We start from the raw sequence: 144,179 nt of genomic DNA, 5'->3' as shown, positions 1-144,179 counted from the left end.
TACTGTATATGTATGGAGTGTGTGTGTATATACTGTATATGTATGGAGTGTGTGTGTATATCCTGTATATGTATGGAGAGTGTGTGTGTGTATCCTGTATATGTATGGAGTGTGTATGTATATCCTGTATATGTATGGAGTGTGTGTGTATACTGTATATGTATGGAGTGTGTGTGTATACTGTATATGTATGGAGTGTGTGTGTATATCCTGTATATGTATGGAGTGTGTGTGTATATCCTGTATATGTATGGAGTGTGTGTGTATATCCTGTATATGTATGGAGTGTGTGTGTGTATATCCTGTATATGTATGGAGTGTGTATGTATATCCTGTATATGTATGGAGTGTGTGTGTGTATCCTGTATATGTATGGAGTGTGTGTGTATCCTGTATATGTATGGAGTGTGTGTGTGTATCCTGTATATGTATGGAGTGTGTGTGTATCCTGTATATGTATGGAGTGTGTGTGTGTATCCTGTATATGTATGGAGTGTGTGTGTATCCTGTATATGTATGGAGTGTGTGTGTGTGTGTATCCTGTATATGTATGGAGTGTGTGTGTATCCTGTATATGTATGGAGTGTGTGTGTGTATCCTGTATATGTATGGAGAGTGTGTGTGTGTGTGTGTGTGTGTGTATATCCTGTATATGTATGGAGTGTGTATGTATATCCTGTATATGTATGGAGTGTGTGTGTGTGTGTGTGTGTATATCCTGTATATGTATGGAGTGTGTATGTATATCCTGTATATGTATGGAGTGTGTGTGTGTGTGTGTGTGTGTATATCCTGTATATGTATGGAGTGTGTATGTATATCCTGTATATGTATGGAGTGTGTGTGTGTGTGTATATCCTGTATATGTATGGAGTGTGTGTGTGTGTATATCCTGTATATGTATGGAGTGTGTGTGTGTGTATATCCTGTATATGTATGGAGTGTGTGTGTATATCCTGTATATGTATGGAGTGTGTGTGTATATCCTGTATATGTATGGAGTGTGTATGTATATCCTGTATATGTATGGAGTGTGTATGTATATCCTGTATATGTATGGAGTGTGTGTGTGTGTATATCCTGTATATGTATGGAGTGTGTGTGTGTGTGTGTGTGTATGTGTATCCTGTATATGTATGGAGTGTGTATGTATATCCTGTATATGTATGGAGTGTGTATGTATATCCTGTATATGTATGGAGTGTGTGTTTGTATATCCTGTATATGTATGGAGTGTGTGTGTGTGTATATCCTGTATATGTATGGAGTGTGTGTGTGTGTATATCCTGTATATGTATGGAGTGTGTGTGTGTGTATATCCTGTATATGTATGGAGTGTGTGTGTGTATATCCTGTATATGTATGGAGTGTGTGTGTGTATATCCTGTATATGTATGGAGTGTGTGTGTGTGTATATCCTGTATATGTATGGAGTGTGTGTGTGTGTATGTGTATCCTGTATATGTATGGAGTGTGTATGTATATCCTGTATATGTATGGAGTGTGTATGTATATCCTGTATATGTATGGAGTGTGTGTTTGTATATCCTGTATATGTATGGAGTGTGTGTGTGTGTATATCCTGTATATGTATGGAGTGTGTGTATATCCTGTATATGTATGGAGTGTGTGTGTGTGTATATCCTGTATATGTATGGAGTGTGTGTGTGTGTGTGTGTGTGTGTGTGTATGTGTATCCTGTATATGTATGGAGTGTGTATGTATATCCTGTATATGTATGGAGTGTGTGTGTATATCCTGTATATGTATGGAGTGTGTGTGTATATCCTGTATATGTATGGAGTGTGTGTGTGTATATCCTGTATATGTATGGAGTGTGGTGGTGTGTGTATATCCTGTATATGTATGGAGTGTGTGTGTGTGTGTATATCCTGTATATGTATGGAGTGTGTGTGTGTGTGTATATCCTGTATATGTATGGAGTGTGTGTGGTGTATATCCTGTATATGTATGGAGTGTGTGTGTGTGTATATCCTGTATATGTATGGAGTGTCATGGAGTGTGTGTGTGTGTATATCCTGTATATGTATGGAGTGTGTGTGTGTGTATATCCTGTATATGTATGGAGTGTGTGTGTGTGTATATCCTGTATATGTATGGAGTGTGTGTGTGTATATCCTGTATATGTATGGAGTGTGTGTGTGTGTATCCTGTATATGTATGGAGTGTGTATGTGTATCCTGTATATGTATGGAGTGTGTGTGGTGTATCCTGTATATGTATGGAGTGTGTATGTGTATCATGTATATGTATGGAGTGTGTATGGTATATCCTGTATATGTATGGAGTGTGTGTGTGTATATCCTGTATATGTATGGAGTGTGTGTGTGTGTATATCCTGTATATGTATGGAGTGTGTGTGTGTGTATATCCTGTATATGTATGGAGTGTGTGTGTGTGTATATCCTGTATATGTATGGAGTGTGTGTGTGTGTATATCCTGTATATGTATGGAGTGTGGTGTGTGTATATCCTGTATATGTATGGAGTGTGTGTGTGTGTATATCCTGTATATGTATGGAGTGTGTGTGTGTGTATATCCTGTATATGTATGGAGTGTGTGTGTGTATATCCTGTATATGTATGGAGTGTGTGTGTGTGTATATCCTGTATATGTATGGAGTGTGTGTGTGTGTGTATATCCTGTATATGTATGGAGTGTGTGTGTGTGTATATCCTGTATATGTATGGAGTGTGTGTGTGTGTATATCCTGTATATGTATGGAGTGTGTGTGTGTGTATATCCTGTATATGTATGGAGTGTGTGTGTGTGTATATCCTGTATATGTATGGAGTGTGTGTGTGTATATCCTGTATATGTATGGAGTGTGTGTGTGTGTGTATATCCTGTATATGTATGGAGTGTGTGTGTGTGTGTATATCCTGTATATGTATAGAGTGTGTGTGTGTGTGTATATCCTGTATATGTATGGAGTGTGTGTATCCTGTATATGTATGGAGTGTGTGTGTGTGTATATCCTGTATATGTATGGAGTGTGTGTGTGTGTATATCCTGTATATGTATGGAGTGTGTGTGTGTGTATATCCTGTATATGTATGGAGTGTGTGTGTGTGTATATCCTGTATATGTATGGAGTGTGTGTGTGTATATCCTGTATATGTATGGAGTGTGTGTGTGTGTGTATATCCTGTATATGTATGGAGTGTGTGTGTGTGTGTATATCCTGTATATGTATGGAGTGTGTGTGTGTGTGTATATCCTGTATATGTATAGAGTGTGTGTGTGTGTGTGTATATCCTGTATATGTATGGAGTGTGTGTATCCTGTATATGTATGGAGTGTGTGTATATCCTGTATATGTATGGAGTGTGTACTTGCGGATGTAACATTTTTGTGGTTTGCAACGTTCTTTTCTAGACAGCTGGTGAAATGGGGGCTGTATCGGACGTGGCCGTCATAGTTGCAGCCACTTTTGCCTCCTGATTTGTCCAGGAAGCTTTGAGTGCGGATTCTGAAAATCAATGCAACCAGACAAATCGGGGCTCAGCAACCTCGGGCACTGCGGCTGTTCTGAGACTACAACTCCCAGAATCCTCTTTTCACTTCTATGGCGGCTACAAGAACAGCTGAGTAAATAAATCTATCATTAGACCCGATATCATATATATTTCATTACAAAGAACAAGACGGGAAAAATCAAACATCACAAATCCCAGAAATAATCCATTCTGTACCATTAGTCGCTCCTGGATACAGCAGACAACGCCCACAGCTACAGAAGGGATATCCCAGATGAAATACATGATGTGTATGGAGAGAATAGACACATTAAACAAAGAAAAAAAAAACATAATTCTTTTAAAAAAATGTAAAACTTTTATTGAAATGCACTTGCAATTTTTATTTTTTATTTTTTATGACATTACTTGTTATACCCTTAATTTATGTTTCCTGTAATTGAAAATTACAATAAAAAGATTGTTAAAAAAAAATAAGAACAGCTGAGTAAGTGTGCATGCTGGGAGTTGTAGTTTCACAGTAGGTGGAGTGCGGAAGGTTTCTGATCCCTGAGATACATAGTATACTATTTGGCTAATGGGAGGGATGAAAGAATACAGCTACATCCTAATTATAAGCCCACGAGGGGTGGGCATCCCATCCTCCTATGTGGTGATTGACTGTGTATGCACGTATACACTGACAGCAAGCAGAGATGGGGAAAATAGTGAGGAATTGAACCAATAAATATACCGTATACAAGAGCGCTGGTCAGAGGGTTTTCATACAGCGATGAAGCTTCATCTTTACATAGAATATTTCTGTACAGTTCAGGAGCCTCCGGTGCCCTGTAGACTGCAGTCCTCCATTAGTGTTACCATAGACTGAGAGCAGAAATGATTAATTAGATCTTCACTGATATTATCGTCTGTTTACAGGTATTTGTCAAAGAAGTATGTAAAAGGTGCTGGAACAATGACCACTGTGCGGCAGAGGAAGAGAATTAATGCATCTGAACAGAGTCACAACAGCAACCATACTATCAAAACCTCCAAGCCAAATGTAAAAGGTACAACTGGTTAGTAGATGTCTATATGGCCCATCTCTACACACCTGCTTACCTATAGAAAATAATCCGAATAACTATTCTGCTGGAGGAGTGACTGTGCACATACATTACATTACTTATCCTGTACTGATCCTGAGTTACATCCTGTATTATACTCCAGAGCTGCACTCACTATTCTGCTGGTGGAGTCACTGTGTACATACATTACTTATCCAGTCCTGATCCTTAGTTACATTCCATATTTTACTCCAGAGCTGCACTCACATATAAAAGAAGCCTCCAAGCACATTCAGACTCTTCCTCGCTGCTGTCGTGTGGCTGGGGGAATAGGGAGTGGATAGGTGATAAATGCTTTTGGCTTGAGTAGATTTGGTGGAGGTTTGGGATAGGGGATTATGTTCCGAGCACTATGTGGTCCTGCCCGCTCCCTCCACAGCACATGTCACAGCTGGCGGGGGAGTTCTGTGTGCTAATCTGGGAACATAAAGTAGGACACAAGGGGGAGCTACTGAGAGGAGTGAGGCAGAAGTGGGTGCTGGATATGATGTAATAATCCTGTTGTATCTCTCTTTACAGGCCGCTCATCATGGAACACCCTGTGTTACACCGTAGGAGGCTCGCTGGCTTTGTGCCTGGGTCTGCTCACTTCGTATTATGTCGCCACCCTCCATGAGAATGACTTGTGGTTCTCCAGTATTAAGGTAAAGGGCAGTATAATCGGGCATGTACCATACGTAATGTGGGGCTTCCAGAGCCCCTGCTACAGATCACAGGATTTCCCTGTACAGTAAAATAACTGGTACAACAACTCGCACTTCCCTGACGGAGGGGGGCTCTCTTCTGGCTTATGTCCGGCGTGGGGACATGTTTGGTGCATTCGCTGAGCGCAGCATAAAAACAAGATCTGACCCTAATCCTTATACAGCGCTTAAAGGGCTTCTGTCACCCCACTAAACTATTTTTTTTTTTTTTTTGGGTACTTATAATCCCTATCCTGCGATATATCTATACATTATGTTAATAATCATTTTCGTGCAGTAGATAATGCAAAAAATGTACTTTTATAATATGCAAATTACCTGTCTACCAGCAAGTAGGGCGGCTACTTGCTGGTAGCAGCCGCAAAAAAACTCCACCTCCTCCTGTTGATTGACAGGGCCAGCAGCGATTTCCTCCTCCGGCTGGCCCTGTCTGCATTTCAAAAATCGTGCACCTGTCTTGATTCGGCGCAGGTGCTCTGAGAGAAGGAGGCTCGCCTCCTCAGCACTCCCTCAGTGCGCCTGCGCCGATGACGTCTTCTCTTTCGGGTGACGTCATCCTGAACTGAAAAATTTAGGAGCCAAATCAAATTTTTAGTTGCCAAATCGAAACCGAATCAAAATTTTGGTATCGTGACAACGCTGTTGTTGTTTTGAAACCAAAATTTTGATTCGCTTTCGTCACCATAAAAAAGTATTGCGATACTCAATACCGCGCAAAAAAAAAACACCAAAAAAAGCTGCGTGCATTTCGCATTTTATGAAACATTCGGCCCATAATAGAACCGTCCTATCCTATTTTTTGGGGGTGACAAGGTGACAAAAAAATGGCGAATGCTCACCGCATAGGAGATATTTTTTTATAATTTAATAGTTTGGACAGCGCTATGTAATATGTTTATTTATTTATTGTTTATATATTTTATATGTAAAATTGGGAAAGGGGGGATTTAAACTAAATATTTTAGGGTACTTTCACACTAGCGTGTTTCTTTTCCGGCATAGAGTTCCGTCCTAGGGGCTCAATACCGGAAAATAACTGATCAGGCATATCCCCATGCATTCTGAATGGAGAGTAATCAGGATGCATCAGGACGTCTTCAGTTCAGTCGTTTTGACTTATCAGGCAAAAGAGATAACCGCAGCATGCTACGGTTTTATCTCCGGCGAAAAAAAATGAAGATTTGCCTGAATGCCGGATCCAGCATTTTCCCCATAGGAATGTATTAGTGCCGGATCCGGCATTCAAAATACTGTAATGCACCCGCACTAAATCCTGACCCATTCACTTCTATGGTGCTCTGCACATGAGCGGTGATTTTCACACATCACTAGTGCGTTGCGTGAAAATCGCAGCATGCTCTATGTTGTGTGTTTTTCACGCAACGCAGACCCCATAGAAGTTAATAGGGCTGCGTGAAAATCGCAAGCAAGTGTGGATTTTCACGCATGGTTGCTAGGATGAAAGTCTATTCACTGTATTATTTTCCCTTATAACATGGTTCTGACTACAGAATGCATAGTAGAAGGTCAATATAATAAACATTGGTGGCGCAGTGCACCCCCCCTCAATATAATAAACATTGGTGGCGCAGTGCGCCCCCCCTCAATATAATAAGCATTGGTGGCGCAGTGCGCCCCCCCCCTCAATATAATAAACATTAGTGGCGCAGTGCGCCCCCCCTCGATATAATAAACATTGTTGGCGCAGTGCGCCCCCCTCAATATAATAAACATTGGTGGCACAGTGAGCAGTGCCAATGAGGGTTAAAAAATAAATAAAAAAATTAACTCACCTCCTCCAATTGATCGTCTCCTGTTCTTTCTTCGGGACCTGTCAAAGGACCTGTGGTGACATCACTGTGCTCATCACATGATACATCACATGATCCATCACCATGGTAATGGACCATGTGATGAGCTCAGCGACGTCACCACAGGTCCTGAAGAGAGAACAGGAGACCGGCAGCTACGCGATCAACTGGAGGAGGTGAGTTAATTTTTTTAAATTTTTTTTAACCCTCATTGGCACTTCCCACTGAGCCACCAATGTTTATTATACTGGGGGGGGGGGGGGGATGCACTGTGCCACCAACGTTTCTTATACAAATACAGGAGGAGGGTGCCGGAATCAAATAGCCGACACCCGACCTCTGTGACAGGGAGCTGCGATCAGCGACAGTTAACCCCTCAGGTTATATATTGGACAATGGGGGCAGAAAGGAGTGGAGCATTTTAGGGGAGGCACTTTTTTTCACTTTGACGTCACCGGACTGGAGGGGCGGAGCTTAGCGCAATCTTGGCCAGGAGAGTTACTGCCCCTCCTAGACTTTTGAATAATTAATTAGGCTGTCAGTGACGTCACCGGGCTCCCGGAGCAGCGGAAGAGGAAGCTTTCCTCCTCTGCAAGGGACTCGGTACGTCACTGACTGAAAGAAATCAGTTACTTCCTGCCATAAAGGTTTTGGGTAAAAAGGGTACTTAGAAACATGCTGAAAAGGTAGGACATGGGTGTATGTAAAGTGGGTGTATGTGCAATGCTATTAAACAATGGTCCCTAATCCCGGACAACCCCTTTAAGTCTATAGCAGATTACTGAAGAGTCTACAATGCACAGATACTTGGTTGATAGCAGTTTGGCTCAAAGTGTAGCTTGCTCTTTGTTGCTGCCATTCTTCCCCATAGGCTTCTGTATAGGAGGTGAAAATTGCCAGAAAAAAACTAAAAGAAATGACATGTTAAAATAATAGTTTGTGAAAAAGGCCTATGTGCTGTTAACGTCGCTGGCCGCGTATGGATTGGTCCCATTGAATGGCACTTCCTCATTACGGCGTGTACAAATGCAAGCCCACTGCAGAACCTGAATCCACGGCAGACGTGTATTTCCACTGTATGATGAGACTATCACTATATGTATTGTCATCATGGAGCCTCCTCTCACAGTATGGGAAACCAGAAGAGAAAGGCAGCAGCAAGTCAGCAGAGCCCTCTAGTGGTGGAGTCTGGCATTTTTGTTTAAAAAAAAATATACAGCTTTAGGGAGCATTCACACCACCGTGTTGGTTTTGCAGTTCGCAAATCACGGATCCGTGTGTTCCATATGTCTTCAGTTATCTTTCTGTTCCGTAAGTCCGTATAATACGCACGTGGCGCTTCCGTGTGTCATCTGTTTTTTCACGGTCCGCAAAAAACTGAAATGAGGTTTCCTAGAATGTTTTCAGTCCAGGGGTCCGCAAAAAATGGATGACATACGGATGCATTTCCGTGCGCTATCCGTTTTTTTACGGACCCATTGACTTTCTATGGGGCCACGGACCGCAATTTGCGGCCAAGTATAGGACATGTTCTAAAATAAAAGGAACGGACACACGGAATGGACAGCACATGGATGACAATGAAAGGCATTCCGCAATTTTTGTGGACCCATAGAAATGAATGTGTCCGTGCATTGTCCACAAAAATTGCGGAACGGACACGGAAGAAAAACACGGTCGTGTGAATGCTCCCTTAGGCAGGCATCCCGTTTCTGGTGTTAGGAATTTAAAACTGTAGTTTAAAGGGGTTGTCCATTCTTTCTTTATGTGATGGCCCATCCTCAGAACAGACCATCACTAGCTGATCACACCCCCGATGATGTCAATGAGAGCAGCGCTGTAGTATTGTGCTCCCTCCACTACTGTGTTGATGGAGCTGTGTACACCGAACAGCTGATCAGCGAGGTGCAGGACCCCCGGCAATGAGCTGATGATGGGCTATCCTGAGGATAAAGTATAAACCGAGGGGGGTGCTAAGTAATATCCGAGGGGGGTGCTAAGTAATATCCGAGGGTGCGTTAAGTAATAACTGCTGAAGATGTTGTCAGCAGCAGGTTATTACTGCACCTTAAAGGGCATCTGTCAGCAGATTTGTACCTATGAAACAGGCTGACATGGTGCATGTTTGTTTGGCAGCTGAAGGCGTCTGTGTTGGTCCCATATTTATATGTGTCCGCGTTGCTGAGAAAAAGGATGTTTTAATATATGCAAATGAGGCTCTAGGAGCAATGGGGGCGTTGTCATTACACCTAGAGGCTCAGCTCTCTCTGCAACTGTCGCATCCTCGGCACTTGTTTGACAGGGCAGGGGACACAACAGCTGCAGAGAGAACTGAGCCTCTAGGTGTAATGACATCAAATGTATAAGTCAGGGGGCACACCATATAATCTACGGAGTGCAAGGGGCGGTGAAAGAGAACATTAAACTAAATTGACCCAAGAAAGAGTCATCAGAACCACCCCATGGGTGCAACATCCGACAATAAATCAGTATCAAAAATATAAAGTTTTATTGAACACAACAACAAACACATTAAAAAATTGTATACAATTCGAACAAAGTGCGGTATATGATAAAAGATATGAAACCGACACAATCAGGTCCACTGAGTTGTCCCACCATGGGCAAAAATGTAAAACCAGCATATAAAGATTCGATACAAGATATACAGCAAATGTAACATAAGGTAAACCCTCTAAAAGTGCACGCAGACCAGAATAGGGTCGCAATGAAGGAGGACAAAACCTACATAAGCAGCTGGTTCAGTGGACCTGAGAAGATGAGAATGCGCCCAACGCGTATCGCCGGAGCAATCCGGCTTCCTCAGGTCTGCGTGCACTTTTAGAGGGTTTACCTTATGTTACATTTTCTGTATAACTTGTATCGAATCTTTATATGCTGGTTTTACATTTGTGCCCATGGTGGGACAACTCAGTGGACCTGATTGTGTCGGTTTCATATCTTTTATCATATACCGCACTTTGTTCGAATTGTATACAATTGTTTTAAATTGTTGTTGTTGTGTTCAATAAAACTTTATATTTTTGATACTGATTTATTGTCGGATGTGCATCCATGGGGTGGTTCTGGTGACTCTTTCTTGGGTCAATTTAGTCTAGGTGTAATGACAACGCCCCCATTACTCCTAGAGCCTCATTTGCATATATTAAAACATCCTTTTTCTCAGCAACGCGGGCACATATGAACATGGGACCAACACAGATGTCTTCCGATGCCAAGCGCACATGTAACAGGTCAGCCAGTGTCATGGGTACAAATCTGCTGACAGATGCCCTTTAAAGGGATTGTCTCATGAAGACCGATCTTGTCTATAATCATATTGGACTCCATTGGGGGGGGAGTGTCTTGTACTGGACCATCACTCAAACCATCCTTTTATTACACGGACAGCCATTCATATAATACATCTCTCCTGGCAGGAAAATGGCTGAGGGGGTTTCTCCAGCAAAATTAGCTGTTTGTAGGGAGCGGGACCTGGGGCAGCTGCCGTTTGCAGGGGGTTGCCTCTGATTAAACAACCCCTTTAAGAACATCGGCACACTTGTCTAGCAGGATACCTGAGAACTGTCAGCATTGCTTAACCCTCTGTCCTTTTGTTTTCTGTCTCTATAGGACGTGGAGAGAGAAATCTCCTTCAGGACGGAGTGCGGTCTGTATTATTCATATTACAAGCAAATGCTTCACTCCCCGTCCATCACACAAGGTACTGTCATTGACGGCCAAACCTATGGGTCAGGCACTTTCCTAACAACCCTGTACTAATAGAACGGTTTTCCCATTGTGAAGTCATGAAGGAGGCATAACCTAGTTATTTCACATGGCATTACTTCCATACGGAGGCCCCGTTGCAACTGGAAAGAATGAATTAGTCATTTGGTGCGCACTTAGTCAGTGGGATAGGAGGACGGAGTCAGACGATTGTTCAGCCGGCAGATAGTCCTGGTTAGACACATGTTAGGGGCATTGCTGGAGCTTCCGGTCCATCTCCCGGATGGTTAACCCTCTGCATCCTGCATTGCTCTGGGATGTTTAATTAGAACTATTCATTTTTCATGATTTAGAGCAATGAGGCACCTGCCGATAACCAAGGCAAATTGGTTTATTCCACAAGTAACATTCCATAGAAAGCTGGACATTTCACAGGCCGCTGTCTTTACTAAGGGTGCTTTCACACGCGCTTTTCTTTTCCGGTATCGAGTTCCGTCCTAGGACTGATCAGTTTTATCCTAATACATTCTGAATAGAGAGCAATCCGCTCAGGATGCATCAGTTCAGTCCCATTTTTCAAAAATCCTGAACACTTGCCGGAATGCCGGATCCGGCATTAATTTCCATTGAAATGTATTCGTGCCGCATCCGGCATTAAAATTGCTGCATTGACAGATCCGTTCTTCCAGTCTGCGCATGCGCAGACCTTTTAAATCTGTGAAAAAAATAATTACCGGATCTGTATTTCAATGCATTTGTCAGACAGATCCGGATCCATCTGACAAATGCATCCGTTTGCGTACAGATTGCCGGACGCAAGTGTGAAAGTAGCCTAACTCCTCTTGAATGGAGGGAGGTAGATAGTCTCTGTCGCTGTCTCTGATAACTCCCATCTCTGGGGAAAGAATCTGCAGGAAACCTTGGAGAACGATCAGGTTCGATCAGTCGGTGAATGCTGCCAAATTCTGGTGTCTGCCCAGCTTAAAGGGCTTGCCTCATCTGAGACATTGGTGGCACTTCGTTAGTATATGCCACCAATGTTAGATAGATGCAGGTCTCACGACCCCTGAAGTGAGCAGACAGCAGCCGCCCTTCATTCATTTCTGCGGGACTGACGGAAATAGCTGAGCACTGGTTCGGCTATCTTCTACATTCCCATAGAAGCGAATGGAGTGGTGGCTGCGCAGTGCGCTCTCCATTTATTGTTTGCTTGGATATTTTCCGAACTCCCATAGAAATTAATGGAGAGAATGCCACGAATAAGCGGTGCCCGTTTCTGGGGCCCGTTCTGGAGATAGGTGCAGGTCTCTGACGTTGGTGGCACCTATCTGACATTGGTGGCATATCCTAGCGATGTCACCAATGTCTCAGAGGAGATAACCCCTTTAACAGGCAGCTGCTGGATTCTCGTATGGATTTGGCAGCGCTCTAATATTAGCCTTTGCACCCCGCTTCAAAGCAGAAACAGTCTGGTTTCAGTGTCAAATGGGCCTCAGCCTGTTAGGAGTTGTAGTGTAACAACTCCTGGAGAGCCACGGATTGCAGACCACTGCTCTACAGTTTTTCTCTTCATTTGTACTTCCCTAGTTAGATCACAATCTATGAGATGTAAGATAAAAAACCTCACTGTGGATCGTCCTAAAAGGGGTGTCCCACTAGTAAATATCATTGTGCAGGGCTTAAAAATGAAAATTATTTGCCGTTTACATGGTCCTGTCACTCCCACGGCCAGTTCTCCGCACAGTGATCCTCCGTTCACTGCAGAGAAGCCAATAGAAATAGCTTTTTGCTGTATGGCAGTATAGCTGAGAAGACTCCGACTGCAGGGGAAGTAAGACGCCATAAGTGGTCTGCTGTTCGAGGATGAAGGAGACTGATTCAGATCTTACCCCCCAGCAGCACCAGGGCAGACCTGAATGGGAAGAAGCAGCAGTATTACCCTGCACCACTTCCGCTATATGTTTGGCAGGCAGGTAGCAATGAAGAGGTGTCCCCCAGCTGATCGGCGAGGGGGTGTCAGAGTTGGATCTCTGCCGATCTGATATTGATGACCTATCCAAAGGATATGCTGATCCCAGAAAATCCCTGTAGGCTTTCTAGTACTTTGGTATAAAAGTCATTGACAGGACGACCCCTGACAGCACCTTCTTTGTGTACTTTGTCTGCAGGTGTCACCGACCTGATCTATGACAATAAAACGGAGTCAATGAGAACCATTAATATTCTGCAAAGAATGAATGTCTACCAGGAGGTTCTCCTCGCAGTGATCTACCAGGCCCTTAACTTGTGGGTAAGTGATTATCTCCTGCCCAGGATTAGGTCAGAGCGACTAAATTACAAAATGCCCCCATCCCTCTCCCTCCAGGTGCCGCTGAGCCAGTTTTATAACAGTTTTTATGGTTGTGCCCTATAAAAGAATAAAGCCTAGCGGGGTATTCCCATCTTATAAAGTAATGGCATATGCCATCACTTCATGACTGGTGGGGATCCATCCACGCCCATCGCCCATGATCCTGAGTATGATTGGACACTAGTGCTGGTTTACAGTTGCATCCCTTCTAGGGGACTGTGTCTGGCGCCATCTACTTGGACTCCCGCACAGTAAGTGGCCGGGGTTTATCTGTGCATGGAGGAGGCAGTACTAAATTATCACCAGGGTCTCCTTCTCCTTGTGGGGGTGACAGAGGTCAGACCCTCACCTCATCCTAGTGATATGCCAACACTTGACAAGATGGGAATAACAAGGGGTTGGCCGGGAATAATTTTACTTGCAAGTGCCCGCAGCCTGCCTCCGTAAACAGGAGATTCGCCGCAGCATAGGCACAGTCACATTCTCCACTGAAGTCAATCACTAGCTTCAGCGGTGACTTGCTGCTTGTGGCCATGTCACCGCTGAAGCCAGTCATTGGCTGCAGTGGGGCATGTGACCATGCCTATGCTGTGGCGGATGTAAACACCATGTGGGAACGGAACATGAACATGCAAGAGGCAGCGCAGTGGACGGTATGAATCTTCTGGGCTGGGGCACTTGCCAAAATAAATTATTATTCCCGGAGAACCCCTTTTTGCTCTATAAAAAAAACAAATTATCTGCAACTTTCTAATTATATACACCATTTTTAAGATTACTGATTGCTGTCATTGAATAGTCACTTTATTTACGTCTACAAACTTATGGACCTTACACTTCTCGTAGGTGAGAGGTTGTATACAGGATCCCTCAGCAGCATGAATTTCATGTATTTCAGTGCAGCAACCCCTCAGCTGTCAGCAGTATTAGGTCTGAATGGGATCTCAGGCTTAGCATATAAACAAAAGTGTTTCCATGCACTGACAGAAATAGGAGATCTTGAAAATGATGAAGAATGCATATGAGCAAGTTGCAGATCTTTCTATTAGACGTTCATCTCTGCTGATTTTCTCCTCGGACATGGTGCAGGGCCATGAGTCAGGACTAAGTCTGCACCACATCTGAGCTCTCATATGTCCATCACACACAGATCTGGAAATGAAGCTTTCTGAAGTGAATAGCTGCAGTGTTTTCATGCTGAGCCATCCATGGAGCAGTTCTCTGTACACCCCACAGCCAGCGACGGAGAAGCCAGAGAAGTCCATAAATCAGGGCTGTGTTCACATTGCTAATACTGGGATGCAGTAGAGGGGATTATACGACCAGAGACTCCTTCACACCTGTATTTCTTTATCCGTCTTGTATTCGGCAGAGTCACCTGGAGCCGGTGTACTTCTACATTTACACACTCTTCGGCCTTCAGGCGGTGTACGTGGCGGCTCTGTACATTAACAGCTGGCTGCTCAGCGGGACGTGGCTTTCTGGATCATTAGCAGCTTTATGGTACATTGTTAACAGGTAAGGTTCAGCTCGGGCGGCGAATGATTGTCGGAAGCCATTGAACAGCTGCCCCGCATCGTGTCATGGCTTCACAGGGAGAGGGAGGCTTTTATGTGGAACTTTCTGGGTCTATGCACTGCAGAACCTTTCCTCACAGACATAGGACATCTACAAGCTCTTCTAGGGAAGAGTCTGATTATAGATGGGTAGTATTAAAGGGGTATTCCCACTTTAGACATTTATAGCATTTCCATAGGGTTTACCCTTTAGGTCCCTTGGAAAACTGGATGACAGCAACTTTGGGAGCTGTCATGGTAGCCAAAATGGTTGTCATCCAGGTTCCAAAGAAAGAAATATACAAGAGACATAAGGAAGAAATACATTCTCTTTAAAGGAGTATTCCCACCTATGATGTTGTGACATTATTTCCACAGGATTTGCCATTCAGGACCCTAAGAAAGCTGGGTAACAACCACTCAGGGAGCTGTAACGGTAGCCAAAGTGGTTGTCACCCTGGTTCTGAATAAGGCTACTTTCACACTCGCGTTTGGTGCGGATCCGTTCAGATAATACAACTGTCTGCATCCGTTCAGAACGGATCCATTTGTATTATCTTTAACATTGGCCAAAATTGATCCGTCTTTAACACCATTGAAAGTCAATGGGGGGACGCATCCGTTTTCTATTGTGTCATAGAAAATGGATCCGTCCCTATTGACTTAACATTGTGTGTCAGAACGGATTCGTTTGGCTCAGGTTTGTAAGACAGACACCAAAACGCTGCAAGCAGCCTCCAAAGCGGAATGGAGACGGAACGGAGGCAAACTGATGCATTCTGAGCGGATCCTTTTCCATTTAGAATGCATTAGGGCAAAACTGATCCGTTCTGGACCGCTCGTGAGAGGAGCCCTGAATGGATCTCACAAACGGAAACCAAACGCCAGTGTGAAAGTAGCCTAAAGAATTATACAGGAGATGTAAATAAGAAATACCTACTCCTAAAGGGGTATTCCCAGCTTAGACATTTATGGCATAGCCACAGGATATACCGTAACTGTCTGATGGGGGTCCCACCTCTAGGACCTGCACCTATCTCCAGAACGAGGGACCCTTGGAGTGGAAAGAGCCATTGACATGCGTGTCCGCCTCTATATTCATTCCCCATGTGGATGTAGCAGCCGCCTCTCTCTGGTGGAAGGGGGACCCACCCACATTTTGGGGTTGTAGATGTCAGTCACATTCCTGACGTATCCGCTTCGTATCTCTTGATCTTTTGTATATGTGTTTCTTTGAAACCTGGGTAACAATTAATTTGCTGTCATTATAGCTCCAATAATGACATGGGTACAGAGCGACACATACCATTAATAAGTGGTCAGCATTTAAAGAGCTGTTGCTGAAAGTTTAAAAAAGGGAATTTGTCACCATGGAAACCCCCCCAAACTTCTGTAATGGCTGGGTAGCTCCAAAGTGCTTTTTATTCTTGTAGTCGCCTGCATCCCCCTCATTACACCTGGAAAGGGTCGATGTGCCTTTATGGGCTGACTGCGGGCATGCAGGTGAGTAGAGAGATAAATGATATATATTCTGTGTCCATCCAGCCATTACAGTAGTTCTGTGATGTGTATGTAAGTGTTCTCACCTCTGGATGGATTTGCTCTGACTGTTTGCTTTTCCTTGGACAGAAGTGACACCACCCGGGTTGAGTTTACCATTCCTCTTAGAGAAAACTGGGCTCTCCCGTTCTTTGCCGTCCAGATAGCAGGAATATCCTATTTCCTACGCCCGGGGCTCACATCATTAAAAACTGTAAGTATAATGTAGAGTATTGCATGCGAAAGGCTGGTTGTTGCATTGACCGTTGTCATAAGTATTTCACTCGCTGTAGATTAATATCTGAGGAGGAAGGTAGAGGAGGAAGGTACATGGACGATGTGTCAGTATACTACACTGTGGACCCAGAACAGCAGGGCCCGATATGAAAGGGCCGCAGCAGTGCACGAGGGGGGGCTGTACTAGGGCTTCAAAGTTTCTCAATGTGGACATCATGCAGAGAAAACTTCTTAAAGGGGTTCTCCACTTTGGACAGTTAGAAGGGCCCTCCGACAATAAATGGATTCCAGTGACCTGTGCTGGGGTCCCCAGTGATAATCTGTAATCTACGGGAAACCTGGCAGTAAGTGTTTATTTTCCCTGTAGTGCTTCCATTGGAGAAATCAAGCATTACACAGTGTCCATTCTCATGGACAGGACGGGTCCACCAGAGAGACGCTCTTAGTAACTGCTTCTAAGTCTGGCCAAGAGATGAGGGTCCTGAGCAGAGGACCCCCCCATAAATTCAGAATTCACTAATAGAATGTAGAGTTTTCTAAACTGGGCAACCTCTTTAAAGTATTTTCTTCTGATGGCAATTAACCAGACTTCTTCAGCAGACCAGTACCTGAGTCCGGATGACGAGCTGTCTCAGCCACTGGGCCGTCTGCATATTGTAGAGCGATAGAACGGAAGCTCCGGTAATATCCGTAAAGCCGATGTTGCCCCAGAGTCTTCAAGAATAGCAGTTTATGACTTGTTTCCCGCTTTCTCTTTATCTTTCTTTTATATGTTGGTTTAATTTCATATTCCTATCCAGAGACTGTCCCTTCTTGTAGTGTTCATCTCGACGTTCTTCTTCAGTCTCACCTGGCAGTTCAACCAGTTTGTTCTCCTCATACAAGGTCTCGCTCTCTTTGCTTTGGACTGTCTGGACTTGATACCCACCAACAAGGTAAGGCCAACAGGACTCGCTGTATTGCATGAAGTGCACTCATGGGTACGGAATGGATAAAGAATCGATACCAAGCGTCAACACAGAAATGGGTATAGGTAGATCTAGTTTACAATAATACCAGTGAGGTGGCAGGGTGCAAGGAATGAGTTGCACCCACATCCTCAGTGGGAACTGCAGACAATACAGGGTGGTACCCGTACACCAAAAATGAAACCCATTGAATGAAAGATACAAATATACCGTCACGCTGCCAAAATGTAGCACCCACCTCTCAAAACACACCACCGTATGCGCAAATAAGATGGACGCGCTGCCAGCTGGAGTTCCTGGGCGGGCTGTAACCTGGATGAAGGAATATTAGATGGTGCCTGATTCACCACTAACCTGCGCTGAGCTTACCGGTATGTGGCCCTACAAGTCCACTACGGCGTGCATGCAGTCCAGAGAAAGGTGCTCACGAGGACCAAGGATGACGGACTGTGGGAATCCAGAATGGATGAGTGGAAATCAAAGTCACTAATAAGTGTATATTCTCCAATGCTGGAAGGTAATCCTGCGAATGCATCCGGTAATGCAACATGCTGGAGATATAAGAAAAAAGAGAGATAAAACATGGATAGTCTGGCTGAGCGGAGAGTTGCCACTCGTGTAGTCCTGATGACTGGGACGCTCCAACCTAACGCGTTTCAGAGGGAAAAAAAAGTTGTTCTCCTTCCTTAGGGATGGTGGACTTAGTGGGGCCGGATACCAGTAAGAATGCAGGTTAGGCTGCTTTCACACTCGCGTTTGGTGCGGATCCGTCATGGATCTGCACAGACGGATCTGTTCAGATAATGCAACCGCATGCGTCCGTTCAGAACGGATCCGTTTGTATTATCTTTAACATAGCCAAGACGGATCCGTCAAGAACTTCATTGAAAGTCAATAGAGGACGGATCCGTTTTCTATTGTGCCAGATTGTGTCATAAAAAAAGGATCCGTCCCCATTGACTTACATTGTGTGTCAGAACGGATCCATTTGTCTCAGTTTCATCAGACGGACACCAAAACACTGCAAGCAGCCTCCAAAGCGAAATGGAGACGGAACGGAGGCAAACTAAGCCAAACTGATGCATTCTGAGCAGATCCTTCTCCATTCAGAATGCATTAGGGGAAAACTGATCCGTTTTGGACGCTTGTGAGAGGAGCCCTGAACGGCTCTCACAAACGGAAACCAAAACGCCAGTGTGAAAGTAGCCTTAGTTGTGAATCGAGCATTACCTAATATTCCTTCATCATTGACTGGATAACGTTGCCGCTGTGGTTTACACAGTCCTTATCCATTGCTGCAGCCGGCGACTCCCTGTGAAGGTAATGGAGATAGTATGACTGTAACTGCATATGTCTGAGTCCTACAACTTTCTAATAGACTCTCTGGTATTTGTCAGTGAATGGAAATTGACACAGCCAGGGAACGTTGTTAGCCTCTGGATGTGAACAAGGTTTGCATTCACTGAGAGCAAAGCAGAGATCTTGAAAGTGGAGATGGATAGAAATATATCAGAAAGCTGAGGAAGTCATATGGTCATTCAGCTTTAGTCGCATAATAACCAAAGAAATATCTGCAAGACCTTATGTTACCCCGTAACTGTGTAAAGAGGTTTTCAAGGGGTTTTAGTATCTGATCATGGGGGTCCGACACCCGGGACCCCCGCCAATCAGCTATTTAAGAGGACATCAGTGTTTACAGCAGCCAAGCACAGTGCTGTACATTGTATAGGGGCTGTGCTTCGTATTGCAGCTCGGCCCCATAACGTCGCTGGCTTACTAAGGAAAGCTGAGAGACGGCCATGGCGCTACTGTGAGCACCGCTTCCTCTCTCAAGGAGATGATTGGTGGGGGGTCCCGGGTGTTGGACCGCCACCGATCAGATACTGATCCACAGTGTAAAACTCCCAAGATAACCCTTTAATATGTCTGATTGTGGTGCATGAAGACTGAGATATTCTCCATTTTTATTCTGGGCCCCCCTGGCGTTATGTCGTTCCAGGTAAGGAGTCTGTACGTGATCCAAGCTGCAAGCCTGGTCCTGGTGTGTGTTCTGCAGTTCTTCAACACCATGATTCTAGGATCTCTGCTCCTCAGCTTCATCTTGGCAGTGGTTATAGCCCAGAAGATACAGGTGAGCAGCATGTCACCGGGGGGTTCGTTATGGTAATAGAACTATATTAGACTGGATTCACACTTCAGGTGGCCTATGTGCTAGGTCTATACTTCAAACTGCCCTCTGTCAGTCCAGTATATGTTGTATACCTGTTTTTGTGGTTTAGCAGTTAGCTGTGCTATTCTATACATCCAGTAAAAAATGTATACCTGTTTGTTTGTTTTTTAAACATGGAGCCTATGGGTGACATGCCACAGTATGCCTATAGTCACATACATCAGAAACATCCATGGAAGACATACCCAAAATTCTGCCAGTGCGCCCAGAGGCCAGCAGGACGTCACATGGAAAATCATTTCATCCGGCATCACACTTCTCATGAACTATTGAAGTTTTGCTACATACAATCCTGTGGTAATCAGTAGTCCACAAAGTCTGATAATCTGTAAAATAATCACCAAATTTATATATTTTTTCTTTTAGAAAAATCTTAAAAGTGGTCGTCTTCACAGAAGGATCTGGAGCCTGTGTGTTCACGTAGCGATCGTCCTCTGTCTCACTGCGGTGATCAATGTGTTTGTGAAGGTAAATAGATAGTTATGTAAGGAATGTCCATCTTCTGAAAAAAGTAATGATAAAAACAGCAGCAAAAGCCATCGGACAAACTACACACCTCTTCATTCCATCACAGATCCAGCGCAGGAGCTCCAGCAGTCCCTGTGGCCTCAGTGGTCATGTGCCATAATGCCAGTAGTATGCCATGTGACCTCTGAGGCCACCAATTGGTTGCAGCAGTCATGGGCAGGCCTCTTGTGGTCTGTGCTGCATTGGTGGTGGGATAATACCTTTAAGCTGGCTACAGACTTATCTCGGCAGAATCCTCTGTCTTTGGGAACAGCTTGACTATTTCATGACTTGTTTATCGGGGGAATCTATGGATGAGACAGGTTGGATTTCAATCTGTTGGCTCCACAAGACATAAGCAGCACTACAGGTATCTTACAGCCTCTTCAGAGAAGAGGGAGCTCTGAGGATAGCTGTGAGCCAAGAGGTAGCTTTTCTGACCACTGCCTTCAGTCGTGGCCTGCTGCTATAATCTCCGCATTTAGGCCTCAATCACACTTCAGTGTTTGGTCAGTGATTTGTGTGCCAAAACCAGAAGTGCAGCCTACACAGAGATACGTTGTTGTGTGGTTTTGACCCACACCTGGTTTTGGCTCACAAATGGAAATCACTGACCAAACACTGAAGAGTGAACGAGGCCTTACCCTTCTGTAAATGCAAAATGGCAGAAATCTGCAAAGAATAGCTAAAAAAAAAAACCTGTAAAATACTACCATTAAAATTCACCTCCTGTCCCGCGTTCCTGGTCGGTATATACATAGGCCACAGGGTGTTTCCCTCCATAGTGATGTCCCTGGCCACGTGTCATATACATGCTCACATGAACTGAAGGTGCCACGGGGCAGGGTTACTTTTAATGGTAAGAGAATTTATATATTTCTTTTATATGGGGCAGATTTGGGGAGTAAATGTCCATTTCTTGGACGTTCCATTTAAACTTCTCTCACTAAATGACATTAATTTAAAGATTTGATGTCCGTTTTCCAAATTGCAGATAACTAAAGATTTATTTCCCCAACAGAAAGCTCTCAACCTGCAGTCGGATGAACATATCTTCAAGTTCATACAGGCAAAGATGGGCTTTAAACTGAGGTACATTTGTGGATGAGCACTTGACGATGCATGTCGCAAGTACAGGGAGCACCAAAGTTCAGTGTTTACCTCTTTATATTGGTTGCTGCCCTTTTCTAGGACCAACCTATAGACTAGTCAGATAATTGTCCTGTAAGGACATATGTTTCAGAGTCACCGTGATGTCTTATACGGCCTATTGCTTCTTGTAGAGACTTCGATGCCAAACTTTACCTTTGTGAGGAACCATTCCAGCTACTGCCACTGGACACATTTGGGAGACTGTCGGACTCTTTTCTACTCTACCCCTATGTTATCATTCTCTTCTTCTTAATCATCGTGACCGCCATCACTGTGTTCTACAACCTCAGGTAATTCAGACACTGTCTAAGGGCTCATTCACATGACCGTATTGTCGCCATGCCTGTGTAGTGGACTGAAAAACACGAGTGTGAACTCCGTGCTGCGGTGCGGACCCATTGACTTGAATGACATGTCCTATCTTTCACTATTATGTGTGTTACTGGATCTAAGCTTCAGTCACTTCAGTGGAGCTGCAGTAAAATGCAAAACCAGACCCATCCCACGTACAGGCGGCACCTGGACGGAAGCAGCCATGTCTGTCTAATTCTGCCCAATCCACTAATAACACCTATCTCCTATCCACAGCATAGGGAATAAGTGTTTGATGGCTGTGGGTCCTACTGCTGGTATCCTAGCGATCAGAAGAATGGGGGTCCGCAAGCGCCGCTGAATGCTGCAAGAGAATGGAAAAGCGGACTGCACGCGTGACCACCCGTTGATTCACTTCTTTGGGACTGCTGCAGGGGCTGTACTCAGTAGTCCCATAAAAGTAAATGGAGTCACACATGCAGTGGTCTCCCACATGAAGTCTTTACAGCTCTGTAGTACGGAGCCACCGGAGCTCCATGTTCCTCTGTATAGACTTGAAATGGCACCTTACCAAGGATGGACACATCACATTCGCGATTTGAGCCACCGGCCTGGGGTCCCAATAGGTAGGTGGGCCTACTGCCACTTTAAAAGCAGCTTACTGAGGTTTATCAGATTGCCCGGAGCTAATGAATTTCACAGCTTATAATGACTCTGTGAGGAGCAATTAGAGAGCAAGCGGCCCCCGTCACCCTTGAAATGTCTGCTGAAGCGGGATTCTTTTCCTTTCTACATCATACTTTGAAACCGACTTAGTCACTTTATAAAGATTTTTGTTTGATTTGCAGTAATCCATCAACTTCTAAAAAGATGAATCAACAAGAACAGAAGACGTGTTTAGTAAGAGCAGACGTTGCATACAACCTGATGCACAGCATTCTGTTCGGGGGCCTGGCCATCAGCACTATGAGGTGAGCCCGTCCTGCATGTACACTTCTCACAAAAAGTTAGGGATATTTGGCTTTCGGGTGAAATTTATGGAAAACGTAAAAAAGTTCATGCTACAGTGATATTATATCATGATAGTAGGACATTTAAGTAGAAGCGGCAATGGTGACTTCCTCATCTCAAACAATTTATTGAAACAAAAGCCAACACCAGTGGTGGGAACCCCCCAAAAAAAAAATGTCAGTGTCTCAATAACTTGTCATGTGGCCTTGAGCATCAGTTACAGCTTGACAACGACGTCTCTCCTCTTATTGTCTGCTGAGGCATGGCATCCCACTCTTCTTGAAGGGCTGCCCTCAGGTCATTGAGGTTCTGGGATACAGAGTTACGAGCCTCTATATGGCGACTCGGCTGATCCCATAGGTTTTCAATGGGATTCAGGTCTGGAGAAAGTACAGACCACTCCATTTGAGGTCCCCCAGTCTCCAGCAGCCATTCCCTAATGATGCAACCTCAATGAGCTGGCGCATTGTCGTCCAGGAACATGAAATTAGGCCTGCGTGGTTCATGAAGAGGCACAATGACTGGATTAATGATGTTATTCAAGTAGTATGGGCTTGTCACTGGACCATTCACAAAGTGTAGGGCAGTACAGTATTGACTAGGCACACCTGCCCACACTGTAACAATACCACCAAAGGCTCGTCTGGTAACAACAGTGGCTGATCTAGAGCGCTCTTCTTGACGTCTCCAACATTGTTGACAGCCATCATTTCTGCTCAGCGTGAATCGACTTTCACCAGTGAACAGCACTGAGGCCCACTGATGCTCCTTGGCCCATGCAAGACAATGATGCCTGTGCCTGGTGATGCGGTCAGGTACCCTTGCAGGTTGTCTGGCATGCAGACTTCGCTGATATAAACGGTTTCAAATGGTCTGACGTGACATTTGGGTGCCTCTCACCTCCCTTAAATGTGCCTGGAGTTGTGTGGCATTCATTGTCCAGTTCCGTAGGGCATGAAGCGGTGATCAGTGTGGGATGTGGCCAAAGGACGTCCACTTCTATGCCTTTCTGTGACTCTTCCAGTCTCTCTGTATATCTGTTACAACCTGCTGATGGCACTCTGTGACACTCTAAGCTCAGTGGCCACTTTCATCTGAGAACATCCTGCTTGAAGCCTTGCAATGGAGAGGTAATGTTGATCAATTGTTAGGAGTCGTCTTAGTCTCATGATTTCAAAATGTGAGCCTCATGATGAGGAGGACTGTTTAAATACCAATTCTAATTGAACCAGGAAATTTATTGGGCGATTCATGGATCAAACTCCTGTTGTGAATTTTGCTGTTAAGCTCCTTGTTGGAGAACAACAAGTTGTGCAAAAAGTCCTGAAACAGTGAACAGTTGGACGTGTGCATTCAGAAGTTTAGAGAAGGTCACCTTAAGTTCACCTGTAAAGGTTAGAGGGCATTTTAGGTCCTCCTGAAATTTCACCCACAAGCCAAATATCCCTAACTTTTTGTAAGTAGTGCATACTTTATACACCTGGATACTGTGAACATTGGGGCAGATTTATCAAACCTGCTACAAAAAAAAAGGTAAAGATATTCATAGCAACCAATCTAAAGGACCAGCATGTTATCATTAAGAATACAGATGCTGCCGAGCTAAACTTGATGGTTAACGCATTAAATAAAGAATGGCAAGAAAAAGACAAATAACTTTTCAATGGATTTGAATGTTTTTTGTCACGAGATAACCAAGATAACTCTGTGCCACGTGTCACCAGAGTCAATTTTAGCTCAGCTACATCTGTACCTGTACATTTACCTGTTGTGTTGCAGAATGAAATACCTCTGGACTTCCCACATGTGCGTGCTTGCTTCTTTTGGACTTGCCAGTATGGAGATTTGGGGAGCTGCACTGAGACTGCTGCGCCTGCACACACCACAGAGGGTTAGTACTAGCGTTCACTTTGCTGTTCTAGTTAATACGGTTCTTAGGGTTGAAGCATTGCTTTAAGCGCATGATTTTTCCAACACAGAAAGGAAAGAGTAGTTACCTGCAGATTTACAGGTAGAAATCTTGAGATTGTAATTCTGTTGCAGTGCACTAGATGGCAGCATCGAGTCACATTTTACCGATTACATAGACGCAAGTAAATGTTTTCCATTTCTTCACATCAGGTCTCATTAGCTATCTTTTAGATCATGCTGGGAGTTGTAGTTATCAGCAGCTGGAGAGCCATGGGTTGGAGACAATTGATTTATGAGAATTAATTATTTTTCAGACTAGTGCTCTCCGATATTCTGCATCTATACTGGTGGTTGTTGCTGTGGTATACAAGGTGGGTGTACTTCTTACTCCATGGATATGCTAATAGGATTCTTTATTCCTGCCTCTTCTATTGAGAAACTGTATGCATCTAAGGGAAACAGTCCAAATAGTCTCTGCAAACATGCAGACATACCCGGGGTGATGGTCATGCAGACATACCCGGGGTGATGGTCATGCAGACATACCCGGGGTGATGGTCATGCAGACATACCCGGGGTGATGGTCATGCAGACATACCCGGGGTGATGGTCATGCAGACATACCCGGGGTGATGGTCATGCAGACATACCCGGGGTGATGGTCATGCAGACATACCCGGGGTGATGGTCATGCAGACATACCCGGGGTGATGGTCATGCAGACTGTTTGACACAGAAATTTAAGTTTTAATATCCCCCCCCCGGCACTTTGTGGGACATGATTAACACCTGATATGATTACCTTGTTCTTCCCGTCACCTGTATAGGGCTGCAGCAGTTTTAAAGGGTTAGAACTGCTGAAAGACTCCCTTTAATTTGCTTTATTCCTATCCAAACACAGGTTTGTCTCTAAACATAATGCAGCGCCTTGGGTATAAAACTGGTGCTCACCGAGGACGGTAGCCTGTTTCTTTTCCCCATATAGCCAGGGTCTGTCTATGCAGTGATGCATCACTCTGCCCCAGTATAACTTGGGTACCTTGTGTATTTTTAGTTCTGGCCCCGGATCGCTGAGGAGATCTCCGAGCTGCGGGAATTCTATGACCCGGACACCGTGCAGCTAATGAACTGGATCAAGTAAGAGGAAGCTTATACGTGTCAGCGGGCAATAGAGACTGCAGAGCGTATAGAAGGAGCAGGGCTGATGGTGGCGGTCCAGAAGAATCTGCAAGTCTCTCTCATGGTGTGACTGCTACCATTCTTGGCACAGTGACCCGCCATAGTCAGGCCTAGTTGCTAGGGACACTCTGCCTGCCGACCTGAATGTTTTCAGTGATTGTCAGACAGAACATCCATCTCGGCTCTGAGTCGGCTCTTAACGGGGAGATTTATCATGAGGGGAATTTTTTAAGGTCAGTCTTGCAGTCTGCGTTGCTGTAATTTATCGCCCGATGTTTCTCACGCATGGCGCATCTATAAGTCTGATACTTCTGCTTTCTATGCCATCCTCTTACTGGAGTGAGATTCCGACAATTTCTGGGAGTCTTTAAACATTCACAGTTGATAAATCTGTCATCTGGTTTAAAGGGTTTCTCCAGGACAGTTATTGAAAACAGGCCTCAATTCTACCTGTGGAAAGAAGAGATTTCCAAACTACTTACCTTTCCGAAGTGTCGCCAGTTCTTTCATGCTGTGGTCACATGGCGGTCACATTCCTATTTTCAGCACGTCTTACGTCTTGTCTTCCAAATCCAGGCAATGTACGGGCGTCATCAGTAATGTCGTGTACATTGCAGGCTGGCTTTGGAGGAGAAGCCGTACTTCCCTGGCACATGCGCAGTTTCCCCTTATTAATGCGCATGAAAACATTCATCCTTTTGGTGATGAAATTAGCATCTCATGGAGGAAGGCACAGATCAATTAAAAAAAGGATAAAGTAGTAGAGGGATATGTACATGGGATTTTAGGTGGGGATTAAATGGAAGTAAAAATGCATAGTGGTAGCAGAAAACCCCTTTAAAAGAGCATCTCGTCTGGTAGGGCTGATTAAAATAATACCTTATTTGTGATTCTGCGTGGCACTGTTCTAGAGAAATTTACATTTTTATTAATATGCAAATTAGGTCATTGGAGCACTGAGGGGCCATCCTGAGCCCTCGGAGCACCATATCATCACCAGCCCATAGCTCAGCCTCTCCCCCCTTCCCTTGATTAACAGGGCCTTATATTCTTGTGCCTGCACTATCCTTCTGGGTATCAGTGCAAGCACCTATAATCTACTGCTTTCTGGCCTATTACACATGCACCAATCGGCTTGACGCCTCCAACTAAAATCGCCACCTCCACTTCTGGGTGCATGCGGATGTCATTGCCGCATGCGCAGTAGGTATATGCACTGCTTAGGAAGCAGCAGATCCTAGATGCTTGCGCCGATACCCGGAGCAACAGTTCAGGTGCAACAATACAGGGCCAATCAAGGGGGGGGGGGGAGTGCCTGGAGCTGCGGGTTGGTGACAATATGGTGCTCTGAAGGCACAGGCCAACCCCTCGGTGCTCCCTTGAACTCATTTGCATATAAACATTTACGTTTCTTTTGGGAACCACGCCCTATGGAACCATTTAAATCAGCAGGATCCGCCCTACAAGGTGGCATGCCTTAATGCTTTAATAGGGTTGATCCTACTGACATGTGGTCTTTAAATCTTGTGGGAAGAGCCAACTGTAAAGAAAATAAAAAGCTATGCGGTACGTAGCTTCTCTAGCACCACTACCACACGTCTTCCTATTAGCAGCTCATTATGTCTCCCGCCTGTTGGGCCGGAGTCATGATGGTGCTCACCCGTGTGCAGTCCCCACTTTGTCATCTCTCTCCCTGATTAAGTAATGATATCACATCTGCTTTATGCTAATCTTTCGGCTCTCCGCCAGAGGATGCAAAGTCCTTGAAAGTGAAAAAAGCCGTTCTCTGCGATTTTCTGAAATAACTATTGATATTTTTTTTTTTGATAAACTGTTCCGGTGACAAGATGTTTAAGACCATCATCTTATTTAACGCCGCCTAATACTTTATGCATTTTTTTTGTCTCCGGAGAGCCGTTTTATGTTGGAGCAGATATAACTCAATACGTAGACTCTATCGTCGGCATCCTGGAGGAAGAGGATAAAAAAAGCTGAGACGACAGAATCTCCGCTGGGCTTTTTTTGAATAGAGGAAAGTTAGGGATGAACTCGTCTTTCAGGATGTCGCTGCCGCGCTAAAATGGAGTACATTTGGATTAAAGCCACTACGGCTATGAGTCTCGGGAGAAATTTGTGACTTGGCTTTAAAACCATCAGTAAATGATATGTTCCCCCTATCTTATAAAGTGATGGTACTGTGTCCCCGTCATTATCCTTGCCTGAGCAGAGGTTCACTGATGAAATTATGTTCTCTGGGGATTCAACCGCTACAACCCCAGTCACACAGGGACACCGCCCCTATATCCAGACAAGGGAACCTCATTCTCATAATCCTGCAGATCGGTGATAAATGTTACCCCTTTAAGAACAGTGGATATAGTGATGTGTAACTAATGTACATTTCTGTCCTGTAGGTCAAATACCCCAAATAATGCAGTGTTTGCTGGAAGCATGCAGCTACTGGCAGGGGTGAAACTGTGTACGGGGAGAATACCGACCAATCACCCCCATTATGAAGACAAGGTCCTCAGGGATAGGACAAAACAGGTAAGACACTAGATATGTTCATAGGAGGCAGCCATATAGTAATTATATTCTTGTACATAGGAGCAGTATTATAGTAGTTATATTCTTGTACATAGGAGGCAGTATTATAGTAGTTATATTCTTGTACATAGGAGCAGTATTATAGTAGTCATATTCTTGTTCATAGGAGGCAGCCATATAGTAATTATATTCTTGTACATAGGAGCAGTATTATAGTAGTTATATTCTTGTACATAGGAGGCAGTATTATTGTAGTTATATTCTTGTACATAGGAGCAGTATTATAGTAGTTATAGTATTGTACATAGGAGGCAGTATTATAGTAGTTATATTCTTGTACATAGGAGGCAGTATTATAGCAGTTATATTATTGTACATAGGAGCAGTATTATAGTAGTTATATTCTTGTACATAGGAGCAGTATTATAGTAGTTATATTCTTGTACATAGGAGCAGTATTATAGTAGTTATATTCTTGTACATGGGAGCAGTATTATAGTAGTTATATTCTTGTACATGGGAGCAGTATTATAGTAGTTATATTCTTGTACATGGGAGCAGTATTATAGTAGTTATATTCTTGTACATAGGAGCAGTATTATAGTAGTTATATTCTTGTACATGGGAGAAGTATTATAGCAGTTATATTCTTGTACATAGGAGCAGTATTATAGCAGTTATATTCTTGTACATAGGAGGCAGTATTATAGTAGTTATATTCTTGTACATAGGAGGCAGTATTATAGTAGTTATATTCTTGTACATAGGAGGCAGTATTATAGTAGTTATATTCTTGTACATAGGAGGCAGTATTATAGTAGTTATATTCTTGTACATAGGAGCAGTATTATAGCAGTTATATTCTTGTACATGGGAGCAGTATTATAGTAGTTATATTCTTGTACATAGGAGGCAGTATTATAGTAGTTATATTCTTGTACATAGGAGGCAGTATTATAGTAGTTATATTCTTGTACATAGGAGGCAGTATTATAGTAGTTTATATTCTTGTACATGGGAGCAGTATAGCGCTATAGTATTATGGTTAATAAGTTTAGATTAGTTCTCTTTTTAATGTGATGGCTTCATTTACTAGGTGTACCAGGTATATGCAAAGAGGTCCCCAGAAGACGTCCATAGCATTCTGAGGTCGTTTGGGACAGACTATGTGATACTAGAAGACAGCATATGTTATGAAAGAAGACACGGTCGAGGTTGTCGTCTGCGAGATCTGCTGGATATTAATAATGGACACGTAAGACCGTTTTTACATGTCTGTTCAGTGTAGTGCACGGTTTTCTGCTTTTCTTTCCATAATGTATTGTTTTTAGGTAGTATAATTCTGTATGCCCCGTGTGTGTATGATACGGAATATTACTCGTCTGGCATGCCATGCAGTGGAATTGTGCATATTTTGATAGAAAGGCCTTTGCTATTAAATGAAGTAATTCTGTGACGCCTTTTTATGAATAGACAAGTAATATTCAGTATCATACACGCAGGTCTATACATAATTATTCTACCTAAGACAATTTTTGCTGGTAACTGAACTGGTTCTGTGGCGTCTTTTTATGAATAGACTGCTGATGAGCTTTTTGGGGAAAGCCGTGAAAACGCACGGACTTACTTGGTGCTAGTATTTTATAAGCATCACCATATTTATTACTGAGTATTACTTGGCATTAGCTGCAGCTTATGTATATTTTACTGTGAGCTGATATACCTCCCTATCATATATATCCTGATGACATAATTCCTCCAATTACCTGCAGGCGGAATCACATTCTGCACATAGCGCTAATTCCTGCAGCTCTCTTTAGTTTATCGTCTACACGTTACTCATGTGCCTCACTTAACATTGTACTATTATGTTAGACATTACAATTCCTTGATGTCGTCATCTGTGGATTTGATGCAGTGGTTTAAAAATATTCCCTGCTGACTTCTTGCTGTATATTAAGTTATTCTTGAGCAGCTTTCTTCTGACCTTGAGTATTCAGCTGACACGTGTCAATCACTTTGAAGACTTCACTGCAAGGACTTGGCCGACAGCCACAAGCGCGGACAGTGTTACAGGACGTTGGGTTTTTTCTTTTTTTGCAGCAGTGCATATATTCTCTGCAGAACGTAACCCTTCATATGCTGCAGAGACACTCATGTAGCTTTACTCGTAGAGATCAGGTCCAGATTCCACATGTGCTGGTTTACAAGCCCATTTTTGGCTTTGTAAGTCTAGGGGTTTGGTCATGTAACACCAAAGTCACATTGCATATGGTAAATGTGAATGTGATTACAGTATTGCACGGGACATGATGCTGCTGTGGTGCTGCGCGGGACGTGATGCGGCTGTGGTGCTGCGCGGGACGTGATGCGGCTGTGGTGCTGCGCGGGACGTGATGCGGCTGTGGTGCTGCGCGGGACGTGATGCGGCTGTGGTGCTGCGCGGGACGTGATGCGGCTGTGGTGCTGCGCGGCACGTGATGCGGCTGTGGTGCTGCGCGGCACGTGATGCGGCTGTGGTGCTGCGCGGCACGTGATGCGGCTGTGGTGCTGCGCGGCACGTGATGCGGCTGTGGTGCTGCGCGGCACGTGATGCGGCTGCGATGCTGCGCGGGAAGTGATGCGGCTGTGGTGCTGTGCGGGAAGCAATGCGCCGCACAGACCTTTCACTTACCAGTAGGAGGAGCGTCCAGCCGGCCACAGACAGCGCAGGTAAGTATAATGCTTCTAAAATTGCTAAGTAACAATGGCAGCCAGGACTGCAGTAGCGTCGTGTTTGCCATGGTTACCGATCAGAGCCCCAGCGATTAAACTGGGACTCCGATCGGAACTCTCTGATGCTACCAACTGGGGCCATAATATATGTATGGGGGCACAACAGGGACCGTAATATATGTATGGGGGCACAACAGGGACCGTAATATATGTATGGGGGCACAACAGGGACCGTAATATATGTATGGGGGCACAACTGGGACCGTAATATATGTATGGGGGCACAACTGGAGCCGTAATATATGTATGGGGGCACAACTGGGGCCATAATATATGAATATATGTATAGGGACACATCTGGGGTCATAGTATATGTATGAGGGCACAACTGGGGCCATAATATAAAGATGGGGGCACAACTGGGGCCATAGTATATGGGGCGGGGGATTTTAATTAGGATGGGGGGGGGGGAGGCCGCACTGGCCACCAATGAATGTAATACAGGGGAGAGCGGGGGGTCTGCCCCCTCCTGCCTGGCAGTACCTGATCTCTTACAGGGGGCTATGATACGCACAATTAACCCCTCAGGTGCGGCACCTGAGGGGTTAATTGTGCGGATCACAGCCCCCTGTAAGAGATCGGATGCTGCAGGCAGCAGGGGGCAGTCATGTACACAGTTCTTAGTATATTCTAACTTGAAGCGTCCCCATCACTATGGGAACGCCTCTGTGTTAGAATATACTGTCGGATCAGAGTTTTCACGATATAACTCAAATCCGATGGTATATTCTAACATAGAGGCGTTCCCATGGTGATCCGTTTGCAATTGCACCATATTGTGTCAACGTCAAACGGATCCGTCCCCATTGACTTACATTGTAAGTCGGGACGGATCCGTTTGGCTCCGCACGGCCAGGCGGACACCCGAACGACTTTTTTTTTTTTTACTTTCCTTCATGTCTGATGATCCTCCAAAAATCACGGAAGACACACGGGAAAAAAAACGGACACAGATCACGGAACAACGGAACCCCGTTTTGCGGACCGTGAAAAATACTGTTGTGTGCATCAGGCCTTAAAGAGAGTCATTAAACACAGATATCAACTGTGCTAGTAATAGTGCTATATATTTTTTCCCCAAACCCATATAAACATTGTAAACATGTTGTCCTATTTCAAAAATGCGTTCCATAAAAAATGTAACCTAAAAAATACACACGGGGCAAAAAACCTTCCTGTAGCCGGGCGCCGGCATATTAAAAAAACTAAGAAAGACATACTTTGAGTAAACATTAAGCAAGATTGCTTCTCCAAGCTGCCTCCTGTACGGTGCAGCCTGCAGTAAGATAATGATGCTCTATATAACCGAATGGCCTAAAGCAAACATATACACTCTGGTAGAGTATCCTACACCTTGTGAACCAATACTGAGTATTAATACAATTCTATCATATGTCTAGTATTGCAGAGATAAACCACAGTAATAAGGCAAGAGAGAGAAAAAGAGAGAATTAGAAAACGAAAGCAATATTTCTCGTGCTTTTTTCCATTGGGGGACACAGACCATGGGTATAGCTTAGAGGTATTAGTAGGAGGGACACTATGCAAATGAAAGAGCTCCTCCTCCTCAGGCTATACCCCCAGACTCCACCAGGAGGAACTCAGTCTTTGCTTAGTGTCTGGTGAAGGAGGTTGACACTCTCTGATTCTACTCCTTTTTGTTATTTTTATTCTAGATGGGGACACAGGTCGGCATGGCGCCTTCCTGGTCCCCCATGGAGTGCCCGCCGCCGTCTTTGGGACGTTGCCTGGCTGCCTCCATTTCCCCCCAAGAAGATAAGTGGATCCGGGCTCGACCTGTTAGCTCCGGCATCCCACCAGCTGCTGGGACGCCTGCTGCCTACCCTCCTCCAGAGCACTGTTCTCCTGGATTGGAGTCAGAAGTCTGAAGAGGCGCATCCCTGCTGGTCTGGACATCGAGGGAGCATGCTGAGCAGATAAGTGTTGCAATCCCTCCCCCTCCCTCTGTGTCTATTTGTCTGTGGCTGCCTGGGTGAGCTTGAAGAAGGATCCTGATGGGGCACTTTCTTCATTTTGGCACTGGAGTACTGGCATCTCTTCCCCTTAAACTGTGGGCTTCAGCGCTTCTCTCGTCGGGCCTTGGCTGCTGCGCTCCCTCAGCGCCCGCCGGCAGGCCGCTCCTCCACGTGGTGCGCTTATTTTCGCGCATATTTTCGCGCGCGCGCATATTTTCGCGCGCGCATATTTTTCGCGCGCGCGCTTATTTTCGCTCGCTTTTTTCGCGCCATAATGACGCGTTAGGGGAGGCGGAGCCTCGGCATGCCGCTCTGACTCTCCTTACACTGGAGACTCTGTTTGCTCATGGCCGTGCAGCTCCTCATCACTCTACTCCGTTTTGTGCCAGGCAAGCTGGTAGCTCAGTGGTACTGCTGCTGTTGCCCCATGTCCAGGCTTTCTGAGTTCAAAGCCCCTTTCAGCCTTCAAAAATTGTTTATATTATTCTAGATGGGGACACAGGTCGGCATGGCGCCTTCCTGGTCCCCCGTGGAATGCCCGCTGCCGTCCTTGGACGCTGCCTGGCTGCCTCCATTGCCCCCCAAAGAAGACAAGTGGATCCGGGCTCGACCTGCAGCTCCGGTATCCCACCAGCTACTGGGTCTCCTGCTGCCACCCTCCACCAGAACACTGCACTCCTGGACAAGGAGTCAGAAGCCTGATGAGGTGCATCCCTGCTGGTCCTGGAGTCGAGGGAGAAGTTCTGCAGGAGCAGATAAGTATTACCTGCATCCCTGCCTTACCCCCCTCCTCCACCCCTCCTCCACGTCCCTGGGGGCCTGCGGTCCCCGCTTGGGCATCTGCCATGTCCAGCGCGGCCGCTAAATTGGTCTTAGTCACCAAGGCAACCATGTCCTTTAATCCTGTGGCGCTAACGACTCCATCTCTCTCAGTGGTCCCCACAGTGGGTGACTGACTACGAAGAGGCAGCGTGAGCGGCAGCATCCCACCTCGGATGTCTCTGTCTCTCCACCCCCCTCACCTCGCCGGTGGCGCTTGCGGACTGCTCTTCCCCCTCCCTAGGGAGAGTACTCCGAAGGAGAATTATCCGGCTCGGACGAGCCACGTCCTTTTTGGACTATAGGGCATTTTCAAATCCTGTGACGCCAACCACCTCTCTAAGTGGTTTTCCACAGAAGACGCCCGAATACTAACAGGGAGCGTGAGCAGCAGCATCCCTCCTCGGATGGCTCTGGCTCTCCCCCCCCCCCCCCCCCCTCTCGTCTAGAGGCGCGTTCGGGCGACTCTCCCCTCCCTTAGGGAGCGCAAGTCTGAAGGAGAATTTCCGGCTCTGATTAGGTCATGGAGCGGGACCCCTCGCCTAAGCTCTCCACCAGGGTGGCTGACTTAGTGGTGACTGTCCGAGACACCTTTATTCTCCAAGGGGATTCTCCTCCTTCCACTGGTCAGGAGTTCCCCCTTTTTCCGTCCAGGCAGTCGGAGACTACCATGTTCCCGGTCCATGAGGGATTTTTCCGCGGTCATGTCCAGGGCCTGGGGTGGTCTTAATAAGGTTCTCGACCACCCAGCGCATGAATATACTTTCCTTTCCCTGCTGACGGCGAGGAGAGGTGTCTCCTCCCCCTAAGGTGGATCCTCCGGTGGCCGGATTAGCCAATTATGTGGCCCTTCCTGTCTTAGTCAGTTCCTCTTTCCAGGATGCTGTAGACAGACGCATAGACTCTCTTCCAGGTCCTTTTTTCGCTGGCAGCGCGTCCCTGTGACCTACCTTTCACTCAGCAGGGGTAGCCAGTGCTCTCTCGGTGTGGTTACAACACCACCACCAGGAACTGGTGGTACGAGATGCGGCTACTAACACACTGGAGTTGGTTCTCCAGATGTCTCAGGCTTCTAACATTCTTTGCGAAGCTTCTAGGGACATTGTTTCCCTCTTTGCCCGCAGGTTGGCCATCTCTGTCACTCAGCGCGAAGAGATCTGATTGAAGGTGTGGGACGCTGACGCCTCCACCAAGCGTTCCCTTGCTAATCTCCCCTTTGGGGTTTCCAGGCCTTGTGGGGATCAGCTGGACGAGTTCGTCTCTGCATGCCTTTTGCCATTTCTCATCTGGTAGGCCGTCGCCTGCTTCCTCCGCCGGGGGTCTCAGGTCGCCCGCAAAGAGGCCTTCCTTTGCACCAGCCTTCCCGGCACTAGAGGGCCCAGTCAGCCCGCCCTGCTGCTCCTAGGCCTATCACATGTCCCGATTGCGGAATCCCACCATCGATTCCTGCGCTTCGCCATTATGGGTCGACACTGTCAGTTTGTCGCCCTTCCTTCGGGTTGGCGACCACCCCGCGGGTCCTTGCCACGGTCCTGGACCGCTCATGGCGCTTCTTCGTACCAGGGGCATTCCTTTGCTGCCCTGTCGGGACGATATCCGGATAGAGGCCCCCCTCTCTACCGCAGACCACGGACAGCGTCCGGATCACTGTTCAGACCCTGGAACGGTTCGGCTGCCTGGTAACTTTCCCAAACTCCTGCCTCTTCCCGTCCCAGAGGCTCTCCTTCCGGAGGGTGATTTTGGACACCTCGGCTGCCAAAGTATTCTACCAGCCTTCAAGTCCTCCCAGGTCCAGGGGGCAGTGTCGCATCTGCTGCGCTCCCCGTGCCTCTCCATTCGGGAATACTTGCAGGTCCTGGGTCTTATGGTAGCCTCTTTCGAGGCCTTTCCATATGCCCAGTTTCACACTCGCCTGGCGCAACAGGAGATCCTTTACCTTTCAGCGGGTTCGGGCAGTTCTCCCTTGGTGGCTGTTCCCAAAGAACCTGAGGTCGGGGAGTTCCTTTCTCGCATTCTCCTGGACGATCGCCGCCACCGATGCCAGCATCCTGGGTTGGGGGGGCGTTTTCCAGTCTCGCACGGTTCAAGGAATTTGGCCGGCGGCAGAGTCTCGCCTTCCAATCAACTTTCTGGAATTGAGGGCGATTTTTTCCGCTCTCTCTCTCCTATTGGACCTCTCTCCTTGCGGGCCTCCCAGTGCGGGTTCAAACGGGCAATGCCGCGGCCGTGGCCTATATCGACCATCAGGACGGGACCCGCAGCCGGATGGTGATGCAGGAGGTGAAGTGAATTCTGACGTGGGCGGAGACTCACGTTCCGGTGTTGTCAGCAGTTTGCATTCCAGGAATGGACAACTGGACAGCGGACTTTCTAAGCCACAACACGGTGGATCCAAGCGAGTGGTCTCTGCATCCAGAAGGGTTCGAAGAAATCTGCCACAGATGGGACCGTCCGGATGTGGACTTAATGGCGTCCGGGTTCAACAACAAGATCCCAGTGGTCCTGGCTCGCGCCCGAGATCCGGAGGCGTACGGATGGATGCGCAGGTGTCTCCGTGGCAGGACTTCAGCCTCCTCTGTTTTCCTCTCCTACCAAAGGGTCTACGCCAGTTCGAGGCGGAAGGGACTCCGACCGTTCTCATCACCCCAGAGTGGCCTCGCCGCGCGTGGTTTTTCGGACGTGGCTCGGTTGCTGGCGGACGCCCCATGGCCTCTTCCCGACGGACAGGACTTACTGTCTCAGGGCCCGTTCTTCCACCGGAATTTGCGGTCTCTTCGTTTACCGGCGTGACTGTTGAAACCGCCATCCTGATAAAGATGGGGTTCTCGGATTCAGTGGTTAGGACCATGATCAGTCCGGGGAAGTCTTCTTCCTCCCGGATTTACTATCGTACCTGGATGGCCTTCCTATCCTTTTTTGAGGGTTCGGGGTTCCCTCCCCTTCGGTTTTCCATCTTGATGGTACTGTCTTTTCTTCAGTCTGGGCTTGTGCAGGGACTGTCGCTTAGTTCCCTGTAAGGTCAGGTTTCGGCGCGGGCCGTCAGAGGTCCCTTGCTCTTAAGGGTCCGGTGGTGACCTTTCTTCGGGGGTGGCGCATTCGGTTCCCCGTATGTTCCCCCTTTGTCTCCTTGGGATCTCAATTTGGTTCTGCGCGCTCTGCAGTCGGCTCCCTTCGAGCCTTTGAGGAGGGTCTCTCTGACTGTTCTCATCTGGACTTCCTTGTGACCATAGCTTCTGATACAGCTACATAGCGTAGTGATTAAAGTTCTGGGCTATTATGCAGTGGCTGTGAGTTCACGTCCCATCACGAGCTTTTAGGTCAGACTGGTGTCGAAGCTGGCCGCTCTTTCCTATCAGGAGCCTTAATGGTTTTCCTCCAGGATTAAGTTGTGCTCCGTCCAGTCCCCTTCTTTTTGCCCAGGGTGGTCTCTCCCTTCCGCCTTGATGAGGATCTTGTCCTGCCTTCCTTTTGTCCTTCTCCGGCTAACCCCAAGGAACGCACTCTGCATTCCCTGGATGTTGTACGGGTCCTGAAGGTGTGTCTCGCGGCTACTGCTTCCGTCCGCCGTTCTTGGCGCTCTGGATCTGCTTGGCTATTTCCGCGGCTTGTCACGCTTGTGGTGGAGTTCCCCCGGCTAGAATTGCCGCTCACTCCATTGGGGCGGAGGGGGCTTCCTGGGCAAGACGCAGTCGTGCCTCTGCGTCTCAGCTGTGTACGGCGGCCACCTGGTCGTCCTTGCATACCTTTGCAAATTTTTGTCAGTAGCATTCACTGGCTTCGGCTGATGCGGCTTTGGCCGCAGGGTTTTGCAGGCTGTGGTTCCTGTTTGACCGTTGGGGCGTTCCTCCTGGCGGTGCTGATATTTTTTCCCACCCCATGGACTGCTTTTGGACGTCCCATGGTCTGTGTCCCCCAATGGAAAAAAGCACGAGAAAAGGAGATTTTTGTGAAACTCACCTGTAAAATCTTTTTCTCGTCTTTTCCATTGGGGGACACAGCTCCCACCCATTATTCCTGTTGCAGGAGGGGTCTTTAGTTCGGTTTTTCTGTTTCTGGTTGGACCTTATGGCTTGGTCCGATGGTTTCCATGATTTTTTCTTGCTCCTTCTCCTACTGCTTGTGCAACGCCTGAGTTCCTCCTGGTGGAGTCTGGGGGTATAGCCCGAGGAGGAGGAGCTCTTTCATTTGCATAGTGTCCCTCCTACTAATACCTCTAAGCTATACCCATGGTCTGTGTCCCCCAATGGAAAAGACGAGAAAAAGATTTTACAGGTGAGTTTCACAAAAATCTCCTTATTTCACTTATCGGGCACGTCCCTCGACCCGGGCAGGATCCACAAGAGTCCCATGGGATTGTAGGAGACATATTCAACCAGTGGTCGCTGAAGCTTTAAGAGAGCGTTCGTTGGTTTCCAACCACTGCGCCGCATCCATCCGTGTTACAAAAATGCAAACCTCTCCATGCGCCACTATTCGCAGCTTGACCGGATACAGCATAGAATAGGGAAGTCCCGGAGACGGCGTTTCACATCCTGGAACTTCACTCGTCTGCGCAGAACCTCAGCGGAAAAGTCCGGAAAGATAGATATTTTATTTCCATTGATCCGGGTGATCCCTGGCTTTCTTGAGGATAGTATCTCTGTCCCTGAAGTGTAGCAGCTTCATCAGGACTGGACGAGGGGGGGCCCTGGTGTCGGAGTGCAGAATGGCACCCTATGTGCTCTTTCAATGGCAAACACACGAGACCTTGCCGAATTTAAGTGTCAGCTAATCTTCAAAGAACACCACTGGGTCTGATCCCTCAGCCTTTTCAGGGACCCCAATCACCCTGAGATTATTTCTTGCGCGACCTATTTTCTAGGTCATCAGTTTTGGACATCAATAAAGACACATTATGTATGATTCTGCCGAGATCCCTCTTCACTGGGGGTAGTTGATCCTAAATAGTGCTCACTCTCTCATTCACCTGCCTGAGATCTTGCCTGATGAGGGAGACATTTTCCTGCAGGCTGCCCATATGTGTATTAAAGGGGTATTCTCATCATGGACAATGGGGGCATATCGCTAGGATATAGGTGTCTTATAGGTGCGGGTCCTACTCTGGTCTGGCCACCACCAAGCCAGATCCCCATAGAAGTGAATGGGAGCTTACCGCTCATGCTTGACCCCAGCTCCCATTCATTTCTATGGGGCCGACGGAAAAAAACAAGCCAGCACTCGGCTATTTTCGCAGGCCCCATAGAAAATGAATGGAGGGCGGCTGCGCATGCACAGTGCGCCCTCCTTCACTTGCGGGGCTCCGTTCTCGATATAGGTGCGAAGGACCCACACCTATAAGTCAATGGCGGCATATCCTAGCGATATGCCCCCGTTGTCCATGATGAGAAAACCCCTTTAAGAATGTGCAGCGAGTAAAAATATCTTTAATAGTGGGCTCATCTCCAGGAGCAACATCTGCCTACATCTCCTTTCCCCCTGCTAATTGTAAGGTCGCCATTTTGGGGGCCATATTGGCCGTATCAGAACCTCCAGAAGAGTCTGGGATGTACAGGGGTGTTGACCGTTGGTGTCAGAGGGGGCACAAAAGAGGAGTGTGTATATCTAACCAGGCGGGCCGCAACCTCTGCCGCTGCGCCATCTTGTTTCAGGGTTGCCGGAGGCCCTACATCGCTCTACTCCCTCCTCTTCTTCCCGCTGCGGGTCATTCCGGCAAAGGGGGGGCTGCACGAAACAGGGAAGCTGCCCAGGGTCCGTATGAGCGGTGAGTAGTGCTGCAGACTCAGGATGGTGCAGGATTATGGGAGCCTCTCAGTGCTGCGTCCTCTCACATCCCCCCCCCCCCCCCCTACCCGCAGCTGATGTATTTAACCTTATAGAGGGTTGTGTAGACAGGTAGAGAACTGTAGCAAAACCTCAGCTGTGAACAGTATTAGATCAGGAGGCAGACTGAGTCTCTGGCTTTAAAGAAGAATATTCCTAGTCCAGAGATGAATTCAAACGCAGAAAGTTGTCAAGGATTGAAGTTGTTTTATCTGCATTAAAGGGGTTGTTCAGCAGAATTACATATGGAGTAGAATGGCTTAGAAAATAATCATTACTCACCGATCCCCTGCTTTCCAGGTCCTCACTCGACAAACAGCAAGATGGCTGCTCAGCCAGGTCACCGCTATGGCCAGTGATTGGCTGAGCAGGCATCTTTGTATGAAGAGCAGGAACGGGAAGGGGATCACTGAGGCGAGTATTGCTTTTTTTTTTTTTTTTTTTACATGGGAAATCCCTTTAAATACATGTGTTGGTATTGCTGCACGTCATCACTCTTCTGTATCTGTCACCACCAGATCTTTGAGAAGTTCTGTTAGACGTTCTCCAGTACCTTCTGCATGATCTTCTTTTGTTTTGACATCTCTCCTCCCTCTCCCAGCTGTCATCTATTGGCAGTGATTGCCTCCCTATATATCTCCTCCCCATATTGCCTTACCTTGCGGTTTATACAACTTCCTGGAGTGTGTACATGCTGGATGCTACAACTGATGCTTCTACAGATAAGTCTGTTCATTGATTTGTGTTTTCCTGTTTGCTTGATCCTAGGTGACCCTGACTCCCTCCGTATTAAGTGTAGGGAGCCGGTGGTCGTGTCCCCTCACTATTATAGGGTGTTCAGGTGTCATACAGTCGAGGCACGAGGGCATGCAATTTTCTATAATAGAGATCTTTGCATGGGCTGAGAAGACAGGGAGAGTTTCAGGGCTTAAATAGGGGTCACCCTTTTGTTCCTTAGTTTTGGATCAAGCCAGTCGGATCCTTATTTGTAACTTCTTGTTTCTGTTACACCATCCGTGACAGTATCACAACAGAAATTTTTAATATTTTTTTTTCTATCTTCTGCAACAGATCATGGATGGTCCTGGATACAACGACCCGGATTTGAAGCCTTCACCGTCACTGCGTTTCTGTGACGAAGTAAAGCGAGATTCGCCTTCCTACACAAAATACTTCACCAGGGTCTTCAAGAACAAAACTTTCCATGTTTACAGATTATCTCGGAAAGTGGTGAAGTAGTGGGACTGCGCTGCAGAAGGTGGATGGCGCCTCGGTGGGCAGTCCGCCCGGCCAGGTCTAGCCTGTTTTATTGTGTTTTTACTAGCATAGTGTTTGAACTGGAAGTGAGGGGAATTATGAACCACAGCGGACTGTCTTGGGCAACACTGTCCACTCTTTCCACTGGATTCTGCAGTTTTTTTCCCCCTTTTTGTTTTTTTTAACAGACTGGGGGTCAGCTGTTACAAAACTACAATCCAACTGTGACCATTCATAGTATTATGTGCCAAATACTTCAATATCATGAGTTGTCGTGCCAAACGAGGGACCAGCATTTCTCAAATGATGGGACTTTGGCCATTGATCATGTTTTTTCTATTTTTATTTTATTTTTTGTCATTTTTAGTGATTTTGTGTTCATTTTATATAGTGTATCGTGCAGATCTTGCTTATGAATTCAAGGACTCTTGGTTTTATTACAGTCTAGCTAGAAAATAATTGTAGACGGTTGTGAACAGCCAGCACCAGTTTCCTGTTGATTCTTCTTGGGACTAAGGCAAGGGCGACAAGGCGACACTGGTCACGTGACATCTGTCGCAGCCACGGATTGCTGAGTAGCGGTGATCCGATAGAAATGCATGGGATCGCCCCAGCAGTCGCATGAAATCCAACCCGGCTGGATTTTTTTGCGACTGCCGCGGCGATCCCATTCATTTCTATGGGATCAACGCTACTCTCAGCGATCCCAGCTGCGACAGGTGTAGCCTTTGCCTTAGACTCCCCTTCGGAGATGTTGTCGTAGCTGGTGATGTTTTGTATATTGATATGGACTTATTAAACCGTCAAGTGATTGGACAGAAGTGGTGGCACATTCAGCGGAAACATAGTCTACCTGGTCAGATCTAAGATCTTCTCCATAAGGGTCAGTATTATATATAATTGGTGCTAAGGGTACCTGCACATGGGTGCCTGTTGACAAACAGAAATTCTGCACGGATTTCTCGGCGTTTCTGCGCCAAAATCTGCATGTGTTACTTGCAGATTTGCAGCTGTTCTAAAGGGTGAAATCCGCACAAGCAGTTGACATGCTGCCGACTTCTAAATCTGCGCAACAGGTCAATTTCCAAACGGAAAGAAAAGGCAAAGTGCACACATGAGATTTGTTAGATCGCAATCATTTTGTTGGAACTGTATTAGGCTGCAATCATATATTTTGCGGTCTGCAAAATGCAGATCCGCAAAAAATACAGATGATGTCGTTGCATTGTTAAAATTATATCGCAATATAGATTTTAGGCCATATCGCCCACCCCTAACTTTAATTTTATGCTGCAGATTTCCGCAGTGAATTTTTACCCTTTGTAATGTAAAACCTGCAATCCATTTGCATGTAACACGTGGATTTTGCTGCAAAATCGCTGTGAATTTTATCGGCCGCTATCTTTACAGTCACAGTTGTGGATGTTGTGCTTGTCTTTTCCATAAAAATAACACATTGTAGTTTTAACCCTTTAGTATTAAATGTCCCATAAACTGCAACTGAGTTTTGATGAAAGAAGAAAATAAAACATCTATTAGGCGTGAAGGCGCAAATAAATATTCATCTAAAATGTATAATTCTCTGCTAGCAGACGAACGTTGGATGTTCTGGATTACAGGATGGTTGTAGAAAAGTATAAAAACTTCTAAAAAATGTTTACATGGGGCAGAAACACCGCAGATATTCCAATACAGAACTGAAGGTGGAAAATCTGCAGCATATTAAAGTAACAGCAAATTGGATGAAATTTTACCAAAATGTTAAATCCACAGCATGTCAGTTTATGTTGGAGATTGCACCCTTTGCAAAATGCATTGGATGAAATTTGCAACAAGTCTGCATGTAAGTCCTGCTTGATTTTCAGCAGATTTTACTGATGCAATTTAGGGCTCTTTCACACTTGCGTAGTTCTGTTCCGGCATAGAGTTCCGTCGTCGGGGCTCTATGCCGGAAGAATCCTGATCAGGATTATCCCCATGCATTCTGAATGGAGAGAAATCCGTTCAGGATGCATCAGGATGTCTTCAGTTCCGGACTGGAACGTTTTTTGGCCGAAGAAAATACCAACACTTGCCGCAAGGCCGGATCCGGAATTAATGCCCATTGAAAGGCATTAATCCGGATCCGGCCTTAAGCTAAACGTCGTTTCGGCGCATTACCGGATCCGACGTTTAGCTTTTTCTGAATGGTTACCATGGCTGCCAGGACGCTAAAGTCCCGTTTGCCATGGTAAAGTGTAGTGGGGAGCAGTATACTTACCGTCCGTGCGGCTCCCGGGGCGCTTCAGAGTGACGTCAGAGCGCCCCACGCACATGGATGAAGTGATCGCATGGACACGTCATCCATGCGCATGGGGCGCTCTGACGGTAAGTATACTGCTCCCCCGCTCCCCACTACTACTATGGCAACCAGGACTTTAATAGCGTCCTGGCTGCCATAGTAACACTGAGCGCATTTTGAAGACTGATCCGTCTTCAAATGCTTTCAGTCCACTTGCGTTTTTCCGGATCCGGCGTGTAATTCCGGCAAATAGAGTACACGACGGATCCGGACAACGCAAGTGTGAAAGAGCCCTTAGGCCTCATGCACACGACCGTTGTTTTATTCCATGTCCGTTGTGCCGTTTTTCGTGATTTTCTACGGACCCATTGATTTTCAATAGGTCCGTTGTAAACTCGGCTAATGCACCGTTTGCCATCCGCGTCCGTGATCCATGGTTCCAGTCCGTCAAGAAAATATAACCTGTCCTATTATTTTCGCGGAAAACGGTTTGTGGACCCATTCAAGTCAATGGGACCGCTAAAAAACGCGGAGGCACACAAGATTGTCATCCGCGTCCGTGTCAGTTTTTTTCCTATCATTTGCATGGCAAACCTGTCTTAGACTTTTGTTTTACTTTCCTTTATGTCTGGTGGTCCTCTAAAAATAAAGGAAGCCATGCGGAAACAAAAACGGAACAACGGAACCCCATTTTGCGGAACGGAACACAACAACGGTCGTGTGCATGAGGCCTTACAGTGTATGTAATTCTACCCTGAGGAGAAAGAGTCTGCAGTAATACTACCAAGCATAAAAATGGGATATTTGGAATCGCCTGTAAAATCCTTTTCTTGCTACATTCATTGAGGGCACCGAAGACCGACTGTGGTTACAGCTGCTGCCACTAGGAGGCGACACTAAGTGAAATAAGTGTTAGCTCCTTCTACCAGCAATATCACCCTATGAGACCCCCATATGAAAAGGAGGAAGAGTCAGACTGGAGAAGATGATCAAGAGACCATGAGGTCTGGGTGGAGAGCAAATAGATATCAGAGCATGCCCGGGGATGGCTGAGAGTGAACGGACTGCTCTCAGGCCTCGTAGAATGCAGAGCTCAAAGAAGCTATACACCAGAGAAAAGACTATAATAGAGATTCCCAAGAAGAGAGGAATGACCTCAAGGAGAGCCAGATGGTCTCAGTGCACTAAGAGATGAACCTGAGCTTGAACAGAAATAAGGAATATCCATTGAGGATCCTGAGGAGAATAGATCTTTTGGGTGTGACTAGAGTCCTCCCATTAGGAAAAAGCTGCAAAGCTGACCAATATATCGGAGGGCTGTAGAAAGCCTCGCCTCCGTGGCGTCAGAGAACTTTGTCAAGCTGAAGACCAAAGCAGACCGGTGTCTGTAGACACACAGAGTACGCTCAGACCGATGCAGAGAAAAAACGGGAACAGGCAGGAGGTTAAATGGCATCCTGGAACCAGGAGGAAACAAGTACAGTGCCTTGAAAAGTATTCATACGCCTTGAACTTTTCCACATTTTTTCACGTTACACCCACAGATTTAAATGTATTTTATTGGGATTTTATGTGATCGACCAACACAAAGTAAAAAGTATGTGTGAAGTGAAAAGAAAATGATACCAGGTTTTCAAGATTTTTAATAAATGAAGATCTGGAAAGTGTGGTGTGCGTCTATATTCAGCTCCCCTGAGTCAGAACTTTGTAGGACCACCTTTCACTGCAATTGCAGCTGCAAGTTTTTTTGTGCTATGTCCTAACCAGCTAGAGGCCAAATTTTTTGCCCGTTCTTCTTTGCAAAATAGCATCTATGAACAACAGTTTTTAAGTCATGGCACAGATTCTCAGTGGGATTAGGACTGGACTGTGACTGGGCCATTCTAACACATGACTATGCTTTGATCTAAACCATTCCATTGTAGCTCTGGCTGGATGTTTAGGGTCATTGTCCTGCTGGAAGGTGAACCAACGCCCCAGTCTCCTCATTTGCAGTCTCTACCAGGTTTTCCTCCCAGATTGACCTGTATTTAGCTCCATCCATGTTCCCATCAACTCTAACCCGCTTCCCTGTCCCTGATGAAGAAAAGCCTCCCCACAGCATGATGCTGCCACCTCCATATTTCATGGTGGGAATTGTTTGTTCAGGGTGAAGTGCAGTGTTGCGTTCTTTCACACATAGCGTTTTGCATTTAGGCCAAAAAGATACATTTGGTCTCATTGGACCAGAGCATGTCCCCTACATGGCTTATGGCAAACTGCAAACCGGACTTCTTCTGACTTGCTTTCAAAAATGGCTTTCTTCTTGCCACTCTTCCATAAAGGTCAGATTTGTGGAGTACAAGACTAATAGTTGTCCTGTGGACAGATTCTCCCACCTGAGCTATGGATCTCTGCAGCTCCTCCAGAGTGACCATGGGCCTTTTGGCTGTTTCTCTAATTAGTGCTCTCCTTGCCTGGGCTGGTAGTTTAGGTGGACAGCAATGTCTTGGTAGGTTTGCAATTGTGTCATACTGCTTCAATTTCCTGGAGATGTTCAGAGCTTGGGATATTTTTTATAACCCAACCCTGCTTTCCACTTCTCCACAACTTTATCCCTGACCTGTCTGGTGTGTTCCTTGGTTTTCATGATGCTGTTTGAACACTAATGTTCTCTAACAAACCTCTGAGACCTTCACAGAACAGCTGTAGTTATACTGAGAATAAATTATACACAGAAGGACTCTATTTCCTAATTAGGTGACTTCTGAAAGCATTTCGTAACACTGGATTTTATTTAGGGACGTCAGAGTACAGGGGGCTGAATACAAATGCACAATACACTTTTCATATTTTTATTTATTAAAAATGTTGAAAACCATGTATAATTTTCTTTTCACTTCACACATACTTGCTACTTTGTGTTGGTCTATCACATAAAATCCCAGTAAAATACATTTAAGGCTACTTTCACATTAGCGTTTTTTGCGGATCCGTCATGGATCTGCAAAAACACTTCTATTAAAATAATACAACCGCATTCATCCGTCATGAATGGATCCGGTTGTATTATGTCTTCTATAGCCATGACGGATCCGCCTTGCACACCATTGAAAGTCAATGGGGGACAGATCCGTTTTCAATTATGCCAAATTGTGTCAGAGAAAATCTTTCCTGCAGCGTTTTTCTGTCCGCGATGGGGACGCAACCAAACGGAATGGAATGCATTTTGGTACATTCCATTTAGTTCAGTTTTGTCCCCATTGACAACAAATGGGGACAAAACTGAACCATTTTCTTCTGCTATTGAGATCCTATGCCTGATCTCAATCGCGAAATTGAAAACGCTAATGTGAAAGTAGCCTTAGTTTGTGGGTGTAATGTGGAGAAGTACAAGGGGTATGACTACTTTTTCAAGACACTGTATATTGTCTTGCAAAATAAATATGCTCTCCAACCCCATGAGTACCGCATAAGAGAAAAAAGCCTAAGAGCAGCAGTGTCTTGCATGCAGGTGACTTGTATCCAGGACAGGACTCAAGTCCGCTTAGCTTTCTGAACCAGACCAGTAGAACACTATCCCTTGCTAGCCATAGACATGGTGGGTACAGTGGCTACAATAGTGCAGGTAACCGCACCGTGTAGTGACTAAAATGCTGGTCTGGGATCCCCCAAAGACTGCATCAGTTGTCAGAAGTTGTGTAATGCAAATGGACCAGCTACAGTACCATGATCTCACCTCTGGGAGGGGGGGGGGGGGGGGTTGCCAGGTGCATGCAATGAAGGAGTAGCAAGCCAAATATGATATCTGATGTGTGCCCAGACTCCACCCGTATAATGGTGGTGTGTGGCTGCCTGCAATATGTAAGTGCAGAGACCACGGCTAGTGCTACACGTATTGCCTCACATACATACAGTCCTGATCAAAAGTTTAAGACCACTTGAAAAATGGCAAAAAATCCTATTTAGCATGGCTGGATCTTAACAAGGTTCCAAGTAGAGCTTCAACATGCAACAAGAAGAAATGGGAGTGAGACTAAACATTTTTTGAGCATTCAATTTAGGCTACTTTCACACTAGCGTTCGGGTGTCCGCTTGTGAGCTCCGTCCAGCACTGATGCATTCTGAGTGGACGCGGATCCGCTCAGAATGCATCAGTCTGGCAGCGTTCAGCCTCCGCTCCGCTCAGCAGGCGGAAACCTGAACGCTGCTTGCAGCGTTCGGGTGTCCGCCTGACCGTGCGGATCCGTCCAGACTTACAATGTAAGTCAATGGGGACGGATCCGTTTGAAGATGACACACTATGGCTCAATTCTTCAAACGGATCCGTCCCCCAGAGTGACTTTACATTGAAAGTCTGGACGGATCCGTCTGAGGCTACTTTCACACTTAGAAATTTTTTTAACAATATAATGCAGACGGATCCGCTCTGAACGCAAGTGTGAAAGTAGCCATAATGAAAACAACGAATAAACTGAAACAGGCTGTTTTTTTAGCTGATCAAAAGTTTAGAATCACACCTCCAAAAAAGAACTAAACCCCCCCCCCCCCCCCCCAAAACAGAAATCCAACTTCCAAACATGAACTCAGTAATGAGTAGCTCCGCCACTATTGTTTATCACTTCCAAAATTTGTTTCGGCATGCTTGATGCAAGCGTTTCCATGAGGTGTGTGGGACCATTTCTCCAAGTGGTGAAGACGGCCGCACGAAGGCCATCTACTGTCTGGAACTGTTTCCATTTTTGTAAACTCCCCTTGCCATCCATCCCCAAAGGTTCTCAATTGGATTTAGATCAGGGGAACACACAGGATGGGCCAAAAGAGTGATGTTATTCTCCTGGAAGAGGTCCCTTGTCCTGCGGGCATTGTGTACTGTAGCGTTGTCCTGTTGAAAAACCCAGTCGTTACCACACAGACGAGGGCCCTCAGTCATGAGGAATGCTCTCTGCAACATCTGGACATAGCCAGCGGCCGTTTGACGCCCCTGCACTTCCTGAAGCTCCACTGAAGGAAAAAGCACCCCAGACCATTATGGCGCCCCCTCCACTGTGGCGCGTAGAAAACATCTCAGGTGGGATCTGCTTGTCATGCCAGTAAAGTTGGAAACCATCAGGACCATCAAGGTTAAATTTTTTCTCATCAGAGAATAAAACTTTCTTCCACCTTTGAATGTCCCATGTTTGGTGCTCTCTTGCAAAGTCCAAACGAGCAGTTCTGTGGCGTTCAAGGAGACGAGGTCTTTGAAGACGTTTTTTGTTTTTGAAGCCCTTCAGTCTCAGATGCCGTCTGATGATTATGGGGCTGCAGTCAGCACCAGTAAGGGCCTTAATTTGGGTCGAGGATTGTCCAGTGTCTTGACGGACAGCCAATTGGATCCTCTTTAGTGCTAGTGAAATTTTTTGGGGGTCTTCCACTTGACTTTTTTGTTCCATAACCCTCAGGATCATTTAAGAAATTCCAAATGACTGTCTTACTGCGTCCCACCTCAGCAGCGATGGCGCGCTGTGAGAGACCCTGCTTATGCAGTTCAACAACCCGACCACGTTCAAAAAGGGAGAGTTTTTTTTCCTTTTGCCATTACAACGTGTGACTACCTGACAGAGAATTACAATGAATCCACATCTTTGCACAGATTTGGCCTTTTAAAGGCATGTGGTCCTAAAATTTTGATCAGCTGAAAAACAGCCTGTTTCAATTTAATCGTTATTTTCAATTAATTGAATGCTCAAAAAATGTTTTGTCTCACTCCCATTTCTTCTTGTTGCATGTTGAAGCTCTACTTGGAACCTTGTTAAGATCCAGCAATGTAAAATATGATTTTTTGCCATTTTTTAAGTGGTCTTAAACTTTTGATCAGGACTGTATAAAAAGGGAGTGTTCAGACACAGCATATAGATTCTCCAGCCATGATAGAGAGAGGAGCAGCCACACATGGATTGCATCTAATGACAAGTCATACCACTGCCTTGTGTAACCTCAGAGACTGAGAATACCCAGGGGGACCGCATCTAGGGGTACCGAAATAAGACTTTGCCCATTGAAGGAGGAAATGCCTCCCTCCAATGAAAAGCAAAACAATATATGCTTGACCAAGACAGCATCTACCAACCGTAGAACTAGACCATTAGTCCTCCATGAAGAGTCCCAATGGGGTCTTGTACCCGAGAAGATCATGTAGGCCAGGCAGACACAGCATCAAAAGACAGAGCAAGTGTGTCGCCTAGTGAGGAAGGCAATGTAACTGACCGGTACATGGCAGAGATCAACCAACAAAAGTGCCATTTATCCGCCAAGCCAAGGGAGAAACGTCCCAGCCTGGGTACTGGCTGCCTAATGTACGGATGGACTAAGATTGTCAGAAACGGTGCAAGTAAAGGGGGCAGTGTGGTGCACGACAGAACATAGCCGGCTAGCTACCTAAAAAAATCTAGCAAGAGTACAATTACTCCTCCTAAGGCCTATTGCACATGACCGTATGGCTTTTTCAGTGTTTTGCGGTGCGTTTTCACGGATCCGTTGTTCCGTTTTTTGTTTCTGTTCCGTTTTTCCGTTACATTTTTCCGTATGGCATATACAGTAATTACATTTTCAATAGATGTTTCAGAAAAGAACGGAAACGGAAGACATACAAATGCATTTCCGTATGTGTTCCATTTTTTGCGGACCCATTGACCTGAATGGTGCCACGAAACGTGATTTGCGGGCAATAATAGGACATGTTCTATCTTTAAACGGAACGGAAATACGGAAACTGAATGCATACGGAGTACATTCTGTTTTTTTTTTGCGGAACCATTGAAATGAATGGTTCCGTATACGGACCGCAAAAAACGGCCAGTAAACGGGGGGGGAAAAACGGTTGTGTGCAGGAGGCCTAAGGGTAATGTGATTGCCTGGCAGAGGAATACTCACCTTCCGACGTCTCCTGCCCCAGATTCAGCTTAGTCACCTCCTTTATTGTGCTGCCCCTTGGTGAGGGAAGCTACGCTGGAAGTTACATGTGAGGTGACGCGACTGCTGACGGGTAACTCTGGATTTATGATCTGCCGTTCCTCCCTTTCCCCTAGAGGCAGGAAACAAGCAGCAGGCTTGGTGACCCGCTGGTCTCCCTTTCTTCTCGACTGTGGGGTAACTGGAGGTTTGAACTGCCTGTATTCCCAGCAGACCTGGAAGCAGACATGTCTGCCGTCTATGGACACTAAGCTAAACCTTAGTAGCTCAGTGTCTGCAGGAGGGATATAGCTGAGAGGAGGAGCTAGCACTTTTTTCACCTAGTGTCACCTCCTAGTGGCAGCAGCTATACCCACAGTCTTCTGTGTCCCCCCCCCCCCCCCCCCCCAATGAGCACTTTGTTTTCTCTGCTCAGTCTTGGGAAATTCCCGATTATCATGGACATTTGGAAACAAGTGCCGCGTTAATGTATATAGATCATACAGACAACCCATCCGTATAGTGTTCGCACTGGTCATCCGTAATATTCTTGTATGGTCTATACTTTGTTACCTGTGGTGACCTCATTGTCTTTACTTTCATGTCTGCTCTGTACTTTCTGGCTGTTTCATTTCCATTGACACAGAATGACATCAAATATTCAACAGAAACCAGTTAAAGGGCCGGTCCTGTTTATATGAAGCTTAATCATTGTATAATGGCCTGCGCCTTCTCATTCCTGTTCCTCAGAATGTTCACAATCTTTGCTTGCTGTCATTGTTTCGGAACATTCTAGTTTAAATCCAGACCTGGACAGGTTCTCAGTCTTTGGCCTCATGCACACGGCCGTTGTTATGGTCCGCAGTTCTTGCGGCTCTCGTGCATAGTCCCGCAAAAAATAAAATAACATGTCCTATTCTTGTCCGTTTTGCGGACAAGAATAGGCATTTCTACAATGGGCCGCCTGTTCCGTTACACAAATTGCGGAAGGCACATGTGCATGAGGCCTTTAGATGTAAAAAACTAACATTTTCATTCACTGAAACAAGCAAAGAACATAAATGGTGGAAAATAAAAAGACAAAGATTCAGAACATATTTTACAAAGATTACTGGTGTTATATGAGCACCATTCTTATCCATAGATTGTGTCTGGTATTCAGGTTCTCCTTTGAAAACCATTTTTTTTATATGTAAAATAAATCCACATGAAAGTAAGTCTCTCTGTAAACATTTATCCTGTACTGACCCTGAGTTAAATCCTTTATTATACTCCAGAGCTGCACTCACTATTCTGCTGGTGGAGTCACTGTATACATACATTACTTATCCTGTACTGACCCTGAGTTAAATCCTTTATTATACTCCAGAGCTGCACTCACTATTCTGCTGGTGGAGTCACTGTGTACATACATAGCATTACTTATCCTGTACTGATCCGGAGTTACATCCTGTATTATACTTCAGAGCTGCATTCACTATTCTGCTGGTGCAGTCACTGTGTACATACATTACTTATCCTGTACTGACCCTGAGTTACATCCTGTATTACACTCCAGAGCTGCACTCACTATTCTGCTGGTGGAGTCATTGTGTACATACATTACATTACTTACCCTGTACTGATCCTGAGTTACAACCTTTATTATACTCCAGAGCTGCACTCACTATTCTGCTGGTGCAGTCACTGTGTACATACATTACTTATCCTGTACTGATCCTGAGTTTACATCCTGTATTATACCCCAGAGCTGTACTCACTATTCTGCTGGTGCAGTCACTGTGTACATACATTACTTATCCTGTACTGATGATGCGTTAGATTCTGTATTGCACTCACTCCAGAGCTGCACTCACCATTCTGCTAATTGTTAATGGAGGCATATTTGACAACAAGTTTCTTGACTAATATTACAATCAGCGGGTGTGGAACCACTGTGTTTACCAACCAGTTTGACTTTGGGCTAAACCTTAGGATGTTGTGGAGTAGCTTGCTGCCAGAGCCCTGGACTTGCATGAGACTCAGGGAGGGTAAGTGGAGCGACCTTCGTACCCGCTTGAAGTAGCAGGACATTGGTGACAACTAGCAGTTCCTATAATGTATAAGCTACGGTATGTGGTTTCGATGATAGAGGATTGTACAAAATTCAGATCATGAAGTTAGTTCTGTGTGGGTAATGAACAAGTAGTTAATGTTGGGATGCAGGAGTTCAGCTCTGGAGTATAATACTGCCCTGTGAAGAACTTGCAGCAGAAGGAAGGCTCTCTAGTCTGGTAATTTACAAATGTTGATTATCCAGTATCCACACTGATGTATGAGACAGTGAAGAAGATGGTTGTCACCTTTGTCTGTGGTTGTCAGAGCTGCTGCCCTGTTCTCCGGTGTCATCTGCATCCTTCCTGTTACTCAGAAGCTGGAAGTAATGACTGTTAAATCACAGCCTGGAAGTAATGAGAATACCTGGATTTATGAAGGCTTTAGCCGGGAAGCAGAACAGGCCATCCTAGCCACTGGAGCAGAACTGCATTAGCCGCCAGCTTCCTGCTGCCGCCGGGATTAAAGGACTTAGTCATAAACTATTTTAATATTTGTTATCAAATACCTTGTAGTAGGAGACAAACTGCTGCATTATATTAAAGGCCAACGACACCCAACCCCCTCCAACAAAGCAAGTGCCATATATCAGTACACAACACCTCCTGACACACTGCTACAGGGAGTGGCGGTATTTTTGTGCTCCACTTCATAAATTTGGCTGAAATCTATAGATAATCCAGATAAATGGCTGTATTTTATTTCCTAGTTGCTACATATTTTAATGTATAAGTAAACAAAAAAAAACAGAACTGTGAGACAAAGACAATTGAATATAGTAACCCTCGCTTGAGAAAAAGGGATAGGCTTAAGTTGTTGGTTTTTTTTTGTGTTTTTTAACAGATAACCCATCCATATTTGATCGCTGGGGTCCGACACCTGAGAACCCCGCCGATCCGCTGTTTGAGAAGGCTTGCAGCTTAGCCTAGGACATGTGACGTCATGTTCATCCGTCACATGGCCTAGGCACAGCTCAGCCCCATTGAAGTGATTGCAGCTGGGCTGTGAAACTAAGCACCGCCGCTATGCAATATATGGTGTTCTGCTTTGTGAGCTGAGTGCCGGTGCCTTCTCAAACAGATGATCGGTGGGGGTCCCGGGTGTCAGACCCCCACAGATTAGATACTGATGGCCTATCCAGAGGATAGGTCATTAGTTAAGATATCGAAAACCCCCTTTAACATTCTTTGTACAACCCCAGAGGGGGGAGGCTCCTGCTGCAGCCAGTTATCTTACAGCCATGCACAGGGGAGGACACGGCTGAGCTCTGGCATTTCTTCATTTTAATTGGTAAAATGAAACAATATAGAACCAAGAGAGAGAGAGATTTTTTGTATGTTTTTTATATTCCTTCGACTCCTCCTCGGGTCTCAGCATGGATATTGATAGGCAGCGCTTCACTGCTGGATTATCTGCTCATCTGGAATAAGGGACTACTTTAGTCACATGACAAGATTTCCACACCATCTTATTTTGGACTAATAGACTTTTACAGTACTATAGGATCCATTTTCAAAGGATCCTCTGGATCAGTAACTGCCCAGCTACTCCTGTAGTGCAGCACACAACCGGGTATATAAAAGACAACATGGAAGTAGATGACGCTGATCTCCATTTATTTATTTTTTATTATTTTTTCTCAACATCCCCATTCATATCCGTGTCCAGAAGCAATCGATGCCACAATAGGAAATTTATAAAATTGCATTTTACATATATCCCAAAAAAGTTCAATGCAAAAAAGTCAAGAGGTGGTTGGTAGTGGGTCACGCATGCACAAAGTAAGGCACATTTACATACAAAAAAAAAAAAGTTCTTGGTAATAATTCGAGGGAGGTGTCAGAAGAAGACAGGGAACCTGATTTTTCTATTTCTGCATATTTTCAAGACCAAAGCCCCAAACTGTATTTGTTGGAGAAGAAGGGATCGGGAGCCCCGCTGCCTCCTTTTATCCTGGAGTGTCCCTTTAATGGTTTGGTACTTTTTGGGATTTTCACGTTACAGAAGGGGGGGGGGGGGGGGGGCTGCACTGTACACCCCATGCAGTAAGATGTCAGTATCACTATGGAGAACTGATTTGCAGGCGGTAAGAGTTGTGCCATCTTGTCTTCTATGTCATTTCCCCCAGGTGAGGCGGTGCATTAGTATATTGCTTTTACTCTGCCCTCCTCACAAAACCCCCAAATCCATGACGAAAGTCACAGGATAACCCCCAGCCTTGTCTCATCTCCGGACCACATCTAACAGGGACGTCACAGAGGGGTGCATAAAATTAATCACTAGAAAAGGGTCCATGGGAGAAGAAGGTGGGGGGGGGGGGGGTGTCATACATTACAAAAGTCCTAGAGAACTTCACAGTGATTTGTGTGGTGGCGGTATACATTGCACTGAGTGTAAGCTCTGTGGGTGACTGAGCATTGCTGCCAGCGTGGGTGACAACATCAATAGCAAGACCCAGCAGTGATGTCTTTTCAGTGCAGATCCGACAATTCATGGCGGCGACACGATGTCTTTCCATCCGCATCACTATGGATCATCGTCCTCCGTGTACGAGTACAGTTTACACAGATAGCTGAATTTTGGCCCCCATGTTCTCAGTTCTTCATACTCCAAGTCAGAGTCGAGTCCAGACGAGGCCAGCGTGCTGAGGCTTCCGGCAAGAGACCCTGTCCCCTCGGTGTCGTATACCTTTAAGCTGTCGCATGACGCGCGCATGTAAGCAGCGTCCTGACAGACGTCATAGAAATACTGCTCAAAATCTCCACCGGTAAAAGAACAGCTCAGTCTCTTTGGCGCTGGCACATGTGACGTTACCTTCTGGCTGTCAGACATGTCGTAGTCGCAGCTTAAGGGGCCATTTATATGCTGCTCCCTCATCCTCCTGCAGAGAGACTGCGCCGGGCTGCTCCGAAGGGACAGCTGGAGATCCGTCATGCTGAATGCATCCTGCCGTAAACAGTTATTAGAATTAAATCTGATTGGCAACTCACATACTTTTACTCTGAATGCGAAAGACTGAAACTTTTGTTAACCCTTCTGCTCTGAAAACCGGTTTTGGTGCAAAAAGAAAAAAAATGCAGACCCACCTTTCATGGGTAAAAAGCCACCCACTAATTCATATGATGGAGTCCTTCATTTAAAAGCACTCCCTATATCAGGGACGCTCAACCTGCGGCTCTCCAGCTGTTGTAAAACTACAACTCCCACCGTGCCCTGCTGTAGGCTGTCTGGGCATGCTGGGAGTTGTAGTTTTGCAACCGATGGAGGGCCGCAGGTTGGGCGTCCCTGCCCTATATTATAGGGGAGCATCACCAATTCAGGGTCCTCATCTATTAGCTAGAGAGGAAGGCGATTACAAAGAACGTCTCCTCGTGGAGGACCTGGAATAGCCATACATTGCATAGACAGCTCACCGATTGCAATGTGTAATGCTGCAATTCTCCTGTGGGGACGCTGCAGGGAAAATGAACACTTTGGTATCCCCTACAGATTACAGCTGATTGGTTGGAGTCCCTACAAGGAGATACTCTCTGATCATCATTAAGGAACCCAAAAAGAGATGGTCCAGAGTGGACAACCCCTTTAACTCCCCAACAATACAGATTTTAAGCATAACCCCTTAAGGACCAAGTTTTTTTTTTTTCCATGACTTTTTTTGGTCACTGTGACTGTATCAGAGCTTGTTCTTTGCAGAACGAGTTGTATTTTTCAGTAGCGGTATTTTTGGGAGATTTAATTAATTGATTAATTTCTATTATATATTTTTTGGTGTATGCAAAAGCTTCGCATCAATTCTACTATTGTATTTACACCTCCCAGGTCCTCTGCCCTCTCTGCTCACAGACCCCTGGAAAGGTAAAAGTCTGTGGGGAAACACAAACCAAAATCACCCCCTCGTTCTGCAGTTGGAGCAGAATGCGTCTCAGCTTTGTAGGAACATAGACTGAAGACCCAATCTCACCTGGTCCTCCTCCCCTCCTCCTTCTTCATTGTAATGGAAGATATTTTGGCGGGTGTCTTCGGGCTCGTCCTTGTATGCAGACACATGATAGACACCTTCATTTAATCTCCTCTTCTTGTTGCAGTGAGAGAAGAGGACGGCGCCTGCAATCAGCGCTGCAAGAGACAGGAACCCTGGTGAGACAGGACTTCACGCATCCCTGCATTGTTACATTGTGGCTGGCGGGCATGTGACATTGTGACTGGCAGGCATACTTTTCTGTGACATTGTGACTGGCAGGCATACTTTTCTGTGACATTGTGACTGGCACTGTGCATTATTTTATATTCTGCTCATTTTACACCAAGAATAGAATCCACTTATATAAACTGTATGTAGTCAGTAACCTGCAGCGGAGGCAAGCTTCTTCTGCCAACCATTAGCTCAGGGCAGGAGGGGCACTACATGGCAGTGGGGATCACAGAGCACCAATGGGTGAATTACCAGCCCTCAAGGCAGCACTAGGCATCACACAGTGCTCCCTTAAGTTGCTTGAAATACAGCCCCACTTTTCTCCTTACAGCAGCGCCACCAGCCACACGGTGCCCTCTTATTAATGCCAGCCAGAGCATGCCATTAGTACCCGTCCTTGCTCTCATGGTATGCCCTGCTCTTCATCCTTCCTCTTCTTTCTGAAATGGGTGTTACACATGAGCAGCCACTAGTGGGCGCTCACTTGTGTCCTCCATCCTGAAGCGATGGAAGAACAGAGCAGAGCTGACCTCCAGTGATGGTGCTGCATTCTCTGCATCGCTCTATTAGTCGTTCCGTTCAAATACTCACATTTTAATGCTGTAGCCGTACAGCATTAAAATGTATTGGCTCCGTGGAGCCAAAGTTCTTCTCCCCCGAAGTTGTGCAAGACTTCGGTTAATTCCTACCGTATGCATATCTGCGTATTGCAAAACTATTTAAATTAGCAATCCGAACTGGGCTTTGGTATTGGCTGGTACCTTGATACCAAAGCCCACTTCGGATTGCTATTTTAAATTGTTTTTTCAATACTAAGATATGCATAAAGTAGGAGTTAACCGAAGTCTTGCACAACTTCGGGGGAGAAGAACTTTGGCTCCACGGAACCAATACATTTTAATGCTGTACGGATACAGCATTAAAATGTAAGTATTTGAATAAATCGACTTAAAGGGGTTGTCCCTGTTGTTTTTCTATTGATGACCTATCCTCAGGATAAGTCATCAGTATCAGATCGGCGGGGGTCCGACACCTGGCACATCCAGCTGTTTGAGGAGATAGCGCGCACAGTGTGCGCGCGCCGTCTTGTTTCTCTCTTCCTATCCGCTGCTGCAGTCCCATAGACCTACAGCAGCGAGCAAGAAGAGAGAAGGCACGTGCGCACTGCGCCAGACATCTCCTCAAACAGCTGATCGGCGGAGGCCGGGGGTTGGACCCACGCCAGTCTGATATTGATGACCTATCCTGAGGATAGGTCATCAATAGAAAAAGCCCCGACAACCTCTTTAAGGTCGATTCGCTCAAGCCGAGCTGTGTCTTTCTGAACTATCTAGGCACAAACAAGTACGATTGCATCCGGATGTTTGGGGGCCATAAAGAATACCATTGCAGGACACCTGTGCCCCCTGAGGGGCAGGTTGTGCATCCTTGGTTTATGGGGAGTTACTACATCTGCCATTAAACTATATTATGACCGTTGCTGGACTGTTGGATGCTCTGGTTTATCGGGCCACTCAACCAAGCATCCTGACAAATAAGAAACCTGGAAGGTAATACCAGACACCGCTAGGAGGTTCAGGCTGGATTAGCCACAGAGTTTTCTTACCTATCAGTGCTGTAGAACATATGCAGATGATGAGGAAGGTGCTGAGTCCTAATCCAGGGTCCAGACCATGCAGGAGGACCTCACATTTACTGCCCCCATACCCATGGGGACACAGGCAGGTGTACTCAGCCTGCGTCTGCGGGATACAAGTTCCATGCTTGCAAGGGCTCTGCATGCAGACGCTGTACAGGCACCACTGGCCGGTGGTATTCTCCATTAACAGGTTTCCTGGGGGGCAGCTGCGCAGGAGAAGAAGGGGGTAGAGTGGAGGTTAGTATATTGTCACATTGAATCGTGTCTCTGTTCACAGTAGATCTGGTTCCTCCAGCTAAACAGTATCTTAATGGGATGGCTACCTGTAGCATCTATGTCAGGCATCCTCAAACTGCGGCCCTCCAGCTGTTGCAAAACTACAACTCCCAGCATGCCCGAACAGGTATCAGCCTACAACAGGGCATTGTGGGAGTTGTAGTTTTGCAACATCTGGAGGGCCGCATTTTGAGGATGCCTGATCTATGTGGTATAGGTGTGTCTTCAGGATGATGGTTTGTTAAGTACCGGGCTGCCATTTGGCCTATTTATTGGGGAATTTTTTAGCTCCAGACATCTACGAAATTTTACCTGCATTCGTGAATCATCCATTGGTCTGTACAGACAAATCCCCGATCACACGGCTGACTTTTACAAACTTCAGAAACACAGCCTTTATTTATACCGTGCTTCCTAATAATGGATACCGACGTGCTGGACTGGTTTTCCATTGGCAGCTTGTAGTTATTCAGCTTTGCCTCCTTTATGCAGCCTATTGACATTGAGAAGAAATACCGTACATTAAGGGGAGACTTTCTAGGAAATGCTGGTTACCAATAGGGCTCTTTATGAATCCCTTGGGCCGTTTACCTTGAAAGCTGAGGGCTTGGAGGTTGCCACTTCCAAGAACGATGCTGCTGGGATCCACCTTAATCTCTTTGTACGTCCCATGTGCCGCTGTGATCTCTCTGCGCTCCCCCCCTCCGTTCACACGTAAAGAGAATTCATTCTGCATCCTCTCCAGAGCGATCTCCTGCCATTCCCCAGAATCGACCCTGTGATTGGGAAGTCGAACTACAAAATCTCCATCACCGATATTATAGGACACCGCAAGCATCCCATGTGTTACCTGAGGAGTACAGGATATCGTGGGAACCTGAAGAAGACGTCTGTCTACTCTCAAGATACACAATGGCCGTATTGTTTAGTCTGAAAGGTTTTTTTTAGCACTTAGATATTGAGGACTTAGCCCCGATATAGGGGGTACGACAACCTCCACCCCCATTTCAGGTAGCTACCAGTGCTGGAAACTATACAGTGGATGGAGCCAGAAGGAGAGCTCAGTACCCCGCACCGGCTACGACACATTGGACAGAACCCTCTGCTTCCCGCTCCGTTCACTGATCGTCGGGGTGCCAGGTGTTGGGCCCCCATCAATTTGATATTGTTGACCTTTTCTGAGGATGGATCATCAATATAGAAGTCTCAGAAAAGAAAACCCTTTAATTCCCTTCAAGATTTCTGCTTGCTGTCAGTGACTGGGAACTGCCCAGAATCAAGAGTTTGTTACAGTACACAATGTAAAATGCAAGCAATCCTCTGTGAAATCATCCCAGCATCAACAGAAATCTCCTGCTCTTACCTGCATCTTTACAATGTAATAAACCCTCACCTGTGTGCTAAAAATGATGCCAAGATTGGTTAATTTATTTTTCGTTTTTCGAATGTAAACAAGAATGTCTTCATTCACTGACAACAAGCAAATGGATGGACACAAGTATATATATCCCATTTTTATTACTGGTAATGACGTCAATTGTTAGAAAAATCTGGAACCAATCCCCATTTAGCCTCTAATTCTGAAACGTTTCTGCTGGGATTTGAACTCACAACCTTCTACATTAGAGCCAAGAACTTTAACCACTACGCTATACAGCTACATGTTAACCTGCACCGAAATATGAAATGATACTTCTGCTGTATAGGAATATTTACTACATGACAAACTACTATGAGGTTATTCTGACATAGTTTATCATTCAGCTTTATAGCTGATTGGTTAAAGTCCTTGCCTCTAATGTAGAAGGTTGCGAGTTCAAATCCCGGCAGAAACTTTTGAAGAAATAGAGGCTTAATTAGATTTGAATACACTGGGTGTCCCCAAGCACTGACTCCAAATATGGAGTCAGAACAGGGACTCCTAAGCTGCGGTCTCACATTGGGGGATTCCCTCACTGTGATAGACCTCAGTGGGACCCGGCACCCTCCCTTCTTCAGAGCAGGGGGTGCCTGGTTTAATGCTCTGTTTCTCCCATTGACTTCCATTGTACTCGGGTTCTCTGTAGAGCACCAGAGCATCGCAAAGTGTTCTACTCGAGCACCCGAGCACTTTGGTGCTCAATCAACCCTAGCAGCTAGCCGTTTCGTACTCTACACAATCCACTCAATACCACCAATTTAGAGGGTTTGACGCTGTTGCAGTGGCTATCATTGACATTTCTTTGTCCACCTGCTCCAGGCGACCCCCTCTTACCTGCAGGATGATGTATTCGGTTTGGTCTTGTGAGGACACGCTCAGGATAATGCTGTTGGGCTGACGCGTTCTCACCATGGTCTGGAAATGCGTCCTTTGTGAATGAAGCGCATGGGAGAATTTATACTGGATGAAGCTTCCGGACTGGAAGAAGTATTCTGCAGCGTCTGAGGGAACAGGAAACCAGGAGATGTGAGAGTTAAGAAGGCAGAGTTTCCCCAGCCGTGGAGAGGTGCTACGTTGATGAAATCTTATTGCAACCTGCCGCATTGATCAGCATTGGACATCGATACCTTTTTCACATTCCTGTTGACTGGAGCTGGAGGCACCAAACTCTGCAGTGCACGGAGATCTAGTCTCACAGGAGGCAGAGCTCATGGCATCACAAGCCGCGCAGCCGGCGGAGCTGCCGACAGACTCTATAGGGGCCCCGAGATCATACATCTAGATAAGGAGAATTCCAGATTTAATGTGATGTATGACTGTCAAGACATCAGCTTCCAGCAGGGTCATGTGGCACGTCTCCATGTTTTGTGTCTTTTTACATAGAACTGCAACACAGCTTCAGCTCTGCTACATCTGTGACTCCATTACTTAACATTAATCTGACCCCGATATATGTTATATATATATATAGCAATATGGAGGCACATTATACATTTGATAATGCAAGTTGTAATCTGGCGTCAAACCCAGTGCTCGAGGAAGCTGACAATTCTGGCGTCCTGATACTGTACACACCACAGGTTGTCACTGACCTCCTTGTTAACTGTGAGATTGCGGAGACATCCCTTGAAATGTGTCTGCGTGGAGTCCAGAGGAGACGATGCTCTAATCCCCCCCAACCAGAGAACATGATGGGGATTCCACACCCTTTAAAGACAAAATAAAATTGCATAATTCATATCTGATGTTGTGATGATATTAATGATGTTGCCCCCGTAATCTGTGGAACTTGCGGCTCCTGGACTCTAATGCAAAAAATCTGTCGCCTACCAGGTGCCATTTATATGACTGAGGGGTCTTCGGGCTCTCTCAGGGCCTGGGTGCAGCTGCTACCCATCAACACCCCGTAAAACGCAACGTTTACATTAAAGGCGGAGATGTATGCTGATTTACTCCACCCATAGAGAAGGGGATGGGATCTGATGGGCGCCCAGTTCTTTAATAGCATGTCTTGTGTAACCCATTAAACCCAGATAGCACCAGACATGTGTCAGCCAAGGGCTACTGTCACCGTCAGTTCTGTGAGAAGGTCTGACAGACGTTCTTCTCTACCTCTTGTATGAAGTTCTTTGTTTTGGTTTCACTTTGTCATCTCCTTTCCTTCTGCCAGGTGTCACTTATTTAGACTAATCGTCTTCCTTTATATTCCTTCCCATACTGCCTCACTTTGCGGTTTATACTACTTCCTGGATGAAGTGTTCACTGCTAGAGGCTTCTGCTGCTGCTGCTGTTTGCTCAGATAAGTCTTTTCCTTTATTGTGTTTCCTTGCTGGCTTGATTCTAGGTGACCCTGACTCCGTCCGTATTAAGTGCAGGGAGCCGGTGGTCATGTCCCCTCACTATTATAGGGTTTTCAGGTGTCACACAGTCTTAGATACGTGGGCATGCAATTGTCTACCATTGAGACCCTTGCATGTGCTTAGCAGTCAGGGAGAGCTCTTAGGGTTTTAAAGGGCTCACCTATATGCTCCTTAGTTTGGGATCAAGCCAGTCGGTCGTTTATTTATAAGTTCCAGCTATCTGCAACTTCACCCGTGACAGCTACAGGACATTTGTAGTGCATTTTATATAATATTCTAGAGTGTGATAGGCATAGACCACACAATACCTAGTGGTGTATGCATGCATCACCTCCACTCCTTGGTCATCACTCCTCCAACTTCACATCCCGTCCGATCCTCTGATAATAGCCTCTTGCCGATTCCCTCCTTCTCAACGATAATGGCAGCATCGCAGCGGTCCAGGGTGAATGTTACTTCCTGCAAGAAATAATAGAACCAAACTAAAATGAAACAATGCATTTAGTGTGAATTCCACAATCTAATCAGAATGCCCATGCTGCCTCCCAGGCTATTTTACTTCTTCATGCTTTACACTGCTGCTGTGCTTGTTTAGAATGCCTGCTATGTACAAGCACATTCTGACTGTTACACTATATACATCATACAAGCCCAGCGATACATGGAGCCGATTTCCATTACATCAAGGACAGAAAATCCAAAACTACAAGCAACTAGACCACCAGCAAGGAAAGCAGATTATCTGGTGTTCCTCTTTAAAGGGGTTGTCGGAAGGTTTAATACTGATGACCTATCCTCAGGATCGGTCATCAGTATCTAATCAGTGGGGGTCCGACTCCTGACACCCCTGCTGATCGGTTGTTTGAAGAGGCCGAGGCTCTCCAGTGAGCGCTGCAGCCTCTTCTTAGGCCAGTGACGTCACATTTATCGGTCACATGACCTAAACGCAGCTTAGTCCCATTCAAGTAAACGGGCCTCAGCTGCAATACCAAGCACAGCCACTATACAATGTACGGCGCTGCAAGGAGACCACAGTACTCACCGGAGCACCGCAGCCTCTTTAAAGAGCTGATCAGCCGGGGTGCCAGATGTCGGAGCCCCACCTATCACATAGGGGTGTCCTATCCTGAGGTTAGGCCATCAGCATTAAACACTCAGCAAACCCCTTTAAGACATCTGAACCCAGTAGATCTTTAGTACCTTATAGCTAAAGTACTCTACACCAGCGGTCTCCAGTTGTTGCAAACCGTACAGCTGTCAGGGCATGCTGAGAGTTGTAGTGTTTCAATAGCTGGAGGGCTACCGGTTGGAGACCACTGCCCTATACAACACTGTACAAAAGGCCAAGTAAGGCTGGAACGTAAAACACACATATATCAATCCAATATAAGAAGTCGTGAATATACAGTCATGTGAAAAAATTAGGACACCCTTTGAAAGCATGTGGTTTTTTGTAACATTTTTAATAAAAGGTTATTTCATCTCCGTTTCAACAATACAGAGAGATTAAAGTAATCCAACTAAACAAAGAAAACTGAAGAAAAGTCTTTTCCAGATCTTCTGTAAATGTCATTCTACAAAAATGCCTATTCTAACTGAGGAAAAAGATAGGACACCCTCACATGTATTCCCTCTTAAATTGGCTCAGATCTCACACAGGTATATCACACCAGGTGCACATAATTAGTAGATCGTTACTCTGCATGTTGAATGAGGCTTGCCCTATTTAAACCTCAGACATTTAGTTTGGTGTGCTCCTGACTGTTGAAGTGAGAGTGAGCACCATGGTGAGAGCAAAAGAGCTGTCAGAGGACTTCAGAAAAAAGATTGTAGCAGCCTATGAGTCTGGGAAGGGATTTAAAAAGATCTCAAAAGATTTTGAAATCAGCCATTCCACTGTCCGGAAGATAGTCTACAAGTGGAGGGCTTTCAAAACAACTGCCAACATGCCCAGGACTGGTCGCCCCAGCAAGTTCACCCCAAGAGCAGACCGCAAGATGCTAAAAGAGGTCTCCAAAAACCCTAAAGTGTCATCTCGAGAACTACAGCAGGCTCTGGCTACTGTTGATGTAGAAGTACATGCCTCTACAATCAGAAAGAGACTGTACAAGTTTAACTTGCATGGGAGGTGTGCAAGGAGGAAACCTTTGCTTTCCAAGAGAAACATCGAGGCCAGACTGACATTTGCCAGAGATAAAGTTGACAAAGACCAGGACTTCTGGAATAATGTTCTTTGGACAGATGAGTCCAAAATTGAATTATTTGGACACAACAGCAGAGGACATGTTTGGCGTAAACCAAACACAGCATTCCAAGAAAAGAACCTCATACCAACTGTGAAGCATGGAGGTGGAAGTGTCATGGTTTGGGGCTGCTTTGCTGCAGCAGGACCTGGTCAGCTCACCATCATAGAATCCACGATGAATTCTACTGTGTATCAGAAGGTGCTTGAAGAACATGTGAGACCATCAGTTAGAAAATTAAAGCTGAAGCGGAACTGGACCATGCAACATGACAATGACCCAAAACATACTAGTAAATCAACCAAAGATTGGCTGAAAAAGAAGAAATGGAGAGTCCTGGAATGGCCAAGTCAAAGTCCAGATTTGAATCCCATTGAGATGCTGTGGGGTGACTTGAAAAGGGCTGTACGTGCAAGAAACCCCTCAAACATCTCACAGCTGAAAAAGTTCTGCATTGAGGAGTGGGGTAAAATTTCCTCAGACCGATGTCGAAGACTGGTAGATGGCTACAAGAACCGTCTCACTGCAGTTATTTCAGCCAAAGGAGGTAACACTCGCTATTAGGGGCAAGGGTGTCCTATCTTTTTCCTCAGTTAGAATAGGCATTTTTGTAGAATGACATTTACAGAAGATCTTGAAAATACTTTTCTTCAGTTTTCTTTGTTTAGTCGGATTACTTTAATCTCTCTGTATTGTTGAAACGGAGATGAAATAACCTTTTATTAAAAATGTTACAAAAAAACACATGCTTTCAAAGGGCGTCCTAATTTTTTCACATGACTGTAATGCACAATATTCAGTATAATGAAGCAGATCCCGACCTTCTTCTTCATTCTCACGTCGACCCGATGCCACTTTCCATTGGTTACATTCACTTGGCCAGGAAGTTGTAAATGGAGGTAATCATCATCCTGTCCAATCTTCAGGCTGGGGACGCCCTGAGCTATAGCTTCACAATACACAAGAAGAGAAAATTCAAATCTAAGCTATTAGTCAATGGAATCCTGAACAGAACCAGGCTTCTCGCATCCATATTCTCCCCGCAGAGGTCACCGGAGGCATCGTTTTTTAGGTTACTACACAAAATATCAAAACTTTGGATGGGCCCCGAGTGGGATTTCTGACAAATTTTTATTTTTTTGGATTTGCAGAGAGATCTTTTCATTAAAAAAAATCATGCTTTCTCCCATGTTCCCCAGCTTCTGTGTCAGGGAAAATCAGATCAAGTGCTTTATCAATGTGGCAGTCAGTCCGATCACCAGGTTTCTCAATGTAGGTATACTGGGGGTAAATACAGAAATCTTCTCCCTATAACAGCATTATATCCTCTGCTTCCCTTCAGCCACCACTAGAGGGAGCTCAGTGCATAGGAATATATACAGCTTTCATTGAACTCAGTAGAAGCTATAAATGTGTCTTGCAAAATCCATTAAAAGGGGTTATCCTGCAAAAGATAATGATGACTTATCCCCAGGATAGGCAATCATCTAACAAGTGATCTGTAGGCCTCCTGGAGGTCGCTCCACCACAGATCTGATATGGATGACCTATCCTGAGGATAAGTCATAAATATCTTTTCCTGTATAACCCCTTTAAAAGCACCTAGAACCGGACGTTTATCCGTCAAGCGCAGGTTACATGAGACGTGTAGTGTGCGCTAAGGTGTGATATGGGATTTTGTGGGCCCACCATATGAAATGACTCCCTGGGCCCAATCCTTATATAATCAATAAAATCCAATTGATTCAAAACCTAAGACATAGACCCTAAATGACGGTGATTAGCTCAAAAGGCAGCTCCCAATGCCATATTTCTCTTGGACCTTTGGGCCCATTATGGCTTCCTAGACTGGGCCCACCGTACTCTGGTACTCTGGTGGGCCAGTCCAACCCTGGGTGTATGCATACATACCATACTATATGACACGTGACTACATATAGACCTACCAATGGATACGAAATACTCTAAACTTCCTGGGGACGGACTAGACAGAGGTCCATGATACAGCACAATCCCATCCGGAACATCAGTTATAAATTCTATAGAAAGGTGGTTTTCAGCGCACAATCGGACTGGAGGAAAAGAGGCGAATCCATCACCCTGGAAAGTGCGCAGAGTGAGCTGACACATTGATCCATAGAACTGCGATGCACAGTGACACCTAGAGGCAAAATATGGTGAAAAAGAAAACATGCTGAAGTTCTGATTACAATTTGGAGGCTCCGAGACATTTCCGTCTTTTGCTTTCCCGCCCCCCTCACACTTTCAGAGAGACATTTGCATGCGAATATGCTAAAAAGAGATTTAACGGAATTGTATTTCCCGTTAGCAACTTGTTAAGCTGCTGCAATCAGATTTATGGCAGGATTATATAAATGCCATCGCTGCATACGTTACACAAGCATCTTTTCTTGTAACGCGGCATTTAATAAATACAAATTACTCTTCCATCTGTCAGTTTCCCTCTAATCCTTTTTTTGCCTCAGATTTCAATAAAACATATCTCCAAGTCTCGCACGGCAGAGCGGTCTGCTAAAAATAAACAAAAGGGGCCGCCGAAAATTATTTACAAGGGGAACGAAGAACATTATGAGTTTGTGCGATAAGACTTAGGCTTCTAATCCATCTGGTCGACGCTACAGGGAATTTGGAGAAAAGGAGGAAGATAAATGTGACATTGTAGAAAGACAGTACTGGTGGCAGCACAAGACACATAAGGGAACCCAGGTAGCACCAGACATCCTGTACTGATCCAGAGACCCATCCTGTATCATACTCCAGAGCTGCACTCACTATTCTGCTGGTGCAGTCACTGTGTACATACATTACTTATCCTGTACTGATCCTGAGTTACATCCTGTATTATACTCCAGAGCTGCACTCACTATTCTGCTGGTGGAGTCACTGTGCACATACACTACTTATCCTGTACTGATCCTGAGTTACATCCTGTATTATACTCCAGAGCTGAACTCACTATTCTGCTGGTGGAGTCACTGTGTACATACATTACTTATCCTGTACTGATCCTGAGTTACATCCTGTATTATACTCCAGAGCTGCACTCACTATTCTGCTGGTGGAGTCACTGTGCACATACATTACATTACTTATCCTGTACTGATCCTGAGTTACATCCTGTATTATACTCCAGAGCTGCACTCACTATTCTGCTGGTAGAGTCACTGTGTACATACACTACTTATCCTGTTCTGATCCTGAGTTACATCCTGTATTATACTCCAGAGCTGAACTCACTATTCTGCTGGTGGAGTCACTGTGTACATACATTACTTATCCTGTACTGATCCTGAGACACATCCTGTATCATACTCCAGAGCTGCACTCACTATTCTGCTGGTGCAGTCACTGTGTACATATATCCTGTACTGATCCTGAGTTACATCCTGTATTATACTCCAGAGCTGCACTCACTATTCTGCTGGTGGAGTCACTGTGTACATACACTACTTATCCTGTACTGATCCTGAGTTACATCCTGTATTATACTCCAGAGCTGAACTCACTATTCTGCTGGTGGAGTCACTGTGTACATTTATTACCTTACTTATCTTCTACTGATCTTGAGCTATAGCTTCAGAGCTGCACTCACCATTTGATGGTTGCTTTTGGATACAGCCAGTAAGCTTGTTGACAGGCTCCCCCCAGTATTGTACTGAAGGGGCAGTTTGCTTTCCTGCCTCAGATGACTGCCCAGTGTCTGGTGTATCGATGACACTTCCCCAATATGCAAGTCAGAGAAGCAGGATATTTGTGGATGCTGTGCAAGCAGGGGATGCTGGGAGATTTTACCTCTGAAGCTGCAGAATTGTTAGTATATCTCTGAAGTATAATAAAGGCAATTGTGCAAGAAAACCAGGCAGCAGTGGAGATTGTCAGCAGATTACAGGAACTATTAAAGGGGGTGCACAGAAAAACAAAAACAGCACCACCCCTACCCACAGGTTGTATGAGGCATTACAACTCAGCCCTACTCACTTCAGATTTAGCTGAGCTGCCATATTAAATGCAGCCTATGGACAGGTGTGGCGCAGCGTCTATGAGAAAGCAGTTATGGACATCGCCCCTTTAAGGACACTTGGATACTGGGACTAATAAAGGGAGTGGCTCCAAGGTGGAAGATATTCACATTCAACCTATGAAATGATATAAACGACTTAGAGGGAATGTCACTAATTTTTTTTTCTTCTTCCAGTTATAATCTGATTTGTCCAGCAGCCACCATGAGCCATAGTCACAATGGACACGAGGGGACCTCACTGACCTCTATATGAGAGTTTTTTAGGCACGTTCTGTGACCTGTGCAGAGGTCAGGAGGGAGTAGATAAGCTGTGATATCGCCGATTGTGAATGGTGAATCTGGTGTTATCTTATATATAGGTGATATCTGTAAATGTAATCCTGCATGTAATGATAAGCACATATCTGCAGTAAAGTCATCTGTACAGACCAAGAAGTGGCGCATGGTATTAGGCTTAGTGGCCAGTGCGCAAACTGCAGGATTTTATGGTTTTTGTTTAAATGTAGATATTGACATGGAAAATTAAAAATAACATCACCAAACATTCTGTAAAAATATGTTAAACATAAAAACATTATTCAAATCTTCCATTTAAAGGGACACAACACCTAAATTACCTGTATCCCGTTGCTGTATCCACACAAGTCCCACCGTTTAGACACGGATTTTGGGGAAATTTAGCGCAGGAGTGTCGGGACCTGCCTGACTGTAGACACCTGCATGCCGCGCTCACATTGTGGATGGCTGAAACAAAGGAGACGCTGCCGGCATCTACAAGGACTGGCCAGTCGGGCACTGCCCTGTGGCAGGAGCGCCCCGCGCCTCTCAGACATACAGCTCTCAGGCAGAACTCGGCCTCTCCGGGGAAAACCTCCGTCTTCACAGCTGCCTGGATCTGAAGGAGAAGAAGCAAAGGAGGGGGGGGGGGGGGGGGTCAGCCATCAGAGCGAGGAGATGGATTTTACGTCCGCAGGTAAATGGCGTTGTAGTGCACATCTATGTCGGGTCAGATCCATTATTCATGTGACAAGCAGAACCTTTCTGGGTCTAGCCCCAGCGCACACGTCACCGCGTCTCCTGCTGCCTGTTATGTTACATGTAAACTTCACTTCCAGGTACCGTGGACCCATCACACGGGATTAACCGTCTCTCCATCACCAGTTACATAGATGTGCAACGTGTAGCCTGGGGCTGGTAGATGAGGCCTCGAAAAGATTCTCCTGGTTCTAAAGCCTCTGCGTATTCCGTGGGGCAACATCATTTTTTAAAGAGCATTTAGTCCATAAACACGTCCAGCGTGGCGAATGCAGGTAGTCACCGCTCTGGTGCGGAAATTACATTTGTTTAGGGTACTTTCACACTAGCGGGTTTATTTTCCTGGCATAGAATTCCGTCCTATGGGGCTCAATACCGGAAAAGAACTGATCAGGCATATCCCCATGCATTCTGAATGGAGAGCAATCCGTTCAGGATGTCTTCAGTTCAGTCATTTTGACTGATCAGGACAACGATAAAACCGCAGCACGCTACGGTTTTATCTCCGGCCAAAAAAACTGAAGACTTGCCTGAATGCCGGCATTTTTTCCATAGGAATGTATTAGTGCCAAAATACCAGAATGCCAGATCCGTCCTTTCGGCCTGTGCATGCGCAGACCGAAAAAAAAGGGGAAAAAAATAAATGCCGGATCCGTTTTGCCGGATGACACCGGAAAGACGGATCCGGCATTTTAATGCATTTTTCTGACTGATCAGATAATGGACTTATTCTGCAGTGATTGTGTTGCCCCAGCTCAGTGCGGATACAATGGCGGTAAAGGTTGCATACACATTAGATTATCATGAGCTGAACCGCGCAGGACTGGCGGACTATCTATAACAATAATTAAAAAAAACTATTGGTTTGTAAAAATACTCTGGTTGCGTCTTTGCGCCTACGGTCCACCCCTCCACTCGGCCCCCGGTCCAGTGGAAATATACCCTATTCATCGACCCAGACGGCGGCTTGGCCCCCGCCAAAGGGGAACGCGGACAGAATCGGCAGCACCAACCAGTGAGACGTAATTACTCCTATTCACCTCCACCGAACAACAACAGGTGAGCAGTGCCACTCTTCCTGTTACTTTGGAGGCTCGGCTTTTAACTTATTTACCCTATGAGCGCCTTTTTCTTTCTTTTTCTTTTCTTTCCTTGGCCATTTTTTGGCCCCCGGCGCTTCCCCCTCACAGAGGCTGAAGAAGCATCAAGCAAGTTGAATGTTTTGGAAGCAGATAAGCCACCACCAGAAATGTCTAGTAGCAGTTTTCTCCTCTCTTGCTATTGAAAACACACGCATGCTCGGCCAGACCAAGCATGCAAGTGCACGGGAGTGTTGTGAGGAACATCTGTCGGCAGATGCAGTGGGCCATCCATGGTTACACCTTCGGCTCTTCTCACACTTCTGTCAGGACTGATATGAATCCTGATCTCATTGACTAAAGCTTATATTACACCTGCGGATAATGCTGGGGGTCATCGCTAACAAGGGTTCGCAGGAACGCTCATTAGAGATGCTCTGGCAGTGTAAGGCCTTTTGCCCACGACCGTATGCCCTCCGAGATATACAGTCCGTGAGCGGCCATATGTCCCGGAGCAGCATTAATCGGGGGCACATAGCATCATAGATGACAATGATGCTGTGCACATCGGGCCGCCCGCGGGGCTATTGTCCCGCACTCATATGATCACCCGATGTGCACAGTATTATTGTAATCTATGATGCAGTGTGCTCCCGTGCGCACAATCAATGCCGCTCCGGGACATATGGCCGCTCACGGACTTTATATCTCAGAGGGCATACGGTCGTGGGCAAGAGGCCTAATACTGACGCCAAGAACGTGCTCGTTCATCGGTAATTGGAATCCTTTAGCAGGTTTAAAGATCATCATTTGCAGCCAGAAACAATGATTCTGTATGGGGACGAGCGGCGACATTAGTGATCGCTTCTCCCCATACTGAGGAGGAGATCGCTGCATGTAATAGCAGCAGTCTCCTCCACTAGCTAGCAGGAGATTGCCGGGAAGGGACGCTCCCGTCCTGACAACAAAACCTGCAGGCGTAATATAAACGTAAGGCCTTATTCACAGTCAGAGATTTCCATCAGTGACGGAGCTTTAACCAGGATTGGAGCCTCCACAGACACAGGGTATAAGGGAAAGATCTGCTCCTGGTCTGTGTTCAGAGCCGCACCTGGTTTTGGCTCACAATCACTGACCGAACACTGAGGCCTCATCTACATTTCCATGTCAGTTTTACCTCAGTGAAAAAAAGATGCTGCTCAGCTGAAAATTCATTTCCAAAGCACCTCCTATCAGATGCCATCCGTGTTGTGTCCGTGATTTTCATGGACCCATAGATTTCAATCCGCATCATGGACCAAAGTAGTGCATGTCTCCGGGATTTTTTTACTGACCCATGGTCAGTAAAAAAATACTGATGTGTGAACAGACACATTCCAATCAAAGGATACGTGTGCTGTCTGCAGAAAATGCGGACAGCTGGCGCCAAAATGAAATGTGGACGAGGCCTGACTGTGTGAATACGGCCTTAGGGCTGTTGCACACGACAGTATGGCTTGTTCAGTATTTTGCGGTCTGAAAAAAAATGTTCTTCCGTTTTTTTTGCGGATTCATTGAAATGAATGGTTCTGTATACGGAATGCAAAAACGGAACGGAAATGGAAAAAAGAAACGTTCGTGTGCAAGAGGCCTTAGACCTCCTGCACACGAACGTGTGCGCCCCGTGGCCGTGCACAAACACCGACCGTGGTGCAGCCGCAGCGGATCGCAGACCTATTCAGTTTAACGGGTCTGCGATTCGCCCGATCCACAAAAAGATATGACATGTTCTATCTTTTTGTGTAAGAAACCCCACAGAAGCACTCCGTAGTGCTTCTGTGGGCTTCCGTTCCGCACCATTCCGCATCTCCAGATTTGCGGAACCATTGAAGTGAATGGGTCCGCATCCGTGATGTGGAATGCCCATTGAACGGCGCCCGTGTATTGCGGATCCGCAAATGCAGTCCGCAATACGGCAACGGGCAGCACATGTTCGTGTGCAGGAGGCCTTAGGCCCCATTCACACGTTCGCATAAGGGTCCGACCCATTCATTCTCTATGGGCCCGGACGTGAAGCAGAGAGCACACTATGTGCTCTCCGCTTCCGCATTTGCGGAGCGCGGCCCCGAACTTCTGGTCCGCAGCTCCGCAAAAGATAGAACATGTCCTATTCTTGTCCGCAAATAGGCATTTCTATAGGGGGTGCCAGCCGGGTGTGTTGCGGATCCGCAATTTGCGGGTCCGCAACACACCAGTGACATGTGAATGGACCCTTATAGAAAGGTCCATAGGGGCCCTGGTGCTGCTGTAAACATTGCTCTGACTTCAGCAGGATGATCTGGGGAAGAGACAGTAGGGGCTATGCCGGCCTATGAAGACTGGGTGACCCTGTGACTAAATGACAGTTCCATTGCTGCAGCCATTTTGCTACTTCCTGGAAGTTTTCGGAACTATTACTGGCGGATACTGGTAGGACGCACTGTAGCCAGGTATGTACAGTGATACCTACCTCATCTCTATGGGCGACAATCAAACTCTGCAACTTCTCAGCTTTGTAATGAGAGGAGCCCAGGACGGTCAGCCTCACTTCTGCCAATCGCCCTTCACCCCTCAGGCTGAAAATCTGGATGTTGTCCGGACGGGCCGGGATTACTTCCGCCAGGACCCTCCGCAGCCGGTCTTCTTTGCTGACTCCTAGATTGTCCTTTACTATAAACTCTTCTGCAGTCACATCTACAAGGAAAAAAAATACAATTTCAGTGAAAGAAAGTGCAAAATGTATAGTAAATACAAAATGGCGGCCATCACCACTCTCTCAGCAGTGACGCCCAGCATTCCCATATTCTGGAATAGCAAAGCAGAGGGACCCCAGACAGACCCGTCATACAGGGGCCTAAGAAAGCTGGGCGACAAGCTGGAATGAACGCCATATTGGTTCCTAGAAACAGATACAGGAAGCTTATCGGACGTCGTGACAGATGAGGAGCGGTCGGTAATAATGCGGTAATTATATACGTACTGGCTAATATCACGGACACAGAGTTGTAGATGGCGTCACTTGGTATCTCCTTCACATGAAGCCTCATGGTGGACACAACATCGGGCCAGACGCCGTCAGAGACTTTCACCTTTAGATTGTAAGTTCCTTGGACACACTTTTCCGCAAGTTGTAGATTTCCTGTGTTATTGTCCAAGTGAAAGTGCCTAAGGGGAAGAAAGGGTTAATGCATATGATAAACTGTCAGCTCAGAGGGGAAGATAATAGGGCTGGAGACGCTGCCTCCTTGGGGGCCGCCGCCGCCGCCATCGTTACAACAAGCAGGAAAGATGAAAAGTATTTTTTTAGTTGTATAAAAGTAGAAATTTTCTGAAAGAGGAGCGAGCGCTCACCGCTCCTGACGCATCCGTTTTTATGAATGCTTTGCCTTTCCCATGAAAAGACAATGCTGGAGCATCTCTCTCCTTAGAATGCAGCGTTCCACTGTTATTCCTCCTGGAAATGTATACATAACGCGACAGCTGGGTGCTCCTCCCGTCAATGCGGTGCGTTCTTACAGCCTGACACTATGTAGACTATGCAGACGCACACTACATCAACAATCCCAAATTACTCATGCATTTTCAGGAGGAATAACAGAGGAGCATGGGTCTAAGAAATGAGGATCCGGAGCTGTTATTTCATGTATTTAGTAAAACAGACATGTCAGGAGAGGGAACAGCTCCTCTTCACATTTTTGTTTTAGATACAATGTAGCAGTGCTGAAATTGCAACATGTTAAAGGGGTAATCCAACCCCAATAATGACCCCCCCCCCCCTATATAGCTCTCCAGCATCAGACTGTAGTGTACTTCAATGGGATGAGTAAAGTGCACCCCCCCCCCACAATCACTACTTTATGTCACATATCTCCAGGGACGTTGACATGCTGTGCTTTTATAAGCCGCCACATTAGGTTTAATGGCCCTTCAAAGTGTGGCCATCATTGAGATCGTGTACACGCGGCCCGTGACAGTGATGTGCAAGACATCTGTCCTCATAAAATACGCCCGCTGTCGGGTTAGTCTGTGATTTGCCACGCTGAGCTTACGCTGGCATCTCTGAGATGGCGGTGAATGTTTTATTATCCCAGTCATCTTCATCCGGAGCGAAGACCTTCCCAACATCAACTGGTGACCGAGACTCTGTTCAGGGGACAAGACAAGAATAATGCGGTCAATCATCTCTGTAATAACACAGGTCCAGGGCAATAAGAGGCCGCGCTCATCGCAGAATACAAGATCTACAATACAGACGTAGCAAGCACGGACTTGTCAGGACACAGTCTGAGGAACAGAATATTGACTATTATAAATCTACAGCATGGGCCATAGAGTGCCACTCAATACTGAAATCCTTTATAGTTGTATAGATGAATGGAAATACTCTGTGCTGCTGGAGACCCTGCTTCTTCCACTACATCAATCTCAGTCTATGCCATCCCACAATATTACCATAGTTATCATCTGAAATACTCTGTGCTGCTGGAGACCCTGCTTCTTCCACTACGTCAATCTCAGTCTATGCCGTCCCACAATATTAACATAGTTCTCGTCTGAAATACTCTGTGCAGCTGGAGACCCTGCTTCTTCCACTACATCAATCTCAGTCTATGCCATCCCACAATATTACCATAGTTCTCATCTGAAATACTCTGTGCTGCAGGGGGACCCTGCTCCTTCCACTACGGCAATCTCAGTCTATGCCATCCCACAATATTACCATAGTTCTCACCTGAAATACTCTGTGCTGCAGGGGGACCCTGCTCCTTCCACTATGTAAATTCTCAATCTGTGACCTCCAACAAGATCAGAATAGCACTCTCCTGAAATACCCTGTGCTGCTGGTGCGCCCTGTTTCTTTCACTATGCTCATAGAGTACATAGGTCACTTGCTTAAACAAAATCAACATATTCCTCTCCTGCTGCTGGGAACCCTGTACTTTCCACCATGTAACACTCTGATCTACCACGGGTCTCCATTCCTCTTCATGAAATCATCCCAAGGGCGCATAGGTCACTTTCTTCCACAAGTGCAACACACCTTCTGCCGCTGGTGGCCATGCTCCTTCCTTCCTTAATCTCAGACTGACCTACTACTTGTTCACATTCTCCTCCTGATATCATACTACTCTCATTCTCTTCATGACATGGGTGCATAGGTCACTTCCTTCCACAAGAGCCATATACTCCTAACCTGCTGCTGGGGACACTGCTCCTTCTACTATGTAGTTCTTGGTCATCCCAAAATGTTAGCATAGTTATCTCTTAAAATACTCTGTGCTGCTGTGGGACCCTGCTTCTTACCCTATGTACATTCTCAGTCTGAGCCCTCCCATCAGCCTAGCTCTGTCCTGAAATACTCTGTGCTGCTTGTGGGCCTTGCTTCTTTCAGTATGCAACACATAGGCACTGATTTATCAGACTTTCACTCCAGAATCCTGGCATCAAAAAGTTGCAGAAATAGGGCTTTAAAGACTTTTTGCACTTACACAAAATTTAAGCGATTGCTCAATTTTTTTTTACTTTTTCGCATTTTTACACCACTCACTCCAATTTTGTAATGTGGGTACGAAAGTGGGTGTGGTTAGCTATGTTAATGAGTCTCACTCCAGATTTATTAATAATTTTTCCTTGAAATGGCAAAAAAAATACATACTCACCTCACCACGAGCGAAGAGGGTGCCGCAGCCATCTTGATTGAAGATGCCAAGCAAAATCGGCTGGCATGATGACATCATCAAGTTACCGCGCGAGATTTCGCGTGGTGTCTTCAATAAAGATGGCCACGGCAGCCTCTACGCGATCAAATGGATAAGGTGAGAATTTTTTATTTATTTGTTTTTTTTACTGGATTAACCCCTGAAAGCCCTCAAAGTAAGGGTCCATTCACACGGATCCGCAAAACACGGACACCTGCAATGTGCGATCCGCAATTTGCTGGACCGCACATCACAGACACTATAATAGAAAATGCCTTTTCTGGACAAGAATAGGACATGTTCTATTTTTTTCAGGAACGAAATTGCAGATTCCAAAAAAACGGATCCCGAAAAAGCGGATGCGGATCCCGAAAATGCGGATGCGGATCCAGGAAATGTGGATTTGCATCCGTTCCAGCCCCACTGAAAGTGAATGGGTCTGCAAATTGCGGAACGAATGCGGACCAAAATTACGGACGTATGAATGGACGCTTAGGGTCCATTCACAAGTCTGTAGAATTGGCCCGGATCCATTCTGCAACATTGCGGAACGAATCCGGACCCATTCATTCTCTATGGGGCCGGAAGAGATGCGGACAGCAAACATCCGCATTTCTGGAGCGCGGCAAGAAAAGGCAGTTCTATGGGGGCGCCGTCCAGGTGTATTGTGGATCCGCAATACACTACGGACGTGGGGATGGACCCTTAATTAGATGCTGCGATCAGCGACGAACGTGACATCTGAGGGGTTCAATGACATGGTCGCCGTTCCCTGTCATTGTGCCTGCTGCATACAAAGAAATGCCCTCTGTGACAAAGTTATTTATCACAAAGCAAATTTCTTAGTGAAATTCGGCAAAGCAGCCGAATCAAATTTTAAAAAAATGTGCTCAACACTAAACATGAGACATTTGATAAATGGGGCATAAAGTAATCCAACGCAGACTCAAGAAAAACTGACTTCAGATTTTCCCCTTATGATAAATCCCCCTATAGAGTATATAGGTCACTTTCCTCACACAAGATCAGCACACTCCTCTCCTGCTGTTGGGGACCCTGCACCTTCCACTGTATAACACTGTCTCATTTACCACTTGTCTCCATTCCCTCTCTGACATCACTCAACCCTATCCTCATGGCTATCTTCCCATGAGTGGCTAGGTCACTGCCTTCTACAAGACCAGCACACTCCTCTCCTGCTGCTGTGATCTCCCAGCTCAACATATGTTGATACGATTACATATAACCTTACATGCAGTTACAGACTATTGGCATATTACAGTAATACTAAAGTACTGGTTTACAACAAATCTGCAGCGCAGCGAAGCGTGAAAGCCGCGCGCATTATTCTACACTATTAACTCCTATCAATGTCGAGCAGAGACACGGTTTTTCTTCCGGCCAGCACTGCCACGAACAATCCGTGCGAGGACCCTGTTAGATTCATAGTGATCTAATGTACATTAGCTCGTATATTTTACATGTCATTAACCTACTTAAAAATGATGAAATTAGTGCCGCAAATAACTTCACTTAAAAAATAAATAAATCACAGACGCTCATTTACAAACTGAACATAAGGATAATTGCAGAAGCCGGGCTCGTCCCATAGTTCTGTTCTGCAGATGGTGCCACTGTGGTCATTACATAATGGTGCATGGTCCACATGATAGCGGTGTACTTGTGGGGGGCACAGAGGGCCCAAAAAAATCCTCTGAACAGTCAGCACTACTATACACAGCATCTGGTATTTGCAGGGGCCCCATGTACTGTCATGCCCTGCTCAGGTTATGTGCGGAGGTCTGCCAGGTTAGCCGCATGTGTGTAGTTTGTTTTGGGTTTGGATTTGGGCTGTATCCGCCTCTATTCAGGTGCACTGGGTGGGGTCGTTTCAGTTAAAATTACGCCTCGTCCCAGTGTCCTTTGTGGGTTATAGCTTCTATCTTGCGCTGTGGAAGGAAGGAATTGCTGTTTCTGATCTGATTCAGATAAGTTGGTTTTGCTTCTATCTTGTTTTCTATCTAGGCTGTTAGGGAGACACCTGCTCCCTCCTTGCTTGAGGAAGCAGGCTGCCTCTCTTCCCTTTTCCACCATCTTAGGGATTTCAGGATTTCTTCAGTCTTAGGCACGGGGGCACGTTTATTCCCACCTTCAGGGTCTGAACGTGGGCACAGAAGTCTAGGGAGAGTTGGTAGGGATTTGTCAGGAGGTGACCTTTATCCACAGCTTCTGGCCTAGACACTTGTTTTATGGTTTTCTGTGTTTCTATTGTATCTTGTATCCTACCCAGTGTGACATGTACATAATACACCCACCTTTAGTGCTAGGTAGCCCTCACAAGGAAGCAGTACGAAATGGTGGGCTTTGCTCTGCTACCTCTGTACATCCGGAATAGAGTGGAGCTGTAGGAGACCTGACCGACTATGCTGGCTGTGGAAAAGTGCCTCCTCAGATGTGATGAAAGTATGACTCCCATGCAGGGATGCTGGGAGTAGTGGTTTCTCAATAGTTGGCAAACCAAACTTTAGACTTTGCTCCAGGGATGCTCTGGAGCAGTGGTCTCCAACCTGTGGCTCTCCAGCTGTTGCAAAACTACAACTCCCAACATGATGGGAGTTGTAGTTTTGCAGCAACTGGAGAGTCACAGGTTGGAGACCACAGCCGTAGAGAATGGAAGTATGCCTTTATGATCCCATCTATCAACTAGCCGGACATCTCTGAATATTGCAACCTGAAACGCGCTTCAGGCACAGGAGACAGCAGTGGTTGCATCTCCTCTGTGACCGAACCCAAAATATCTGTTTACTGTATGTCAATGGCTCCATTTGCGCCTCTTGCATTTCTAAAAACAAACACGTTTGCCGGCTGACCTTTATCTTAAGAGTAAATGTTGTCACCGTGCCGCGTTAGCGCCCTTTATAATCAACTGCAAGTCTGCCACACCAAGCTGCATAACATTAGAGCAGTCTCCGGCTATTAGAGCGAGTGTATATCCATCCAGCCGGGCTGACGTTCCAGGGGAGCAAAACATCAAGATTAATGGCTTCAGTAAATTAGAGAAATGAGCAAAAGGTTGACCGCTACATCTGAATGCCAATAAATGCAAAATAATGCATCGGGGACACCGAACGAGAGGCAGAACACAGGATTAATGGCATTTTACTGACATGTAGAGCAACAGCCGGAGAGGAACGGGATGAGGGAGTCATTATTTTAGGTGATTTAAAAGGCAAGAAAAAAAAAGCCATCTAATATGAAATGCCAGGTGGATGTAGGCTGCACGCAGTGAGGGATGAGCATGTCTGGTCGGATCCTACAAGGAAGCGAATACTCGTTTATGATCTTTTTATATAATTAAAAAAAAAAAATGTGTAGGAGAGACGGCGCTGATTCATCCACTTCTTACAGTTTGAAGGAATCTCTAAGAACAAAAACAAAAGATAAAAAAATCTGGATTCAGTTGAGGCAGAGGAAAAGGGGCCCGTTGTGGAAGTGAGGATCACCTCTCCGGTTTGGTTTTTGCTGCCACCACTATCATGGAGGGAAGGCCGCTTTCTATGTATGCCCTCCTAGTAATTTCAGCATTAGGAGGCTCCGAGTCTACTCTGCATGCCCAGGAGCCATTCTATCCAGTCAGCAGCTGTATAAGACGGGCTCCATGGCCAGTGCACAAGCCCAGGACCCGTCCGATTTAAGTCTTTTGGGTGTCCGGAGTTACTGTGCATGATCCAACTGCGCATGTTACCGAGAACACGGCTAGCCTAATAGAAATATGCACCTTGCTTTGGTTCATGCTGCCACCACCATTATACATGCTGCTCACTGAAAGGGCCTAGCCGGTATTACCACTGGGAGGCCAGATCTAAACATTGATGGTAATTTTCCATTGCAGGAGTCAAGTAGGTGTCATATGTATCAAATACCTACTAATGACTATCTCAGGCTGTATAGCAGCCGGAGATATGAGCCTGGTCTTGATTTAAAGCTAAGAACATAGGGGGTCATTTACTATCCAGAAATAGACCTGTATTAGGCATATTTCTGGTGCAGATTGCGGCGCAAAACTTATTTGCATCGCAATCTCTGACATTACCATGCTCACACCAGGTCTAGAAAGGGGGCAGGGAAGGGTACAGGCCGGCAGGCCCGTCTCATTCATCATTTTCTACGCCTGGTTTATGCATAGCAAATGGTCTTAATGTAAGACAGCTCGGAACTGGCGCTGGATAAGCCGGAGTTACGGAGAGGCCGGCACCTCTTCATAACTTCGGCGACTAGAGGGGTTATTAAGACCGGCAACTAAAACACCGATCTTTATAAATGACCCCCATAAGCTTTAAAAGTTAGCTGCCATAAAGCGGGAGATATAACCTTTAGAAACCAGGTCGGGAGTGATGATAACTGCTGAGCAACCTGAGAGCAGGTTAAAGTGTCACCCCCTCTTCATCTGGCTATGATCCCAGGGGGAGAATGTACTGATCAGGGAGAGGAGCCTCCTCCGTGTGTCTAAGGGCTCTTTCACACCTGCGTTCTTGTCTTCCGGCATAGAGTTCCGTCGTCGGGGCTCTATGCCGGAAGAATCCTGATCAGTTTTATCCTAATGCATTCTGAATGGAGTAAATTCCATTCAGGATGCATCAGGATGTCTTCAGTTCCGGACCGGAACGTTTTTTGGCCGGAGAAAATACAGCAGCATGCTGCGCTTTTTGCTCCGGCCAAAAATCCTGAAGACTTGCCGCAGGGCCGGATCCGGAATTAATGCCCATTGAAAGGCATTGATCCAGATCCGGCCTTAAGCTAAACGTCGTTTCGGTGCATTGCCGGATCCGACGTTTAGCTTTTTCTCAATGGTTACCATGGCTGCCGGGACGCTAAAGTCCTGGCAGCCATGGTAAAGTGTAGTGGGGAGCGGGGGAGCAGCATACTTACCGTCCGTGCGGCTCCCGGGGCGCTCCAGAGTGACGTCAGGGCGCCCCAGGCGCATGGATGACGTGATCGCATGGCACTTCATCCATGCGCATGGGGCGCTCTGACGTCATTCTGGAGCGCCCCGGGAGCCGCGCGGACTGTAAGTATACCGCTTCCCCGCTCCCCACTACTACTATGGCAACCAGGACTTTAATAGCATCCTGGCTGCCATAGTAACACTGAAATCATTTTGAAGACGGATCCGTCTTCAAATGCTTTCAGTTCACTTGCGTTTTTCCGGATCCGGCGTGTAATTCCGGCAAGTGGAGTACACGCTGGATCCGGACAACACAAGTGTGAAAGAGGCCTAAGGCCTTGTTCACATTTCCATTTTTTCGCATTTTCCATGTAAACTTATACTAATTGATTTTATTGTGTTTCACACATCAGTAGTTTTTCCCCTTACTGTGGGTCTGTGATAAAAATCACTGAGACAAGCACTACGTGATGCAGACCACACACACCCATTGAAGCGGCGTCCGTGTTCTGTTACTGTTTCATGGACCATTGATAGGAGATGCTCTAGAAATTAATTTTCATCTAAGCAGTGTCCATGGAATACATATGACACACTGAGGGCAAAAAACGGACACACAGACCAAACATGGATTCACAGACTAATTTTCCACTGACGTCAAACGGACATGGAACGAGGTTTAACTGTAGATGTCTCTTGGGGTGGGGTAACATGGACTTCTGTGCATGTTATCACATTATGCCCTACCCGATAGCATACTTGTTCTCTGATTGATATACTGTATATGGGAGTCTTTTTTTTCCAGAAAAGGAATGAGAAGATGGGAGTTGCTGATCTAAATGCCTCTCTGGGCCTAATTAGGCCATTTATTGATGCCATGACCCAGACATTTACCAGCATCTGGATCATGGCCTCAAATAATTCACACCAAACACTTGCACTTGAAAAACTTTAGAAAGTCCCATCATCTCTGTATTAAATAAGGTAAATCCCCAACAAATGCACAACAGAAATAATACAATCCAAGTTTCTCTTACCGCCATGGACATAAATGTAGACTTCTTTGTGTCCAGCTTTGTGACCATGGTCATTCTCGTCACCGATGGTTATGGTCAGTGTATTCGTGGCACTCATTGGTGGCCGTCCACTATCTGTAATGACTACACAGAGGTGAAACTCTTTTTCCTGCTCTCTATCAAATACTCTCAGAGTCTGGATTGATGCCGTGTTATCACCATGATCAACCAACTGGAAGTCAGTAGAATTTTGTTGGTTCAATGGTAGAGAAAAACTAAAGGGGGGACCATTCTCTGGAGAGTCCAGGTCAACAGCATGCAATAAATAAGAGCTGTCATTCAATCGTACGATCTGAGGGAAGGCGGTATTTTCCCAGACCACTGGCAGGTATATACCATCAAATATGGGGCCATTATCATTAACATCCAACAGGTTGAGGAGAACAGTCATCGTGCCAGTTTGTGCTGGAGAACCTTCATCAGTGGCCAGAATGACCAGGCTGTATGCAGACTGGACTTCTCTATCCAGTGATTTAGATACCATTATAGAGCCGGCTTGGTCAACAAAAAATTCCTCCAAACTATCGGAGTCTGGTAAAATACTGTAAATAATTTGCCCATTTTTTCCAGAATCGCTATCGGTTGCATTGACGTTGGCGATGATGGTGCCAATGGTTATGTTTTCATAAAAAGGATCCACCTTCATCAGTGATGGACTGAAGACTGGAGGGTTGTCATTGGCGTCGTGTAGCTCTATCACACATTGGGAGATGCTGGAGAAGTCCTTATCTTCTACTTTTATGCGCAGGTTAAACCAACGTTCTTGAGGACTTTCATAATCCAACTTCTTCTTAAGTTTGATATCTGCCTGGTGGCTTTTTTTTCGGTTTTCAATGAAAAATTTCTGATCTGGATCCCCTTCTAGGATACTAAAGGTTAGCAAAGAGTTGTCACCAATATCTTCATCGACTGCAAAGACTTGGAGAACAGTTGAATTGACTTCAGTGGTCTCCAAGATGGCAGCAATCCAGGTTTCTTGAGTAAATTTTGGTGCATGGTCATTGGTGTCTAAAATTGTAATGGTGGCTGTAGCAGTGGACGACAAGCCACCTCCATCTTTAACTTCCACCAGAACTAAGAAAGAATCGTTCTTTTCCCTATCAAGATTACCCTTGGCAGTGTAAATTGTTCCAGTATTATGGTTTATATTGAACATTTCAACACCCAACTCATCATATGGATTGGACAGTATTGAATAGGTCAAAATAGCATTCAGACCATCGTTTTTATCATCCAAGTCTACGGCGGACATCTCCATAATGGGAGTATTTGGTGGTGCATGTTCTACTACACTTGCATTGCACATGTTAAAAGAACAGATGAACTGAGGAGTGTTGTCATTTATGTCCTGCACGTAAATTACGACATCCGTGAATCCGGTGAGTCCGTCACCTTCATCATCTGTGGCCAGCACCACAAATCTCCAGATGGCATGTTCCTCACGATCCAGTGGCTTCATGGCAAAGATACTTCCCGTCTTTTCATCAATGGTGAATATGTCCTCAGCACCGCTTCCATGTAGAGAATACTTCAATCCTCCTGGTTGATCATGATCTGGATCAGTGGCTGAGACCTGATGAAATGAGGAGAAGGAGCTTTTTAGGGCAACTTTAGAATGCATTGATGCAATTTGGGACTTTTTGGGTCACTACCAGGCCTAGAGACCCTAGTTCATTGCATCTCATTGTTAAACGACTAGTGTCCACATTTTGGTGAAAGACCTACCTTGTAGCCTGTGCTTACCTGCAGAACAAACACTGGTAATTCAGCTAACTCCTCAGTCACGCTTCCTCGGTACTCATTCAACGAGAAGACTGGTGGCTCGTCATTTTTGTTCAACACATTGATGGTCACTGTGGCAAAGTCTTCCCATTTACCATCTGATGCCAGCAGGGTGAGCACGTAGACCTTTACTTCTTCGTAATCCAAAGGGTGGACAATTAAAATAGCTCCAGTCTCTGGGTTCAGATCTAGCACTCCGCCAATGTTCCCAGCTGTGATCTGATATCGGATGTTGGCATTCATACCTATGAAATAAACACATTGATCTCTGCATCTGTGGATGCCACCACTTCCAACTTTACATCAGCTAAAACGAAGGGGATGGAGAGCTCTGTGATGCATCAGCAGCCATTTGGTCAGGGAGTACAGATAGGAGCATCTGTCCTCAGTGCTATGTGCAAGGACCAACAAGCCAATGTGTCCTGGATTTTTAGATACTAGGCTAGGGCAACAAATTAAACCCTTACCCTGAGTGTTAGAAACCCTAGATATCGCTCTGCATTTGGTGCCGGTTGCAATTATTACTGCAGCCCAAAAAAATAAATCGATGGCGCTATACCATGGACACAGTATTAGAAGTGCAGATTTGGGTAAAATCTATGACCAAAAAGGTTTTAGGCCATGTTCACACGAAGTGGATATTTGACAGATTTTTCAACCAGATATACAGGTGGAAAATTACAGTAGCAGAAAAATGGATGAGATTTTATGAAATTTACCTGCCATGCATATATACGATCCGCAGCGCGTCAAAACTGCATTCAAATCCACGGAGAATCCGCAGCAAAATCTGCATGCAGAGTCAAGACCTCCCAGTATATTATTAGAGGGTCACATCAAAACATAAAGATGATGGGATCCCTATGGACTTTGGGGTGCAATCCCCGGTGGATTTTTCATGTGGATGTACCCATAGGGATCCCATCATCTTTAATAATATACTGGGGGGGTCTTGACTCAGTTTACACCTAGGCGTCAGACTCTTCAATTTAGGAAAGGTGTTATATAGGGTTAGACCTCAGGAGGTCAAAGACTGGGCAATGACAACCTGCCAAGGTTACATGGCAATGATGGGGATCAGGCGGAGCTACCCTTTAAATACGATTTTTTTCCCCCTGTACCTTCATCTGGGTCACTGGCGCTGACGGTGACCGCCACGTATCCGACGTCCTGATCTTCATCCACGCTTACAAAGTAGGCGCGCTGAGTGAACGACGGCTGGTTATCATTGACATCCAGGATAAAAATGCGCACGTAGGCAGTGTCTGGAGAGACGAGAAGGCAGGAAATTAAAATGCTTGAATGAGCCATTTCTGTCAGCTACAATTCCTTAGCCTGTCGGGGCGAGCATTAAATGAAAACTAATATGCAGACGATACAGGAACCGACCCCCGGGGCTGGCAACAATTTACACAAGCACATTATTCCAAATCTCTTGAAGATGAATATAACGTCAGCATCAATTCTCCTCAACAGATAACAGGGGAATAATTGATTTCTGATGTCACTGGCGCTGATAGTTTGGGTCTCAGCCCCCAATGCGACCATTTCATCGGCAGCGCCGATCCTTTCAGCTATCATTCATTATATATTCACACTGTCTGTATCGCCTGCAGCCCTGCATGGTCCACATTTACTCTGCTGTCTGCACATATATATTCTCCTATTAGGTTTGTTATTATAGGAATACGACTTGCCATACATACCGCTTTAATGGCTCTTTTTTATTGTGCAGCGTGCATTAAGTGTTATTTGCAGGGGATTGCTTTGCTGTTTTGCTGCCAGAGGCTATAAAATTGCTGAGTCCCTTCTCATTCCATATACAAAGTACTGATAACCATTAGGATATGAGCTGCACACACACACAAAAGCACAACTTCCCTACAAAATGTAAGTTTTTTTCTGATAAGGAGCTCCAAATCCACTGACAAAATACACAGCAGTACATTAATTCTGTCATCCTACAGGAAGCTTGGGCGTTTGTCTGCATACAAGGCGTGCACTGAACTCAGCAGCAAAACTGTATTCAGTGAGCTCCCCCTGGTGGTGGCAGCAGGCAGGGAGAATCTTATGGGATTTAGAGCTCTGTATAGCAGAAAACAGGAGCGCTGACCACTGTAAAGACGCATTAAGAAATTGATCAGCAAAGAACAGGGATCAGCAACCTTTGGCGCTCCAGGTGTTCTGAAATTACAACCCCCACAAAGTTAGAACAGCCGAGTGTGTTTGCATGCTGGGAGTTGTAGTTTCACAGCAGCTGGAGTGTCAAAGGTTGCTGATTCCTGGCATAGAATATTGGACTTAACATAATGCTAACAGGTAGAATACATTTGGTTGCCTTCGGAAGAAGAATTAATCTCCTCATTATTTTCTTAAGACAATTAGGTGCATAGCAAGAGCAAATAATAAAATGAATGTGAAGCTCCACTACAAAATGTCAGCTACTGTAAAATCAAGAAAATGTTTAATTTCTTTATCGTATTTTTGGACATATGCACTTGTTTTGCAGTATAGAAATCAGTTGCTACTTGGAAACCATCAGCAAGAGGGCTAGTCAGTGTTCTGAGATCTCATTATGGGTTGTGGAGCTGCCCAGAAATTCAACCTTTGTGTCACTAAAGCACAATAGCACATCGTCTAAATAAAGGGATTTACATATGCAAATAGTGTATTAGGCACACATACATTAAAAAGCCAGGGTAGAGTAGGCATTACACAGATCCACAGCCTTTTCACGCAAGTACACCATGAATTAAAAATTATAAAAAAATAAAATAAAATACCTAACCCTAACCCTACTAACCCTAACCCCTAACCCTAAGCCTACTAACCCTAACCCTATATTGGGGAAAAAAGATTAGATTCATCATCCCCAGCATGTTGATGGTTTCCATGTACAAGGCATTAATAGAAGGTAAATTACAAACATATTGGATTTTACATTTGCTGACTATAAGATATTTCTGATCTGAAGTTTTCTGCCCTAGGAAGATGTATCTGTGGCCCATAGGCAACTAGTGGCTCTAGGAGTCTAATCATTGCGCTGGCACCAGGTTCCCAGGTCTTACTACATACACCCTCACCAGAATTGGGCTGCCCATGTTTCCCGGGTCTAGCGGACTCCGATCCATCAGCTGATTTCACCTCCAGCAGGTATGACGTCTTCTCCTCTCTGTCAAACACAGCGGCAGTATAGATGCTGCCTGTCTGGGGGTCTATATGGAAAAGGGCATGGTCCCCACTGCGGTCTTCTAAGATCGAATAGGTGATCTGGAGGATACGTATAAAAATTACAAATTGAGGAAATCTCTTTATGATGCAGCAATCGCCATCTTGAAATCTGTATCCAAAAGTTCCACAACGCTTAGGTCCTCATCATGGCCTGTGCTTCTTAGTATTTGGAATATACAGAGGACATGATCAAAAGTGTTCGGGCTTCGTGATGCGGCATAAATGCTGGGTGTCGACTGTTCAAAAACAGCGGCATGCAGCAGTATTTGTGGGGACGAAACTCTGCCTTTATGCCAAGAAGACGCCAGATCACCACCGGACCTCATTACAGTCAATGGGGATCCGGTGGTGATCTAGCAAAGCTAGCTCCGGTGAGCTGCGGCATGCTGTTCTCTGCCGTAAAATAACTGATCCTGCCAGGAGGACCTCAGTGGGTCCAGCCACTAATCAGATGATAATGATATCCCCTGGGACACCAGGATCATTTTTGCCATCAGCCACTAGCCCACCAGGACCAAAATAAAGATGTTTTTCTTAAAAAAACAAAAAAGGGGGGGCAAGAGGACCTGACACCTCTCCTGACTGATGTTTTTTCAATTTCAGAATTCCATTTACCTTGCCATTTAGACCCAAGTCTTGGTCTGACGCAGAAACCTGAAGGACCAAGGTTCCTAGATCGAGCCCTTCGGTCACTGACGCCTCATATATAGATGAGCTGAAGAACGGGACATTGTCATTCACGTCTGGAAATTCAACAGATTAGGTCAGCATCCAATCATCAACTACCACACCCAACATCCAACGCCTGATGCAATCTTACCTGTGATATTGATATATACTGTAGTGAACGCAGCTAGCGGCACTGCAGCCACATTCTGAGCCCGGATTTTCAGGACAAAGTTCTTGGTTGTTTCATAATCCAAGTTCTCCGCCACCAGCACGGAAGCAGAACCGTCCTCGCGATTCATGGTCAGGTAAAAGCGTACCGGCATGTTGCTCTCGGGAACCAGTCCTTCCTCCAAATTGTATGTCACTCGGGGGTCTCCAAGAAGGGATCTAGCTTTGACAGTCTGCATGGAAATGACATTGACTGTGAAGTTTTATTTTCAGAATGTTATCGTCAGTCTCAGATATACGAAAATGGCTGATAACAGAGAGCAATAGATGCCACTCAGTGTTACTGTGGCTTTATGATAGATATGGGAAAAAAATTTGACTAAAATGGAGCGAAATGTTGTATATATGGGAAAAATTAGACTAAAATGGAGCAAAAATGTTGTTTTCTATGGTCCTGCTGTATGACGCAGCTCTGTACCCGATCATTGATGTGCAAGTAAATGCAGTCCTACTTACTTTGGGTTAGAAAAAAAGTGTGACATAATGCAGAATAAAATGTGAAATGTAACATTAGCAGCCTGGAAGCCAGAGCTGTGAACCACATTTATGTCATTTGTTATATTCCTGCTGTGCTTCTCATGCATTAACGGACACGTAAAATGTGCGCTCTCAGAGAGGTGTGAATATGGTAACACACATTGTGCAGTGAATATTTTGATTTATGAGCAAAAATAAATGAAATTTCTATTCCAGGCGGAACATTCTGCATGTAAAACATCATCCGTGAACCCCTCCAAACAGCGGGGGTGTCCGGAGGTCCTGTGGGTGGTAGGGCGGTGCGGCCGCCTGCATTTTCATCATTTGCTGTTTGATAAGATGCAAAATAAAACAGGGAAATTTTTTTAAAATAAAATAAAGTGGTTCAGGAAGACTTTTCTCGTGGTAATTTTCATTGTGGAGCTCCTGTATACAGAGTCTGCTTTTATTATGCTTTTCAGGACAGGATGGGCCCCTTCTGGACTGCCACCCCATCTGGGCGTGTTTATATTGCTTTGATTTCAAATATATGTTGATGTGCCTTTAAATTGCGGTGTGTATACACCTGCTACTGTGTATGACCGACAGTACATCTGTTTTGATCATTTTGTGCTTATACGTGGTGGTTGGTGGAGCTGAAAGAGGGGGAACCTGCACTGCAGTAGGACCTTTGGTAACATGAACTTGTTGTGCAGGTCCTTAAGACGGTAAAGAGAGTGGACGGGGGCTGGTAATAGGAGAGCCCCATAGCATCATGAGGAGGAGGGTTTCCCCATCGGTCTGCCTTCTCATGTCCACAAGACTCAAGGAGTTTCCCATGACTCCATCTGGTGCAGGATTAGCCGGTGCGAGAACCACTGTCAGACATGCTACATGCCCTTTTTCTTGGAGCTAAAAAAGGCTGCCATTGCTGTGGCTCTGGGGTGCCTTGAGGAAGGAGGGTGGCCATGAGGTGGGTGGAGGGTCCTCTCCTTGGTAGAGAAAGATGATGACTGTGCACAAGAATGAAACTTGGATGGGAGCTCTGGTAGTGTGAGAGTAACTGTTCAACAATAGTACCCGCTGTACATGGCTGCCACCAACTGCCCAGTAAGTGCGCCCTCATATGTTGAGCATTTTGCTCTTTGTCTTTTCTACTTATTTTGTATGTGCCATCAAAGTCCCAGCAAGAGTGCAATCCCAGGGTCAGCATAACACACTGCTTCTTCACCCTGCCCTTATTACAGATTGTGATTTTGTCTTTGTCTTCACTCCCTGTGCTTTTTATAGGCTTGGTCCATGGATTGCCCTGACAAGTGTCACTTGTGGACTTCCATGACCCATGGAAATATAATCAGGTCACCAAATACCATTCCAGATGGAATCATGGCTGTGTCTATTTCCAGTAAAGTTGGTCATTTCTACATGATTTAAGCAAGAGTCTTCATCTATCCAATCAAATGCTGGCAAGGAGGAGGAGTCTCCTGTCAGACCACCCCCGAGGAGATGTCATTGCATTAAGCAGCTCAGGCATCCCAGTAGCGCAATTATAATAAATCATACAATACATAGTAACACACGGACACATCACAAATCATACCACAATAGGTGTATCCCTTAGCGTATTCTCAGGGATGACAATTTCATATCTCTCCTTTTCCCATATTGGTGGCTGATTTTGGGCATTGGTTACTCGAATGACGACCTCAACCCTCGTGCTCCTGTTTCCACCGTCTGTCACAATTACTTCTTGCGTGATTAAGGACTTCTAAAGGGTTAAAGAAAGAAAAGGCATTAGTAAAGATTACTGATTTGATTGCTATAGAAACTAAATGGTCCTTGAAGTCTTATATTTGGATTGACCCATATATATAAAACCTGGGTTACATAGACCCCCCAAGTCCAAGCAAACCCTGTAGACGTGAGAATTTATTTTGCAGCTGAACACCAGCAGAATTCATCCACTTGCTCTTTCTTGGGTTTCAGCATTCGTATATCTAACATCTGCCTCCTTGTATAGTTTCAACTCCAACTCCAGATGTTCCCGTCTAGCTCTAGAGATGCTGGATCTTAAGAAAACTGAACATGACAGAATAACTGAGCCTCCTGACTCTCCTCAAATCCTATAAGTCATGTGGTCTCCAGGTCACCAGCTGTGAGATCTTAAAATGTCCTCTAAACTCGTAGCAAATGCATCAGCTGCAAGAACTGAGCATCATCTCCGTGTTGTATGTTCTCAAGATGTGTCTTCATCTGTCATAAGAGCTTCTGGTCATCTCGTGTATCAGAGGAAATTCCAACAGGGCATATGGAAGGAACAAATCACATACAAACCTCAGGCTATTGTTCCTATCTTCATATATGTCAATCTGCCTATTGTCATTTACTAGAAGCTGCCCGCACCAGCTAAAGGAATATATTCATATGGTCTTTGTATCTTCTTTTAAATATATGCATCCCAATATACAAATAATTTTCTTAAACCCAATTGGTCTAAAGCTTTCTGGAAAAAACTGTAAAGTTGACCCTACAGACCATTCAGCCAGTAGGGTCGCCAAGGACATCTAATCATTTTAGTGAGGCCATAGACCCATAGCAGTGACATAGAACAGTGTATGGCCTCTTGCTCCCTAATGACTCATCACAGAGTACCCCTACTGTCTCACACTCCACCAGTAATTGTAAGCCACAATATTTAGTAGCTCAGTCCCTTGCTCCTCTAGGTTCTCCTACCCACTAGGCCCTTGGGCATGAAATCTCTGCCTCTGGTCATCAGAGTGAAAAGCGGTTCTGCCACATCATTTGCAAGTGGAAGATGAAGTCCCCATGAGCCCTTCCAGTTTGTGCACCCGTTTCCCTCGAATCCTTGGTCACTAAAAATAATAGTCCCCTAAGAATGGCCACATACCCTTAACAAAGGCTGGTTGACATACAGCCATCCTGTTGTACCGTTGATCTGAAACACAGGCAATTCGTCCCCTGTGACAGAGTAAGAAAGTGCTGCGTTGGTGCCGTAATCTTCATCGTGTGCCGCAATGCGCAGGAAACTGGTGCCCACAGGTGTGTCCTCCTTTAGGAAATCTAGAAGAAAATGACACTCTTCACTGTCTATCTCTATTACATCTTGATGGTTACAGGACATACTGTATAAGAGGGTCACATAGATCAAGGGTTGCGTAATTGACTCTCATCAAAAATTGGTCTTCTTAGCAGCAAGATATAAAATTAATATTAGAAACCAAGTAAATTCTGGGGGTTATACACTGCAGTGGGCAACTCCAGTTACAAATGTTCTTTATACATGCATATAACCCTTGTAGTTTATTGATTTCACAATTGCTAACTTAATATACACTCACCTAAAGAATTATTAGGAACACCATACTAATATGGTGTTGGACCCCCTATGCCTTCAGAACTGCCTTAATTCTACGTGGCATTGATTCAACAAGGTGCTGATAGCATTCTTTAGAAATGTTGGCCCATATTGATAGGATAGCATCTTGCAGTTGATAGAGATTTGAGGGATGCACATCCAGGGCACGAAGCTCCCGTTCCACCACATCCCAAAGATGCTCTATTGGGTTGAGATCTGGTGACTGGGGGCCATTTTAGTACAGTGAACTCATTGTCATGTTCAAGAAACCAATTTGAAATTATTCGAGCTTTGTGACATGGTGCATTATCCTGCTGGAAGTAGCCATCAGAGGATGGGTACATGGTGGTCATGAAGGGATGGACATGGTCAGAAACAATGCTCAGGTAGCCCGTGGCATTTAAACGATGGCCAATTGGTACTAAAGGGCCTAAAGTGTGCCCAGAAAACATCCCCCACACCATTACACCACCACCACCAGCCTGCACAGTGGTAACAAGGCATGATGGATACATGTTCTCATTCTGTTTACGTCAAATTCGGACTCTACCATTTGAATGTCTCAACAGAAATCGAGACTCGTCAGACCAGGCAACATTTTTCCAGTCTTCAACAGTCCAATTTTGGTGACCTTGTGCAAATTGTAGCCTCTTTTTCCTATTTGTAGTGGAGATGAGTGGTACCCGGTGGGGTCTTCTGCTGTTGTAGCCCACCTTTCTTTCCCATTCTGACATTCAGTTTGGAGTTCAGGAGATTGTCTTGACCAGGACCACAACCCTACATGCATTGAAGCAACTGCCATGTGATTGGTTGACTAGATAATCGCATTAATGAGAAATAGAACAGGTGTTCCTAATAATTCTTTAGGTGAGTGTATAATCTCAAAAACAGAACACAAGATTTTCACTTACATTCGTAACGGTTGTTTTCAAAGCTCGGGTCATTGTCGTTCTGGTCCAGGATGGCTATATTAATCTGACAGAGTCCAATGAGAGGGTCGGTGGACTGGTCCGTGGCTTTTATAGTCAGAGGATACTCCTTCTCTCGCTCACGGTCAAAACTCTGCAAGGTAGTTATGACTCCTATGGAGAAGATACAAATTCACATTGTAACAATTAACATGTCTCATTTTCCAATGTTTGCTACATAGTTTCCATCCAGGCAGGTTCTATGTTGTCCATTATATCCAGTCCCCTGTAGACTAGTGCAACCAATATAAGAGTCCAGCACCATGGACAGCAACACATTGTAGACCTGTGTAACGTTCTGCTGTAACTGAGTTTGGGGAAATATATTCCGTCAGGACATTTTTAGCTTTCTTATGAGATTCCCAGTTTCTTGGTAAAAGTTTTAGGTTTCTTTGCAGCATTTCAAGTGCATTAGATTTAGATTCCAGTATCTGCAGGATGGTCCGTCTGCGCCGACACATTATGTGACATTTGCAAGGCAACGCAATGTTTGATGTTGAAGCAACTTAAAGACCATGCTCAACGAGGAGGAAGAAGTAGAGCTTTAAAGGGCAGCTTTACGGGAATGATTGTCCTTAAAAGTTTTTTTTTATTTTGATTTTTTACCATTTATTGCATTTATTTGTAATTAAAATGACAGTACTTTTGAGGGTCAGTAATATGGTTAGTACTGGAAACATGGGTTCAAATCACATCAGCGTTCCTCAATATAAGAAGATAGTAATACCACCCCCCCCCCCCCCCCCCCCCAGTGTCGGACTGGGTACCTAGGGCCCACCAGTAAAATTTACTTTGGGGGCCCACCGTACGGATACATTCGAAAATAATATATGAACATAGGCTGGTTGAGGTGCTGTATATTGAATATATGTATGTAGTGCAGTAAATCCAATGTGTTATGTGCCACTTGTGGAGGGGGTGGGAGACTAGGGGCCTACCCTGCTCAGGGGCCCACCGGGGGATTCCCCTGTACCCCTGTGGGCCAGTCCGAGCCTGCACCCCCCCCCCCCCATAATGAACCGGCACAAAGAAACATCTAATGTATGTGGCCCTCTGTCAAGCACATAATGGCAGCACTTGCACGTAGTACATAGCCACATTGACTCGGTCCCCCACCATACAGACCATCTTGGTGATCCAAACTAAGTTGAGCTAGGGGCAGGCTCCATAGTGAATACGCACTCCATGAAGGGTTTACAAATATATGCAAATCATATCAATAACTGGAAATACTAATATCAAGGTGCACTCAAAATCTCGCACTTACGATGATAAGAATATAAAATATTTTTCCTGGTCACCTGTTTCTGGATGGATTGTGAATGCAGGTAGGGAGCCTTCTCTGTGCATAATCCCATATTTCACTTGGCCGTTCACGCCGGAGTCGGCATCTTTGGCTTCTACTTGAAGCACAAACGTTCCTGGGGGCTGGTTTTCCAGGACAGAGGCGTTCTTGCTATAATCTGAACACTGAATTGGATAAAAGGGGTTTCAGTGAAGGAAGTAAATGTCACCCTTCTGATGATCCCATCTTACAATGAGACTGAACCGCGCTTTACAAGTAGGTAGAACGTACCTGATAAAAAATGGGCTTGTTATTATTAATATCATCCACCCGGACCATGACGGTGGTGGTGCTGGTCAGGCTGCGAGGACCCCCCGATAAGTTATCATCTGTGGCTGTCACATAGAGAACATACTCCGTCCCATGAAGCCGTGGAAGGGGGGATGAGCCGAGACGGATAAGACCTGATGGGATAATGTGGGTTAATCATTCATTTGTATTCAAAGAGTTTTATCTTTCCTGGTTTAATAGGTTCCTGAATCTGATCGCTTCTAATGAGGACGATGGTCTTCCCACAATAACAAAAACACATGTCCTTGACAGCCGCCACCGAGCTCGCCATGACAAGGATTGATTTTAGGCAGATGATGGTGGGTCTAATCAATAAGTATGTTCAGAAGCTCGGTTCAGGCTGTAAGCACTGTAATGTCTGACTCTGGAAGCCATGATTACCTTTCTGAGGATCAATAAGAAAGTTTCCCTCTCCGTTTCCTCCTGATATTTCATACGTGACGCGGTCTCCGTCGGGATCGAACGCTTGCACGGTGGCTACTAAGGTGTTGGGGGCTGCATCCTCAGATACAAATGTTCGATATCTGGAAGAGGGGCCATAGAGCGCGCAGCAAGTTACAAAGTCACTTTTCCAAATATAGATACATATATTATATACACAAACACTTGGTATTAGTGATATTATCAGATTATGTGCTCCTCTATTTAGTAACAGCAAGGCAGACATTTTGGATGAATAGGTGCAGTGCAGATGGCAATGGTCATTATGTTGCACTATAAAATGCAGGGATTTCCATGAAATTCTATTGTTTTATTTACTGGAAGATACATTAGAAAAAGGGAAAACGATAGATAAGACATTTTGTGCACAGGTGAAACACTGATATAATCCATGTAAATCCTTTGCGTACACCACCCGCTGCAGGGAATCCTGGCTGTAATCATTTGCATAAGGAATAAAAGTCTTTATTCTTGGGAATGGGACAACCGAATTTCAGAAGACAGGCATCATTTTATGTATGTCTGATTTAATAGGGATGATCCTGCTGACAGGTTCTCTTTAAAGGGCATTTGTCAGAAGATTTGTACTGGCTGAGCTGTTACATGTGCGCTTGGCAGCTGAAGGCACATCTGTTGGTCCCATGTTCGCATGTGCCTGTATTGCTGAGAAAAATTATGTTTTATTACAGTCCTGATCAAAATCTTATTGAGCATGGCTGGATCTTAACAAGGTTCCAAGTAGAGCTTCAACATGCAACAAGAAGAAATGGGAGTGAGACAAAACATTTTTTGAGCATTCAATTTAATGAAAACAACGAATAAACTGAAACAGGCTGTTTTTCAGCTGATCAAAAATTTAGGACCACACCTCCAAAAAAATAAACTAAACCCCCCCAAAACAGAAATCCAACTTCCAAACATGAACTCAGTAATGAGTAGCTCCGCCGTTATTGTTTATCACTTCAAAAATTTGTTTCGGCATGCTTGATGCAAGCGTTTCCATGAGGTGAGTGGGAACATTTCTCCAAGTGGTGAAGACGGCCGCACGAAGGCCATCTACTGTCTGGAACTGTTTTGTAACTTCCCTTGCCATCCATCCCCAAAGGTTCTCAATTGGATTTAGATCAGGGGAACACGCAGGATGGGCCAAATAAGTGATGTTATTCTCCTGGAAGAAGTCCCTTGTCCTGCGGGCATTGTGTACTGTAGCGTTGTCCTGTTGAAAAACCCAGTCGTTACCACACAGACGAGGGCCCTCAGTCATGAGGAATGCTCTCTGCAACATCTGGACATAGCCAGCGGCCGTGTGACGCCCCTGCACTTCCTGAAGCTCCATTGTTCCACTGAAGGAAAAAGCACCCCAGACCATTATGGCGCCCCCTCCACTGTGGCGCGTAGAAAACATCTCAGGTGGGATCTGCTTGTCATGCCAGTAACGTTGGAAACCATCAGGACCATCAAGGTTACATTTTTTCTCATCAGAGAATAAAACTTTCTTCCACCTTTGAATGTCCCATGTTTGGTGCTCTCTTGCAAAGTGCAAACGAGCAGTTCTGTGGCGTTCAAGGAGACGAGGTCTTTGAAGAAGTTTTTTGCTTTTGAAGCCCTTCAGTCTCAGATGCCGTCTGATGGTTATGGGGCTGCAGTCAGCACCAGTAAGGGCCTTAATTTGGGTCGAGGATCGTGTCTTGACGGACAGCCAATTGGATCCTCCGGCTCAGTGCTGATGACATTTTTTGGGGTCTTCCACTTGACTTTTTTGTTCCATAACCCTGAGGATCATTTAAGAAATTCCAAATGACTGTCTTACTGCGTCCCACCTCAGCAGCGATGGCGCGCTGTAAGAGACCCTGCTTATGCAGTTCAACAACCCGACCACGTTAAAAAAGGGAGAGTTTTTTTGACTTTGCCATCACAACGTGTGACTACCTGACATAAAATGACAATGAATCCACATCTTTGCACAGATTTGGCCTTTTAAAGGCATGTGGTCCTAAAATTTTAATCAGCTGAAAAACAGCCTGTTTCAGTTTATTTGTTGTTTTCATTAAATTGAATGCTCAAAAAATGTTTAGTCTCACTCCCATTTCTTCTTGTTGCATGTTGAAGCTCTACTTGGAACCTTGTTAAGATCCAGCCATGCTAAATATGATTTTTTTTGCCATTTTTCAAGTGGTCTTAAACTTTTGATCAGGACTGTATATGCAAATGAGCCTCTAGGAGCAACAGGGGCTTTGTCGTTGCTCCCAGAGGCTCTGCTCTCTCTGCAACTGCCACCCCCTCTACACTTTGATTGGCAGGACCAGGTAGTTGTGATGATGTTTTCACTGCATGGCCCTGTCGATCAAAGTAAAGAGGGAATGGCATTTGCAGAAAGAGCAGAGCCTCTAGGTGTAACGGCAACACCCTCGATGCTCCTAGAGGCTCATTTGTATATATTAAAACTTTGTTTTTTCTCAGCAATGTGGGCACATATGAACATAGGACCTACACAGATGCCTTCAGCTGCCAAGTGTACATGTTACAGGTAAGCCAGTTTCACAGGTAAAAAAGGCAGAATTTGCCCAGCTAAGAGAGCTTCACTAACTGGGATATTGTCCTCAAAAATAAAAATGCACCCACAAAATGTGATATTTTTAAAGGCATCATAAACTCCAATTGCAAGAGGTACATACAGTATGGAAATAAAAGGGAAAGGAACAAGAAAAAAACGTGTGTAAACAGAAATGTAAAGGGAGCAAAAAATGGCAAAAAGAAAGCATTTAAATAGCTAAAACAGGAAGGCAGCAAGGAAGCATTGAAAAACTATAAGGAAAAAAATGGAATATGTAAAAGACAGATAAAAGAGGTCAAGTGGAAGACAGAGAGATTCATTGTCTAGGAGTGTAAAACCAACCCTAAAATGTTCTTTGATTATATAAATGGTAAAAAGTTTAAACCAAAAAGTGTTGGCCCATTGCAGAATGATGATGAGGAGTTGTAGAGAGAGATGAGGAGAAAGCAAACCTATTGAATAATTTTGTCTGCACTGTATTCACTGAAGAAAATGAACTGTATGAATGAAATGCAAAATGTCAAAAGAAACTTCCCATTAAAAATGGCCTGTCTAAGTACAGCAGCATCTTAAAAATATTAAAATAGACAAATCACCAGGTCCAGATGGCATACACCCCGCATCCTAAGAGAATTAAGTTCAATAATAGACAGACCTTTATTTCTGATATGTAAGGACTCTATAATGACAGAGAGTGTTCCAAAGGATTGCTGGTTAGCAAATGTGGTGCCAATATTCAAAAAGGGGTAAAAACCAGAGCCTGGAAACTATAGGCCAGTAAGGCTAACATTTGTAGTGGGTAAATTGTTTGAAGGTTTTCTAAGAGATGCTATCTTGGAGTACCTCAATGAAAATAAGTGAATAACGCCGTATCAGCATAGGTTCATGAGGGATCGGTCATGTCAAACTAAGTTTTAGACCGCGGCGAGTCAATAGATGTCGTATATCTTGACTTCTCCAAAGCATTTGACACTGTACTGCATAAAAGGTTAGAATATAAAATTAGAATGCTTGGACTGGGAGAAAATGTCTGTCTGTATGTGGGTAAGTAACTGGCTCAATGATAGAAAACAGAGTGGTTATTAATGGTACACACTCAGATTGGGTCACATTCACTAGTGGGGTACCTCAGGGGTCAGTATTGGGCCCTGTTCTCTTTAATATATTTTTTAATGATCTTGTAGAAGGCTTGCATAGTAAAATATAAATTTTTGCAGATGACACTAAGCTGTGTAAAGCAATTTACATGGAAGAGGACATTATACTGTACATATACTACAGAGGACAGTATACATACTACAGAAGACAGTATATTGTATATATACACTACAGAAGACAGTATATTGTATATATACTACAGAGGACAGTATACTGCATATATACTACAGAAGACAGTATACTGTGTATGTATATACTACAGAGGACAGTATATGCTACAGATGGATCTGGATAGATTGGAGGCTTGGTCAGAGAAGTGGCAGATGAAGCTTAACACTAAGAAATGTAAGGTTATACATGTGGAAAGGAATAATGCAAGTCACCCGTACATACTAAATGGTAAAACACTGGGTAACACTGACATGGAAAAGGACTCAAGAATTTTAGTGAACAGCAAACTAAACTGTAGAAACCAGTGTCAGGCAGCTGATGCCAAGGCCAATAAGATAATGAGTTGCATCAAAAGGGGCATAGATGTACATGCCAGAAATCACTAGTCAGACCACACATGGAGGACTGTGTACAGTTCGGAGCTCCTGTGAACAAGACAGACATAGCAGAGCTGGAGAGGGTTCAGAGGAGGGCAACTAAAGTAATACCTGGAATGGGGCAACTACAGTACCCTGAAAGATTATCAACATTAGGGTTATTCAGTTTAGAAAAAAAACAACAACTGAGGGGAGATCTAATAACTATGTATAAATATATCAGGGGTGAGTACAGAGATCACTCCCATCATCTATTTATCCCCAGGACGGTGACTGTGACGAGGGGACATCCTCTGCGTCTGGAGGAAAGAAGGTTTGTACACAAACATAGAAGAGGATTCTTTACGGTAAGAGCAGTGAGACTATGGAGCTCTCTGCCTGAGGAGGTGGTGATGGGGAGTACAATAAAGGAATTCAGGAGGGGCCTGGATGTATTTCTGGAGCGTAATAATATTACAGGCTATAGTTACTAGAGAGGGGTTGTTGATCCAGGGAGTTATTCTGACTGAAGTCGGGAAATAACTTTTTCACCTAAAATGAGGAAAATCAGCTTCAAACTATGTTACTTCTACTTTCCCCTTGAAGAGACTTGGTGAAGGGATTCTTATTTTTTATGCGATGCTCCATGGGAAAAAGTATGCAAATCAGCCCATACCAGCCAGATCAGAAGCACCGATCTTTGGGCAGCACTGTTTTGGGTTTCTTGCCCCTCATAAGTACAGAGAATAACATCCTACCAACCAGCACCCTTCTTTGTACTGAAAAGGGGCTAGAAATCCCACAATAAAGGTCTACAGATGGGTGTCTCTGGTTAGGCTGGTATGAGCTACTTTGTATACTCCTCCCCTGTCCATAGGCTTGATATTGTCATCACCTGTCTATGAGCTTGTTTTTTTCAGTTTCTCTTCTTTAAACTAGTGCACTATGGAGAAAAAATCCAAGTGTACAAAATAATTTGTAAAAAAAAAAAATTGTACAACACTCCAATGTGGGAAAAACAGAGCAATCCACTTTAAGAAGGTCATTAAAGGGATATTGACATTGTTTTGTTCGAAGCCCCTCTGATGATAAGTTGATCAAAGCGATCACATGCAAGCTAGAAGAACTTGGTAATAAGTGTTCACTTTCCCTGCAGCGCCACCACAGGAGCAAGAAAGTATTACACAGATTTCATGTAATACATGGACTTGTTGGGTCCTCCAGACCAAGAGATGCTCTTTTTAGCTGCTATCGGCCCCGGATAATAGATGAGAGGCCTGAATGGGGCACACAGAATTCCCTAACAGGGTATTTGAAAATATCTGTATAGTTATGATTAAAAATATTATGGCACTTAAAACTTGAATTTTCCAAAAAGATGAGAGCAGACCCCAGAAAAGAGATACAATTCTGGATAATTCCATTTAAAGGTGACATTTATATTGAAAAGGATAATACTTGTAAAGCAATAAAAAAATAATTGTAATATAAAAGTATATGCCGTTCCGGCACAGACTATCTTTTATGGCCTTGGAATACACAAAGATCCTCTCCTCCATCAAGTCTTGAGAAATGATTTTCCTTCTCTTCATGTCACATTTATGTCTGTTTCAATAAAAGAAAAATGGAATCCGGTTTTCCCTTTTATATTACTGTTGATGAATATAAAAGTATATTGCAAAAGAAAAAAAAAAAGAATTAAACTGCAAATGACATGAAAGCCTGTAGGAATCAAGAACTTCACCAACGGTCATGGTGAGTAGACGTCCGCTCAGTCGACGCCGCAGCGCTGCAAATCGAAAGAGACTGGGAAATATATATATATATTTATTTGTGAGAGTCTCATTTAATGCTCCAGATTAGGGGATGGGAAGGCTGTGATTTTGTTCAGCCACTCAACAATAAATTACAGCCCTGAGGCCACTGTCTTAGCCTAGAGTCTAACGAGCAAATCGATTCCAGCTCTGACAGTTTTAAAGCCGTAAAACGAAGAAGAACAGAGAGATGGGAGGTTTGAACATTACACGGAAAGGTCTCTGAAGACGCAGAAGGATTTTAAGAAAAAATAGGCCACCATCGTATCTATAGCGAGCAGTGTACAGAAAGCTGCAGGGGTGATGGGGGGGGGGAGGATGGAGAATGCCGAAATCTGTTCGTTAATCGAGGGGAAAAATAAGAACTTAAAGGCTCAAAACTGAAGCTCCTCGGAGCTGAGGAGGACAGGGGAGTGGAAGAAATTCAGGGCGGTAAAATTCCCATCATCTGACACGCCTAGGACTAGTGTGATGGCACATGGTCCAGACTATTGTAAGGTTTTTTTTGATCATTCAATCAAAATGCAGGACATTGCACTTCTGGAGTTACGTAGCCAATGGTCTGCCACAGGTCATAGGATGCATTCACAATGAGGAAAGTCCAGGGAAAGCTTGAGTTTCCCATTCAATATTCTGGTTAATTGATTGGAACCCTTTAAAGACAAACTCCATGCTTGAAAGTTAAAGGGCAAAGCAAAGTACGTGACCAAAAAAATTAAGAAAAAAAGAATGAACTTGACAAATAATCTTGATTCTGGAATTTTTTTAGTTACTCTAGTCCGTCTTTACAACCACTTTTACAGACGGTAGAAGAGGGCGTAAAAGGAAGGACTGAACAATCACAAGCTAAAAAACATGATAAAGGCTTTGTCAACTTGTGATCAATATAAAAAAAAATTATATAAAAAATGAATCAAGATAAATACAAAGCAAATGCATTATTTATAATGTACAGGAGTAAGCTGTATGCAAAACACTGAACAAGAGGGGGATCCTGGGAGATTTTAGCTCCAAAGAACTGTAAATGCGGCTCTGGAGTACAATACATGATGTAACGTAGGATAAGTAATGTAATGTATGGACACAGTGACTGCACCAGTAGAATAGTGAGTGCAGCTCTGGAGTATAATACAGGATGTAACTCAGGATCAGTACAGGATAAGTAATGTAATGTATGGACACAGTGACTGCACCAGCAGAATAGTGAGTGCAGCTCTGGAGTATAATACAGGAAGGATATAACTCAGGATCAGTACAGCATAAGTAATGTAATGTATGTACACAATGACTGCACTTTAGAATAGTGAGTGCAGCTCTGGAGTATAATACAGGATGTAACTCAGGATCAGTAATGTATGTACACAGAGACTCCACCAGCAGAATAGTGAGTGCAGCTCTGGAGTATAATACAGGATGTAACTCAGGATCAGTAATGTATGCACATAGTGACTGCACCAGAAGAATAGTGAGTGCAGCTCTGGAGTATAATACAGGATGTAACTCAGAATCAGTACAGGATAAGTAATGTATGTACACAGAGACTCCACCAGCAGAATAGTGAGTGCAGCTCTGGAGTATAATGCAGGATGTTACTCAGGATCAGTACAGGAGAAGTAATATATGTACACAGTGACTCTACCAGCAGAATAGTGAGTGCAGCTCTGGGGTATAATACAGGATGTAAATTTTCTTAAAAAATTATTAACACTCCATCAAATGTTAAATTATTTGCACTGAACATTGCAATAATTGCATATTTACTGAGGCTGAAAAAAAACAAGGTTTATAAAGTTGAACCTATTATTTATTGCAAATGTTTTCGATCAATTTTCATCTTTTCCCCCCATAATATAGACTTAATCAATACATGGCGGAGCTTCGCTTCAGCTTACAGTTTCTATTGAGTTTATTTTAGATTTCTATAATTTGAGATTCGAGTCTCCATCCATTCTCTATTTTCAGGCCAAGTGTTTGAGAGGCAATGACTCTGATCAATACCGTACAGGAGAAGTGAAGAATGAAAATATCGTAATCAATACCTGAACAGGCCAATTATTCCCCCATTTACACCAGGCTATTGTAATTTACAGAGCATTTTCATGTAAAACCCACTTATACTTGACCGTAATCAGCATCCTGGTAGAAACCAGGCATTAGGAGCTATTCCACCTAAAACCAATGTCACAGCTGGAGCTCCAGGGCGATCTACAGTGACGTGACCATGCCACTGAAATTGTCTGCAATCAGTACCCTGCTTTTATTTCATTTCAGTCTATGGTACACCCACGATCATGCTGGTTATCACTGAAGGTGGTGTGCCATCACATATTCCAGTCATAGACTTTAATTAAAGGGGATTTCCAGAATTAGAAACAAAAATGTCTACTTTCTTCCAGAAACAGTGCCAAAACTGTCTATGGGTTGTGTATTGAAGCTCAGCTCTACTGAAATGAATGAGGCTGAGCTGCAGTATCACATGTCACCTGTGGACAGGTGTGGCGCTATTTCTGGAAGAATGCATGACAAAACATAGGCCTAGCAGCCAGGAATATTTTGGACTGGCCAATCAAACTGCAGGATTTTTTATGACTACTGAGACACCAGCCTTTTCCTATTCAAGGCTTCCTCCTGCTCGCTTCACTGCTACTGCACAGAAACAGCTACAATCACATTTTCTGAAACTGAAAGCTATTAAATGAAACTCTGGCAAAACAATTAGAATTTCTCTTTGTGATCATTTATTGGGGCAGTTGCTTAGCAACAACTGGAATTTATCTTAGGTGACAACTAATATTTTCTGTTATCACTAAGGCCCCTTTCACACGGGCGAGATTTCCGCGCATGAACGCATTGCACCCGCACTGAATCCGGACCCATTCATTTCTATGGGGCTGTGCACATGAGCGGTGATTTTCACGCATCACTTGTGCGTTGCGTGAAAATCGCAGCATGCTCCTCTTTGTGCGTTCTCCACGCAACGCAGGCCCCATAGAAGTGAATGGGGCTGCGTAAAAATCGCAAGCATCCGCAAGCAAGTGCGGATGCGGTGCGATTTTCACGCACGGTTGCTAGGAGACGATCGGGATGGGGACCCGATCATTATTATTTTCCCTTATAACATGTTTATAAGGGAAAATAATAGCATTCTTAATACAGAATGCATAGTACAATAGCGCTGGAGGGGTTAAAAAAATTAAAATAATTTAACTCACCTTAATCCACTTGCTCGCGCAGGAACAGGACCTGTGGTGACGTCACTGCGCTCTGGAGCCTGGTCTGTGCCTGGTCTGGAGCACAGCAGTCTGATCAAACAGCGGATCGGTGGGGATGCCAAAATGATGGCCTTTCCTAAGCCTAGGTCAGCCATATTACAGTCCCAGAAAACCCCTTTAATAATGAGGTGCTGAGATATTAATGGATCTGACAGATTTTGCCAAACCAGATTTTTTTGTTAAAATTGATAATAAGCTGATCAGAAGGTCTCCAAGAAACATAAAGGGGTGAGTTAGCCCATCTCACACATTGGTGGCATATCTTAGGATATAATAGATACAACCACAGCTTGTAGGTTTTAGTTTTGAAAGTTGAGACTTTATTCAACGTACGGCAATATTCATGTTACGTTTCGGCACACAGGCCTTCCTCAGACGCTGCCCGTATAAAAAAAACAAAAAAAACAAAAACAAAAAAAAAACATAAAAATAAAGTGAAATTAAACAAAAATGTAAATGACCATGTTCTTTTTGGTCGCAGATACATTCACAACATGAAATATAAATTGGACCCCTACCTACAGCGACCTCACGGTGTGCAACAAAGATTAGTTATATCTCAGGATATGCCACCAATGTCGGATAGGGGCGAGTCCCACCTCTGGGACCCACACCTGTCTCTAGAGCGAGGCCCCCAAAATGAAGGAGAGTGCACCACGTATATCTGGCCACCTCTCCATTCACTGAGCGTGCTCAGCCATTTACGGAACTCTCATAGAAGTGAATGGAGAGCTCACCGCACAAGCGCGACCAACCTTTTCATTCACCTCTATGAAAGGTTTTTGGACGTAGCTGAGCCAGAGCTCCCATAGAAGTGAAAGGACCCTTTGGGGCCCCAATCCCAGAGGACCCGTACCTATCTGACATTGGTGGCATGTCCTAGCAATATGCCACCAATGTACGAGATGGATCAAACCCTTTAACAGCAAGTGTTCATGTTCCCTACAGCTCCCCCGCAGGGGATATGAAGTATTACACAGTGGCCAGATTTTCCACTAGACAACTCCTTTCACTTTCAAGGAAAAAAAATGAATAACCATTTCCCGTTACCGGTTGAAAAAGAAAGTGTTGAAAAGGGTTAATGCATGTGAAGTGATAAATTATGTTGAGCGCAGGGAAGAGCTTAATTTTTAAAGCAGATGGCCATTATAATGATAACCCCTACCGGTTAAATTACCACCCCCCAAAAAAATAAAAGAAAATCAATGCACAAGACAAAAAGACATTTACTGACATGGTTTGTGAAAATTCTGGGGCTTCATCGTTCACATTAGTCACCCGGATTCTGACTGTGGCCGTCGCAGTGTTTGGCGATTCCCCGCGGTCTATTGCCAGGATGACAAACTCGTACAGATGACTGGGTCTCTCGTAATCCAAGCGCCTTGCTGGGCTAATGGTGCCCTGTGCGGATATGTTGAAATCAGGGCTGAGAGTGAAGTATGAAAACTCCCCGTTGACGCCGGAGTCACAGTCAGTGGCTGTCACTGATGAGAGAGGAGAAAAAAATAAAGAGAAAATAATTGCTGATACAGGAGGACAATTAGCACAAGTGATACATCAATACACCGTGTTATTAAAGGGAGAAGGGGACCGCTAGCATAAAGCCGGGGTAATTATGCCGTTGTTATTGAGAACATACGTGCTGCCTGCAGTCACATCATTTCACGCCTTTGTTCTGGGCTCTCGCTAGTCGACATTTTAGCACTTCAAAAGACTTGAAAGATGAAATCTCTCATTTTTCCGAAAAAAAAATTATTGTTGTGCAATGTCAATGTCTGCAGGTGCCTGTCCTCTGGAGCCCATAATCTACTTCGCCATCTCATAAGCAGAGCTTCTGATTTTATAGGAAGCAACTGACCTCGCATCAGTATGTTTAAGTATGTTTTAGGGTCTAATCGGGTTTTTCTCAAAATTGTGACCAATGTGGCGTGCAAAAGCTGTGGTGACAAACACGATTTGACTGTGGGAAAGGGCTCTTTAAAGGGCTTGTACCTATAGACAGGTTAGGGTATGCGTCTGATTGGTGGGGTATGACTGCTAGGACTCCCACCGTTCACAAGAATGGGGGTATTGTGTGTACCTGCATGAATGGTTCGGCAACCAAGCATGTACACTGCCGCTCTATCCACCTCTATCGCAGTGCCGAAGGGAAGTTGACTACAATGCTCGCCTATCTCCACCAGCAGAGGCGGATATGCTCAAACAGGAAGTCATGGGACCCCCGTTCTCATGATCACTGGGACTCCAATCAGATTGTTATCCTTTATCACGGGAATAGAGGATGTTCAAAACTTGGCACAAACCCAAAATTCTAAAGAACTTGAGAAAAACATACAAGCTCCGTGCAGATGTTGGGCCAGGTTGAGTAGATCCAAGTAACTGGATGAACCACCATGTTTGAATGCAGTTATTGACCATGTTAGATGATAATGTACAGAATGTTCAACCCAGAGAGATGGATAAAACAAAAATTATTTTCATGGTGCTATTGGGTAAAGATGGGCCAGTAACCTGGGGTTGGTCAGTTGGGTTGGATTATTTGGTTGATGTTCCTCAATCCCACTGAGAGAAGAGGCTGCCTAAGCTTTAAGACTACCCTACACCTACGTGATGCATGTTTTTTTCAAACCTCTCTCCTAAAAGGCTCATGCCTGTAGAAATCCAACTCTTCCCGCCCACCTGCTGTCAAGAGAGAATCAGGACAACAGACCCATACACAGGAGAGAAAAGATTCCTTTCTATATGTTCTCAAAGGGCATATTTTTCTTGGACGTCGGTCAAAGACACAAGACTACTGACAGTAGACCCAAGTGGATGACCATATAAAGTCTAGGAAAATTTATTGAACTCCAAGTGTGAGGCAGAATCAATGGAAGGCCCCACTGGAGTTATATACTCACCTCCACTCCTCCATAGGAATATGGCAGATTTGGACAAGCTGGATGGGGAAAATTATTGAGTTTGCTGAAAGGTCTTGTGGATATCCACCATTTTGCATTTCATAAGGAATGTCGTAAAGGATCTGATATTTGGGATCCTTCAAGCATGGAGGACCAGGGTTCGACAGGACAATTAGCAAAAGAAGACATGCCCTTCTTCTATATCTATGGACATATAGATGGGTTCAAGGTACATCAGTCCCTATGTGATCGAGAACTCTGAACCCTATAACTACCCCTCTAGGTCTAACTCTTAACTTTGGTTTCCTGCTTCCACGGGATCGGTGGTAACCATTTGTCTATGTGACCTGATGCCTCTAAACCTTTCCACACCAGCCTGGATGGACTGCGCTGAGTAAACAGCAGTAGCTACGCTTTCCCAGACGGGTTTCGGGCACAATTTATAGCGCCTCAGCCATATAACGAGGATATACTAACCTTGCAGGAGAGAGGTTGCCACGGGCACAGTCTCAGGGACGCCGTCTCTGCTATAGATTGTCTGCTGAAATTCTGGGGTGCAATCATTTATGTCTATAATCACCACCACCACCTGCAAGACATTTCCATTAACACGTAAGAGTTTCAGCGGAGCGCAATAAAACGGACACTAATATCTTGATATAAAAATGATTCAGCGTGCTCCCGCCTCTCGCGCTCAGTCATAAAATCCCCCTCCACAGATCAGCATTATGCTTGGGTCATAAACTTGCCCTTTTAATACATGTATAGTACATGCCAGTGTCTGTATCCAGGGGCAGCTCCCACACTCTGCTCGAAGGCTACAGCTTATAAGAATGAAAGTTCTAAAACATGTCTCCTATGGCTCTCTTGCGGTTGGGGAACTACTACTCCCAGCATGAACTAAAAGCCACAGGCTTTCTATCTGCATAAAAAAGCTGAACTTTTTTGGAAATCTATTACATTACTTAGCAATTTATTCAGAGTTACAGACTGTATTATAGTTCAAAACAAAATTTACACTTCAGAGCTGAACTCTCTGCCTATTTGGTGTCTGCAAAGGGCTTGTTCTGGTAATTTGTAAAATAGTGAGTGCAGCTCTGGAGTACAATACAGGCTGTAACTCAGGATCAGTACAGTATAAGTAATGTATGTACACAGGGACTCCTCCAGCAGAATAGAGAGTGCAGCTCTGGGGTATAATACAGGATGTAACTCAGGATCAGTACAGGATAAGTAATGTATGTACACAGTGACTCCACCAGCAGAATAGTGAGGGCAGCTCTGGAGTATAATACAGGATGTAACTCAGGATCAGTACAGGATAAGTAATGTAATGTATGTACACAGCGACTGCACCAGCAGAATAGTGAGTGCAGCTCTGGAGTATAATGCAGGATTTAACTCAGTACAAAAGAAGTTATACTATGAGTTGCAGTTACTCAATGATACTCACCTGCCTTGATTCTTACCCTGCATGCTGCCTTGCTCCAATCTTTGGCCCAGCTCAGTTACTTCCCCTGCGCACCAGGTTGCCATGGCAACCTGACACACCGCAGTGATGTCATCTCACAAGATCATTTAACCCTGGCTTGGGCTGCCATATGCCACTTAACTTACTAAGGGAGTATTAATTGTCCCTGCTAGCCAGCTATTAGCTTGCCTATTAAAAGCAACGGAGCGGGGGCGCAGCCATAGCGCAGGGCGAGCTGACTTAGGGGGAAGACCGCAGGCTAGGAGAGGGTTAAATTGCTGGGTATGTTAGGGGCTGGGTTGGAGTAAGGTGGGGAGGAGTTGGTTTTACGGCGGGAAGTTAAAAGAAGGGGAGGTGGAGCTTTGGGTCAGTTGCAGCCTTTCTGAGTGGAATTTCCCTCCCTCCCACCCTTTTTGTTTGGCAATCGTTTGAAGAGTGGTGATATTAGTATGGCTGAAGGAAATAGGATCCTGGGGAGCAATTCAATGGTTAAGAGGTGCAGGACATGTTGGAGCCTGCATCTCAGATGGTTTGTTAATGCCGAGGATGGGTCCCCTGTTGGGCTACAAGGCCTACAGGGGGGGATACTAGTATACTTAAAGGAGTTGGTGCCCTTGGGTCGGTGAGTGCGGCCAAGGGTAAGTCTTGAAGTGAGGCGGTGAAGGAGGATACGGTTCGTGAGGGTTGCCCTCCAGGATCCTTGTTATGTGTGGAAATGCCGTATGTTATTATGGTTATTGTTATTATTGTTATTATTGTTGTTATTATTAATGATTATATGGTGTACGATGTGGTTTTGTTATGCGTGGAATAATAAAGTTGGCCACCATGGTCATTTACCAAGCAAGTAAGTGTTGGAGTGGTTATTTTAAAGGGGTAGCAGGGTAGGTTGTGTAGCCGGAGGAGATTCTTCCATCCTATTAAGTCATTACTTTGATACAGCCGTGTGTTCATCAACTCTGCATTATCGTCAGCTCTGCTACACTACATCAGGCCTGCTGCACCAACAACTGTGCAACATATATGCGACACCACTGACTTTTATAACATCTTTGCCTCTTACACTACCAATTGATTGCATTTACAGCTCTGCTGGTTCTCCAGTTCTCCTACGTCACCAGCTCAGTGACATCATTCTTTAATATCAGCTTCCTAACCCTTCTGTATCCATCCATCTTCCCTGCTGCATCAGGCCTCCTGACAGTGCTGTATAAGACCTGCTGTTCCCTGAAGGTCCTACTACACCTGCAGATGAAGCAGGCGATTGTCGGGAAGGAACGCTTCCTTATCAATAACCGCCTGCTCGCTAGAGGAGGAGACTGCTGCTATTACATGCTGCAATCTCCTCCACAGTATGAAGAAGGGCGATCGCTTATTCCATCGCTCGTCCCCATACTGAATCACTGTTTGCCGGCAGCGGATTACACGGCGCAATCTGCCACCAACAAACAAGGATTTTTAAACCTGCTAAAAGATCTTAAATATTCGATGAAAGTTCATCGTGTAATCGGCGGCAGTATTAAGCCTCATTCACGCGCCAGTGTTTCACTTACGTGTGCTTTACGTGTTCTCTACGAACAGCACACGTAACCATTCATTTTAATGTTTGCATTCACACATCAGTGTTTTACCACGGTCCGTGTTTTTAGCACGAAAGCATGCTCTATTTTGTCCGTCTTGAGTCTATGGGTCCGTGAAAACCACGGATGCAACACGGATGCCATCCGTGTTTCATGGATCTTTAGGAAAGAGGTGCTTTGTAAAAAAAAACGAAAAAAAACAAACGGCTGTGCAGAGTGAGTAAAACACGGATGACACACGGACAGCATAAAACGGACCACACAGGGATCGTTCACAGGCAGCTTCACGGATGCATCACTGACCACCTTTTCACGGATTACATAATGGCCACGGACGTGTAATTGCAGATTTACAATGCCAGATCATTTCTAACGAGCGTTCATAGCGATAATCTGAACGATTATCTTCAGACGTAAAAGGGCCTTAGGCAGATCCATCTCACCAGTGCGAACATAATACTCAACTTATTATATAGACCAGGGCTGGCCAACCTGCGGCTCTCCAGCTGTTGTAAAACTCCCACTATGCCCTGCTGTAGGCTGTCTGGGCATGCTGGGAGCTGTAGTTTTGCAACAACAGCTGGAGGGCCGTAAGTTGGCCATCCCCGATATAGACTTTAAAGATGCATCTCCCGCCCAAGGCTTCTAAAGCACTAAAAAAGCCATAGAAACAACCGCAAAAACCTAGTGCAGACATGTTACTGCACATATCATATACCATCGCGCCAGCACACAGGTATGTTGAACGTTTACCTCCACTGAGCTGCTCAGCGGCCGCCAGTCTTCACTTGCTCTCACCAGTAAGAGGAACTGGCTGGGTTCGGTTTCAAAGTCCACACTTCTGGTCAACCTGATGTCTCCACTTTGCTGGTTAATACTGAATAAATTGTATGGGTTGCTGACCAGGCTGTAGCTTAAAGGGCGATTCTGATGAGACCTCGCTGTCACTGCCAACAGTCTAATATAATAATATAATATAGAAAAAAAATTATATAATATAATAAATAGAACAAAATAATACAGAAAAAGTGGTCAGTAGAATTACTGCAAATAAATGAAAATATGGTCACTGCCTTATATGTGTTCATTAGTCCGGTCCATCAGTACGGAGGATTTCTCAAGTCTCCAGACTTGTCATCCTTGTGAGATGACAATTCTGGAGCATCTTCACTTACAATTCTGCACTGTGCAGTTCCAATGTTATTCCTCCTAGAAATTCATGAGTTCATGGAAAAATAACTGTCACTATTCCCCCTTGTCAAAGAGAAACACCACAGTTTGGTACTATCAAAAGTGATTGACCAATGTCAGACTGTGTATTATAATAATAATAATAATAATAATAATAATAATAATAACAATAATAATATGTGAGGACACACACCCAGCTGGAAAAACCCAGATGTCAATTTATTTATACATTTTTAGTAGAAATAACTGAGGAAGGCACAAAGCACAGCTTTAAGAGAAAAAAAAATTCTGAACTAATATTACATAAAGAAGTATTTACTAAACAGATGTGTCAGGAGAGGCAAACTTAGAATACCGCACACGTTAATATGCAGGATCTAACCAATGCCAGGAAAAGTATATGCACCATTCTGCAGTGGTGTGAAACTTCACCTTCCAATCCAGGCTTCTATTCTTGTCTAAACCGTCAGCATTATAGTATAATAGTAGTAGTTATATTCTTATACATAGGAGCAGTATTATAGTGGTTATATTCTTATACATAGGAGCAGTATTATAGTAGTTATATTCTTGTACATAGGAGGCAGTATTATAGTAGTTATATTCTTGTACATAGGAGGCAGTATTATAGTAGTTATATTCTTGTACATAGGAGCAGTATTATAGTAGTTATATTCTTGTACATAGGGGCAGTACTATGGTAGTTATATTCTTGTACATAGGAGCAGTATTATAGTAGTTATATTCTTGTACATAGGAGGCAGTATTATAGTAGTTATATTCTTGTACATAGGAGGCAGTATTATGGTAGTTATATTCTTGTACATTGGAGCAGTATTATAGTAGTTATATTCTTGTACATAGGAGCAGTATTATAGTAGTTATATTCTTGTACATAGGGGCAGTACTATGGTAGTTATATTCTTGTACATAGGAGCAGTATTATAGTAGTTATATTCTTGTACATAGGAGGCAGTATTATAGTAGTTATATTCTTGTACATAGGAGGCAGTATTATGGTAGTTATATTCTTGTACATTGGAGCAGTATTATAGTAGTTATATTCTTGTACATAGGAGCAGTATTATAGTAGTTATATTCTTGTACATAGGGGCAGTATTATAGTAGTTATATTCTTGTACATAGGGAGCAGTATTCTAGTAGTTATATTCCTGTACATAGGAGGCAGTATTATAGTAGTTATATTCTTGTACATAGGAGCAGTATTATAGTAGTTATATTCTTGTACATAGGAGCAGTATTATAGCAGTTATATTCTTGTACATAGGAGGCAGTATTATAGTAGTTATATTCTTGTACATAGGAGGCAGTATTATAGTAGTTATATTCTTGTACATAGGAGCAGTATTATAGCAGTTATATTCTTGTACATAGGAGGCAGTATTATAGTAGTTATATTCTTGTACATAGGAGGCAGTATTATAGTAGTTATATTATTGTACATAGGAGGCAGTATTATAGTAGTTATATTCTTGTACATAGGAGGCAGTATTATAACAGTCACATTTTTGTGAACTAATTACAATATCTAAAGGTCATCTAAATGAAACTTGAGAACTTCATTTGTGATCCAGGCTGTCACTTCTCGCTACTCGTTGTGATAAATCATATAAAATAAATTACAAGTCGTTCCTTTTGCTTTATTAGAAAATAATATTTTCCTGGTGACTTACACATGTCCTGCAGGAGTGTTCTCTGGTACATAGACTATATAAGAGATATTTGTAAACTGCGGGGGTCTTTCACCAGCAATGACTGATACTAAAACAGGGGGGCTTTTCTTTCCAAATATATCAGCTGCTTGAGCAGTGAGTAGGTACTCTACACCTTCCTCCAGGACCTGTCCAGTGGTCTGTATCCAACCAGTGCTTCTGTCCACTTCAAACCTTGTGTCACCACCTGTAGTAAAGTAATCAACGTCAATAGGCTGCAGATAAAGCCTGTATAATAGTTAAAAATGGTTTAGAAGGAATTCTTTCTTAACAAGTTTTTTCCCCAAATTATGTAAATTAAGTGACTACGACAAAATGAACCTAATTTCGCCAACTTTCTTAAAAAAACATGCAAGTAAAACAACAACAAAAACCATTTCCATTAACATGCTTCTCAAGACCATGCATCAATGAGACCTTTATTATTTCTAAAAAATGTACAACCAACATAACGCACTACTGTACATACTGGTTGTGGTCCTCCTCATACTAACAGTGTCCCACGGGACATCCACATCCACTAAGCTTTTGCCCATAATGTCTACAGTATTACAATTCTAGCTGTTATGGATTTATATGGTTTAGACAAACATAGTATTCACCTTCCAAAAGGAAATATTCTACTTCTCCATTGATACCTTCATCTTTATCAATGGCGTGTAATTTGTACACGTATGTTCCAGCTGTGGCCAGAGGTGACACGGTGGCCAAGAAAGGATATGGCTGCATTGTCCACTGCGGGGATTCATCATTGACGTCAGTGACAGTCAGCTGTAGATGAATCAGATACCAATCTTTTCCTGAAAAACATAAACACATTCCTGGATCAACTGCTGGACGATAAGAAATAAATGCTAAATGAAATATCACATACACATAGAGTTTATTATAAGGCACACGTTCTTGGACAAAGAAGGCAGTAGTATAAACGCTATATTCTTGTACATAGGAGGCAGTATTATAGTAGTTATATTCTTGTACATAGGAGGCAGTATTACAGTAGTTATATTCTTGTACATAGGAGGCAGTATTATAGTAGTTATATTCTTGTACATAGGAGGCAGTATTATAGTAGTTATATTCTTGTACATAGGAGGCAGTATTATAGTAGTTATATTCTTGTACATAGGAGCAGTATTATAGTAGATATATTCTTGTACATAGGTGGCAGTATTATAGTAGTTATATTCTTGTACATAGGAACAGTATTATAGTAGTTATATTCTTGTACATAGGAGCAGTATTATAGCAGTTATATTCTTGTACATAGGAGCAGTATTATAGTAGTTATATTCTTGTACATAGGAGCAGTATTATAGTTATATTCTTGTACATAGGAGCAGTATTATAGTAGTTATATTCCTGTACATAGGAGGCAGTATTAGAGTAGTTATATTCTTGTACATAGGAGCAGTATTATAGTAGTTATATTCTTGTGCATAGGAGTAGTATTATAGTAGTTATATTCTTGTACATAGGAGGCAGTATTATAGTAGTTATATTCTTGTACATAGGAGGCAGTATTATAGTAGTTATATTCTTAACCAAATCTCTTTTTATTGGTTATGTCATGAAAAAGATACAGGCAAGTTGAATAATAGCACCATTGACAATGCACATCAGATAAGGTGTAACATGACAAATGCCTATAATGCACATTACAGTAATCTTGCGATACAGTCTGTATCATCAATAAGAGGCAAATACGACATCTCTATCCAAGCAAATGGACATCTGTAAATTGAATCCAATAGAGATCTAATATAACAGTAAAACAAAGAAAGACATGAAGACAAGGGTAAGAAGGGAAAGGGGGGGGGAGGGGGGGGGGAATCTGCTCTAGTTGTTAGGAAACCTGAATTTCTTCCAAGGAAGCCACACCTTAAGGAACTTCGTGCGAGTGTGGGTCTCCCAGTGTGCCAGCTCTTCAAATCTATAAAGTTGGTCCACCTTTTCCAGCCAACTCGAAATAGTGGGAGGCAGAGTCTGCTTCCACAGCAAGGGGACTAGAAGCCTAGCGGCGGTAAGTAATATAGTAGGCAAATCTGATTTGGTTGGGGTAAATGAAGAGTTGGGGCACCAGAGTAGGATCAACTTCTGATCTAAGGATACAGAGGTGGAGCAGATTTTATTAGTTAAAGTCTCCACTTGGCTCCAGAAGGGGCGCATACTAATGCAATCCCACCAAATATGCGAAAGAGAACCGATGCCCGCCCCGCACCTCCAGCAGACCTCAGGGATTTCCGGGTTGAGTCTATGAAGAAACTCAGGAGTCTTATACCATCTGGTCAGCAACTTGTACGAGTTCTCCTGAATTTTAATGCATCGGCTAAAACCATGAGATTGGGCCAAAATAAAAGCTCTCTCAGGTTCTGATAATTTGAGGGATAGTTCCTTCTCCCATGCGCTCAGGAAATGAGGTTCAGAGCAAGTAAAGGATAGTAGCTCCTTATACATCGTGGAAAAGGGTCTGCTGGAGGGCCGGGCCGACATCAGCTTCCGCTCCAACCAAGTAGGGGAGGCCATATGAGACGTTTGTAGTTGCAGAATTCCTATGTCTCTCTTAAAACTATGGAGATGCAAGAAAGCTACTGATTGAACTTTAGGTAATTCAAGGATCCCTTTCCAATCCAGCCCACCCTCTGTTGACACCACTTCTTGTAGCGTATGGTTCTTGAGCAGTGCCCAAACCCCTGTGACCCCAAGTATTTCGGGATGAATATAACTTTGTAATAGATATAATGGGAGCTCAGGACTAGGGAAGTGAAGCGTCTTTGAACTGTAAAGCTTAGACCAGGTGAATAGCACCCCCCTCCACAGTAAAGGCAATTTAGACGCTGTGGGGGAACATAGGCGGACACCCCACAGAATTAATTTCTCATTATCAGTGAGTAGCTTTCGTTCCAATTGTGAGCAGATGGTCATAGGCTGTCCTAATAGGAGGCTCACTCCCCTGCACATAAGGTTAGCTTTGTAGTACAAGTGGATATCAGGCAATCCAAATCCTCCAAACCTTTTTTCCCTGGTTAAAATGGCGTAGGCCACCCTCGGGGACCGGCCCCTCCAAAGAAAGAGGGACATCATCCTGCGGACTTCCGTGAAATATGACTGCGGTACCCAAATCAGTAGAGTCTGCAGGAGGTACAAGAACCTAGGGAGTATATAAGTTTTTAAATAATTCTTCCTCCCAATCCAAGAGATGAAAGGCATTTTTAGTGAATGGAGCTGTGTTTTGACAGCTTGAAGTAAAGAAAGGTAGTTGGAGGGAAATAATTCCTTAGGGTCTGCAGTTACCTTGATACCTAAAAAAGGTATTTCTTTAGAGGCCCACTTAAAAGGAGTAGATTCTTTTAAAAGCTGCACTATGTTTCTAGGGCAGGATACATTAAGAGCCATAGATTTGGAATAATTGACTTTAAAATTGGAGACGAAACCAAAATCTTCAAAAATGGTAAGCAGTTTGGGGAAGGATACCCTAGGATTTGAAGTCATCACCAACAGATCGTCAGCAAAAGCCGCTGTAATATGATCTTGAGACCCAATGGTGATTCCCTCAATCTCAGATGACTGACGGATTTTACTCAGCAGTGTCTCCATCACCAAAACAAAGAGAGTCGGGGAGAGTGGACACCCCTGACGCGTACCATTGAAAATGCCGAATGTTGGGGATAAGGTCCCATTGACTTTGACCCTGGCAGAAGGGGCTAGGTATAATGAGAAAATGGCAGAGATGAATTGTTCTGGTATACCAAACTTCAACAATGTCTTGGCCATAAAAGCCCAGCTCACCCTGTCAAATGCTTTTTCTGCGTCGGTGCTCAATAACGCTACCGGCAGCCCTTTAGTTTGCGCCCAGGACATCAAGTGCAGCAAACGAACTGTATTCTCATTGCCCCGTCTGCCAGGGACAAAGCCAACCTGCTCACCGTGTACTATGTCAGGAAGCAGTAGCTGAAGGCGTTGGGACAATATCTTCGCCCACCACTTAACATCTACATTTAATAGGGAAATGGGACGGTAGCTTCCACATTCCAGAGGGTCTTTATTTTCCTTATGAAGGATGGTGACATGGGCCATTAAGGATTGTGGAGGCAAAGACCCCCCGTTTAGTAAATAGTTGCAAAGGGATTTAAAATGTGGGAGCAGTATATCCTTAAAAGTTTTATAATACGAGATGTTCAGGCCGTCAGGACCAGGGCTCTTCCCTGAGGGGATGGATGATAGTACTTTAAGTATCTCGTCGTCTGTAATTGGAGATGTGAGCTGGGAAGCTTGCGCGGGACTTATGGAGGGGAGATCGAGCGTTTTAAGGAATTGATCCGTCGCATCAGCTATAGACTCCGGGGACGCATGGTTCGGAGATGGTAAGTTATATAGATTAGAGTAGAAGGCGCAAAACGCCTTTGCTATCTCGGGCGTCGTCTTGTGCACATTACCCGCCGCATCCCTAATACCCGGGATAAAGGAACTTGTTTGTTGTTGTTTACAGAGCGCAGACATCAGCTTATTTCCCTGATCGCCATGGGCATAGGACCTAAACTTAGACCGAAACAGTAACTTGGCCGAAGTAGCATTCAATAGGTTTTTAAGGTCATTCCTAGCTTTATATAATCCCTCTGCCACTTGGGAAGCTTGGGACTGTTTGTGGGTGAGTTCAAGAGCTGCGATACGGGACATTAACAGGTTCTGAGCCTGAGATCGTTTTTTCTTTGCATAAGAGCCAAGAGCAATCAATTCACCCCTAATCACGGCCTTATGTGTCTCCCATATAATGGGGATAGACGGGGGGGATGGACCAGAAGTATTGATCTTAAAAAACTCAGACAGTGAGGCTGAAAGTTTGGAAACGTGGTCAGGGTCCTGGATAAGTGTGTCATTTAGTCGCCATGTCCAGTCTTTCTTTGGGAGGCCGGCCAACGAGAGGGTCAGGAAGATTGGAGCATGGTCTGAGAGTACAATGTTCCCTATTCTAGCGCTGGTGACTAATGGGGCGTGGGCCCCTGAAAGGAAAAGATAGTCTATCCTGTGATAAGAATTTTTTGCATGAGAATAAAATGAGTAATCCCTCCCTGAAGGGTGCAATGTACGCCACATGTCTAGTACCCCCAGTCTCTTCAAAGAAACCTTAAGGCGCCTCAGAAGCCTGTGGGTAACAGACGACCTGCCTGATGAGGAATCTAAAGAGGGCTCTATGGCTACATTAAAATCCCCGCCTAGTACTAGCAATCCCTCAGTAAAGGAGCTCAACTGTCTAAGGGTCCGAACGAGCCATGGGACCTGACCCCTATTGGGGGCGTAGATATTCGCCAGTGTGACAGAGGCATCAGCAATGAGGCCTTTTACAAACAGAAAGCGCCCTTCGGAGTCTGCAGAGGTCGCCTTCTGAGTAAATGGAATGCTTTTGTGTATTGCAATGCTGACCCCTCTGCTGGCTGACGAATGAGTGCTATGGTACCATTGGGAGAATTTTGCGGATGGTAACTTCGGTATCTTCCCTGTTTTAAAGTGTGTTTCCTGAAAATAAGCTATAGAAGTTTTTTCCTTCTGCAGGAGTGACAATACCTGAGATCTCTTACATGGCTCGTTCAGACCCCGGACATTCAATGATGATACGACAAAGGTAGCCATGGCAACCTAGTAAAGAGAGGAGAAAAAAGCATATACCACCGGAAAAACACACAGTTCAAATACATAGTACATCCTGACAGAGCATGGAAGGAGAACACAAGGAAAGAGACAGACGGACAGACAGGGGAAGACAACAAAGGTGTGATAAAGCAAAATGAGAACAAATAAATGAGGAATTGAGTCAGACAATTTAACTTGCACTGTAAAGGTAAAGGTCCCATGAAACATCTGATGGGTGGTGGCTCCTTTTTCATCACGACGTCAAGCCGGGAACCAACATCAGAGGGGGCCTTCCATGGGACAACTGAGAGCCATTGAGCGGCCTTCAGAGGGGGAGTGAACCTCATATGGAGAGGAACTGGTGAAAAAACCCCATAACTGGACTAAACGGGGTATAACGAGGTATAGCCATAGCAACAGTCCGAACCAGGACGTAGCAACACGGGCTTACGTGGCATTAGCTCACAATCTCAGCCACATTATTCAGCCAAACAACTAGGCCTCCATGAACCGCATAACAGGATAGCGTTCATAACCTTGAACCACCCTTCTTCAAAGGGACACAATTGCAGGATCCAAATACAGGGGCACGTAGCCCGGTTTCATGCTGTAAAGTTGCACTGCCGTGCTAGATGGGCTGAGGAGCCCTGTAAGGAAAACAGGGGGATGGTAATGAATGCAGCTCAGGGTACTTGGCGGCTTTTCTTGCTCCTTTCAACCTTCCCTGGAGAAACCTCAGACCAGGTCTCAACGCTTGGAGGTGCAGGTAAGGGGTCTCCTTGGTCTGCAGGCATCCAGGATGGAATATTAATAGGCGCCAGGCCCAGCGGACCCCAGATGGATTTTAAATCTTCCGGCGTGCGGACCGTTAGCTGCCTGCCATTCTTTAAAATGGCCAGGCCAAATGGATAAAGCCACCGGAACTGTGTGGCGGATGCTTTTAATGCCTCCAGTAGTGGCTTGAGTATACGCCGCTTTGCTAATGTAGTTGGCGCCAAATCCTGAAAAAACAATATGGATGAGTCCGCATACCTCAGATCTTCAGCTTCCCTGCTAGAGCGGAGCAAATCTGCCGTGTCCACAAAACTCAGCAACCCGCAGATCACATCCCGCGGTGGGTCAGATGGCTTTGGCTTCGGGCGCAATGCGCGGTGGATGCGCTCCACTATCACCATAGCTGCCCGGTCTGGGCCTAGTAACTGGGCGAAAATTTCGGACGCTACCTTGCGGAGGGCCTCGTGCGCAATGGATTCAGGCAGGCCTCTAATCCTCAGGTTCCGGCGCCTGCTCCGGTTCTCCTGGTCCTCTATCCTGAGCAGAGCTTCATTGATCAGGTCCCGATGCGCATGCAGAGCTTGGCAGGTCTTCCCCTCGTGCAGGAGGATCGCTTCCTGCGAGTTTTCGAGCGCCACCACTCTATGGCCCAGGCCCCGGAGGTCCTCTTTAATATCTTCCAAATCCCTCTTCAGGGGAGCCAGAGCGGCATCTAGAAGCTCTTTAAGAACCTCCTTTGAGAGATTTGAGCGCCTCCGCGGCAGTCTGCATACCGACGCTTCCGATGCGCTTCCCGCTTCAGACGGATCCTCAGCATCCGATGGCTGCGGTGCTCGTGGCGCCATCTTGGAGCTCTCAGTGGGACGCAGCTTAGCCTTTTTTGTGAGATATTGCTCCATCTCAGGCTGCTTTGAACGAGCAGGTGTCAGCTCCAGATGTTCCCTGGGTCGGTCCTTGCCGGATTTTCCCATTTAGTGTGGGTTTTATAGCTTAAAAAGGGGTGTAATCACCAGCAGAAATGAGGAGCTCAGGAAGCTGCTGCCATTCAGCTTCACAGTCAAGCTCCGCCCCCATAGTAGTTATATTCTTGTACATAGGAGCAGTATTATAGTAGATATATTCTTGTACATAGGAGCAGTATTATAGTAGTAGTATTATAGTAGTTACATTCTTGTACATAGGAGCAGTATTATAGTAGTTATATTCTTGTACATAGGAGCAGTATTATAGTAGTTATATTCTTGTACATAGGAGCAGTATTATAGTAGTTATATTCTTGTACATAGGAGCAGTATTATAGTAGATATATTCTTGTACATAGGAGCAGTATTATAGTAGTTATATTCTTGTACATAGGAGGCAGTATTATAGTAGTTATATTCTTGTACACAGGAGCAGTATTAGAGTAGTTATATTCTTGTACATAGGAGCAGTATTATAGTAGTTATATTCTTGTGCATAGGAGTAGTATTATAGTAGTTATATTCTTGTACATAGGAGGCAGTATTATAGTAGTTATATTCTTGTACACAGGAGCAGTATTATAGTAGTGTTATTATTGTGCATAGGAGGCAGTATTATAGTAGTTATATTCTTGTACATAGGAGGCAGTATTATAGTAGTTATATTCTTGTACATAGGAGGCAGTATTATAGTAGTTATATTCTTGTACATAGGAAGCAGAGGCTGCATCTGGAAGATGCAAGTAGATAAGCCCCCTGTAAAGCACCTGCAGGATTTTAATGATCTTGGGTGACCTCCAGAATAGATATTAGATCTTTCAGTGAAATAAAAGAGAAAATATGTTTGCCTAGTTTGGTGTTAGATGGGATTTGGGGTCTGATTGGCTCAATGTAAATACGATCGATATTGTGTTTCAGATGCAGAATTTGCCATCTTGCTGGAAATGATAGAAGTGACATTGGAGCTGAAACATAAAGTGACAGCTTTGTATATAAAACGTAGTCAAACAGAGACGGCTGCACAGCTCCTGACAAGTGTTAAAGAGCCCCCCTCCCGCTCCGCAGATACTCTGCATTATTGTGATTAGGGAATAGTGTCTGAGGAGATAGGACATTCCTTGGCATTTTGGGGTCATTTTCTTGAATCCAGAGACACTCCTATATTTTGTGCATGCGATTGGCGTACGGGGGACTTGGAACAAATTAAGTGTGATTTGTTTATCTTAATCCTGCAGGGAAGGATGAAAAGAGGCATTTCATGATTGACAGCTCAAGGTTAACCCTATGATACACTTTCCCATTTCAGGTCCTAAAGGGGCCTTTCAGTTTGAAAACACAGCAGAAATGTTCCCGATGGCTGAAGTCTAACACATATGGAAAGCAACACTGTAGACAGGGAAGCAAAAATTTTTTTTTTTTTATTGGCTAAAGGTATTTTGCCTCCATTAAATGTTATTTTACTATAATTCAGAATGATATCTAGTTACTTATGTAATTCACTAGCAGTTACAAATAGGCTCCAGCTGTGAGATATTCTCTTTACTTCATTATAATAGCGCCCACTGGTGTGTTATCTGTATAGTAATGTGCACGTCCACCGACTGAGGTGGTTGCACATGCTCAGTTCCATCCTTCAGTTACCACCAGCCATGCAGAGGAGGCATGTGACAGAGGGAGAAAGCTGCAGCAGAAAGGACACAAGCCTTGAGCTGTAATAGAGAGAGAGAGAGAGAGCTGCAGCAGAAAGGGCACGCCTCATGAGAAAGGGGGAAGGCTGCAGCAGAAAGGATACACTCCCTGAGAAAGGACATGCCTCTTGAGCTGTGAAAGAGAGAAAGCTGCAGAAGAAAGGACATGTCTGCTGATTTATGGGAGAGAACTGCAGCAGAAAGGACACATGCCTGAGAAAGGACATGCCCCCACAGCTGAGATAGGGAGAGAGCTGCAGCAGAAAGGACACAGCCCCTGCAAAAGGACACACCTACTGAGCTGTGAAAGGGATAGAGCTGCTGCAGAAAGGACACAGCCCCTGCAAAAGGACACACCTACTGAGCTGTGAAAGGGATAGAGCTGCTGCAGAAAGGACACAGCCCCTGCAAAAGGACACACCTACTGAGCTGTGAAAGGGATAGAGCTGCTGCAGAAAGGACACAGCCCCTGCAAAAGGACACACCTACTGAGCTGTGAAAGGGATAGAGCTGCTGAAGAAAGGACACAGCCCCTGCAAAAGGACACTCCTACTGAGCTGTGAAAGGGATAGAGCTGCTGCAGAAAGGACACAGCCCCTTCAAAAGGACACACCTACTGAGCTGTGAAAGGGATAGAGCTGCTGCAGAAAGGACACAGCCCCTGCAAAAGGACACTCCTACTGAGCTGTGAAATGGAAAGAGCTGCAGAAGAAAGGACATGCCTCCTGAGCTGTGAAAGGGATAGAGCTGCAGCAGAAAGGACACACCTCTGAGCTGCCAGCCTGAAGAATAGCAAAGCAATGGGATCCATGTGAGGTACAGGACTGGTTCTCGCTTTGTTATTCGATATCCATATGTGTGACTTTCACTTCTTACATCAGTCATGGCAGAATCATTTTAGCCCAAGCTTATCTGGCAGAACGGGGCGGCGACGCTGGACCCTTTTGGTAAATTATACACCTTTTATTATTTTACCGCATTGGCAGCCATTTCCCCATTTTTACTTGAAACCAGACAACCCTCTAGACGCCTCTCTATGACCGAAGCAGCAAATATATTCCATGGATGATCACTTATGTACATGGCCCAAATAGATAGAGATAAGAGATAAACTAATCATCATGGCAGAGACTGGTGGGGGCCGCTGCTGGGAACCCAGATCCATAACCCATTCTTTAGGTAAAATGTAAATGATCTGTCACCATTTTGGACCAGATCTTTAGCGTACGGCCTATAAAACATTATTTTTTATTGAGGGACCTTATGCAGCGCACACAAACCCTTCTCCTAAATGCTGGGGGCCAGCTGTGGGATTCGGCATTATAGGACCACATGTGCATTACTTAGTAATGTATTACCCTGTAGATTGTGCGCAGCATGCTGCGCTTTACCGCTGTGATTCTGCTGAGGACACACTGCGGCTGCAGAACAAGCAGAAATTCGACCGTCTCTGCTCATTCCCAGTTGGGCTTTATTGAGGCACATCTTTGCTCAAAAATCTAAATTCCTCTTGTTCCGTCGCTATGTGCTGTGTTTTCCTCCCATATCAGCAAGTTCTGCTCCTAATCGTTCCTCCTCTTGTAATCGTAACCAAGAAATAGAAAGTCTTGGCAGCGACTTTAATCACTGTGGAGCAATTGTTTAGTCACAGAGTCACTGAAGCTTCAACAATCCTACACAGGCTCTGCTCTGCCGCATCCCTCTTATTCTTTACATTAAATGCGATAAATCCTGATCTATGGCGGCCTGTCAAACCGACTTTGACTTCTCAGTTATCTCATGTTCTGTGAATTCTGCATATTTGTGGAATGGGTGGGACACTCTGAAATGCTCTGTGCTGCTCTCCAACAGTTTCCCTTCTACTGTTTTATGGTTCATGCACACGACCGTATGTATTTTGCGGTCTGAAAAACACGAATCTGCAAAAAATACGGATGACGTCCATGTGCATTACGTATTTTGCGGAACAGAACAGCTGGCCCCTAATAGAACAGTCCTAAGGCTACACGCACACGAAAGTTGTTTGTTTCCGTGTCCGTTCCATTATTTTTGTCGATAGGATGCGGACCCATTATTTTCAATGGGTCCGAATAAAACGCGGACAGCACACAGTGTGCTGTCCGCATGAGTATGTCCGTTCTGTTGCCCCGCAAAAAAGAAATCAGTGCATGTCCTATTTTTTTCTAGTTTGCATTATTACAATGGATCTGCCCAAAAAACGGATGCCATACGGAATGTCATCCTTTTTTTTTGCGGATCCACAATTTGCAGACCGCAAAACACATAAACAGTCGTGTGCATGTAGCCTAACCTTGTCCGTAATGTGGACAATAATAGGACATGTTCTATTTAGTTGCGGAATGGACATACAAAAACGGAAAATCTTATTTTTTTTGCGGACCCATTGAAATGAATGGTTTCGCAAAAAAATATAAATAAAAATGGAACGGGCACGGAAAAAAAATACGTTCGTGTGCATGACCCCCTACTCTACGATCTTTTCTCACATCATGGCACTGACCCTGTCGCTTAAAGCCCTGTGTCCACTATTATCGCTGCATGGACAGAGAGTCACTGCCTTTCACAATACCTTGTTTACTCATCTGCTAAAATACTCTGTGCTGCTGGCGACCCTGCCCCTTTCACTTTATAAATCTTGGTCTGTGACTTGTCTCCATTACCTTGCTCAAATCAGGGCATTGACCTGTCACATGCAGCCCTTTCCTCTTTAACATCATTCTATCTTCTTCGCTGCTGAAATACTCTGTGCTGCTTAGTGAACCTACGTTTTGGCACTTTCTAAAGCCAGCCATATATATGAGATAACTGTTGGATGATAGCGATCACTCCCAATTCCCCATACACATGCATGAAGGCTCAGTTTGTGAATAGGGGGAAAGTGTGATGTCCTGGAGTGCCATTACCACTCCTTTTGGCGCCTTGCTACTTTCTCCTATGTGATAATTTATATCACCTAATGTGCTCCATGTCATCTTCTCATAATGTGCAAATTTATGTTCATGAAACTGGTTATGTTCATGTAATTGCCCGGTCTACCAGCAGATGGCGGCAACATTGGCAAGGTTAGTTTCCCTGGAGAGGAACCTCCTAGTTCCAGCCATCTCTAGAGAGGGAGGAGTTTAGTTAGGGAGTAGGTCAGTCTACCCTACCCCCTCGTGGGGAGAGGTTGTGTGAGGAGTTGGTCTGACTTAACCTCTGCTAGGGGAAGGCAGCAGGCCTGGTCCTGTCTGGACAGGTTCTGTTAGTCCTAAGCCAGCCTTATCACTAAAGGTTGTGCACACCCAAGCATAAGTGAGCTTGAGGTACTCCAAAGCCAGGACAAGAATTTCCTAGGATTAAAGTAAGAGACAGACTACGGCTAAACTAAGTTCCAGCAGACGAGCAAAGTTCCTATTTACTCCAGCTAGCATAGCAGGGCTGAGATTGTTGCAGAGAAGTAATTGCCTGCCAGATTATGTCAATACCTGCTGATGACCAAGATACCATTTGGAAACTGTTTGGATCACCATTTATGCCAAGTAAAAGCAACTGTTCAACATTACTACAAGTCTGGACTCCATTTATTTTACTTATTCATCATCCAAGTTCACCTACCCCTTTTTGCACTGCATCGGACCACATCACGTCTGGGATCAAACCATATCCAGGTAGGAACACCGTGACACGTGTATATAATATCTACAGAGACCGTAGGCCATCCCTGCACCACTCTGGCAATCCTACCCTGGGTACCAACACTACCATCTACAAAGGGGAATTCATGTCCTCGTGGCTTAACCGCAACTAGCGTCACGTTTACTTGCTCTATAAGAGGGACATATTTTGTAGAAACCTCCTAAGGACCAAGGGATCCCCTAGGTGCTTAGTGGGCCTGTTGCATCAAAGTGGCGTCACGAACAGGATCCGTACAACGTTAAAACTGTGTGCCGTTAAGGACAGGATTCTGACAAAAACCATACTGTGTGCCGCGAATCATTATACTACAGAACTGTATTCAACTGTGGACCATATCACTCAGGATTTACCCACAACTGCTTGAGATTGACTTAAATGACTTTGATTAGTTTATTGCGGTGTGACCGGCGCAAAACGCTGTGCGCCGGTGCCCAAAAAGAGTTAAATCACCATTTTTGTTTGCTATGGCACAGCATCTTCTTCGTGCTCAGAGGCGCGAAACTGAGGAAACGCCCCTCGCTGAAGCGCGAAAACCAAGCCCTGCCCACAGGGAACTACTTTCCATCATGGACGGAGAAAGTGAAAACTTCGCCCCTACGGCCCCTCCTTCATCACCAGTGCGGGCCCGCGAAAACGGGATCAACATGGTGCGGCCACAATGGAGGATCGGACTGTAGAAGCCACAGCCAGCCCCTGAAAGAAGGCTAGCGGAAAGCCAGGAGCTGCCGGAATCCCAGTCGACCCCTGGAGGAGAGCCACCAGAAGGCCCCGGACCGGCTGGTCCGGCGGAGGCGGCCAGTGCTCCCCCTCCGCTGATCAGGAGGAACGGGATACAGGGTTTCTTCCGCCATATGCACTCTCGGACGACGATATGCCTGTGCCTGGTGAGAGAAGTGCAGCCCACCATCAGGATCAGTGCCACCAGTTAGTTGGTTCCTTGGGGCTCCACCAGCAGGCTGACCCAATTGAGAGCCTCGGTACCAGAAGAGCCAACGATGCAGCAGTGCAAGGAAGAGGGCCCAGTTCGCAGCGCACAAGTGCGACCATGAAGTCTGGCCATGGCCCTTCGGATGTACGGGGAGGACGATAGACTTGTTTTAGAGGCCCACAAGGAGTATCCGTCGCGCCATCACTCTTATTGGCCGCAGAATTCAGCCCCGATTCCAGAGGAGATTTTAGCAGAACGGAACCGCAGCGCAGAAGAACAAGTGGTGCCGGACCCAGAAGGGGTATCTTGAGAAAGTCCATGGATCAGGACCCACCTCGGCAGGAGTCTGGTCGCGGTCAAGTCCCGACTCGCCCATGGGAGCGAGAAAGATTCAGGACTATCAGTAGGAAGAAGCCTTACCAGGACGAGGGTCCTGCTCGCCAGTAGAGCTGGAAAATCTCCACCATTCTAACAGGAATAAAAACTGAACTGACCTTGGGAGCCTGGTACGGGCCTGTTGGCATGTTTTTATTGTTTATTCAGGTTGCCTCTTTTTGCCCTTGCCCGCAGGTCATACTTAGTAGAGGACTCCCCCCAACTACCCAAATCCCAGTTGCACTGGATAGTGCCATTTTTCCTTTCTTTTCCCCCTTTTCCGGTTATTTGGGAGCCTGTTGCTAATGATTCTCATGACCTTCGCTGCTACACTTGCCTTGTGGATTACAAATTGCAAAAGCCACCCAAGTGCAAAAGCCTCTGCCACTTATATTGGCTGCATATGTTCTGAAAACCAGCATACCTGATCGTTCTCTCCACCAACATAGGCACCAAGGGGGCTCTACTCTGCTGAAATACTCTGTGCTGCTAGTGACCCAACAACAGGATTTCTCACCTATGTTGAAATGCTCTGTGCTGTGGAGGGATAGTGCTGGATTTAGTTGCTGCAATTAGGTGAGGTAGAAGAGCTAGAGCCAGTAGTACTTCTGTTCTGACCAAATGGGTTTATCATCACCTGCTGAAATACTCTGTGCTGCTTGTGATCCACCAAGTGGGTTTGTCTCCTCTGCTGAAATACTCTGTGCTCCTAGTTGAGTGAAAGCGTCAGATTTCTTGGCTGCCATCAGGTGAAAGATGGAGCTAGAGCCAGTTGGGAAATTGGTAGAATAATGACAACTTAGGCACCTCTGCTGAAATACTGCACTCTGTGCTGTTAGTGATCCACCAATGTAGCTGGCCAGCTAAGACCTGTTCTAGGTTGCTAGTATAGCTTATATGTTTATACAGCTAAACCTGCCAATAACCTTAATACAGTTCCTATGTTTGTGTGTTAAAGACAAAAGTGCAGTTATTTACAGTGACTTCATGTTTGGATGCCATATAACTGTTATATATATTGTGTTCACAGAAGCAGAAAAGATAACAGGCCTTTAAGATTCATTATATAATGTAGGGTAAGCTCAATGACACAACAGAAACAACAGAAAGCATAGAGTTAAACTGTTGTTGCTGGGCAGGAGTCTTGGCCAATCACAGCCAGCCTCACACACAGCAAGAGTTTTGACCAATCACAGCCAGCCTCACACACAGCCTGTGTGGGAAATTCCCCTAGCAGGAGCTGCTAGAATCATTACACCAGAGAAGAGAAGCTGAACAGACATTCACTCCACTAAGAGCTGTGTTTTATGGAAGCAGAGAGACCAAAATAGGTATTTAAAACAGTTATATAATGTTCCTACTGTTACTATAGTGATTAGAACTGTATACTGAGCTAGTTACATATGTGTTTACTTACAGTTCCACCAATTGCAAACTACAAATTCAATTGCAAACTACAAATTCAATTGCAACCATACAAACGAACTAAAGATCCATACAATCATACAATCCAAACAAATTGCATACAAATGCGAACTGCTCATACTAGATCATAAGCAATTGTATAGAGCAAACTGCAAACCAAGTAGAGCAAGTGAACTATTGGTTAACCTCAGATATAACTCTCAGAGAGATCATAAAGTGCTTAAATAACTTAAAAGTGAAAGTACAGATACTCAAGAGAGAAATATATCCACCATTTTATGTTGAATGACCAGATTAAACAGTTGAACCACCATCTTATGCATACCGCCATTTTGTGATATCTTTTCAACACATGTTATGTACATGGACTATCTGCTGCGGAGGCGGCAGTGTTATATATGAAGAAAAGTTGAAGGTAATAAAGAAGTTATTTCAAGCATTTGGTGTGCTCTTTAAACCTACTGTTTCCATAAAACGGCGCTAGAAGAATTTCAGAGTAATAGACAGTCTGGTTAGGCTAAAAGTCAGAGATATCAAAATTCTTCTAATGCCACAGCGCAAAAGGTACTTCATAGTGCTACGCCTGCCACAACCAAGTAGGTCTACAGTATCTCCTTTGCTGAAGTACTCCGTGCTCCTAGTTGAGTGAAAGCGTCAGATTTATTGGCTGCCTTTAGGTGGGGGGTATAGCTAGAGCCAGTCTGGAACTTGGTGGAATAGTGACAACTTAGGTACCTGAAATACTCTGTGCTGCTAGTGACCTTGTTCTCTGCCACTTTCTAATACATAAAAGCAAGCTGCGATGAACTCCCCACTAGCTACCTACACACCTGTCAAGCACTTAGCGTCGGAGGTTTACAGCAATATAATATTTTCTGCAAATGATCTCATTATTAATTTGACACATTTCTTAGAATAAGATTTAGGTAGCCATACGGCCATCTTTTTATTCCCGGTTGACAAACTAACCTCCCCATAACCCGGCAGATATTGAGCTACTTATATTTCAGAGGATTTAATTAACATTCTGGTGAGAGGACAGCAGGACATCATTTCTATCTATACAATAGAGAGCCATAGACTCTGGATTGTAATGGCTTCTGGTTTAAATATCTGCGCGCTGTTGATAGAATGCTGACTCGCAGCCTCCGCGAAGCCGCCTTGCATTAATAACGCACTCGCACATATGTCCTGTCATTTTCTGCTTCCAGTAGATTAACAGATTCATCCTCGGCTCCTTCAGACTATTTCACAATGACTGCACAAATTACTCGGCTGAAAGGAAGGCGAGGAGATGTGAACAGCTTTTCATGGGCCCTCACAAGATGCTCTAAATCTGTTTGATTTTAACAAGCAACTTGACGACTGGAAGTATAAAGCAGTCTTCCTGAAGTTTGTTTAATGTGCGGATCTCAGCAGAGCTGGAGACGAGCCGGCGGATATCAACATATCGAAGAGATCGAAAATGAGAATTAACTCTAAGGGCGCCTTCGTGCAAGCCGGCAGGAAAACATATCGAAATGTGGCCTCAAGGGATGGGACCGGAATGGAGGGCTCATTAGTGCCTCGTGTAAGGACCCCTGACTGGAAGCAGGGGAATGGGAGTGGAAGTAGTATTAGTCTGGGCGACCAAGGATCGCTGTGTAGCAATGCAGTCTCAGAGCAACAACACTCTGCAAACATAGGGGCACATCTACTAAGGCTTCTTGCACACGAACATTGTGCATCCGTTCCAAATTGCGGTCCCCAATGCACGGGCAACGTTCGTGCGGCGGCCGGGACGGATCGAGACTTATTCAGCTTAAATGGGTCTGTGATCCGTCCGCACCGCAAAAAAATTGTGCTTCCGATCCATGCTTCCGTTTCGCATCTCCGTGATTGAGGACCCATTCAAGTGAATGGGTCCGGATCTGTAATGCGGCCATGGGCACACAACGTTCGTGTGCAAGAGGCCCAAGACAGGCTTTTTACACCTTTCTTGGTTTCCCCCTCTGTGCTGCTGCTAGATACGTCTAATTTATAATGATGTGTGCGCCTCATTATAAATTAGGCATGTCTCTGGCAGTTTGTGAGCCCGGAGTAAAAACTACGCTAGCCCCTTACATTTGCGACTGTTTCCATTCCGGGGCTGGAGTCCCAGCCCCAGCACGGCCCCTCGACATGCCCCTCCTTTGTCAAGTCTAAAAATGTCACAACTCCATTAGTAAATGTGCCCCTCAGAATATAAAAACTGATACTATATTCACTATATAAAATGAATAGGAAGTACTTTATATAATTAATAATTTGTGCCCATCCACCACACTAAGGTGACCTCAACATGGATGATAACCTACTCAATATGATATCTCTGTCTATGCCAACTGGCCTCTTAAGTTTGGGAGAGCAGACCCCCACATATATACTGGGGGTAATTTATTAAGAGTTTTATGCCTTTTTTGGTGTAAAATTGTCGCACAACCCCTTTTTTTGCAACACTAAAAACAATATTTGCCGCACAGGTGTTTTCAAGCTGCATTCAACAGAAAGAAGTGTCAGAGGCATGAATGAAGAAGCTGGTGGTCTTGGTGCAAAAGTGTCTTGCGGACCCTTTTTGCAACTTTTTAAATGCCTATGCAATGATATTTGTCACATTGGCGTTTTTACAATACATTCAACACAATGGAGTGTTGAGGGAGTCGCGGGGGCCAGGCCAGGACCCAGAACAAAGTTGCCAAAAAAACTACTGGCAGCACAAGTTCGTGTGCAGGAGGCCTAAGGCTGAGTTCATACTTGAATTATTTGGTCAGTTTTGGCCCTGTGACTGTCCAAATAAGTGAAGTGTGCAGTGATCCCAAGAGCGACGCCTGTCATCTGCATGTCATACTGACTCAGTATTATTTCACTACCACAACAGACTCCCTATGCGTGTTAGACGTTTTTTTAACGTGACTCGCCGCAAATTTATTTCGTATCGAACCGAATCTAATTTTTTTGAAATCTGCTCATCTCTAGTTACAACCACCCTGCTATCCATCAATGGTGGCCGTGCTTGCACACTACAGGAAAAATCACTGGGTTCTCTGGTGGCTGGGACCATGGAAGCGCCAATAAGCTAGCGCTTTTAATTATATTGTGCAAGCACGACCACCACTGATGGATTGCAGGGTGGTCGTAACAATGGAAACGAGCAATGTATAATGTGATGGAAAAATGAATTCAGCCAGCAAATAAAGCAATATGGACAATCACAATACATTAATACGTGCCTTGTATTGACTTCTTCTACATAATAAAAGCTGTTTGCTGAAGTGAGACAACCAACCCTTTAAGGGCTTTTTCGCACGAGCGATTTTTCATCTGGATGCGATACGTGTATTGAACGCACAGCACATGTTTTTCACACATCACTTTGCATTCGGGAAAAAATTAATAAATACAGTCGCAGCACGTTCAATATTGTGCATTTTTCACGCAGCTCTGGCTCCATAGAAGTGAATGAGGCTTGCCTGAAAAACAGAAGACATCCTGATGCAATGCGTTTTTCACTTATGGTGGCTACGAGATGTAGATTGTTATTCTTCAGTTTCTCTTCACACACGAAAAATGCTTTCAATCCAGATACAATCTGACAAAACTGATTAAAATTGTGTGCAAAACTATGATTTTTTTCCTGAACAGATCCTGACACAATCCGTATCGCTGGTGTGAAATAAGCCTAAAGCTACATACACATGTTGCTGATTTTTCACGCAGTAGCAGCAAAGTGAACGAGATCTGCCAAATGTCAGGCACATGTTACGTATTTTGTAGGCGCCGAAATTGGCCTGCCCTGCAGATTTTAAAAACCACAGCGTGTCAGTTCTTTGTGAGATTCCGCACCTAATATATTGTTAAACTAAAAAGAAAATCCACAACAAAAACAAATTAAAAAATGCAGGAAAAAAAACTATCAAAAGATAAATAGATTTATTGTCATTTTTTCTGCAGATTTGTGTGCAGGAAGCTTAAGGGTATATTTGGATGCGCCAAATAACACATTCGTTTTTGCTGGAGTGTTTTCGACGCAGTTGTAGTTTATTTAAAATCTTTGTCCTAATTAAACAAAAGAAACGCACTGAACTCCACACGTTTTTTTCTTTTGAGATTTTACCGCACCCAACCAGTCAGTCTGCTAAGAGGGTGCATCGTGGGAGGCACGTTTTTCTACCCATTCTTGTAGATCAAGGCCTTGGGTTGTGTTAATGTATACTGCACGTTATATGTGCTAGGTGTAGGTATTTTTGGGCATGTCACCTCCTGTTAGGTGTGTGATGAGATGAGAACAGGAAGCAGTTTCTGTCCGCCATCTTCCAGGGGGCAATGTCAGATTGCGGGGACCGTTGCCTTTGGAACCCTGCACTGGTATCTCAAGAGGGGACGTTGTGGCGCCAATGAGCTGAGCCGTGACGTCTGCTGGGAGGAGTTTGTACTGTGTCTTCATATGTCCAGTTTAGGCACCTTTAGAGAGTGAGGATCGTGTAAGGCAGGCATGCTCAACCTGTGGGCTGTTTGGGCATGCTGGGAGTTGTAGTTTTGCAACAGCTGGAGGGCCGCAGTTTGAGGATGCCTGGTGTAAGAGATGGAACCTGACTCAAGTCAGAACCCACTGGAGAAAAATCGGAGGCCTGGGCAGCTGTCTGAGGGAGAGTTCTTGCAAGATATGGTAAGGCCGGTAGCAATAAAGCCTGTGGAGTGAAGGTGCCCAATTTAACTGGTACCACTAGGCGAAAAATTTAGCTAGACCCAGTTAGGAACTGAACAGAAGAGTGAGAACTGAGGCACCAAGTGGATTCCAAAGAGAAAAGGTTTGATCAGGTGACACCAGCAGTAGTGGAGCACTATCACTGCACCCTGTGCCTATCCAAATCCTACTGGGGTGAGGGAGACTGACGAGAGAATTACCCCTCCCTTTACCTGCCCAACGGAAAGTACAGAGACATCGATAGTACATGTGCCACAAGTGTGCTCACAGCAAGTACAGACTAAGGCCTCATGCACACGACCGTTGTGTGCATCCGTGGCCGTTGTGCCGTTTTCCGTTTTTTTTCGCGGATCCATTGACTTTCAATGGGTCCGTGGAAAAATCGGAAAATGCACCGTTTTGCAGCCGAGGCCGTGATCCGTGTATCCTGTCCGTCAAAAAAATATGACCTGTCCTATTTTTTTGACGGACAACGGTTCACGGACCCATTCAAGTCAATGGGTCCGTGAAAGAACACGGATGCACACAAGATTGGCATCCGTGTCCGTGATCCGTGGCCGTAGGTTGCTTTCATACAGACGGATCCGAAGATCCGTCTGCATAAAAGCTTTTTCTGATCTAAGTTTTCACTTCGTGAAAACTCATTTCCGACAGTATATTCTAACACAGAAGCGTTCCCATGGTGATGGGGACGCTTCTAGTTAGAATACACTGCAAACTTTGTACAAGACTGCCCCCTGCTGCCTGGCACCACCCGATCTCTTACAGGGGGATATGATAGCACAATTAACCCCTTCAGGTGTGGCACCTAAAGGGGTTAATTGTACTATCATATTCCCCTGTAAGAGATCAGGGCTGCCAAGGCAGCAGGGGGCAGACCCCCCCCCCCTCCCCAGTTTGAATATCGTTGGTGGCACAGTGTGCCAACCACCATCGGCCCCCCTCCCTCCCTCTATTGTATTAAATCGTTGGTGGCACAGTGTGCCAACCACCATCGCCCCCCCCCCCTCCCTCTATAGCAGTAACATTGGTGGCAGTGTGCGGTCTCAACAGTAGAAGATTCATACTTACCGGCTTGCTGCTGCGATGTCTGTGAACGGCCGGGAGCTCCTCCTACTGGTAAGTGACAGTTCTTTAGCAATGCGCCGCACAGACCTTTCACTTACCAGTAGGTGGAGCTCCCGGCCAGACACAGACATCGCAGCAGCAAGCCGGTAAGTATGAATCTTCTACTGTTGAGACCGCACACTGCCACCAATGTTACTGCTATAGAGGGAGGGAGGGAGGGGGGGGGGGCGATGGTGGTTGGCACACTGTGCCACCAACGATTTAATACAATAGAGGGAGGGAGGGGGGCCGATGGTGGTTGGCACACTGTGCCACCAACGATTTAATACAATAGAGGGAGGGAGGGGGGCCGATGGTGGTTGGCACACTGTGCCACCAACGATATTCAAACTGGGGAGGGGGGGGGGGGCTGCCCCCTGCTGCCTGGCAGCCCTGATCTCTTACAGGGGAATATGATAGTACAATTAACCCCTTTAGGTGCCACACCTGAAGGGGTTAATTGTGCTATCATATCCCCCTGTAAGAGATCGGGTGCTGCCAGGCAGCAGGGGGCAGTCTTGTACAAAGTTTGTAGTGTATTCTAACCTGAAGCGTTGCCATCACCATGGGAACGCATCTGTGTTAGACTATACTGTCGGATCTGAGGTTCACGAAGTAGCTCATATCCGACAGTATATTCTAACATAGAGGCGTTCCCATGGTGATGGGGACGCTTCAAGTTAAAATATACCATCGGATTGGAGAAAACTCCAATCCGATGGTATAAAAGAACTCCAGACTTTACATTGAAAGTCAATGGGGACGGATCCGTTTGAAATGGCACCATATTGTGTCAACATCAAACGGATCCGTCCCCATTGACTTGCATTGTAATTCAGGACGGATCCGTTTGGCTCCGCACGGCCAGGCGGACACCAAAACGACTTTTTTTTTCATGTCCGTGGATCCTCCAAAAATCAAGGAAGACCCACGGACGAAAAAACGGTCACGGATCACGGACCCACGGACCCCGTTTTTGCGGACCGTGAAAAAAAACTGTCGTGTGCATGAGGCCTTACTTCAAGGTATGGCTCCCAAGATGTGGTTTCCCTAGTGAGCTGAGTAGACCATGTGTTGGCCTAGAGACCAGACTCCAAGTAGAACATCGTATTGGTGGCACAAAGTCATCCCCCCAGAGGAGATGTGGTGCAGTAGTCATGGGCAATGCACCAAGAAACTGGTGTACCACTATAAGGATTGATTTTTATCAGTGTGTGTAACTGCCAAGCACGTGTGCCTCTCTACGATGGAAGAAATAAAGCCAACCTCCAGTGTCTGCAACATTTATTGTCAACTGGGACAAAACTGAACAAACCAGAATGGAGTGCACCAGAATACGTTCTGTTCTGGTTTGTTGTGTCCCCATGCCGGACACAAAATCGCAGCAAGCAGTGCTTTTGTGTGCAGCATGGGAAACTGAACATGATGGATCCGACACCAAAAACCATGTAAGTCAATAGTTCCGGATCCATTTTTTTTCACACACGAAAAACCCGGATCCGCGCCAGTTGACTTGCAATGGTTTTAGTACCAGATATGGCTTGTTTACTTTTGATATAATACAAACAGATCCGTTCTGAACTGATGCCGCCGGTTTTATTATTGCTATGGTTTTGAGATTCCCTGCTGGATTCCCTGCTCCGTGTGCTGTCCGCATCCGTTGCTCCGTTCCTTGGTCTGCAAAAAATATATAACCTGTCCTATTCTTGTCCGTTTTGTGGACAAGAATAGGCCGTTATATTAATGGCTGTCCATGCCATTCTGCAAATTGCAGAACACACACGGACGCCATCCGTGTTTTGTAGATCCACAATTTGCGGACCGCCAAACACACAACGGTCATGCGCATATAGCCTCATAGTGAGTACAGCTCTGGAGTATAATACTGGATGTAACTCAGGATGAGTACAGGATAAGTAATGTAATGTATGTACACAGTGACTGCACCAGCAGAATAGTGAGTGCAGCTCTGGAGTATAATACAGGATGTAACTCAGGATCAGTACAGGATAAGTAATGTATGTACACAGTGACTGCACCAGCAGAATAGCGAGTGCAGCTCTGGAGTATAATACAGCATGTAACTCAGGATCAGTACAGGATAAGTAATGTAATGTATGTACACAGTGACTCCACCAGCAAAATAGTGAGTGCAGCTCTGGAGTATAATACAAGATTTAACTCAGGATCAGTACAGGATAAGTAATGTATGTACACAGTGACTCCACCAGCAGAATAGTGAGTGCAGCTCTGGAGTATACTACAGGATGTAACTCAGGATCAGTACAGGATAAGTAATGTATATACACAGTGACGGCTCCAGCAGAATAAGGAGTGCAGCTCTGGAGTATAATACAGGATGTAACTCAGGATCAGTACAGGATAAGTAATGTATGTACACAGTGACTCCACCAGCAGAATAGTGAGTGCAGCTCTGGAGTATACTACAGGATGTAACTCAGGATCAGTACAGTATAATATACATGCACAGTGACTGCACCAGCAGAAATTAATGCTCTGCTCAGTTTGCCAAGTTTAGATTGCAAGCAACACTGGGACAGGGACCGATGCAAGTGAACAGCACCTCTATGCAGCGCAGCTGAATCTTCAAAAAAAATATAAATAATGTATAATGGATGAATATACATAAGATGCCACACAATAAATAAAAAATATACAAATATTGATGATTTAAAAGTTACAATAAGGTAGTTTTCTACTGCCATATTTATTGGTAGCTATCAACACTTGGCAAATGCTTTACTGATACACTAGTTACAACCAGAGCTGCATTCCCATTTCTGCTGGTTTATTATAAGAGTTAAGTTTATTGTATAGACTTATTACAATCCTTAAGATAACTATAGAATGCTATAGGCCTGTACTATACCTCTCTGTGCTACAAGGAAGTATTTTTCTCATGGTTTGTGGTAACGTCAGGGGCCTAGCATGTGGATGCACAGTTTTACATAAGATGTGAAGCTCTCTTGATGTCTATGGGACAGCAGCTGCCCAGAATCGGTGGTTGGGGTCACTGGCCAGCTAAATGAGGGTCCCTGAGGTGGATATGATATAAATGTATATAATGGAATACCCCTGTGGTGAATTCCCGACCAGTGGGGGTCGGACAGCGGGGCTCTCCAGGTTCCAGGGGCGTCCATGCAGTCCCTACACCAGGAAAGGGCATGTCCTCCCTATGGTTTTTGGTTTGGGATCCGCACCAACTTCCACCATGTAAATTACCCATTAGACTTCAATGGAGAGTGACCCCACATATACTGTACGGTCAGTTCTCCACTGGGAAAGGGGGGGCCAGATACCCCCTTTTTTGGAATGGATCCCGGCAGGCACTCATTTTAAATCAATGTGCCATAATTGTGAGTTTATGTTTACTCTTCTCCCAGAAGGCAGCAGAGAGTTGCAAACAATAATTTGTAAATTATAATGTTCTCGCTGGTCTCGGGGGAACGCGGCGTACATTTCTCTTTGAAAACATGCAGAAGAAGGATTGTGAATCGCCCCGTGCACATCAACAGATATTGACGGGGAGACACAAGGCAGCTGTAATTGTACAGATCCCAGCGAACACGGGAAGTAATTACACTTTTTATCCCAATTCAGCATCAATGTATCGCTGATGTGTGGTATTCACAGTGGCGGGGTGTTCTGAACTGAATGTGGGGCGAGGGACGATTTACTGTCTATGCATTTAAAAGGAAACCTGCAGTGAATAGAAATCCTCTTCTGTCGGCAGGTCTGTTAGAGACTGAGAAGAAACATCAGGAAGATAAAAGAAAATGTTGGGGCTTTATGGGGCTGTATTTCAGGCACAGATTGCGGCGCAACACCTAGTTGCGCTGCAATCTGTGACTTCTCCCTACTCCCGACAGGTCGAAAAAATGGGCATGATGTGGGCACAGCTCCCCTGTTTACAGACCCCCTAGACCACACCTCCCCTGTTTACAGACCCCCAGACCACACTTCCCCTGTTTACAGACCCTAGACCACACTTCCCCTGTTTACAGACCCTAGACCACACTTCCCCTGTTTACAGACCCTAGACCACACTTCCCCTGTTTACAGACCCTAAACCACACTTCCCCTGTTTACAGGCCCCTAGACCACACTTCCCCTGTTTACAGACCCCTAGACCACACCTCCCCTCTTTACAGACCCCTAGACCACACCTCCCCTCTTTACAGACCCCTAGACCACACTTCCCCTGTTTACAGACCCCTAGACCACACCTCCCCTGTTTACAGACCCTAGACCACACCTCCCCTGTTTACAGACCCCCAGACTACACCTCCCCTGTTTACAGACCCCACAGCTCTGCTGGTTTACAGACCCCCAGACCCAGACTACACCTCCCCTGTTTACAGACCCCACAGCTCTGCTGGTTTACAGACCCCCGGCCCCAGACTACACCTCCCCTGTTTACAGACCCGACAGCTCTGCTGGTTTACAGACCCCACAGCTTTGCTGGTTTACAGAGTAGACCCCCAGACCACTCCTCCACTGTTTACAGACCCTAGACCACACCTCCCCTGTTTACAGACCCCCTAGACCACACCTCCCCTGTTTACAGACCCCCAGACCACACCTCCCCTGTTTACAGACCCCTCAGCTCTGCTGGTTTACAGACCCCCGGCCCCAGACTACACCTCCCCTGTTTACAGACCCCACAGCTCTGCTGGTTTACAGACCCCACAGCTCTGCTGGTTTACAGAGTAGACCCCCAGACCACTCCTCCACTGTTTACAGACCCTAGACCACACCTCCCCTGTTTACAGACCCCCTAGACCACACCTCCCCTGTTTACAGACCCCTAGACCACACCTACCCTGTTTACAGACCCCCAGACCACACCTCCCCTGTTTACAGACCCGACAGCTCTGCTGGTTTACAGACCCCACAGCTCTGCTGGTTTACAGAGTAGACCCCCAGACCACTCCTCCCTGTTTACAGACCCCCAGACTACACCTCCCCTGTTTTCAGACCCCACAGCTCTGCTAGTTTACAGAGTAGACCCCCAGACCACTCCTCCCCTGTTTCCAGACCCCACACATCTCCTGATAACAGACCCCAAACCACACCTTCCCTGTTTTTCAGTTGTGGACCTTTTTTTTTTTTTTAGGTAAAAACACTAGGGGAGATTTATCAAACTGGCTTCGTTGCCCATAGCAACTAATCAAATTCCAGCTTTCATTTTCCAGAGGAGCTGTGAAAAATATAAGGTAGAATCTGATTGGTTGCTATGGGCATCTAAGCCAGTATTCCTGTACACCGGCTTTGATAAATCCGCCAACTCAACCTATCAGTTGAAGGGAAATATGAAACACAAGACACACGTGTATTTTTGCCGCTCGGTGCACGCCATGAAGAAAGTGCTGGCGGTAAGACACACCCAAGGACATTTATCATACCTATCACATTATATTTACACCATTACACGTGTGTAGATACCTTTAAAATGTGGTCAATTCTGTGATAAATCCACCCCAGTGACTCTGCAGGAGCTGAACATGGAGGTCATTACCTGCCCTTGGCTTAGCTGCCATTAATTACTTGGATATCAGTTCCATGCAGCAAGTTCTACATGCAACATGCAAGCCTCCAGCGTGGTAAGTCACAGACACCCCAATATTACATGTGTGATATACAGGCTGATACCCGTCCTACCATCTATGTAATAAAATGGTCTCTATACCTAAAATTATAACTAGTAGAGATGAGCGAATTTCCGGTTTTGAAATTCATTCACTCTTCATTTACTGGTAATAGCTGAATTGCGTTATAGATTCCGTTACCACAGACCATAACGCAATTCTATGACAGAATATCTTTAGAGGCATTCCGTTATTCATTCCGTCATAATAGAAGTCTATGGACTGCATAACGGATCCATCCTTTTTCCGTTAGAGAGGAGAGGACATCCCTGCATAACGGAAACGGGACGGATCCGTTTTGCAGCCCATAGACTTCTATTATGACGGAATGCCTCTAAATGCATTCCGATATGCGTTCCGCCATAGAATTGCGTTATGGTCCGTGGTAACGGAATCCATAACGTAATTCACCTTTTACCAGTAAATGAAGTGTGAACGAATTTCATAACCAGAAATTCGCTCATCTCTAATAACTAGGCTAGATACAGGATGTGTTGCCCATAGCAACCAACCATAACCCAGCTTTCATTTCTCTAGTACAGGTTAGGAAATGAGAGAAGCCATCTGATTGGTTGCTATGAGCTACTGCCTCTCACTTTCTGCCATAAGCAGTCAACGGGTTTTATTCTGTCAGTCTAGGCTAGAAAATGAAAGAAGTGATCATTGCTATAGTGTGTTCTACACAACCCACCAATCACAGAACGGCTTTTACTCTGTCAGTATGGGCTAGAAAATTAGAAAAGTGATCTCATTGGTTGCTAGGAGAAAATGCTCAACTCTTAGTTGCAGTGGTTTGACTCAAACCACCAATCACAGAACAGCTTTCATTCTGTGAGTCCATGTTAGAAAATGAGAGACCTGATCTGACTGGTTGCCATGGGCAACTGCTCCTCCCATTGCACTGGATTGTATAGTGGAGCCTGTAGGCGGCATACATTTAGAAAGGACGGTAGTATACAGATATATCTGTGAGTAGACCTCTCAATACCTTGTCTGGACCCGAGAACTAACATTGTGTTAATAATTGCTAAGTACCATGTTGTCAGCCATTTTCTGGTTTAGAGAGTCTGACTGACAGGAAGCTTGATGTGCGCAGGAGAATATCTTCCTACCCTGACCACATTATCTCCAATAGGTTGTTTCTGACAAACATCTGAGGCTTTCTGTGCATTATGCATAACGGTCAGTCAGGCTGCTCCTACACATGGCGGTCCTCCGCCTCACGGCACAATCCGCCATGTGAATGGGCGCCCTTAGTTGTCACCATATTATACAACAGCGCTAAATTGCAACGTAATAGCTCCCGTAGGTGGAGGTAATGAGTGGTGCGGTGAAGCAAAACGTTTTTGTTGCGGTTTTTAGTCTGGCGGTCTGTACGGGCGAAACATGTATTTGTAACACCTCACACTTGTGCAAGCCGCATGGTGAAAAACGCTAACTCGCTGGCTCGGCGCACTACCGCGATGTGTACGGACACTTGACACATTCCTTTTGTTAATTTTGGTTTTTAAAATGTACACTAATTTTACTTAAATCTGCAGAAATAGTTTAAGAAATTTACAAATGTTTAGCGCCACTGTTTTGTGCTAAGGAGTTTTTTTTTGTTTGTTTTTTACATAGCTATCTCTATACAGACCAGAGTGGATTTCATTGGTTGCCGTTGGAAACAGACAACAGTTCAGCTCTACATTCCTGTCACACATGTGACTTAACACCACAGCACACCAAATCTTCGCCATGGAGCCCATAGCACTGCAGCCATTGAACTGAATGGGGTTGCAGCGCGTCTTGCAAGGTGCCTTGAATTGCAAAAATTCCAACACTCCTGTATTTTTTTATTTTTGTGATTCTGAGGTCATGGTTGCAGCAATTTGCACTGTGATCCCATTCCGTTAAATGGCTGCAGTGCTGCACAGAAATCCTTATACCAGGATCGCCATCTATCCCCAGCCTAACTGTGCCACTAATGCTTCTAGAAATATATAGATATATGTACATGACTGCTATAGGACTAGCCCCAAAAAAAGGGGAGACATCCTGGACCCCCAGAAGAGCTGGTAAATCGCATGACAGACCACAGCCCAATATGAGTTCTAACTGTATGCGGTGCTGGGATGCTGCATCATCAGACTCGGACCCAACACTGAAATGTTCATTAAAGGGACGAGATGCACCTAAAAAAGAGGTGTGGTCTATTACATGGTCTGTGGTTTTGGAAAACGAGGTGTGTCGGTGTCGAAAAAAAATTATTCCAACAGCGGTTTTGCGTATGGTAGCTAATTTAAATACTTCTGTTACAGTATATAAGTAGCGCAAACAGGGCCAGGATGAAGCGGGATAGATGAGGTGACCACCTAGGGTGCCATCTTGAAATTGGGGGGTGCAGGCAGGGGTTTAATGCAAATCTCAATTTAATTACCTTTTTGCATCAAATCACTGCAAACCTGCAATGAAACTGTAATGTGCAAGGATCCCAAATGTGTGCAGGACCTTTTACTGTTGAAGGACCAGCACTGAGAAGGTCACATACAGAAGCGTAACTGGAAAAGGCTGGGCCCCTTTTGTAATTTTGTAAGGCGACCCGGCCCACCCCACCCCCCGAGCAAACACAGTAGAGTGCCCCCTTCAGAGTACTGTAGTTATGACCCCTTAGTGCTCTTTTAGATTAGTGCTGTCCCCTTAGTGCCCCCTCACAGTAGTGCTGCCCCTCTAGTACCCCTTCAAAGTAGTTCTGCCCAAGTAGTGCTCCCTCAGAGCCTCACAGTCATGCTGCCCCCTTGGTGCCCCCTCAGAGTAGTGTTGCCCCTTTAGTAACCCCATAGCCCAATAGGCACAACTCTGCTTATTAGCGCTAGCAGCTGGGCACTCTGCTCTGCCACTGGGAAGTGTCCCGTCCCCTAATCAGACCCTGTGCAGCTGAATTAGCTGCACAGGTAGCAGGTATGTCTGCCCTGCTTTGTTTTTTTGTTAACCACTGCAGTAGGGGCGCCCCTGATCTCTGGGCTTGTTGTCTGCATGTAGGGAGTCCGATATGGATTCTGGGAACCTCTAATTATTTTGGGGTCTGATCAATGGCACTGGCACTCTATGGGTCTGTATATTTTGAGGGGTACATAATTAGGTGCCTCTATTCTGGGGTCTAGTATGAGCTATGTATTAATTCTGGAGCCTGCATTTATTTAGGATGTCTGGTCTGGGTTCTGTATTTATTTAGGGGTCTGTATTATTCTTTGGTATAATAGAGGGTTTTACTTATTTAGTTGTTTTTTTTGGGGTCCAGGGTATGTATTAATTTAGGGGTGTGCTGTAGGTCATAGGAGCTAGTTGTGATTGGGAAATAGGGTTTCTCAAAATAACACAGGTATACATCTTTATACATCATTAATAAGCATTTACAGCTTACATGATGAAGGTATTGGGTTACCTTCCGTCCGACCCCTCTACACCAATACATTCCAAACCCAGTGTTCAATACCCCTTTAACCTTAATAAAACTTGGACACCAAGCTGGAATGAATCCCCCACAGCAACCATTTTATTAACATACAATATCACCAGTGACTGGCCCCTTTTAATTCCGCAACAACTGGGAGTCCAGCCCCAACCATGGAGCCCTCCCATCATCCTCACCTGTGAATATAACCTACTTCAAGGACCTCCTCCCGCCACAGCCGCTGTGACAAAATTACCTCCTCCTTCACACCATACTCTACCAACCCCTAACCCCCTTTCATATACAGACATCTCTAACCTAACGATAACCCTAACTCCAATTTAAAGGGGATGGGTGGGTGGGAGCGCTTTTCAGGTCTACCTAAAATGGCCCTTTTCTTCTCCTTGCCTCAGCATTTTAACCCCTTAACCCACACCCCTAACTCAAATTGGCCAATCCCTACCCCCCGGGGTCTCCCT

At 45.0% G+C, this 144,179-nt stretch overlaps 2 protein-coding genes across 3 annotated transcripts in view; one reads left to right on the top strand and one right to left on the bottom strand.

Moving 5' to 3' along the window:
• The window catches only part of DPY19L3 (dpy-19 like C-mannosyltransferase 3), a 46,977-nt gene extending 4,041 nt beyond the window's left edge, over positions 1–42,936 (top strand). The window contains exons 2-19 of one of the 2 annotated variants that reach the window (XM_044270462.1): positions 4,420–4,550; positions 5,127–5,251; positions 10,756–10,846; positions 13,020–13,141; positions 14,574–14,719; positions 16,387–16,510; positions 17,334–17,468; positions 19,501–19,632; positions 20,098–20,199; positions 21,260–21,330; positions 21,522–21,680; positions 22,551–22,673; positions 24,493–24,604; positions 24,939–24,995; positions 25,679–25,761; positions 28,218–28,350; positions 29,447–29,605; positions 40,812–42,936. In XM_044270462.1, the coding sequence (XP_044126397.1) occupies positions 4,457–4,550; positions 5,127–5,251; positions 10,756–10,846; positions 13,020–13,141; positions 14,574–14,719; positions 16,387–16,510; positions 17,334–17,468; positions 19,501–19,632; positions 20,098–20,199; positions 21,260–21,330; positions 21,522–21,680; positions 22,551–22,673; positions 24,493–24,604; positions 24,939–24,995; positions 25,679–25,761; positions 28,218–28,350; positions 29,447–29,605; positions 40,812–40,979 (2,136 nt within the window). In that variant the 5' untranslated portion in view covers positions 4,420–4,456 and the 3' untranslated portion in view covers positions 40,980–42,936. Of the gene's footprint in view, positions 1–4,419; positions 4,560–5,126; positions 5,252–10,755; positions 10,847–13,019; positions 13,142–14,573; positions 14,720–16,386; positions 16,511–17,333; positions 17,469–19,500; positions 19,633–20,097; positions 20,200–21,259; positions 21,331–21,521; positions 21,681–22,550; positions 22,674–24,492; positions 24,605–24,938; positions 24,996–25,678; positions 25,762–28,217; positions 28,351–29,446; positions 29,606–40,811 lie in introns of both variants that reach the window. The other variant, XM_044270461.1, reaches the window with a different exon arrangement.
• An 11,871-nt stretch (positions 42,937–54,807) lies between these two features.
• Positions 54,808–116,889, bottom strand: LOC122920107 (neural-cadherin-like). Its single transcript, XM_044269316.1, has 30 exons — positions 116,587–116,889; positions 113,895–114,063; positions 113,254–113,479; positions 111,122–111,326; positions 107,795–107,906; positions 105,652–105,901; positions 95,033–95,175; positions 94,592–94,764; positions 94,317–94,485; positions 92,959–93,129; positions 91,580–91,752; positions 90,272–90,439; positions 88,139–88,388; positions 87,934–88,061; positions 87,171–87,357; positions 85,209–85,352; positions 84,049–84,332; positions 82,267–83,878; positions 74,635–74,728; positions 73,566–73,750; positions 73,056–73,279; positions 62,500–62,627; positions 61,401–61,515; positions 60,936–61,086; positions 60,643–60,809; positions 58,980–59,238; positions 58,795–58,881; positions 56,243–56,397; positions 55,096–55,227; positions 54,808–55,008 (listed from the first exon to the last, which is right to left on the bottom strand). The coding sequence occupies exons 1-30, from the start codon at positions 116,887–116,889 to the stop codon at positions 54,808–54,810; spliced, it is 6,765 nt and encodes a 2,254-aa protein (XP_044125251.1).
• Positions 116,890–144,179: the final 27,290 nt, after the last annotated feature.

The sequence above is a fragment of the Bufo gargarizans genome, chromosome 10 (assembly GCF_014858855.1).
Source record: "Bufo gargarizans isolate SCDJY-AF-19 chromosome 10, ASM1485885v1, whole genome shotgun sequence".
Lineage (NCBI taxonomy): Eukaryota > Metazoa > Chordata > Amphibia > Anura > Bufonidae > Bufo > Bufo gargarizans.
Note: the sequence above shows the minus strand (reverse complement) of the source record. Positions and strands in the feature narration are given on the sequence as shown.

What these genes read in the sequence shown, in the direction of transcription:
- LOC122920107 (XM_044269316.1), bottom strand. Translation starts at nt 116,889, where the DNA reads ATGGAGACACTGCTGAGTAAAATCCGTCAGTCATCTGAGATTGAGGGA. An exon ending in TGTGTCCGTGATATTAGCCA is followed by an intron (nt 73,280 to 73,565) that starts GTACGTATATAA and finishes TTTTCCTTGTAG; the next exon opens with ATGTGACTGCAGAAGAGTTT. An exon ending in ATCTCACAGTTAACAAGGAG is followed by an intron (nt 61,087 to 61,400) that starts GTCAGTGACAAC and finishes CTCCTTATCTAG; the next exon opens with ATGTATGATCTCGGGGCCCC.